This window comes from Takifugu rubripes, chromosome 2, assembly GCF_901000725.2.
Source record: "Takifugu rubripes chromosome 2, fTakRub1.2, whole genome shotgun sequence".
In the NCBI taxonomy this organism is placed as follows: domain Eukaryota; kingdom Metazoa; phylum Chordata; class Actinopteri; order Tetraodontiformes; family Tetraodontidae; genus Takifugu; species Takifugu rubripes.
Genome location: NC_042286.1, coordinates 15,557,180 through 15,686,389, shown reverse-complemented (window position 1 = coordinate 15,686,389; position 129,210 = coordinate 15,557,180). Strand labels below are relative to the sequence as shown.

Genomic DNA, 129,210 nt, shown 5'->3' with positions numbered 1-129,210 from the left:
TTGCAGGAGTGGCTGTGCTCAGCAAATTCAGCTGCCTGGAAGGAGATCAGGACCATGCAAATCACAGGAGGGGACACCTTTTAACGTTCTAACATTAAAAAAGACATCCTATTAAGATGTACCCAGGGGCCCGGGGACCCAGGTACCCAGGGACCCAGGGGCCCAGGGACCCGGGTACTTGAATGATGAAGCAAGTCAGAACTGAAAGAACTTATCAGTTTGAGCAGTGGAGGGCTAAGAAGCTGGCAGATTTGCAAGACCAGCATGTTTGATAGCGTTTGACACACAAGAGCAGACAGAGTTCTTCAGAACTCAAGTGGTGCTACTGCACATTCTGCCTTTGGAGCACCGATGGTGTGAAAGAAAGACCCGTAGGTCTGACAATAAAATAGACGAGCCCTTTGAAAAGCTGGGTGTGATCCACAACATCGTACGTACACGTTGATGTTATCATGCAAAAGCCAGAATAGAGTCGATCTTCTGAATAATAAAGAACCGGGCCGTGGTCAGTACCTGGAAATGGCCTGTGAAGGGGAACGCACATTTGTCGGAGCAGCAAAACTGAACCAGATCTGCCTGATTGTCAGTTTCATGCTGCTGGAGTCAGGAGGAGGGGGCATGAGGGGCAGATCTCTCTTCAGGTCGTCCGACTCCACCCTTCATCCTTCAGGGTATGAAAGCGTAGGAGAGTAGATGACATCACCGGTATAGGGTTAGGGTTAAAAGACTGCAGGACACTTTCATCCAGCATTATAAAGGCCTTGACTGGACTCAAGTCTGAGAGAATCCAATCAAATAAGCCTTAGCTAATGACGCCATAAACATTTCACCTGTTCATCGGAGTCATCGGAGGGTTCGTTGGCATCAGAAACGGGACTGATGGCATCGTGTGGCAGGTTGTCATCGGACATGTCTGTGCTGTAGCCACTGCCTGTCTGAGAGCCGGTGGAGCCGTTGAACTTGGACGTGCCAGGTTGGCCCCCAGTGTCAGAGTTGCCCATCACACCAAAGGCATTATAAAGAACGGCTCCTGACTGACGACCTCCTGCAAAGTGTATGATAGAATGTTGCCACCTGTGTTCTCAAGATGGGACTATTCCTGCTCAGGGATGTCCAACCTTTGACTGTGAGGTTTTCAATGCCACACTCAAACATGATCCAGCCCCACTTCTCCAGGCACGCGATGCGGCCAAGATCACTTGCTGTTGCCTGGGGATCCGTTTCATCAACCACTGAAAACTCCTCCAGCTCTTCCAGGCCAAACAGCACTTTGGACTTTTCCAAAGGGATTGCTGTGATGGCACACATGCCGATGTCTGAACAGAACCGGGAGGAGATGTAGGAATATAGCAGACAAGAGTTAGGACAACAGAAGTGGAACATACACCAAATTTAGGATTACTTTGTGTGAAATGCTGAAAGGTTTGAACTAAGCTTAATGTTCTAAATCAGGGGCAGTCAATTATTTCCTTTTTTGTCAAAGTCTATTCACAAGAAGAAGCGGGCCGCTGCTCCAGTCTGACCTGTGGAGTCGAGGCCTCGCAGCTGGCTGTGGATGCGGTGGATGTTCAGCCTGGCGGCGATCTCTTTGCCTTTCTCGATGCCAGCGTTGGAACGCAGTGAGCCAGAAGACTGAGGCTGCATCTTGGTGGCCGAGGCGTACTTTTCCAACATGACGGATGGCCGTCCGTGTTCCGTGGTGGGGGGGGTTTCCTCTACAATACCCCTGAAAGGACCAGGAAGAACCCGTTTGACGTTCCATCCAACACGTCCAGTGTCCCTGCTGCATCGCTGCACACTAATTGATGTGATACCTGTTCATTCTGAACTGAGTGGCAATCCTGTCGAAGCACAGAGCCACAAGAGACACGTGTGTGACGCACTTGTTAGTGCACGATGGCGAGCCCTCCTCCACAGAAGCCTGCAGCAGGCAGAGATTCACCTGCACACACAAGAATGTTCAACACGTCATCATGAGCCACGCTGCATGCATGACGAAAACTAGACACTTTGAAAAGGAATAATTAGGACACACATTCAATTTGAATGCTTATGTCTCACCAGATGAAGGACCTATAATCTATGGAGCAATTTTTGGATATTTTAATGTACAAAGGGATTTTATCAGAAAGATAAAACACAAAGGAGGCTAAACTGTGTAGCTTATCAATTTAGCATATGATGATGTGAAATGAAGAGTGAAAATCTATATTGAGCTGCTGCAAAACTATATAAAGTTGCAGATGTACTGCAGAGATGGCCTGTCATCATCTAGCCATGGCCCTCACCTTGGGGACTGAGACGTTGGCTTGGAGGCCTTTGATTTTTACATTATCCGGTTTAACCGACAGGTCTGTCGGCCCATGAGAGATGTTGAGCAAGGTGGCGTCCGGGCCCTCCTTGACCAGCTTAGGCTCTTGCTTTCCCGTTTGGCTCTGTGTGGGGCCAGAGTCAGAGAATGGGTCAGTAAGGCATCAAATAGTGCTGCGTAAGGACACTTCACACCCTCTCTCATCACAAGAGTTGCTGTTCGTGATTTAGTAAATTAGCTGGCTATCGAATTTGATTTATTCAGTTGCAATCAGAAATCACCAACACCCCCCCAACTATTGCAAAGATTGATCACTTCTTTAAGAAAGCAAAACTGTACATTGAGGACTTCTTTATGAGTTAAGTGGGACTCCATACAGAACCACCACAGGACATAAATGATGACATTAGTCAACACCTATATAATGTGGCTTTGGAAGCAGTTTTTAGAGTGGAGGACAGATATTGAAGCCTTTTAGGAGTCTGAAATGCTGGTTCAGTTGGTTCTGCCGTGATGCAGGTGAAGCCCACCCATAACGGTCTTCCAGGTCAGCTGCCATTGTAGCAAAAACAAGAGGGATTACTTCATCCCCACTTAAAGACCTATAAGATTGTTTTGTAATTAACATTTCAAGAGAGCTTTATTCAGAAGTTTAACACTGAAGAAACTGGAAGAAAGCCCAATTTCATCAAGAGCCATTAAAAAGCAAAGTCAGGGCACCGAAGGGAAGCCCCGTATGACTGCAGGACACGTCCATAACGTTGGGATAAAGGCTTCGCTTCTTAAGGTCTCCATTCTTGGCTGCAAACATATCCCAAGAGGAATCTAGATAGGAGCACCGTGTTGGGATACAGTTCTATGGGCTGGAAAAGATCCTGGAGGGTTCCTCTCAGTTAGCCAACTCCAATCTGACAGGAAGTCTTTGGTGGTGCAACACAAAGAGCATCAAATGTGACTGAGCAAGGCTTTTGCATGTGAAGGATGGGCAAAGGTGGCTGCATACTTCTGATTGCAACTGTATATGGAGATTTAAATCTTCACAGTCCTAACAGAGCCAAAGTGCTCCTGTCTTTGCACCTCCGTACGTACAGAATCAGTCACCGTTGACTTGCTGATTTGATAGGCTTCATTGAGGACTTTGCCGTGTAGGTCATCCAGAATGGTTGCAGGGTGACGTATACTGGCAAAATGAACCATGGACTCAATGTACCTAAAAGAAAACAGGCATTAGTCCATATTCATGGCCAGCGTCAGAAAGGCCAGGGTTTTCTGATGCCCAACATCTGCCCAAACTTGCTATTCTGGCTGTTTGATTTCACCAAAGGCTTCCTACGCAATCAGAAAATGCAATAACTAACACCAAAACTTTGAGAGCTGAATTTTAAATTGAAGTTTCAATATTAGTGTCCATAAGGATTTGACTTATTTGAGGCAAAAAATGTGACAAGGAGGTGAGGACCACCAACTCATATAATATAGCTTTGAAAATAGAGGTAAATCCATGTATAAATGAGCACTCAGAAGTAAAACCCTCAAAGGCACGCAGTTCGCTATCGTTGTTACCTGTCCAGAGCTTCTGCCACAAGGGGTGTAAGAACCACATTGATGGCACCTTTCACCTCCACTATAGCAGTGGTCCTGGTCTGTGTTAGCGGTTGTTCTAGAGTCCAATCGTCTGTTGCTGTATCCTCCTCAGCGTTCGCCATGGCCCTCTTATCCAGTGGTGTGTATGGTGTGCTGTTTTCAACCAAATCATTCAACTAGATAAAGCCAGTTTCAATAATTCCAACAGGATGAGCACTAAGTCAGGAGGATTCTGACAGATGGACGCTGCCTTTCATACCTGTTGTTCTCGCCCATCAGCTCAACCCCTCTGTCCAGTAAAGAGCTGGCTGACAAGCCCTGCTTTATCATCTGTAAGATCAAAGCAGAGTGTATTTTATGAGTCAATCCTCAGATATTTTCCATCTATAGATGAAGAGATTCTGAAATTTGAGTTGTATATTATGTTCATTAAGTCTGCGGAGTGTTAATGACAAAGACCTTAAAACTGGGGACAGACAGCTGGTCAAAGGAGGCGGAGCTCTCCTCACTGGTGGGTGTGTCCAAATCTAAGGGACGATGAAGAGAAGATTTCGACGTCCTCTTATTGGTGGGTTGTTTGACAGACCAATTGGAGACCTAGGAATTTGAGGGGGACAAAGAAAAGATAAATCCAGCAATTCCCAGTGAAGCCAGAGGCCCTCTTCCATGCCTTTGGCCATCTATCACCAAGTAGGATACAATTTCACAGATGAACGGACGCTGTATATATGGATCACCTAAATCAAATTCACACAGTGTATCAACACAAAAAAAATAAATCCACAAAATATGCCAAATCTTCTCAAATGAAAGTGCAGCCAGTCTTTACAGACTCTTCATCTGATCAGATATTGGTGTAGAATAGAAAAGAAAGCCAGTTAAAATAAAGCAAAACAATATCACAGTAAGATTCTCCGTGGACACAATCTAAGCTAACATTACCTGGTAATGGGCGAGATAGCTTTGGTAGCATGCCATAACATGGGGCTGGCGGGTCACAGGCCCTGGTTCAGCAGTCTTCTCTGCTTCCACTGAGCTCTCCTCTTCCATGGCCAAGGCTGAGACAAAGGAGGCCTGGGATGTGTGACTGGGCAGGGGCTGGGGTGGCAGTGGGGGCAATGTCGGGGGCATGGGCAAGGGGCGAGGCTCGGTGATCAGCTCTCCGTTGAGAACGTAGGTGAGGGGGCCTTCAACGCTGTGATAAATGGAACTCCGGCTGGAGGGGAAAATATTGCGTCAGAGGTGTTTATGATCTAGAATTTAAGCTCATCTTGTGCTACCTGAAGCCTTTCCTCACAGTAGAAGGATTATGTGTTTGTGCAGTGGCTGCGTCAGCGTGGCTGAAAGAGCATTCTACCAGACAGCATCTGCCCCCTTCCAACATCTCCTTTGCCACAAAGCCACAGCCATCACAGATGGTTACATGATTCATCCTTTAGATGAGATCAAATTGAGATCACCTTAATCCTGCTCTTAAGCAGGAGCCAGCGCTCTATTTTACTATCATAGTTGCAAATCTTAAAATGATTGGGACTTTTATAAGAGCAGCTACAGCAAGTCAATTGTTCTGCACGCCACCGTGGAACCTTTCTGTTAGCACACCTGTAGTGGTCCATGTGGTACGCTGGCTGCTGGGGCTGCTGCATTTGCTGCCTCCTCTTTTTCTTGCGGCCCGGGTACGTCCCCGGACCCTCGTCTGCACTGCTGATTGGTTCAAAGTCTTCAGCAGCAGAGAAGTAGGCCTCGCTGTCAGCCACCGACATGCTGGAGTCTGCCGAGCGGTACTGGTGGAAGGTGTTGGAGTCTGCTGAGGGTGTGAAGGGAAAAGAGCCATAGCTCCTCCGCTGGCGTGGTGAGTCCAGGACATTCTCGTCGCGCGAGAAACCTCACTGCTGAACTGGACGCCTCCAGACAGGACTGGTGGAGGTTTGTCAGTGAAAACAGCAGCCGACAGGCTCTTTGTGCTGCCCAGTCGGCCCGAATGCACCGAGGACTGCCGCTTAAGGGGAGAGCGGAGGGGTGAGTGCACAGAGGAGCGGTCCTGGGAGCTATTGGGTGAAACTGCAGAGCCCTCTGGAACATCTCCTAGGGTGCTGCAGGTGAGAACAGGTAAGTAATACTTGGAGTGAAAATGAAACCTTCCAGTTATTCCTATGTGCTTTTATTCATAGGGCAATATCTGAACATACATGACACATTAAACAGCACCGCACTCGGGCCAGAAGAGGACGTGGGCTTTACTCACTCGGCAGGGCTTTTCCCATTCATGGTGTACATGTGCTCTGTGCCTGGTGATGGACTATCCCGCTCTCCCGCCAGCAGGGGCAGTGCTGCACTACATGAACTATTTTCTTCAGACGATGATGCAGAGCTGTGGGAACGTTGGGGAACCTGGAGGCTGAGAAGTTGATGCCCACGTCTCTCCGGCAGCTCAGGGGGAAGGCATGGCGAGCGTGTGCGTCTGACTTAGTCCAACAACTCTCCCTAAAAATATTTGTAGATTGGCATTTTCATCTGGTCACAGTTTTATCAAATCAATGACAACGTGAACTATGACATTCCAAAATAAATTCTAATGTAATGACTAAATAGAGGATATGGGTCAAATCTGACTGTAAGAAGAAAGCATATGCTTGTAACTGGATAGAAAGGAATGCTTGGTCTTCATTTAGCTTTATGGAAAAATCAAAACTATATATGCAAATTTCGATTTAGAAGCAGATCGATACCATCTACTTTTGGTGTTTCCTTGGTAATAATCCACTCCCCCGGCTGTAGTAGAGACTGGCCGTAAGACATGTCAGAGTCAGTGCTGGAGGAGGAAAATGCAGACGAAGACGATGGGGTCAGCTCTTCAAGCTTGAAGAAATCCAGGCTCATGTTGGTGCCTCCAAAAAACCTGCAACCTCCGAGGCAGCCACAGCGGTTCCTGCTGCGCTTGTTGCGGTTCGTGGCCTCTTCTGGCCACAGGAACCAGAGTCTGAGAACGAGACAGCAATGGAGGAGATGATCACAGAGTGATGCTTAAAATGATGCTGTATCTGCAGTAACAAAGAGAGGCTGCAGCTTTCTGTGGACCATTGATAGACAGCAGTGAATTAACGCCTGCATTCATCTCCTCACTGTCCCAGTAGATGAAGCGTTTGTGTTTCCATTCAGGACCATAAACTCTTCAATTGAATAATGTGCATAACCTCCAATAATCCTATAGTTTGGCAAAGGAAATATCAAACAATTTCAATGTCAAGTAGGATGATCTGGACTGAAAACCGTTCCCTGCTGCTTGATGAGAACTTGAAAAGTGATGGTGGCTCTATGACCACAGACAGCCCCACCAGTCTGCCGGCTTCAACGTGCTTAATTATCATATCTCTACTGTGTACCATTTTCACACAAAGTTTCACGAGGGTGATTTTGTTAAGAATTTTCCAAAAGGGTTATCGGACCTTGACAGCTGTGTTGTCAGTGGTACTCAGGGTTAGGGTTAGAATGATGAAAAGGAACAATAGCAACTTATTAAAACTTTTTTTTAACCCAAACAGTTGATGAGGGAATTCTCCAGCTTCCAGGACCATGTTGAGTTCACCATATAGATGACAGGTGTCAAAAGGCTCAGTTACTGGGAAACATGCAACGGTCAGCAGGCGCTGGGAGCCTGTGAAGACGTCTGGAAATGGACGCTGCCTGTTTGGCAGCCAGACAGGAAGAGGTCCCTGATCAGGCTGGGAATGTCACCTTTTTAGGAGAGCTCACTGGGGTGCGTCTGCCGTCTGAACGTTCCCTTCGGAGAGGCACTTTTCTGATGTTCACCTGTACTGGAGCTTTGTTGTCTCCAGATTGCGCAATATAAACGTGCTACCCGATCAGTGTTTTGTGGCTTTTCATTTAAAAACCTAGCCGGAGTGCATTTTGGACAAAATCTTCCACGACACAATGTGAGATGCATGAAACACACAGACGAGACACAAATCCTGGTCTGCCCTAAATACCTTTTGGTCTGAGCATCGTGCAGTTCCAAAAAATGTCTCTGGACTTCACATTTTGCCGGGTGGTCAGCAGCCAAAGCAATATCTGCAGTAATGAGGTTCATGTTGACTGAACCCGCCTCCAGCCAGACAGAACGGCGCAGCAAAGGAGGCTGACCAAGAGCTAACGGCTGTGCAGGAGCCTGTCCTGCTGTCTGCAGCCTGGTGGCCTCAGCATGCTGCTGCTGCTGCTGCTGCTGCTGCTGCTGCTCGATGTACTGCCGGATGTTCACGTCTTGCACCATAGCACTGATACCCTCTCCCACTGCCTGGTTGTGAAGGTTGCAGTTAGCTACACGAATGACGCCTGTCTGCGCAGACAGAATGGAAAAGATATTGTTTTACATACTGCTTCAAGTTGTCTTTATTACAGTTCATAAATGGCTCCGACGACTTACCTTGATGCTGGTGGCACAACCGTGCTCCACCACAAACAGGTCGACTCCATCCATGGCCAGTCGGGTCATGGTGTACTTTAGCCTCTGATGTGCGACAGTGACCAGGCAGGCAGCTCATCTGAAACACAAAAATGATTCAGCACCAGAACCTGGAATTTTCATGGAAGCTAGCTTGCTGTTATCCAGCCTGAGGCCACAGCTGCTGTAACTAATGGGGGGCTCTCTGGCACAGGTTAGAAAAATATCCTTGTACATATTCATACATATTCATACACAAACAACACCTTCCTGTAAGACACACACACGTTGCCTCTTTATGTTACTTTAAACATTATTGTGTGTGTTGGCTCTGCGGACCAGTGTAGCTTCTGTGATCAATAGCTTCGTGCAGAAGCTATTTCAGCTTCTCCTGCTGTGACACGCTTTCTTCTTTTTACCCTAACCCTTTTCTTGTCACAAGTCTTGTGCAGTGAGAGTCATCTTTAGCAATCAGGTCCAATTTTCATCTCCTTTAAGACTGGGCAGCTCTGACACCCTTTCAATGCCTGAGCTAGGATCAGCACTTTGGGTTGCTTCATGTGTGGACTTCAGACAGGCATCGCAGTTTGGAGCTGGAAGAAATTCTGCAGGAAATAAAACAAGGAATAAACTGTGTTTATTATTTTTGTTTCAACCTTGGCATCACAATTGCGACGATCGGCGCCATGCTGGCAGATGACAGACGGCTTTGGTTGTTCGAGCTGGAACTCTTGAGACACCACATGGAACAGGAACGTTTCCCCCCACTCTATGATGCTGGCCACCTAATAAAGAGACACAGACAAACACTGAATGATGGTCTGGAACATCAATAAAGAATGTTCACAGTATAAGCCAACACTGCAGTAAAAACGGTCAGTCTGAGGTAGACACAACGAGGAACGCCTGGATACAGCAACACGACAGCTTCTTGTAGCGTGATTAGAAAATCTGGGAGATTACACAGGATTCATTGTGCTTCACACAATATGACTTGAAATGTGCCCGATACTCACGCACAAACACAATTATCACTTCAGCTGAGAGAGTCATGATCTATGAGGCAACAATTCTAATCACACCCACCTGTGGAACGGTGACCCTACCAGTGAGCCCCCCAGCCTGCATGTCAATGAGCCACGCATACTCCAGTGTGTCGCTGTCCGCAGGGAGGCCCTGAGCGGAGAACATTGCGTGAGCCCTCATCTGGAGGCCAGACAGGCTCAGGTGGCCGTCCCTCAACACCCCATCGGTGGTGGGCCGCTGTGGGCAAATGCATCGAGTCAGACATGCAAACACTTCCAATCAGGAAGACAAAGGAAACGTTAGCATCCTTTCATCCCTATTTTGGTTGAAAAATATCAGGGGAAGCTTGTGGAATTTGAAAAGACATTTGCTCTGACATTTGCTCATTTGCTCCAAATAAAGGTTTCACAATTGTGATCCAATCAGATACTCACCTGCAAAATAGATTCACAAGCTTAATTTGTACCATTTCTTTATTGTAACCCTCTGATCACAAACTTCCATAGGTTGAATTCTAGGCTCATGTAGAAACTGTTCAACACAAACATGAGTTTATATATTCTGATATGTATATAGTATTCACCCTCTGTACCTGTACGGGGCCGAGTATCCATTTACCTGGATTATTGTAAATATACATCCTCTTCGTATATTCCAATTTCTGTTCGATTCGATTTTATCTTACTTTTCTCTGCGTGCTCTTGCTGTTGTTGCACTGTAAATTTCCCTGTGTGGGACAATAAAGGATCTGAATCTGAATCTGAATCTGACCATATGTCCCCACCTGACAGTTGTCACTGACAAAGATGTGAATGGGAGAGAGGAGCAGCTGAAGCATTGTCTCCTTATAACCTTTCTTCATCTCAAAACACAGCCGCTCCAAGAAGCCGGAGGGACCCTCGGGACCTTCGCTGCTGCAGTGCTGGAGGCACAGAGGAGAGTGAGCATACATGCAGACACTAACACCACGCTGCTATCAAATGTGAAACGCTAGAAATTGTGTAGCTGGCAGAGCTAAATGAAAACACTGAGAAATGTGCTACCATTAGTGTGGGCTTCACCTTTTAATGTGTGCTTCCTGACAGTACATTCATTTATTGTAAATCACACTTAAAATGTAACAATAGAAGCTCTTTTGAAGCATTTACCATTGGAAGCCGGCCATGGACTTTGTAGAGGTTGATGTACACGGTGATGTCCCAGGGGCGCAGGTCAAGGGGATGAAAGTCTGAGGTGTCCCTCCGTTCGCTGTCCTCCACTCCCAAGGGAGACCAGCCCAGGCCGGAGGAGGTGGAGGTGGACAACACGGGGCTGGACACAACCTCTTCAAAGTCTGTGTACATGTCATACTCACCAAAATAATTTTCCTGCGATAATGGGGGTAAGATGGCGTCACTATTTAATACCTCAGACATCACAAGAACCACTCATCTCTCTGGATAGAACCCGGTTACACACTACGATCAGACCTTCCCGTACCTTGATGGAGATGAGTGCTCTGAGCAGCGGTCCGTAGAGGATGATTTGGGAATCTGGTGACATTTCCATCTCCACATGAAGTCTGTCAGGGGGCAGCTCCGAGGGGTCAGTGGACAGGCGGGTGTGAGCAGCAGCGGTAGAAGCAGAAGTGTAGCGTGGTGGAACGGAGGTGTGCTCAAGGGGGGCGCAGAGCTGACAACATGGATTCTTCCATCTCTGACACTTCACACACAAAAAACATGCAGATTAATAGAAAAATAATAAACAACATTGTGCTGAAGTTTTTTTTAAAAAGAACTGTATTGATAATGGTATTGATAAGGATTCGTTAAAAAGTCCTGTCAACATGATGGACAACATTAAAGTTGATAACAAAGGGTTAGAGCACAGTGCTGAAGCAGCAAGCTCACACGACTGTTTGAGCTGCCTCATCAGCCTTCTGGGGGTAGATGGGTGCCACGTGTAGTCGATGATGAGCAGGAAGTTGGGAACACTCCAGCAATCCACCCAGCCGGCTCTGATGGGAGGAAAAACACATCGAATCTGCACTTAGTCTGAAGACACCAGGCTGTTTTCTAATCATTTCGAGGGGATTTTCCAGTCCGTCTTTGACTTTATGGACAGAGTCTCCAGGAACTACAGTCACGGCCGCCGTGAGACGCTGAAAGGGTCATGCCCAATCTAGAAGCATCCCAGTGGGCAGCGCTCCACAGGCAATTCAGATGAAGGCTCGTACAGAGTGAAAAACGCTACTAACAAGGACAATTTTCTAAACTTTTATTGAACTTTAGTGTGGTGTTTCCAACATGGGGACACTGCTTTCCAACATTTGATAGAATGGATACTGCCTAAAGGGGGTGAAGACAGTAACATGCACAAAGCTACTAACACATAACAGTCTCAAATTAGACAGAAGGACACGGAAGAGACAGATGAGGAACATCTCCTGAGTGGATCCTGTACAGGAACCAATGTTACAACTCACTGTTTCCACCACTCACTCTGCATGGGTGATGTTCCTCCAGCGGGGACTTTGCTGTTTTGGCTGGTGGAGCACTTTGGTTCTCCCCTGGGATATAACATATCTGGGGGAAGTTTGATAGTTCTGATAGTCTTTGGCCAGAGTGAGGAGAGGGCAGCGACTTGGGTGGCACTCTGGCCAAGGACAGTCGCCGAGTCTGTGTCCTCTGCCTAACGAGGAGAAAGCATTCACGTGCAACGTAAACAACCCTGGAAAACTTATATTTGGTGTCCAAGAGGTTAGACCTAGTTGTAGAAGATAAAACAATATTATCCACCTTAATAATGGGAACATGCTGATATCCCAAACAGGAGGGAAATAATAAGGTTTTTTAGTGAAGAATAAATTAGAAAATGGGAACAAATTACAGCATGACTCACCTTCAGGCTGAAACGTGTGTGGCAGGTGGCTGGAACAACTCGTTGAAAGGCAAAGTGAAGTCTATATTGAGCGTCTCACCACATGCTGCCAGGTGTACACTACAGAAGATCATTAAAAGGCAGCGGATTAGTCCTGTACTGCTCTGGGATTTAAAGGAGTATATAGGGTCTAGTATATACGGTCTGGCTGCTGTCAGGATGCATCAGCTGGCAGCAGGAACAAGGCATTTGCTTGGCAAAGCCATTTCACAGCACACAGCCAGAGAGCGGTTTTTTACCTTTTGGCATCTTTAAGAAACTAGTTACAAGTAATATTAAGTTGGCCCACATCAGTTAAATCGTCCTCACAAATTACTGTTATATTTACATTTAATCCCTTACTTCTCTAATTCTAGAGATAGCCAATGATATGTTTGAAATTCACAGGCTTTTGTCGTACCATTCTCCTGCTGCTTGGTGGAACAGTCGACCCAGTTGTGCTGGTTTGCTGCCCAGATCATTTCAAACTGGTGGAAAAGGATCTTGAACGTCCAGGAATAGGGGACCAAAGGAATAGATATCTGGAGCACTGTCACTTGCCCAATCTTTGATCAGGTCTAGGAAAGGAAAAAGAAAATATTGTGTGCTTACGTATATTTCAGTGTGGCACTGAAGGCAGCGAAATGGCTGTGATGCTGGTGGACTCGCTCACCAGAGAAGAAGTTTTCTGAGCATAGATAAAGTGATAGGTGGCCTTGTACACCTCAATCTCACACTGCCACGACTGAGGCATGTTCACCCGAGGGTAGCTGGCTATCACATGAAACTGGAGAAGAAAAGATAACCAAGTGTTCTGGTCATAAAGTCAAATCACACCAATTTAGGCTGTCAAGCAGAAAAAGCTCTTGTGTTCTCCCAGTAAATTTTGGACGTTGAAAATGGAATGAAAATTCACACTCAAAGTCTATATTATACCATAGCAATTCTAATTTTAGAAAAGTGATGGTATGGTAGCTGCTAGAGGTATTCTAATTTTAATAGATTAAAAACATCATTGAAAATGTAATTTCCATTATATTACTGAAAAACATGTTCCTTCATTCACTAATATCCATAAAAACCAAATGGAAAAGCTTCTGGTCCAGTTGTGTGCTGCTTACAGCTAACATCTCCGCCTCCAGGAGAGTCCTGTACTGCATGCTGCTGGTGGTGTCCACGTGGAGCAGCTGGCCCTTGATGGTGGGGGAGTAGCCTGCAGACAGGCAGAGAGACAGGCAGGCAGAGGACAGGCAGGCAGAGAGACAGGCAGGCAGAGAGACAGACAGGCAGAGAGACAGACAGGTCGAGAGACAGGCAGGCAGGCAGAGAGAGACAGGCAGGCAGACAGAGAGACAGGCAGAGAGACAGGCAGGCAGAGAGACAGACAGGCAGAGAGACAGGCAGGCAGACAGACAGACAGGCAGAGAGAGCCATTAATTCTCAAACACAAAGCAAGGCCTTCTTCTCCATAATAAACCTTGATGACCAACTGTTACTGTGATGATGATATTAACAATTACGCTGGCAAGAGAAACAGTTCCTAGTATTAATTTTTTATCATTTCTATATGGATATAAATCAGTGTTAAGGATTAAACTGTAACACTGATCATAAGGAGCTAAAATGATGATATTTCAGACTACGTTATTATTATTTCAGTATTATTTCAATCATATTTCAGAATATTTGAATAACATACCATTCTCCCCAACAGTCATGGGGATGTTGACCTCCAGGTAAGAACCTGCACCTACATTCACATGAATGGCGTGGTTTCCTGGCAACAAACCAAAGATAAGCATCATGTCAATATAATGGCCAGACAGGAAGAAATAAAAGAAGATTCTTCCTGACTACGTGCAGTCTGCTTTCTTTCATACATTTATCTTGACCATTATGCACAACATTCAGAGCTTGTAAAATTCCTTCGCACAAGTAAACCCTAACCCTACTGCACACTACAAAAAAGTCATGAGAGAGAGAGAGATGAAAGAGAGATGAGAGAGATGAGAGGAGATGAGTGAGAGATGAGAGAGAGAGATGAGTGAGAGATGAGAGAGAGAGATGAGAGGAAGATGAGAGAGAGAGAGATGAGTGAGAGATGAGAGAGAGAGATGAGAGATGAGATGAGAGAGAGATGAAGAGTGAGAGATGAGAGAGGTGAGAGAGAGAGAGATGAGTGAGAGATGAGAGACAGATGAGAGAGAGATGAGAGAGAGAGATGAGTGAGAGATGAGAGAGAGAGATGAGAGACAGATGAGAGAGAGATGAGAGTGAGAGATGAGAGAGGTGAGAGAGAGAGATGAGTGAGAGATGAGAGACAGATGAGAGAGAGATGAGTGAGAGATGAGAGAGAGAGATGAGTGAGAGATGAGTGAGAGATGAGTGAGAGAGATGAGTGAGAGAGATGAGTGAGAGAGATGAGAGACAGATGAGAGAGAGATGAGAGTGAGAGATGAGAGAGGTGAGAGAGAGAGATGAGTGAGAGATGAGAGACAGATGAGAGAGAGATGAGTGAGAGATGAGAGAGAGAGATGAGTGAGAGATGGGAGAGATGAGAGAGGAGATGAGTGAGAGATGAGAGAGAGAGATGAGTGAGAGATGAGTGAGAGATGAGAGAGAGATGAGTGAGAGATGAGAGAGAGAGATGAGTGAGAGATGAGAGAGAGAGATGAGAGACAGATGAGAGAGAGATGAGAGGTGAGAGATGAGAGAGGTGGGAGAGAGAGATGAGTGAGAGATGAGAGAGAGATGAGTGAGGATGAGAGGAACAGATGAGAGAGAGACAGATGAGAGAGATGAGTGAGAGATGAGTGAGAGATGAGAGACAGATGAGAGACAGATGAGAGAGAGAGAGACAGATGAGAGAGGTGAGAGAGAGAGATGAGTGAGAGATGAGAGAGAGATGAGTGAGAGATGAGAGACAGATGAGAGAGAGAGAGAGAGACAGATGAGAGAGATGAGTGAGAGATGAGTGAGAGATGAGTGAGAGAGATGAGAGAGAGATGAGAGAGAGATGAGTTAGAGATGAGAGACAGATGAGAGAGAGAGACAGATGAGAGAGAGAGATTAGTGAGAGATGAGTGAGAGATGAGAGACAGATGAGAGAGAGAGACAGATGAGAGAGATGAGAGAGAGATGAGTGAGGGATGAGAGACAGATGAGAGAGAGAGACAGATGAGAGAGATGAGAGAGAGATGAGTGAGGGATGAGAGACAGATGAGAGAGAGATGAGTGAGAGATGAGAGACAGATGAGAGACAGATGAGAGAGAGATGAGAGTGAGAGATGAGAGAGGTGGGAGAGAGAGATGAGTGAGAGATGAGAGAGAGATGAGTGAGAAATGAGAGACAGATGAGAGAGAGACAGATGAGAGAGATGAGTGAGAGATGAGTGAGAGATGAGAGAGAGATGAGTGAGAGATGAGAGACAGATGAGAGACAGATGAGAGAGAGAGATGAGAGTGAGAGAGGTGAGAGAGAGAGATGAGTGAGAGATGAGAGACAGATGAGTGAGAGATGAGAGAGAGAGATGAGTGAGAGATGAGAGAGAGAGATGAGTGAGAGATGAGAGAGAGAGATGAGAGACAGATGAGAGAGAGATGAGAGTGAGAGATGAGAGAGGTGGGAGAGAGAGATGAGTGAGAGATGAGAGAGAGATGAGTGAGAAATGAGAGACAGATGAGAGAGAGAGACAGATGAGAGAGATGAGTGAGAGATGAGTGAGAGATGAGTGAGAGATGAGACACAGATGAGAGACAGATGAGAGAGAGAGAGACAGATGAGAGAGGTGAGAGAGAGAGATGAGTGAGAGATGAGAGAGAGATGAGAGACAGATGAGAGAGATGAGTGAGAGATGAGTGAGAGATGAGAGACAGATGAGAGAGAGAGAGACAGATGAGAGAGAGATGAGAGGTGAGAGAGAGATGAGTGAGAGATGAGTTAGAGATGAGAGACAGATGAGAGAGAGAGACAGATGAGAGAGAGAGATTAGTGAGAGATGAGAGAGAGATGAGTGAGAGATGAGAGACAGATGAGAGAGAGAGACAGATGAGAGAGATGAGTGAGAGATGAGAGAGAGATGAGTGAGAGATGAGAGACATATGAGAGAGAGATGAGTGAGAGATGAGAGAGAGATGAGTGAGAGATGAGAGACAGATGAGAGACAGATGAGAGAGAGAGACAGATGAGAGAGAGATGAGAGACAGATGAGAGAGAGAGAGACAGATGAGAGAGAGATGAGAGACAGATGAGAGAGAGAGACAGATGAGAGAGAGAGAGGACAGATGAGAGAGAGATGAGTGAGAGATGAGAGAGATGAGTGAGAGATGAGACAGATGAGAGACAGATGAGAGAGAGAGACAGATGAGAGAGAGATGAGAGGAGAGAGAGAGAGAGAGACAGATGAGAGAGAGAGAGAGATGAGTGAGAGATGAGAGAGAGATGAGAGACAGATGAGAGAGAGAGACAGATGAGAGAGAGAGACAGATGAGAGAGAGAGAGAGACAGATGAGAGAGAGATGAGAGAGATGAGAGAGAGAGATGAGAGACAGATGAGAGAGAGAGAGACAGATGAGAGAGAGAGAGACAGATGAGAGACAGATGAGAGAGAGAGACAGATGAGAGAGAGATGAGAGACAGATGAGAGAGAGAGACAGATGAGAGAGAGAGAGACAGATGAGAGAGAGATGAGAGAGATGAGAGAGATCCTGTGAGACAGATGAGAGAGAGATGAGAGACAGATGAGAGAGAGAGAGACAGATGAGTGAGAGATGAGAGACAGATGAGAGAAGAGAGAGAGATGAGAGAGAGATGAGTGAGAGAGATGAGAGACAGATGAGAGAGAGAGACAGATGAGAGAGAGATGAGAGAGATGAGAGAGAGAGATGAGAGACAGATGAGAGAGAGAGATGAGAGACAGATGAGAGAGAGAGAGACAGATGAGAGAGAGATGAGAGAGATGAGAGAGACAGATGAGAGACAGATGAGAGAGAGAGAGACAGATGAGAGAGAGATGAGAGAGATGAGAGACAGATGAGAGAGAGAGACAGATGAGAGAGAGAGAGACAGATGAGAGAGAGATGAGAGAGATGAGAGAGACAGATGAGAGACAGATGAGAGAGAGAGAGACAGAGAGAGAGAGATGAGAGAGATGAGAGACAGATGAGAGAGAGAGACAGATGAGAGAGAGAGAGAGAGATGAGAGAGATCCTGTGAGACAGACAGAGGGAGTCACCCTGTTTTTGGTAAACAGCAGGTCGATGGTGGCATCAGCGATGATGTTCATGCGGAGCTCGAAGGCCTGGATCTGCCGGGGCCGTCCAGGCTGTGCAGCCTCCGTCACCTTCATGGGCTGATAGTCAGCCGGCAGGAAGAACTTCCACAGGCAGTCCCTGGGAAATGTAAGAAATAGTGATGAGCGCTTCAGCACCCTCCCCTAACCCCAAAAGGATTGAGTCCATCCCAGCTGTTGGACCCTGTTTCCATGGGAACCCTCCACTCCTCAGCCCAGTCCCCAACAGACTGAGCTACCATGTGGTTTATTATGTTGTGGTTACCATTTAATCTTTATTATTAGTAGTAGTTTCATTATTAGTCTAACCATTATTATTATGGTTATTGTGATTATTATGATGATTATTATTGTTATTGTTGTTTTGTTATTATTAGTGCTATTATTGTTATTCTAAGCATTATCTGACCATTATGTGCTAATGAGTTTGTCTCCTCTCATCTGCTTTATCCCTTTTGGGGTCACAGGGAGGGTCCACAATGGGTCCACCCCCGGATGAGTTGCCAGTTCTTTGCAGGTTCCTATATGATTCGGTACCTTGCTCAAGGGTACCTTGGCAGTGCTCTGAAGGTGTTGTGGGGGAAAGTGCCAGAGGGTTCTTGGTTTGAGCCCCAGTGCAGACAGAACACCTTCTATGCTTTGTCTGCAAAGGGGCTCAAACCAAGAACCCTCCGTTTCTCATCCCAGCTCCCAACAGACCTAATGAGCTAACCCGAACCAGCGAATGAGTTTGAATGATGCTTATTCACCGCTGACGATCTGCCCAGGGTCCGTAGTTGAAGTCAGTTCCTTTTCCACAGACAATGTCAAGCCCCCAACACGGAGGCAGGTCCTGGAGCTTATCGTCCTCACTGCTGGTCTCTGCCTCTTCCCCATCCTCCTCCTCCACAGGCACCAGACCTACACACAAACACACACTCTAACACACTCTTCATCTCCTTCACATACCCATCTCTCTGATATCTACTGCTCAGTCTGTGTGTGTGTGTGTGTGTGTGTGTGTGCCTACCAGGTTCATCCTGGTAATAGTAGATGTCAACATCGTTGGACTGCATCACTACAAACCCTTCTCCCATCAGCCTGGGGGGTCTAAATCAGGGACAGTTTAGACAGAGATTTCTGAGATATGTTCATAAAGAGGAATCCAAAGAATAAATAAATATTAGCTCTTCATTGAAAGCTGCCTCGTAGAATAGCTTCACAAATGGAGCTGATTTCATTAGGTGGACCATCTTTAAGACATGTCAAGGACTGCTTGTGGCTGAAGTCGCCAACATGGCCTACAACGGTTTCAGGTGCTGACTTGATTTAAGCGTGCGTCCGTACTCAGCAGGTCAGAGTTCTGCTCTGCTTAAACTTTAATCGGCTGAAGGGAAGAGAGAGATTTACTTACAGTTTTTAACACAGCACATTTAAAGTTAAGGGGGGGAAATGCAATGGATGCCAGATCAAATTCTTCTACCAACATTTTGAAACAACTTAACCTTTCATTTCTCTTAAAAAGAAGCAACATTATGTCTTATTGTTCAGTCAATCCAACACAAGAGTTTACTTGAGCTTGTCTTCTATATTAGTTCAAACTGAATGTGAAAGTTTGGGTTGAAACTATAATTCTACAAGCAATGAGCTCAAAGTCTATAGTTTGAGCTCTGACAATAACCTGACTTGAAAAATGTATGTTTACAAGTCTGTCTGTAATAACTCGTGTTAGTACCAAAGTCTGCTCCGATTATTTTACCGGTGATGAGTTACATGAGCAAAGAGGGACTGACTCGTCATTTTGTAGGCCAAGGTAGCGTGGGCTGGGAACCAGCATCACACGGACGTTCTCCAGCGAGCCCTTGACGATGTGCATGTACTGATCCAGGTGGCTCGATGGCGGCTTGGTGGCGTACGTCAAGAAGGCATCTTCAAAGTTCATGCACAAGGTTTGAGGGAGGTAGTGGTTCCCAAAGGCCAGACGACCCTACAAGACAGTAAACTTGGAATACTTGGTAGAAATTTCCAAGATTGAATCCTTGTTTTGCCTTTTTTCCGAAGGACTCACAGTGCTGATGTTCACTTTGATGACAGGAATGAGAGAGCGCCAAGACGATGAGGGGTCCGCACTCTCCGCTTTAATGTCCACACTAACAAATAGTCAGAGGACACAAGGTCCATTCACTTCTCCAGAAATGGTTTAAAGCACTGATCACAATGGTTAGATCTGCTTCTAAAGGATTTTTGCCAAGAATTAAGGAGTGCCTAAGTGCAGCTCCCAGCCGCTCATTAGGCTCAAAGGAAAGTGCTGACTTCTGCTTACTGCAGTTTGGTCTTCAGCTCAAACTGTGCATCAGGCTAATGCAATTATATCATCCAATTAAGACAAGTGCAGGGGCCAGATACTGTAACTATGGAACATTGTTCAGACCTTCCAGGGTCTTTTTGGAATCCTTTCGTCCTCTCTCCTCATCCTTTTTGGGCGTCATTAGTGTGGACTCCAGTCCAAACGTCTCCTGCAGTCGGGGCGTAGAGGTCAGTGCGGTTGTAGACATGAAATTCAAAGCCGTTGACTGTCACGTAAAGCCTGGTTTCTGCCTTAGGGTCTGAAGATGAGAAAGAGTGGGGATTCAGGCTTCTAAAGACAAGTGATGTGGTAAAGCTTGTGTCGTTCCACGCACAAATTAGGATCTGGAAAGACTTTGTTCACACAATTCTCTCACTGACCGTGCTGTTTCTGTTTTGGGTTAAACATTTTCCACCAGCGAAATATGAGGAAGCCATCCTGTATCCTGCCAGCAGAGAAAGGGTCAGTGAGCGTGGAGGGACAATCAGAGGACAGAGCAGATGCAAACGCCGCAGCCACCTGAGAGACATGTCTCCGTTGATGTAGTAGACATCTCGGAACATGACTTTCCTGACAGCACGGAGAAGGAGAAGGACCCTGGGAAAGACCACAGATTCCAGGTTACACCTTTTTAGCTGCTGCTCTCATTACTACGGAAATCTCTTCATTATGTTCTCATTAAGCTTTACTGGGCATGAAATTGAAACATGACTGTCTTCTATTAATTGTTTTCAGGTGAAACTATTTTCAATGATTCAATGCCTGAGTGTCAAAATCTAACCGTGCTCCAGAATTTGTCCCTTCAAATGCTGCAGGACAGGAAGTGTGCGGCTCTTTTGCTCACCACCCTCCTAAAGACGGCCATGACCCTCTTCCAAAATAGTTCAGCCCAAAATGAATGTGCTCAGTGTGTAGGGAGAAGAGACCTTTTAATGATGTGTGAATCATCCCAAATAACTGGAATAATCAATAACACCTGTCAATCAAGAACAACTCAAACGGTCCACCAGTAGCTGAGTGGTTCAGGGCGTCTTCACAGTGGGAGGAAGACAGACAATTCATGTGTTCATCCTTAATCCTTGATAATCACTCGACACAATGTTTCTTAAACATGCTTTGCTCTGAATGTTAATGACATATCTGACTTCAGATCAATTAAGCCTCATTAGAAGCATCAGTGACATGGAGACACCTCTTATGTTAGAGTGCAGATGTCCCTGCCAAATAAAAGGTTTTTCATTGGAAAAGAACAACTATTAGTGTTTTAAATCTAGTCGTTTTCTAAATGAACCTTTGTTTCATTGGCACAGGCAGAAGAACTTTTCTGTTCACACTCAACGCAGACGATCACTGAGGGACAGCAGCTCATCATGAAATATTCAGTGGAGGAGTTAAAGCCTGGAACTGAGAGCTTTGGCACAGCTCCACCTCCCGTTTCATCACCATTCCACAGAGGTCCTGACAAGCTCACCAAGATGAATGTAGCCATCTTTGTAGAGTCTGTTGATGACCAGGGTGAGGATCAGGCCGATGTTGCGGGAGTTGTAATAAGTTAAATAGATGATCCATCCACAGGACAGAATGGTTGCTGAAAAGAAGCTCAGGTTAGTCAAGAAGAAATATTGGAGGATCTACGCACTGATGCGTTGCACTGAAACAGAAGGTCGAAACCTCAGGCGAGGCTGGAGGCGGAAGGCAATCAGCAGTCACAGATGACAGCTGTGACTATCGCTCCGAAGAGGAAGCGGGTTCTTTGGGCCACGCTCTTCCACAACATGGCGACATCACTGTCAGAGGTTTGTCTAAAGCCTGCTAACATCTGCTCCATCTCACGGCCTACTTGCAGGTCAGAGAGCAAACTACAGCTAAGGTGTGGTTTCCTCCTGTGACCTGACCTTCCTCAGAAAGGTTAGCTGAGCTGTTAGCAGCGAACCGTCAATGGCAGTGAAGCATTTCCTTGTACTTTACTACGATGGCACATCCCCCTGTGGCCTTGGTACTGCCAAAGACAATAGAGCTGCCCCCCTTCCTCAGGGACCACCAACCAGACTGATTTGGAGTTCCCGACTTACTGTTGCTGTCTGCCCATGATGACATGACCTGTTGTCTGTCTGCTAGAGCCTCAAATATCAAGACTGTCCTTTCAGTACAGGATCAGTTCCCCTGGTTGGAAAAAGAACGCTAACGATCCATTTCAAAATGCAAAAAGAGGGAACGATGTGTTGAAAGAACAAGACAACGACTTCTACTTTGTACTTTACTAGCGTCTCGACTCACCAATGAGAGCCAGATGAAGTTGAGTCGTGCTTGGTTAGGAAGTCATCCAGGTCCACAAAGCTGGGGAAAGTGCTTTTCATTGTTTTGGGGCGTGCCCCTCCATGGCTACAGGCTGCTCATCCGTGGTCTGAGGCCGACAATGACAGGGTTAGGGTCAGGGTCAGGGGTGAGGGTCCAGGGTTAGGGTCAGGGTCAGGGTCGGGGTTAGGGTCAGGGTCAGGGTCGGGGTCGGGGTTAGGGTCAGGCTTAGGGTCAGGGGTCAGGGTTAGGGTCAGGGTCGGGTCGGGTCAGGGTCAGGCTTAGGGTCAGGGTCAGGGTCGGGGTCAGGGTCAGGCTTAGGGTCAGGGTCAGGGTCAGGCTTAGGGTCAGGGTCGGGTCAGGGTCAGGTTGTTGAGCCTTGAAAGAATTTATTAGCATAAAAGCATGGCAGCTATTGCACATCAGATGTAACTAAAACCTGGACAGGAGCATTAGGGCTCTGCCATTTCAGGTTCTTTATTCTAAATTTGGAGCAGGAAAAATGAAAAAGCTCCAATGTGAAAAGATTGTATTTGAAAGTGCGATCAGAGCTGAATTTCAACCTTAAAATTGAATTATCACTCATCAATCAGTATCAATTAACCACATAACTGGCAAATGACTGTCGATCTATGTTGTAATTTGATAAAAGGGAATAAAAAGAAACATTCTTTTTCTTGTGGGTGGCAGGAAGACAGGAAAAGAGCTGTGTGTGTGTGTGTGTGTGTGCATCTATGTGTGTGTGTGTGTGCATCTATGTGTGTGTGTGTGTGCATCTATGTGTGTGTGTGTGTGTGCATCTATGTGTGTGTGTGTGTGCATCTATGTGTGTGTGTGTGTGCATCTATGTGTGTGTGTGTGTGTGCATCTATGTGTGTGTGTGTGTGCGTCTATGTTGTGTTTGTGTGTGTGTGTGTGCATCTATGTGTGTGTGCATCTATGTGTGTGTGCATCTGTGTGTGTGTGTGTGTGCATCTGTGTGTGTGTGTGTGTGTGTGTGCGCATCTATGTGTGTGTGTAAACTGAACTCTCATTCTGGAATTCTGGAATTCCGTTCCAGAAACACACAAATAAGCCCAAATCCTCGGCTGATCCGCTCTTAGTGCTGCAGGCTCTGAGACTGAAATGTGAAGCAATGAAATGGGAACGCTTGAAAACGAACTAAACAAAGGTTCCTGTGTGCTCTGAACACGCCGTGATCACACAAGGATTGTGACAAAATTCCAATGAAAATATAGTGGAAAAAAAGCCCTGAGATTTACAGGTCGTCTCACACACACACACACACACACACACACACACACACCACACACCCACACACACACACACTAGTTTATCAAGAGGGCAGCAGAAGCCTCAGCATCAGAACACTCCAGATAACCCCCCTCACAACCTGGCCTCCGGTCCTGAAACCATAAAGACTGAAGCAGGTCGATATGCTGCTCTGCAATGGGCCACGTGGAGGACGGACCCTCACATAAGGAAGGAGCCCACAGAACCTTCCCTCTCCTCCTTTCTGGTTTATTCCCTAACCCCTAACCCATGAGAGGACACTAGTCCATCAACCACAGCAGCAGACCTGCCAGAGAACCCCAAAATGACCTCCAGCAGAAGATCTCTGACCACCACACCTGGCTTTATGAGGTGTGATCGGAGTGTGTCATACATTGATGCTACTGACTGGCCCGTTCATTCTGGACTCAGATCCAGCACCTGTGGGACATCACGTGTGACTGCGTGCTGAAAGCCTGACCCAAACCCACCGCCACCATATGACACCAGTAATCCAGACCCCCAACGAGGGCTAGGAGCTCGTGTCATTAGTGATCATCATCTCTCTTTAGGAGCAGTACTCACAAATCAAGGGAGCCCTAAAGTTCTGAGTCCAGTCGCCAGAAGGTTCATGAGGAGGTTCATCTGAGCATCGCTCATCGTTTTACTAAAGTCTGGACCAGCTGTCTTTTCTGGGTAAATGATGGAGATAGCAGAGAAAAATAGAAATGTACTTTGAATGAACAGACAGCGTCTACAATAGGGTTAGGGTAACCCGAAGCGCATTACAGCTGATATAAGCAAGTATGTAAGTGGAAACGATACATTTAAATGGCCATTTTTGACGCGTATTGACGATTTGAGGTAAGACACCAAAGTAGCAGCAAACAGCAGATGATTACTAATGATGAAATAGCTAATATGTAATGGCTAAATTATTACTTGAAATTCTTGATGTGACCTAATAAAGCACACATTTGGGGAAGTAGCATGGCTAATCCCGGGTCATTCCTTAGCCCCATCTCCGCTACTGGCAAAACAATCCAAACGTACTCGTTTTCCGTGTTTCCTTTTTTAACGTTGCTACTTGCTTTTCGCAACTTCTTTGTAAAAGGTTTCGGTCCATAAGGTTCGGTCCCGGTTCATAAACTTGTCATTGTGCTAATAGCTAAACACCATAACGTTAACACTGAACTTTAGCTACCGTGCTAATGGTAACAGGCCGCACCCATCACCGTATGTACTGCCCAAAGTTTACTGAGTGGTGTAGGGAGCATAACATACCTTAATGTCGTCGGTGAAGCTATGGTCTCATCATTGCTTCCAGTTAGTTAGGATTTAATTTCCCTTTGTGATAACTAGCATCCTCTGCTGAATATTTACCTGACAGGCCAGCCAGTACAAGCTCTTCCTGGTCGGGTGGAGCAACCCACAATATTAACCAATAGAATAATAGCTAGGACAAGAACTGACCAATGAGACAGAGGAATGTGGGTGACACACTTGAATGACAGTGAGTCGGCCCTATCAACGTTAATGTTTTTATCCTAGTAGGCGGGTTTTTTCACGCTGACTCCCGAGCACGATGATCGCCATAAGAACGAGTTAAATCAAACATTGTTCACTTTTTTAGTTCGTTCCAAACCATTAAAAACGAAATAACGTTAGTTTTTATTTCTATTGTTAATGTACACTGAACTACCTAGTAAGCACCGTCGTTTACAAAAAAAAAAACCCTAATTATAATTTACAAGACAAACCTTTCCAGTATTAATATATTGTCGTACAAACACATTTTAAAAGCGTTTAATTCAGTTTGCAAGGCCGAGGCCATGCTTGTCAACTGGAAACGTGTGGCCCGCTCCCTTTGGGTCAGGGCCGAGGCCCAGTTTCAGTTTACTGGGGTCTTGGGCACCAATAAATCAGTGCCAAGTTTTTCTAGACTTTTTGTAAAAACATTTATGGCTCAACTTTGCCTTATAGTTCTTCATTTAATATTTAATCAAAATGCTGTGTTCTAATATAATGTTTTCAATCCACAGTCCACCTGCACTCATTAATTTTTTTTTGTTATAAAAACATAAAGGGGGTGACAAGAAAGAAAAATCAATTTGCCTGAACTCAAAGATGCTGTTGAATGTGAGGGTCTATCTTAGATCTTTTTGGAATCCCTCAAGATAACAAAAGTCAGAGCAAGGATTTACTAAAAAGGGCTCATAGCTTGTCTCTGCCACTCCACTGGTCATCTATTCATCCACCCATCATCTGTGAAGGTGTCACTCCAGACAACCCATACTAATTACCGGCGTTGCTTTAAAGTTCAATTCTGTCTCATTTTAAATATGCAAGAGTGCAGAGCCCTCAAGAGGACACCTAATTAGAGCGTCCTGCTCGAGGCAATTACTGCCCTACGGTATGCAAACTGTCTTTTATAATTAAAAAAGGAAAAGAAATCAGCCTCTCATCATAGAAAACCTCATCTCAGATATGCTATTCAGCAGTTCACAAAGGTGCTTGCATAAAATGAGTGGTTACCGTATTCCACTAGACTGTAATGATTCTCTGACCCTGAGAAACAGCTTTATTGACTCAGTTTTATATCAACGAGTCATTTCTTGACAAGGATAACCACTGATCAAACCTCTGGTTCTTACTTTAATTTTAAACCACCAGACTGGTCAATTGTCCACTGCAAAAGAAAAATAAAGCACACGTTTCCCACTAAACTCTGCTGATGTTGTCCAACTCAGGGATGAGCAGGCTTTAAAGTTTGAGGATTGAAATCAGAATCTCTATCAGTGGCCAAAATGGCAAATGCAGACACTAATGAAGACTCTTTGTGAGCTGGTTGTAGATTCTGGGATGTTCAGGGACTCGTGCTTTCTGAATACCCTCGAGGCTCAGTGACGCCAGTAATGAGCTTTAACCTTTACAAGCAAATGGATGGGCCAATCATTCCAGAAAATGGCAGCAAGAAAGCTAATGTTTCACATGGATAAATAGCAAATCGCTACATTGTTCACACACTGGTGAGAAGAGGGCACAGATCACCCACATATCAACAACTTGCCTTTGTCTCAACTTGTCAAATGACTTGGGATTAATGTTTCTTGCATGTTTGTGCCAAAGTCAATCAAAAAATAAATGAAGGTTTAGCTTGAATCCTATCCATGTTTCAGTTTGACTCGAAGGAAGGCAGGTTTACTTGAGCGGATCTCTGGTGTGCCACAGTCCAACCTTAGAATTAGTCCCAAAGGAAGAACGGCACCAACATGCCAGCAACACCACAAATGAGCTCACCCTGATGTGGATGAATCCTACCGTCGGCAGCTTTGGATATCTCTGTTGACATTGAGATTTTTATTGAAGAAAATCCTCTTTTAAGTTTCAGGAACAAATTGTTGAGGGTTCAAAGGTCAATGGTGTCATATTACATAGTGAATAAAACCCCCTAATATTTAAGACACTATCTCTTTTCAGAAAGGCAGTTCAGCACCCTTTAAATGAAATAAATGAATAGAGCCAGAATAATGCAGATCCTTTCAGAGCTTTCAATCTTGAAAATGAACCTTGAACCTTGTAGTGGCATTCATGTGATACAGGAACAACACAGACAGTCGCCCCGAGTCCGTCGTCCATCCATGGTCCAAAGACTGGCACACGGAGTCAGAAGCTCAGGAGTGCGTCTCGCTCCTGTACGCTGGTGTAGAACGGCTTCCCGAACACAAACGAGTGCAGCCCCCCCCTCAGCTCTCCGCGAAGGCCATGACGATGTTCAAGTCTCCTTCACTGTCAGATCCAGGTCCGTCTTCAAATTCCGCAGAGATCGAAAGGACTTCTGCCCTTTTTGCCTGTGGGAGGGAGGGTTTCATTAGCATGTAGCTGCAGCGGTGGGCAGGGATGCTATGAATTATGTATGCTGCTGCACGCAGCGAGCCCAGTATAAACCATCCTGTTGAGGCCACCTGTAAACGAGCGCCCTTCGACCACAGGCTGCTCGCTACACCATAAACAAGGCTGCTTTTATGCATTCACACAAGAGTCAAACTAACTTTCAGCTATTCATTGAGATATTTGCACAGATGGACTAGCTTTGAACAACACACATTTAAGCATCTGTATAACTTGTTCTCTTTATTTTAGGCTAGAATGGTTGAACCCATTGCAGATTTGCAGTGACACAGGCCACAATTCTCAAGGAGGTCCATCTCTGTCACACACAATGACGTGACCACGTGCATTTACAGTATTCTGGCTTCTGTTCACACATGACACAGCGAAGCACGTAAGGGCTGCGGTACCCTCCTCTCCTAACAGCTACCCTGCCAAAGGTGTTTACAGGTGTGACTGGAAATGTTCCCTGCTCAACAATCTTTTTCCCGTCTGGATACGAAACAAAGACAGCACTGAGAAGAGCCTTAAAAGACCGGCTGGACTGACATCTGGCCCAGGAACATTGGTGATGGCTCTCATTTACACAATGAGTTGCAGGAGCTTGATAACAAGCAGACAACAAGGGATTGTGATGACATCACAATCACCCACAGCCGGAGGACATCACAGCTGAGACCCAAGACAAGGACAGGTCAAAGCAAGAGTGGACGAGGACGCTTCATCAGCGCGTGACCAAGAAAAACAGCTTACGTGATGCCAAACATGGCAAATGTCCTGGAGGGTAGAACTGTCACGTCCCATTTTGAAAACCTTCAGAGTGAGATCGATGAACAGGCTCGTCCAGCTAAATGTGAGACGAGGATTGTCCATTAGTCGCACTAATGGGTCTCCTTCTGAGTCTGGATACATCAAACTGATTTAGTTTTAGCTTTATGTCCAATTTTCCCTATAAAAAGATGTGAACAGTTTCCACTTATGGCTTAAAAAAACAGGGAAAAGATGACCAAAGGGAGCGGACAGGGTCGGGGGGGGGGGGCAAATTAAATTTAAAAACTCAAATAAGTAAGCAAGCAGCAGAAAGTCTGTTACTGAGACTTTAAGATGAAATTTGAAGCAGACACAGCCTGCTACAAGGACATGCTAATAATACAAAGAGAAAATGTCTGTTTCTTAAGATTTAGAAATCAGTGAAGAGAAAACAGTGCTGATGTGGCGCTAGCGGCAGCAGCAACATGATCCTCCTACGATGAGCAGGAGCAGCGGCCTCGACCACGTCAGGACTTTATTTTTGTTCACAGCATTATTCCCCCAGCAGCGGTTGCTGTGGAGTAAGCCTTGGACCAACCCGAACTCTGACACCCAGAAGCAAACCATCAGAGCAGCATTCTACCTCTGAGCCTCTGAGCAGAACAAAGTGAGGGAGGCCATCTGGACACCAAGGGCTGGGGCCACGTCCCAATTAGCATCGGGAAGCATCAACACGTCTTTCTGTTACGCCACCATGAGCGACAGAGGAATGTCCAAGTGATATCCAAAAGCTGTTCATCAGGCCCAGTTTCTCTGCACTGTGACCGAAGCTGTATTATATTGATTTTATACCAATTCACAAGGATCTCAATCATTCGTTTACGTTGCATTGGTGATTCCTCGTGTAAAAAAATCCCTTAAATTAACAACACAAATTCAGAATGTCACAGCAGCCAAACTGTGGTACATTTAAAGTACCTTTAAATACAGGCCCCAGAAGGTCTGAGGGGTGCGAGGGAGGGTGAGCCTCCACCACTCTGGAGCTGGGAAACACTCACAATCACAATCTAAAAGGAAATAAAGACCCTTGGCCCGGCCCAAAGTACCTGAGCTTTTACCAGGCACAATGTGATAACGTTGGCTTCTAATTACGTGTGGGTAAAGGATTTAGTGCAGCCAAAGCCCCTTTTGTTTGGGATTTTGATGAGCTGGACCTTCCTGGTTCTCCAGTATACGGCCGAAGATCACCAACAGGTAAACAATCACTCTTTATCCTACACCTTTGTTCTGAAAAGCTGCAGGCAACATCCTGGGCACCAAGTTCTGACAGTAGTTCACCTTTTTGAGGGTCTACAGACAAATTTGACCCTAAAAGATGGTACAAAATAAAGTCTGGTAAATAAAGGTTATTGCCTTTATTTGGGAAATAGAGATGAGTTGATTTTGACTAACTTCAGACTAACTTCAGGACTAACTTCAGACTAACTTCAGGAACCCATCAGTCAAATCGAGATCGGGAGATCCTAGTTGGTTTCATTTCTGGTTCACCTACTGAGATGTTTTGGGGAGTTTTGGAAGGCAGTGCATGTTTGATGCTCGTCGGTGTCTTACGTGTCATCTTCGATGTACTTGAGCAGTGTGAGGGCCTTTCTGTGGAGCAGCAACAGGAACTGGGCCAGGAAGGTGCTCCGAAGGGACAAGCCGGGCTTCAGCATGAAACACCTTGGTGCAACATGAGATGTCAATTAGTGCTCCAGGCTGCAGCACGTTCCTCCAGGAACACACTGCAGCTTGCAGTCACGTGAAAAGCCTTCAGAGAAATGTACCCTGGGGGGCTGGGCATGAATTCTACACTTGTGCGTCTGTGAATTAGATCCAGTGTGGAACAGCAGCATTCAGGGGCAGCACAGAGAGGCTGGGGGCAGTCACTCTGTCTGGGTGCCATTTATCCCCTTTTCTATTCCTAATTAGAGTCACGGGTGTTAGTGCAGCCAATCCCAGCAGTCCCAGGGGAGCGGCAGGACCAGGAAGCTCCTTTTATTCCATTAAGTTCTCAGATTCACTTGGAAACTGTGGATCGAGCGTCAGTCCCACTTTCCATATCAAAAGAGACATTAAAATAGTTCAGCTACTTTGGTTTGCATTTTTGATGGTTCTGAATGCCTTTGGAATAGAATTGCTTTTCTTCCACTATATTTAGGGGCAGAGAACCTCTGCAGCTGTCTGGAAAACACATTCGAGTGTCAAAAGACGGCTGTTTAGCTTCCTCTCATCACTCCTGCACGTCTAGCACCTGCTAGCAGCTAGCAGGTAGCAGCTAGCAGCTAGCAGCTAGCAGCAGCTCAGCCAACAGCTGCTCGTCGCTCCCCTTTAAATCATCAAGATGACAATGAGCAGTTGGACAATATGAAAACTCACCTCATCTATAAACGACTTGACCCAAAGTGTCTCTGTGTGCAACATCTTGAAAATATATTCCCTGAGGAATACAAAGGTGAAAGAGATCAGCATTTTTGCTTTAGCTCCATCTTCACACGAGCCCAATCACACCTGTATTATGGGCTGTTTATGAAGACAAGCAAAGCTTCTCCAAACTAAAGCAGCCGATCTGCGTTGTGTGGGCTCACAGGTCAGGAGTGAAGGTTTCGCTGGTTGTGGATGATCGTGTCGGGGGGGGATGTCCCTCCTCACTGTCCGTCTTCCCAGAGCGCACTGAGCTCGGACCGCATGTACCGGCGCTGGTTGTAGACGTGCTCGTGGCACGGAGGCATCTGCTTGACCGTGTTGACGTCAACATCGATGTGCGTGGTGGGGTAAGTGGAGGTAAAGCACCTGGCGGGAAGGGCAGAACGAAGCTGCCTGTGGAGTCCTAGGAAAAGCAAAGCCATGACCACCACCGTTGGCTAACCCTCAGCTACGACAGCCAAGTCTCTGACCGGTTTAGGGTTAGTTTAGGGTTAGTTTAGGGTTAATGAATGATGCCGGTGAGTTGCTGGACTAGAGGCAACATGAGGCAACGCAACCTGGTTCTGGACACAACAAGCAAAGGCAGATCCAGCCTTGTGAAATGGTTTATTATTGATCAGAACCACTGATGCACAAAGAAAGAGGGACCAATTTTCATATTTCAGAAAATGTTTTCTATTCATGTCCAAGATGGACCCAAGATTTCACGGTTCACTGGCCTTTCTCTCTCCATCTCTAACTCACTAATTAAGCAATAACATTCCGCAGCATCATTGACTTGAACGACTCTATCTCAAATTTTGCTGCGCAGTAAATTGGAGGTGAACTTCTTTGTGACCCTCATCTAAGCTGACCATCATAAAATTCACCTAGAATTTGCCTGCTGACACTTTAATAGAGTTCAAATTAGTGCTAAAGACTCAGAACTCATTTGCATATGGCTGTGTGCTGGACTGCTATGATGAAACATATAAAAGTCGTGTGCAGATCTGAGGTGATGAAAACATCGTTCTCAGTATATCAGAACAGACAAAAGGGCAGAATTAGGAAAGGATCAGGCTGCCTTCTAAACCCCCCCGGCTGAGGTGGGAACACTGCTGAATACCTTAAGGAGGCCCTGCACAAACAGGCCAGTGTCATATCTGAAGGACGCCTCGGCTCGACACAGGCGGGAGCACCTCCTCTCGGTGGGGGTGAGGAAGAGGCAGAGGGTCCGCACAATCTGAGGAGAAACAGCATCAGATGGGGAAGAGTTAGAAGGCTGCGAGGCAGAGAACAGCGTCCTGACCTTTGGCTTCTTCCATAAAACAAAGGCTAAATTCATCTCCAGCAAAGGTGGGATGTTCTGAGGAAATGGGGACACGGAGAGTTGGATCATTCTCAGAGATTATGAGATTATGCTGTGACAAGAAGGTGGCGGCCATGTCCAGTACCGGCTATAACCAGAGCAGGAGCCGGTCCGGTATCAGATTACAACATTTCCAAACAAAGGTCGCTAACATATGTCGCTAATGTGAAGAAGCCTTTCAGATGTGCACCCAAATCTAACTTTTCCTCTTTGCTAACCTGTCTGAGCAGTTGGGACGTTCCCTCCCTGAGGAGCAACGGCCCAGCTCCCAATCCCAAACACAGTTGAGTTACCGACACAATTTATGGGCTGGAAAAGTACAATTATCTCAAAAAACAGTGAAAAAAAAGTCCTCTACCTTATTTATTTTCTCCGGATTGCTTCCCACCACGATGGAACAGCCGCATGTCTGCAGATGGGAGCTGATGGCCCTGAAGCACCGAGACAGAGGAGCAATCAGCTTAATCACCTTCTGGGAATTAGGAAGAACCTTGCAGGAGTAATGACAGAAACTGTGGTCACGAGCCTGAAGTACAAGAGGCACTGGGACAGGATTTGGGTCCGACCCACCAGGAAGTGGCATCTGCTTTAAGATTTATGAACTTTGCATTCCGTAATCATTTCATTTGTTTTATATTTTCCGACTGATCGTCAGGCACCTGCTGTACAATAGAAAACATGATCAAATTCCTAGTAAAAGGTTTTAAACCAAAGTGTTATATTTAGAGACAGGTGGACCTAGTGACTGGATGAGGGGAACTTCCGGACTCTTTATACTGGACCCTTAATGGGCTGCTCCTCAGTAGAGCACAAAGTTCTGGACATCCTCAGGGGAGAACCGGCAATGTCCAAAACTGCTAACTGCTGTTTGTCTTCATGTCGAGAGTTAAACTAAATATTGTGTTACTGCCATAGTCAGCCAGCTCACATCTTCTGCTCTGCCACCCCCATCCAGCCCAAAAAACCTTCACAGATCTAATCTCCTCTGGCGAGGAGCTCTCAGTGCCTTCGTGGTCAAAAATCATGATTCTGATGTGATGCTGATTCAGCTTTCATCCTTCCTCCAGAAGGAAACTTCTGCTGCGAGCTTCATCACCCCCAGTCCTGCTTACTTGTGAAGGAAATCCTCATGGCAGCTATCTCCAATGTCATCATCATTTAGCACAGTGTCTTTATCTAAACATGGGGAGAAAACAAGTTCATTTTTAAAATTAGCTTTTAAATTAGAAGCAGTATCTAAGAAATGTAAGTTAATTCCAAGTTATCATAAAATGGCCCTGATATGCCAGTCAATAATGTTTTTAACGTTTAGTGTCTGTAGCTCCGCCCTCCATCCGTCTATCAATCACCGGGTCAGGAATGTTTAGCATCCAGCGTGCCGCTTCCCAAATATGTCTGGCATTATTCCACCGAAATACAGCGTGATCACAAAGTCGGGGCAGAAGATGGAGGGGCGGGGCAGAAGATGGAGGGGCGGGGCAGAAGATGGAGAGGCGGGGCAGAAGATGGAGGGGCGGGGCAGAAGATGGAGGGGGCAGGGCAGAAGATGTAGAGGCGGGCAGAATTTGAAGGCTGATGTCCAAGTTGCTGGGTTTTTTCCTGACGGGTTCGATTCAGCTAACTTTGGCTAAATGAAGGCGGGGGCATTCCAGAAATCCTCTACAGTCAAACAACACTTCGTAGGACACGAGCGCGCATGCAGGCGGGTCAACAAATTGACTCAGTAATAAAATTGCTTGTGAAATAATAACGGTGACTCGTCATTGCTAACATCTAGCAACACATGTTTGTAAAGAAGGAAGGGGGGGGGGGCGCTACCAGGGAAGCAGTAGCACATTAGAAAGCACGATTAGCATGGTGTCACACTGAGTGATGATCGTAGGAGATCTCAAGATACCCTGAAAGAGTTAAAACCTTCAGAGATAGCAATGAACTGACGAGTTGGTTTGTGTGGGGTCTGCTGCTCACATCGATGTCTTCTGGCACGCTGTGGGTCTTCATGGACGCCAATAACTCCATGATGGGGATAATCTCCAAGCTCAACACTGAAATGATGTTGTAGCCCTAAAATGTGAGGAAAACAATTGATTCAAGCAGTTTCTGACAAGGATATGAGTATCTTTAGGACATATAAGTTATAAGAAGAAGCAAGATTCCGCTACTTGTTGGTCCCATAGAACTTTAGGAAAACCAGTGCTCTTGGCCGATCTCAGAACAAAGCTCATCACTTGCTTTTCATTGCAGATGGACATATTTTTGTTGCTTTTACACTTTCAGAAGCAAAGTCAGGGGAAGAAAGGAAGTGGCCTGAACAGTGTCCAGGACACCAAAGCCATGAAATGATGTTGAAAAATGGCAGGTTTGATGATGTCATCAAACCACTGATGACAACCACCATCTCATCTGCAACCACTTCCTAATACAGCAAAGGCCAACGCATTCATCTCTTGGCTATGATCACATGCCCTCCTCTTCACTGAGGAGACCTCACACGAGTTATTATTGTCCTTACTCTTCCAATCCCGCATTGAAAAAAGGGGTCAGTCTATAAGGAGAAATGAAAGCTCAAACCACGTTTGCATGCGACTTCTATGTCCCCGCCTGAACCAAAAAGCTAACTCATGAAATCAAAGGGTACCTTCTGCATCCAAATGCGTCCCTTGCGGATGACGTGCTTGAGCCTCTCCACACAGATGTTGTGCAGCGGCAGATAAAAGGCCAGCTCCGTCTGCGGCAGGATGACAGACAGGGCACATGTGTTTTTGTCCCCCTTCAGCTCACCATCAAATATCAAAGACACGATTGATGACGCCTTTTTCTGCCAGGACAAAGAATTTCACATCCACGGCGCCGCACTCAGCGCTACGCAAAATCTCCCCGTTAAGAGTGTGATTGGCCAAAAATGTGACTTCTCCATCACTGAGGAACACCAGATGATCACACTTTGGGGCCCAGATGTGGTGCACCCTTGGACCCAGGATGTTGTCCCAGTAGGCAAAGGTGGCAGCCAGCAGCGGGCATTCCCCTTCAAGGGCCACCCTCCGTTTTGGCCACCGCAGGAGACTGAGTGGGCCCCCGGAAGACATGAGGGGATGCAGTCCGCTGTCTCCAGAGTCACAAACCTGCATCGAAACACATCATTAGACGAGCACAAGGACTCAAATATAGCTGCATGCTAATCACAGGCAAAAAGAATTAGCCAGATTCTATTTGGAAATAAGGGTGAAAGGCCCGTTTTCTCTATGGCATCTTTCTGGAAGTGAAACTGGATGATTTAGAGACGTTATTAGGGTTAGGTTTCTTTTTTCTCGTGTATGTTAAACATGAAAATCTCTCAAAGAAAGACTATTAAACACAGGCCGGTGATTCTGAAAGCTCCTGTCAGGCTCAGATCTGAAATAAGGTTCGATAAAACGGAGCTGGACAGATGAATTATCTTGGACACTACTCGGCTCTGACATGAATCCGACACATTGTTGGATAAAAACCACAAGCAGGACAATCCCAAAACCTACAGGGCTGATGAAAGATCTTCTTAAACTACAGCGGATATTCGCAGATTAGCGACTGGAAAAGAAGAAAGTGGTGAGTGTAAGATAATTGGGAAGGATACAGACTGAAATCTACCAATAAAGAACGTAAAACTCACCCGCTCGACCTCCCCTTTCACCGCTAACCCTGACACCCAGAAACACAGAAGAGGTTGGTGGAGAACACTTTTAGAACCTGTCAAATACCCTCCGCAGGGAGCCAACGCGTCTGCAGATCACTTCCTGGTACGTCACACGCACGTCACTTATTTATACGGCCGCGCGCGCCCTCTAGTGGGCGATATTCGACTCAATGATGTCATTGGCACGTCAGGGTGCCACCTTGGCCACAGCGATGTCTGCAGTGATGCTTTGTGAGGAGCAAATGGGAGTCTCACCCGCAGCTCCACCTTTGAGAGGCTGATCCAAGGTTCTTTGTGTCACCAGTGCAGGAAATAAAGATGTGGAGGGATTCGAACCGACACTCACAGCAAGTCTTAAATACAGAAACGCACTTGAGGGAAGTTGTTCAAAACTCACAATGTCTTTGCTGAGATACGTCGCAGTGGGACACCAATGGAATAGTTTGCACCGGCGGTTGTAAATGGCCCATCTGCAATTCAGACTTTCCAGAACTCAGGATCCAAAATGGTGCATTCCGTTGGAATGTCTTCATTTCATGAATGTTTTCGCATTTTCCATAACAACATGTTTTTATTTACCTGGAAAAGTCAGGGTGAGGATTTTAGGAGGCGATGGACCCTGGAGTTGTGGTAGCCTCACATACAGTTCACTTTAAAAGCACAATGGGACATTTCCCATTTCTAATGAATCATAGAATTTTAAAGATTTTTTTTTTTAACCTTGTTGTGAACCTATGTTTCCATGCCAAACTGTAGGTTGCTGCTATTGTCACTTTATATACATAGCCAGAACAAAATACAATATATAGCTTGAATATTGCCCCGACCATTTCACCCTGTATCTTCCCTTTATTGGGGAACCAGACAGAACTCTCAGTATTTTTAATCCCAAAGCAGGAGACGGGCATGGTGGGTATCAGTTTAATTGACATCTGAACCCTCCGCTATGGCTACGAGGGGTTCCCAGCACCACAGGTGAGGCCTGTTTGGAGTCTTCAGATGTTGCTGCTGTTACCTGCTGGGGCTTTTCATGGCTGCTGCTCTTCATCCATACGAGCTGCACTCAGACCATGTCTAAGCCTAACCCTAACCCTAACCCTAACCCTAACCCTAACCTAACCTAACCCTAACCCTAACCCTAAACCTCCCTAACCCTAACCCTCTAACCCTAACCCGAACTAAACCTAACCCTAACCCTAAACCTCCCTAACCCTAACCCTCCCTAACCCTAAACTAAACCTAACCCTAACCCTAAACCTCCCTAACCCTAACCCTCTAACCCTAACCTAACTAAACCTAACCCTAACCCTAAACCCCCTAACCCTAACCCTAACCCTAAACCTAACCCTAACCCTAACTAAACCTAACCCTAACCCTAAACCTCCCTAACCCCTAACCCTCTAACCCCTAACCCCTAACCTAAACCTAACCCTAACCCTAACTAAACCTAACCCTAACCCTAACCTCCCTAACCCTAACCCTCCCTAACCCTAACCCTAACCCTAACCCTAACCCTAACTCAGACCAGAGTCTAACCCTAACCCTAACTGTAACCCTAACCTAACCTAACCCTCCCTAACCCCTAACCCTACCCTAACCCTAACTCAGACCAGAGTCTAACCCTAACCAAACCCTAACCCTAACCCTCCCTAACCCTAACCCTAACTCAGACCAGAGTCTAACCCTAACCCTAACCCTAACCCTAACCGTAACCCTAACCTTAACCCTCCCTAGCCCTCCCTAACCCTAACCCTACCCTAACCCTAACTCAGACCAGAGTCTAACCCTAACCCTCCCTAACCTAACCTAACCCTCCCTAACCCTACCCTCAACCTACCCTAACTCTAACTCTTACCCTAACCCCACCCTAACCCTAACCCTAACCCTAACCCTAACCCTACCCTAACCCTAACCCTACCCTACCCTAACCCTACCCCTAACCCTACCCTAACTCTAACCCTAACCCTACCCCTAACCCCTACCCTACCCCTAACCCTACCCTACCCCTAACCCTACCCTAACCCTAACCCTAACCCTAACCCTACCCTAACCCTACCCTAACCCTAACCCTAACCCTACAGAGCAGCTCTCTTTGCCTCTTTCATATTCACTTCCTGTGTCAGGTGATTGTTCGACAGCCAGCCCTGAGTTCTGTTCCCAAACTTCTATAAATGAAATGAGAGGTCCCTCTTTGTTCTGGCCTGTCAGCAGCAAGTAAGCCCCTTTAGTTTAAATTTAGCTCCCTCTAAAGTTTTCAAGGTCGCCTCCAGCCAGCCCTAATTGTGCTCCTCCTGGCTGCTCCACTGATTCACTTCAGCCTGTGAGAAGCCGTCACTGCAGCACCAATTTTTTTGTCTTGGCTAAAATCTTAATGTAGAACATTTCCGCATGGATACATGTTTTTCTGAGTTGAATGTTGGGAATCAGGGGTTTTATGGATGCATGCCCCTAACTGGAGACACAGCCTGATGAAGAGATGCATCATCCTCCAAGTAAAGTTGCCTCAAGGCTTGTTCCATTCTTCCTTTTATCAATCTTTTCATCTTCAGCATGTTAATCCTTTTGTATTCTCCTCAGCACCATTACAAAAAGGAGAGAATATGTCCATGTTTCGGGTCTTTTCTAACCTCCCAGCAAACACCTATGCCCGTTTAGGCACAGAACAAAACGGCAAGTTGGTGGTAATACATTACATATTAGACGTTGCTTTTCAGGCACTTTACAGCTGTGGATTAGATCAAAAATGGACTCAGACCCACTAAACGCCCAGTCAGAACACACAGCCGATCGCCACGCTAGTAACGCTGTTACTCTCTTCCTTGCAGGGACTCTTGCACTGAAACAATCGTGTTTCGCCCACTTTCACTCCAAGTATACGACAGTCGGAGGTTTGTCCTTCGAGCCTCGGGTGCTGACTCGCATGGATCGTTATCACCCTCGGTGCAAGAGGTCTGCCTTCGTGGTCCCTTGTTTGAAAAGGTAGCAGCTTCTCGGGCTGTCTCATCAAAGATCTCCTCAGAAAGAAAGGGTTATGAGAAATCTACCTGTCTCATGGCACAGATGGGAGAAAGTCTTATTTGAAATCTGTCAGCAGACGCCGGAGGCAGCCTGTCATTTTAGCAACGTGTGCAGGAACAAGTGGGAAACCTGAACTAAACGAGAAACAGAAGAACAAAAGAAGTGCTGCATGTGACACCACATCTTATAGTATTCTTTCATGTGGAGGGGAAATGTAAGGTGGGAAAACGTATTTGCCCTTCTAGTTATTAGTCACACGTGCTCATACAAACCTGGATACACCTGAAACAACCAGGAATGTCATTAGAACACACAATTGGAAGGAAAGGATCTGGAACAACAACATGCTAATCTGGCACAGATTGATGAGAAAATGGTTTTATCCAAGAAAAAGCTTTTATGATCATTTGTCAAGTCACCCATTCCCAGCATGCAGACAGGGAGGCAGGCAGGCAGACAGGCAGGCAGACAGACAGGCAGGCAGACAGGCAGGGAGGCAGGCAGACAGGCAGGCAGGCAGACAGGCAGGCAGGCAGGCAGGCAGGCAGGCAGACAGGCAGGGAGGCAGACAGACAGACAGACAGGCAGGCAGGCAGGCAGACAGGCAGGCAGACAGACAGGCAGGCAGACAGGCAGGCAGACAGGCAGGCAGGCAGACAGGCAGACAGGCAGACAGGCAGGCAGGGCAGGCAGACAGACAGGCAGGCAGACAGGCAGACAGGCAGGGAGGCAGGCAGGCAGGACAGGCAGGCAGGCAGACAGGCAGGCAGACAGGCAGGCAGACAGACAGGCAGGCAGACAGGCAGGCAGACAGACAGGCAGGCAGGCAGACAGGCAGGCAGGCAGGGAGGCAGGCAGACAGGCAGACAGGCAGGCAGACAGACAGGCAGGCAGACAGACAGGCAGGCAGACAGGCAGGCAGACAGACAGGCAGGCAGACAGGCAGACAGGCAGGCAGACAGGCAGGCAGACAGGCAGGCAGACAGACAGGCAGGCAGACAGGCAGGCAGGCAGGGAGGCAGGCTCCTTTTATGCCCACCGCCCAAACTTCCTCAGAGCCACCTCCAGGGTCACCCGGGAGTCCTGACTCCTCCTCCTCTGGCCCTGGGTAGAACCTTGCAGCAGAGCTTCAAAAGCTGAGGTCCAACTCTGCAGAGAGCAGAATATTCATGAAGAACCACATCGTGAAGATGCATTTCCAGCAAGTCCACAACAGGAGCATGATGAGCTCACGCCACTTGTGCTGCTTCAAAGCTGCCTCCATCTTTGAAACGTGCCACAACAATGATCAATTCAAAGAAGGGAACTTCAAAGAAGCTGGTGTCCTCTCGTGCAGCTGCCAGGGGCCGATCACTTTAATGAGCGGATAAAGCAGGAGTTAGGGACCAGCTGCACGGGCAGGCGGCAGTGGAGCGGGGCATCGGTTCTGATGGAAGACCAGGCAGAATGATGTCCAAACTGCTCGTTAAAGAAGATCTGAAAGGTTGCTTTGATGCCTGAGCAGACCTTTAACAATAACAGCTCACAGGCATTTTAATTTCTACGTGCTTCCTAAAGTCTGCACAAGCTCCCAAATCCCTGGATGGGTCCAGCTTCTGCAGGTTCCACCATTTAGCAGACACAATTCCACAGCTGCTCTCATATAATTCTGCTACTCGTTAAAATCTCAAGATGTTTTCGTACATCTCTGACAGCCGAATGCTAAACCCCGCTGCTAACCCTAACTCCTAACTCTAACCCTCCCTAACCCTAACCCTAACTCCTAACTCTACCCTCCCTAACCCTAACCCTAACCCTAACCCCGCTGCTAACCCTAACTCCTAACTCTAACCCTCTCCCTAACCCTAACCCTAACCAAACTCTAACCCTAACCCTAACCCTAACCAAACCTAACCCTAACCTAACCAAACCCTAACCCTAACCCTAACCAAACCCTAACTCCTAACTCTAACCCTCCCTAACCCTAACCCTAACCCTAACCAAACCCTAACCAAACCCTAACCCTAACCCTAACCAAACCCTAACCCTAACCAAACCCTAACCTTAACCAAACCCTAACCCTAACCAAACCCTAACCCTAACCAAACCCTAACCTAACCAAACCCTAACCCTAACCCTAACCTAACCCTAACCCTAACCCTAACCCTAACCAAACCCTAACCCCAACCCTAACCCTCACCCCAACCCCCCTCCTACCCCTAACCCTAACACACCCACAAACATAGAGGGCAATCCAGGGGGAGTCCCGGACCCACAGACCCCAGCCTTCCCACAAAAACCACAAATCATACCATTCATTTCTACTTTTCACATAGAACCACAACCCTACAGTACACCATTAAACAAAACTTTTCAAAACCATACTACACCAACATCCGGCCCTTCTATAACCACAAGATCATCCTAGCACACAGAAAAAACAGAAACCTCATTCCATACTCACCACATCCAAATTCCCGGACCAATTCATCACCCCCCGACCCAGACATAGCCAACACTACCGTAACAGAAAATTCATTCAAAACACATACACTGGTACAGGGTTCCCCACGCTAGGCCTCACCTCCATCCATTCCACCAACGTAGTCTACATCATCACATGCACCCTCTGCAATAAACATTATATAGGTGAAACACAAAATTCCATACATACCCGTCTAACACAGCACCTTTACAATATAGCAGGAAGTCGACTTGGCACTACCCTTGTCCGGCACTTCCAAGAGCATCCAGTCAGCCACCTTATTATCTCGGGGCTGGAAACCAATAACTGCTGGACAGTGGGACAGAGGAGGAGAGCGGAACGCATATGGATCAACAGATTAGGCACAAAGACACCACATGGCCTCAATGAACACCCATAGAACTCATCTTTCCCAGTCAGCCAATTTAAACAACTTAATATTCTTACAAGCCGAACCAGTTTCTTACCTACCTATGGATCGACTCATTTATCTTCTACCCTGCTTTTATTACATAACTTCGTTTTCTCTATTTTATTACTAATTTATTTTTATTTTTATCTATATTGCTTTCCCCCCCCCGGGGGGGCCCTCACCCTCCGCACTCCCCTACTTTCCCGATCAGTAGGCCAGTGCAAAAAAAAGTTTCATTCCAAACCCTGAACCCTAACCCTAACCCTAACCCTAACCCTAACCAAACCCTAACCCTAACCCTAACCCTAACCAAACCCTAACCTAACCCTAACCCTAACCAAACCCTAACCCTAACCCTAACCCTAACCCTAACCTAACCCTAACCCTAACCAAACCCTAACCCTAACCCTAACCAAACCCTAACCCTAACCTAACCCTAACCCTAACCCTAACCAACCCTAACCCTAACCCTAACCTAACCCTAACCCTAACCCTAACCCTAACCCTAACCCTAACCAAACCTAAACCCTAACCCTAACCCTAACCCTACCCTAACCCTAACCCTAACCAAACCCTAACCCTAACCAAACCCTAACCCTAACCCTAACCCTAACCAAACCCTAACCCTAACCAACCCTAACCCTAACCCGTTAGCGTAGCCCCCCGGCTTCTTTGATCAATCTTCACATCACATTGACTGCTGTGCTGTTGCTTTGAGCCACGAGCTTTTCTGCTCTGAATGCTCCGTTGTGTTTGTGCCACGACCTGTGTACGTGGGCCCAGCTACCATCCGTGACGACCCCACGGTCTCATCCTGCCATCTTCTCTGCTGTCTGCCCAGATGTGATGATGCTCATCGCAGCCTCCATCGTTGTGGAGTCTCCGAGCATCGGCACAGGCTGGATATTAGCAAAAATGAATGAGATGGCAAATGTTCGTTGTGAACCATTAGCAGGGATCCATCACATCTCTGCAGCCTTTGAGCAAAGTTGAGGAAAGTTGCTCAGCATATATCTGAACGCGGTTCAATCCGTTCACAACAAAAGCCCCTTTTAGAAAGAGGTTCTCTCCAGCTTTGCTTTCAGGAAACTTTATTATTATATTTCATATTTATGCCTCCCTCTGCCTGTCCAGCAACACGCTGTTTTTGGAATTGGATGCCCCAGTCTCGTGTGTGTGGTTCCTACAGGCCCCCGGGCTGGTGGCACTAACTGATAGCCCCACAGGCTTCAAGGGCCATCACGGTGCTCAGGGCCTCAAGTTCCACCGTAATGTCTGGCTAATGCATATGCCTGCTTTCTGTCAAGGAATATGAATAATGGCTCCTTTTAAATTACTCTGTAATCTGATCATTTAACTGAGGCAGAATGACCAGCTAATTAATAACTTGAAATTGAAGCGTTTAATACCATTTTTCATAAATGTCGTGAACAAGCCTTGTCTAACTTATCAAACCATTTCTCAGAGCAGACTTCTGGACCCAGTTGTAATCATCACTATTGGAAGTTTAAAGGTTAATACTTGAGACTAGCATGTAGCACTGTACCAGAGATTATAAACTGGGATGTTTTCCTAATGACCTTGCAGCAGATGACATGTTTGATGGCAGTTTGGGGAGACCCAGGCTCTGCTGGTGTTCCCTCAGATAAATGGGAATTCTTTAAAAAAAATAAAGTTTGTGCCTCATTGTGTCGGACTGAAAGGTCTCAGTGGACGCTCGTACATTTTAGTATTTCAAAGGCATTTTGATGCACTGGGTGTGAATCTGCATGTGTGGACACACGTCGGTGGTGATCCTGTTATTCCCTCAGCACCAAGCCTAACCCGAGTTACTAATACACCCATGAAAGTCCACATCCATTGTCTCTACAATTCAACCTTTGACTTAAAATTTGGTCCATTTTTTTGAGGCCCATTAAAGTCAGCGTCAATATATTATTCTTTAATATGGGTGATTTAACACCCAGTTCACAGACTCACCTTTGTGCTCTCCTGGGCTGTGTTGATTGTTCTTTAGGGGTTCATTTAGCCCTTGTTGCCCTCATCACCATTGTGCTTTCAGACACCATTAAGTGGCAACCTTGGTCTGTTTTTTCCAGAGCGATCTTTGTTAGCCCACAACGGTGCTCACCAGTTAATCTTTGATTAAACTCAGACAAATTCTACTTGTTGTGTTTTGTGGAATTCTCCTATTTCATCTTTAATTTTCTTTAATTCTTCTTTAATTTCTCTTTAATTATTTCTGTCTAAGGGATAAAATGGTTTCATTGACTAAAAAGCCAAGACCTACCTGGTCGCTAGGCTAGTTGAATGAGCTCACTTTAAGTAGCATCTGCACTTTGTGCCCATGTGACCCTTCTGACTGGTTAAAGGGAGCGGGAGATTTCAGTTGCTACCTGTCCACATTCTCACCTGGTGTCCGGCTGCTGGGTGAGTTTTATTGGGTTTCTTACTTTCTGCTGGCTTTGTCATCTGCTGTCATGGTGGCTCCTGCTGTGCTGTTGGGTCTACTTGGTAAAGCTAATGATAAGTTCTGGATAAGTCTTGGGTTTGTTTGGTATACTTGTGTCACTCTCACTGTCTCTATGCTCCTAAACTTAATTATTGATATTGTGATGCTGTTAATGGAGATGGATTTGGTGTTTGACCGTCTTTCTGAAGCTTTAAATGTTTGTTCAGGTTGCTTTTTCCCTTGCTTTGGAATGTTTGATTGTTTGACCAGCTTGTAGCAAGGATGTCCACTTCCTGGTTTGCCCAGTGGTTTCTGGGAGCTGTAGTCCAGCTGTGTTTCCTCTGGAGAGACAGAGGCTATTGGGGCTGCTGGGCTATATCACATTTGCCTTTCAGACGTACATAAATGCTTGGGATTTGCTACTTTGAATGTTATTAATGTGTTTCAAGATTTCATTTGCTGCTGATATTTGATGTTTGATATTTGAATATGATGCATAATATGTGTGAAGTATTTAAAATGCATTTGTTCACTGACATCATGCTATTTAACTTTTATGCCCGATCAGGATACAAAATGAATTAGTCGTATTTTAAAACATCTGGTGTAATGCTGTTTAATATTGCAATGTGTATGTAACTGCTGGAAAGTTGTGCTTATAATGCACATGAGTGAAACCTTGATTTCCTGATTTCAGGTTTATTACCTGCTCACTGCACTTTGGAAATAAAAACAAAAAGTGGGAAAAAATTGAATAGAGTAATATCCTTATAGTTTGGACACCAAGTTACCCTTTCCGTGGGGAAAACGGAACACTACTGTTAGCCTCTTTGATACTAAGATTATGCAACACTACCGTATGAATGACCATACTCCTTTTTAATTCCTTCAGAATGATGCCAAACCTACGCAGTGAGTGTACGCAATTAAACGATGCCTGACGAGAGTCGTGCCAGCCATTCTGCTATCGTATATGTGCCACAAACAGGGCAGGCGCCATGATCCTATCTTCAGAAATGCTTCTAAGCTAACTGCTCACCTGTAAATCTCCTGGTTGTGGTCCACACTTGCACATCACAATGTGCCCACATGGAGATTCAGCCTCAGGTGGGACCTCAGATTCCCAGATCCATGAGCGCGGGTACCAAAGCCACTTTCATAAGTTTTGCAAGTTTAAATACAGATTTAACACTCTGATAACAGATCTGTTATCTACATGTGGATTTCAGAGTTTAGGATTTCAGGTTGAGGGGAAAAAAAAGCAAATGAAACTTTAATCACTGACGATCTCGTGTGTTTATCTCCCACCTTCCAGTCTCATAGTAATTGGACGTCTCCACTCTGGGTGCCAAGAGTGTGTGTGTGTGTGTGTGTGTGTGTGTGTGTATGTACGTTTTTGTGAGGCGGGGGGTCATTTTGCTTTGTCCTACACAATTCTAAATGACTGTTTAAGGGTAAAGATGGATGGTTTGAAGGTTTGGGATAGAACTGGTTTTAGGTTGGTGTTGGGCTGAGAGTCAGGACTTTAGGCATGTTTGGCTGTGAAGGTCTCCACAGAGAGAAATTCACAGTTTTTTTTGCATGCAGCTATAAAGGGGGAGCCCCTCCCTGGACCCAGAATTAAATGTTGACTCATTGCAGTAGACACCAGTGAATCAGTGAATTTGAACAATGCCTATTTAATGCTGACTGCAATGCTTATTGTATGGAGGATTAATGTCTGAATGAATCAACGCCCAGCATTCCTTCCTCTGTGATTTAGTGTCTGTGGGAGGAAATGGGGCAGCGCCGTCGCTGCAACATTAATCACTCATCATAATTCATCTGTGGCCATCATAATTCATGGCCAGCTAGAACAACAGTGATGAGATCCACTGACATGTTTCCTGACATCTTTCATCCTTCACCATGAACCAGCTTCCCTCTGTGAAGCTCCACCTGTTGCCAGTGAAGCCCAAAGGATAATCCCTCCCTGACTGGAATGTTCAGAACATTCATGCTGGTGGCCTCCAGGGTACTTTTTTATACACACATCTGTACTGGGGGGTCTTCCTCCGTTCCTCCGTTCCTCGCTGCTCCAACGCTGTGGAGAAGGCTGTAAAATGAGAAGAGTGCACCGTGGGGGTGAACAATGGGTGGGTTCAATGCCTGGGGGGGTTGCCTGTGCAGCACTGGGAGAGGACTTTCTTTTATTGTGCTCATCTTTCATATCGCACCTTCTGCTGACACTTGCCACAAGCTGCGTCTTAATTGGGCCGTGCACACGTTTGGCCAGAAGGAGGTTAAATGGAGCTGATGGTGCTGTTTCATTAGGAAAAAGAAAACACATCTTTACCAAAAAGAATTTAAAGAGACAATCGGAATTAAAAAAAAATAATTTAGTCAGGGGAGAATACTTCTATACATTATCCAGAAATAATAAGGAAAAAAAGCTTACATGCTCATTTTCTATGTGCGATACACAAATTGAGCCACACTTTGTTTTTCTTCATTTTCTGAAATCTTAAAATCTTGTGTCAGAGGATTATGAAGCCATGTTTAACAATCCGGAACTAAAATCAGCTGACAAACTGACAATCGGTTCAGACCTCAAAACGGGAATCAAGAAACGTGTGTGTGCACATGTTCAGGAGCCAGGCTGCACCAGGCTGCAAGGTGGAGCGGGCTGTTAAAGCAGGAGGCAGGTGTGGATGATGAACTGGAGACGAGTCCCAGGTGTGTCGATCTCAAGATGGGCGTGAAGCTGGAAGCAGCCCCGCCCAGCCTGGAAGGAAACAGAAGGGGAGGGAGACACTCGGGATGACTCCGAACACATCCATGCCACTCTAGACGACATCATCACTTATTATTTGAAGAAAAAGTGCCAGAGCTTCTGACATCCATTATCCTGCCCTCTTTCCTCTCAACACGAGCGCCACCGTTTCTTGGCTGTGTTTTATTGATGACTTGAAATATGGCTGACCTTTTGTGTCAGCTCTGTGCTTTGTGAACACTCACTGTCCCTTGGAGATGTTTAGAAATCCAACTTTTCCTTCCCACCTTTGTTTGGAGCGATGCTGCATTTCATCTCTGGCAGTTTTAATCAGGACGATAAATGTGCTCAGGTGCCCATAATGCCCCCCAAGAAGGAAGTACTTGTTTGTTCAAGGCTGCCAAGCTCTCCACTGGGTGGGTCTTGTGTGGGCTGGACCTACCGGCTGTGCGGCTCGGTTCCTGACTGACCTTTCATTATTGTTGGTGCATCACCAGTGAGACCTGGGACAAATGGAGAGCCGCTACGGTGGATGCCAAATATTTTAGATTGATCCAGGTGACATGAGGGCATGCACCATAGAGGGAGCAGCGTCAGGAGTAGCCAGGCAGTAAGATGATCATGATCAAGACTGTCATCTGTCCAGGTTTGGCCCAGTCGTGCCACCGCATGAGGATGTGTGGGCAGAGCTCCTCTAAACTGTTGTTTGACTCTTGTTGAACTCCTGTCGGGCAACCTTACTGTAAGGAGCACTTGAAAAAGGAGGATCTCATGCAACCTTAACAGAAAATGTCTTTCATGTCCATCAGAAGTGTCGGAGATCTCCACATATCATGGCTCATCCTACAGACTCCATTAGCTGAGCGGAGCAGCCAGCCCAGTTTCACTTTGCTTCTCTTTGATGAGGCTGGGTCTGTTCTGACAGATGCCTTGTGAACATCTTTAATGATGGGAGACATGATTCATGCCAAGCTACAAGGTCCTGAGCATTAATGCCTTCTTCAGTGCCACCAAACCTGGATGCTGAGTTTCCACTGGGAAGGAGCCCATCAGCCCAGTGTTAGTTGGATCTTTTCCCCCTGATGGAACTAATACCTTCTGAACAACATAAAAGACCATGAATCATCCATAAGCGTCATGTTGCAGGATGTCCGTCCACAAACGACATCGATGGTGCACCAACCCTAACCCCAATCCTTGCATACAAAACGACACAAAAGACCATTTCACCATTAACACATAGCAACATTTCAAATTTGCATTTTCTTTTATCAGATAGTCAGTGAAGAAAAGGGCTACTGAGCATTTCTTCTGTAAATGTAGACACAGGTGACTGCAGGGTTCCTCGTGTTGCTGGGTGTCAGCTCAGAAACTGAGCAGTAACCTAGACCTGTGAGAGGAACCGCGGTCCAGGCGGGGAGCCGCGGGCCAGGAAGGGAACCATCTGCATTGTTTTGTCACAAGTGCAGAAGAAATGAGGCAGATTACGAAGCAGAACTATTCAATGAAGACTGGGAACAAAGAAGCTGTGTGAGATGCAAATCAGACAAAGTTCATTTGGAGCTTTTCAAAACGGGACTAAAACCAAATGAACTCCAATTTCAGGGGTATAGGTAATGTTTATTTCATTTTTGAAAATATACCAATAAATTTGTATTATGAAAACACTTTTTACAACCTTGAACATTTTATCACAACAAGATCACACAAGTTAACACCCAACGTTCCTGCATCACAAAGAGTTGCCCTTGTTTTACTGCCCCCCCCAAACATTTAAAACAGTTTCAAGTAAATATTTTAATAAAGAAACAAATAATACAATATTTCACCACAACTTTAACTGCCATCGATTAAATATCCAGTGCTTTGGAGAACGATCCAGACACACAAGGTTTAAAAGGTGATCAAGAAAAATGAGAGGACGAGAAATTCAACTCATAAATCTGCAAAAGTCAAAGCTGCTTTGCTCCCAAACGGTGCACAGGCTGCTCAGCCTTTGGCACTATGTCTGGCTATCCACTCTTTCATATCACATCCCGGGATTTGTCTGACAGGGAAATCTGCCAATGATTTGTTGCACTATGGGATGGGTTTAACATGCCATCTCGACAGAACCCTAACCAGAGCTAACCAGAACCACCTTTACCCACCGGTGCTATTTCTCAAGACGAGCGTTGCCGGACAACAGTGCCGCGGCTGTGCGAGCTAAACTTTCTCTCTGTAACAAATTCCCACCTGAGGTCACAGCAGTGAAACAAGGATGTGGTTTGAAAGTGTAAAGATTAGTGAAATGTAGCCCTCCTGATGGTCATTTGTTCTATTGCAGTGCGACTATTCTGTTGGGGACTGTAGGGATACTTTCAAATCAGTTACATGAATCAATCCGTCCAAGAAGAAAGGCAGTGCGTGCACATGCACAAAGGATTGCACAAATGCAACATGCGTACACCAATGCGCTCACACACACGCACACACACACTCTCATGAAGGTAGCATCCATACAGCAGCTTACTGACGTGTTAAATGGCTCTCGCCCCTCTCGGATGTCGCGCCCCCTCCCAACAACTCCCTCCATCACATCCATGTCTCGGCAGTTGACACAAGTGTCATTCATCCCACCATGAAACACTGGCCTATTTCACTCTCATACTGATATGTTGATTATAGTGTTATACTCGGTGTACTGTATGAGAACATCATTTCATATAGACATGTTCACGACTTCACTTTAATATTCACATGCCCACTGTATCACTAGACCACTGTCATATTGACACCCACTATAATAGTACATCACTTTCGTTTGTCACAAATCCACTTTGTCATAGAAAATCTGTTGTGTGTGTGTGTGTTTTTGCTGATATGTGGATATTTTGTTGTAATGTTTGCACCAATCTGCACTGTCTTCAGATCATTTTCATGTTGACCCGTCTTGGGCCGCTTGTTTCCGTCACCTCCGCTACGGTGCCGTTAGACTTACGAGGGACGTATTCGATGTCAAAGTTGTTTTTGTGACGTCCTTTTCCTCTACTCCAGGCAAAAAGAAGCAGGAAGCAGAAGATGACCACACCTAAAAAGGACAGGCAGCCCATGGCTGTAGATATGATGATGGTCTTAATATCAATAGGAACTGTCATGTTGTACAGTACAGTCCCGTTCCCCCTTGTGCTGTTGGAGTCTGTCAGGTAATTTGAGCTCCTATTGGTATAGTGAGCTCTGTCTGCAATGCCTGAGCTCTTAACAGCTAACGAAGCTGACAGGCTTGCATTGCCAGCAGGGTTGCTAGCAATGCAATAGTACACCCCGCTGTCATGCAGCTCTGCTGTTTTGATTTCCAGGGTGCCATCCGGTTGGACTTCTACCCTGCCACTGCTCTTTGCTGTGATGTGACGTCTATGAGGTGTGATCCAGAACACTGATGGACGGGGTGCTCCCTCGGCCATGCAGCTCAGGTGGGCGGGCTGTCCTTCATCCGTCATCAGCGATTGTGTTGTATTGGGTCCTATGTGTGGCTTTGTGCAGGTCATGTACCTAGACACCAAAGGCTCCTTGAGGTCACGAAGAGTCTTCCCCACGAGGTGCTCGGGTGCGCTGCACTGAGGTTGCTCATCTAAAAGCTTCAGCGAGAGTGGCTTGTGGCTGTTGAGCAGCCACAGCAATCGGCAGTCGCAGACCAACGGGTTTCCACCCAGACACAACCTCCGAAGGCTCTGTGGAGAGGCAAACACCTCCCTCTCCAAGGAGTCCAGTCGGTTCTGTGAAACATCTAAAAGTTGCAAAGATTTCAGGCCAACAAATGCAGAGGGCTCAATAGAAACTAGATGAGCCCCTTGAAGGCGAAGGTCTAGCAAATGTGGCAGTTGGCCTAGTTCCCCCTGATGGATATACTGGATGTGGCAGTAAGACAGGTTAAGATGTGTGAGGTAGGGCAGACTGCGCAGAGCTGCACCAGGAAAGGTAGTCAAGTTGGTGTTGGTTATGAAGAGTGATGTCAGGTTGAGGCCATGTAGTGAGTATGGAGGCAGAGTCTCTAACAAGGGCCAGTTATCAATGTCAAGATGCCGAAGAAGGAACAGCTTCTTAAATGAGTACGGCTTTAGAAAACCAATGCTTAAGTAGCGCATGTGCAGCTCGACCAGGCTGTGCAGATGTCCCAGCGCATCGGTGGGGACCACGGTGAGATTGGAACGTTCCAGGGTCAGACTTTGCAGTCCAAGTAACCCAGTGAACGCCCGCTGAGAGATGAAAACAAGTTCGTTATCACCCACCTCGAGCTTTGTCAGCTTTCTCAGATCCTGGAAGGCGTGATCCAGGAGAACCACCAGTCGATTGTGGCTCAGGTCCAGGCGACTGAGATTGGTCAGTCCGGACAGTACACCGACAGGAATTAGCTGAATCAGATTACTGCGAAAGTTGAGTGCACGCAGAGCCACTTGGAAACGAAAGGAACTCGGCTCGACTACACTGATGAGGTTGTCGCTAAGATCCAAGTCTTCCAGCTGCTGAAATGAAGAGAAGTTGTCTGGTGTTATGATGCGCAGTTTGTTCTTGCTGAGGTCCAGGACCCGTGTCTCAATGGGGATGCCTTCGGGAATCGCAGGCAGGCGCTTGCGGTGGCAGCTAACTGACTTGCTTTGGGCCGAGCAGTCGCAACGGGAAGGGCAGCTCTGGACATGGTTGAGCAGGAGTAGAAGCAAGGCCCCGCCCAAGAAGAGGTGGCAGTGGTTCTGGGCTGTGTGTCTCATGTCTTTTTTACCCACGTTGCCCTCCGTCATGGCACAACTTCTTGTCTGTACAGTCCACCATCACGAACAAGCTCTGTAAGACATTGTACAGGAACAAGATTTAGAAATTTCCAAATGCAACTGTGCTCAGTCTGTCACCTCATTATCATCACTGTAGCGTTGTTAACCTTTACCACTTTAACGAAGAGACGTTTCATGGCTGTGTGAGGGAGAAAGGCTGCAGGCTAACTGGGAATGTTTAGTCAGGACGTGTCGGCAGAGAAATGACCCTCGTTAGCGTGCAGCCTGTTGCAGTGAACGCCGATGTGGATTTGCTGCCGGCCCACCTGCGACTGGAGAGATCTATTATATATTATATATATTCACAGGAGAGATACTAGTGTGACACTGAGAGTGAGGGCTAGGGAGGCTGGGTTCAACAATATGATTTAATACAACACATTTGTATTTCAAGACAGCATTCCACACTCCTGCTGTGTAAAGTAAAGGCTGGAGACCATTTTAAAGGCATCAACAGCACTTCTTTAAATACCAAAAGCATCTCATTAGATTAGTCTTGCTTTGACTTTGTGCTTTTCTTGGCAATATTGCACGATCTTTTGATGGCTCAGCCATTATGTGTTTCCACACAGTGAAGGTGCATCTCACTGGCTAGATCTGATATGACTGTGGCATTTATATGCTCTTGAATCATTTCATACATTTTTACTTCAGGCTGTTTTGCAAATAGAAGATATAGTATTTTCCACCAGAAGAATTCAGATAATTTTCTTCGTGTAAATGAAGTAAGACCTATTCCTTGTCAGCTGCTTTTATTCTATGAACAGCAACCATTCCTATATAGCAAAAATGAATAAAATTGACAGAAAACAAAAACCGATGGCTCTCTTCAAGCATTTTCATAGTTTGCTCCTTGAACAAAGGTACAGTTAAGAACCTCTCTTCATCGGTGGGTCTGTCCAGTGACAACATGCTAACAACAGGATAATGAGGGAAGGCAAGCGGACTACTAGGTAAAAGCGTTAGGATTTAATGGAGAGTGGTGATTCTTCCCAGAAAAGTACGTCCCAGCAGCCACAGGTTGTTGCATTGACAGATAGCTCAGTAGAGCGAGAGGCTGACTGGAACGGCCTCATTACCAACAGCGTCTGCATTCTGCTCGCGGCTATCTTAGCCAATTAGCTCTGTGAAAAGCTAAGACACATCAGTGGGCAGAAGACATTTGAATGCACTCAGACAGAACACTGGAAATATTAAAAGGAGCCAATGGCCAATAAGATGAGCAGACAATGGAGCACATACCTTACTTTGATAGAGGCATTAAAACCAATAGCTGAAATGAAGAAGAAGACGTCTGACAGCCCACATTTAGTCTTTCTCCTTCACTCGTGAGCCCTGGTCGGCAGGTTATATCGTATCTGCACATCTCCCCTCTTTCACTGCTTTTCCGCCCCTAGTCTTTATCTCCTTTTCCTCCTGTTGACACGTCCTCCATGGAACGCCATTCCTACCCGTGCTGTAGACTGGCCTTGCAAAAAAAGGAAAAAGAGCCAGCCTGCTCATCAGGCCCTGCAGGCGGGGGTTTCTTATCGATTGCAACGCAGAACCATCAGATGCCAGGAATGTAGCCTCTAACAGCAGGCCGTTGCCACAGCAACTGCAAACCCTTCTCCCATCCACTCTGTGTAGTCTGCCAGTCAAATTCATGAAAAAGGCAGAAGAAATAGAATAAATAGAAGGCATATTTTCATGGGTGTGTATTCCACGTGCGGAGAAAACAAACAAATTGAATATAACCCAGGAAATTTGGCTTGATTGGTGCTGTGGAGCCTCGTTTAGCCTGTTCTCAGTCCATCATCCAGGCTGCCGTGCTCTTTGTCAGCCTGTTGCGTTGCCCATCCATCTGCTGCTCTGGTAACTATCTCTGGCCTCCACCTTATTATCCACCCTCAAGTCTGCCTCCGTCTTTGTGGATTTATCAGCCAGCCTTTATGTGTCAGCCTGTGCTCCTCTGCCCTCTCTTTAATAATTCCAGTGCAGCGGTGTGTTGCTGCAGTAGGGATGGGTATGAGTTGGGCGATCTGTCAGAGCTCTGGATCGGGCAGATCCGAACCCCAACGCAGACGAGATGTGCCCAAATCACGGCAGCAGTGCTTAAATCCAAGAATACATGAAGTGATCTATCTCTCTTGGTCTGGAACAAATATGGATTCTAAACAATGGCAGCTAACTGTACTGTATGTTTTCTATATGCTCATCTTTGATATCACCATCTATATCTTTCATACAAATAAGACATTTGTAACAGTATTATTCAAAATTTGCACGTTAGCATCTCTTTTCCACATATTTCTAACATATTTCTCACTTCATCTGGCTTCAAACTCTTCATAGGTCAGTTATTTACAGCTCTGAAACTAATGAATCACAAAGGCTCAAGTGGTCATCTCTTGAATGACTTGCAGCCAAGAAGCATTTTCATTCCATAATTTTAGAAACACGTAGCAACAGATGTGTCATTGTAAGGATCTCATGGAATTCTGGGTCAATGTTAACATTGATATGGGTCATGTAGAAGGGCAGCCTACAGGGTTGAGCATTTTGGGATTTGGTTGGGAATAGGATCGGAGTCAGTGAACCTGCAGAACATCTGACAGCCTTGCAGAAAGAGGCTGTAGGGCGAGCCGTGAGTCAGTGTGAGAGCATAGGAGGGCAGATGGAGCAGAAACTGTGACTGTGGATACAGGGTTAGGGTTAGGGCTAGGGTTAGGGTTAGGGCACACCCAGACAGGGCTAGGGTTAGGGTTAGGGCACACCCAGACAGGGTTAGGGTTAGGGCTAGGGCACACCCAGACAGGGTTAGGGTTAGGGTTAGGGCACACCCAGACAGGGTTAGGGTTAGGGCTAGGGCACACCCAGACAGGGCTAGGGTTAGGGTTAGGGCACACCCAGACAGGGCTAGGGTTAGGGTTAGGGCACACCCAGACAGGGTTAGGGTTAGGGCTAGGGCACACCCAGACAGGGTTAGGGTTAGGGTTAGGGCACACCCAGACAGGGCTAGGGTTAGGGCTAGGGCACACCCAGACAGGGCCTTTGCATGTGCTCTTTTAAATCTGTGGGTCTGTCCCTCATCACGCCACTTTCCAAAACTCCTGCAGTGGTCGGAACAAACACAGTTCAGCCCTAGAAGCACTTAATTGCACTGTATTGATGAATTTTTAAAAAGGCATCGATTGGCACAAAATAAATTATGAATTAATAATGCATTGTCTGCCAGACGCTTTGCTTTATGCTTTAAGATGTCCATTACATGCATGGGCAGTTCATCCTTGGGAGGGGGCATTTGTGGTAAGAAAGCCTCGTTAATAGCACAGCCACCACGGCGTGTGCGGTTGGATAACTGTCTGGGGCATAAATTCTCCTTCCCTATACACAAAGATTTAGTCATCAACATGGATGCAATTATTTTGCTGTCGGCTCTTTTGGAAAGCCATTATTACATTCTGTGCAGTAAAGCTTATTCCACATCCACAAACACCCTTGCTCAGGAATTGAGTGCACATTTTTGGCACGACTACTCATTTTAGAAACAAGCACAATGTATTTAAGATTTCCGTTTTACACTTTGAATCAGTGGAGTTCTCAATAGTCAGCAGAACCCGTTAATTTGGCTGTTTTCCCTGTGAAAAAGACCCCGGACAGCCTGAAAGTCCTGCTTTGTTCATTTCCAGATAATTACAGTGGCAGCAGCACTGGAATAATCTCACACGACAGAGTTCACCTGTAGGGGCTCGCTGTGAGCACACGTTCACCTGTAGGGGCTCGCTGTGAGCACACGTTCACCTGTAGGGGCTCGCTGTGAGCACACGTTCACCTGTAGGGGCTCGCTGTGAGCACACGTTCACCTGTAGGGGCTCGCTGTGAGCACACGTTCACCTGTAGGGGCTCGCTGTGAGCACACGGTCACCTGTAGGGGCTCGCTGTGAGCACACGTTCACCTGTAGGGGCTCGCTGTGAGCACATGTTCACCTGTAGGGGCTCGCTGTGAGCACACGTTCACCTGTAGGGGCTCGCTGTGAGCACACGTTCACCTGTAGGGGCTCGCTGTGAGCACACGTTCACCTGTAGGGGCTCGCTGTGAGCACATGACAGACCTTCTTCCTGTTTTCTCTATGGAATCCGGTGCTCATGCTAACATGGGCTATGAGCAGATGATCAGGTCATTTGAGTTGAAGAGTTGTCAAGAATATGTAAAACTGCTCCTGTGATAGTTTAATGCTTTTCTCATCCCTCAAGAGAAAACTGTGTTCTGTAGTCTGGCGCCCACCCCGCGGCATAACCCTAACCCTAACCCCACGGCATAACCCTAACCCTAACCCTAACCCTACAGCATAACCCTAACCCTAACCCCACGGCATAACCCTAACCCTAACCCTAACCCCACAGCCTAACCCTAACCCTAACCCACAGCATAACCCTAACCCTAACCCTACAGCATAACCCTAACCCTAACCCCACAGCATAACCCTAACCCTAACCCCACAGCCTAACCCTAACCCTAACCCACAGCATAACCCTAACCCTAACCCTAACCCACAGCATAACCCTAACCCTAACCCTACAGCATAACCCTAACCCTAACCCTACAGCATAACCCTAACCCTACAGCATAACCCTAACCCTAACCCTACAGCATAACCCTAACCCTAACCCTACAGCATAACCCTAACCCTAACCCTAACCCCGCGGCATAACCCTAACCCTAACCCTACAGCATAACCCTAACCCTACAGCATAACCCTAACCCTAACCCCGCGGCATAACCCTAACCCTAACCCTACAGCATAACCCTAACCCTAACCCTAACCCCACAGCATAACCCTAACCCTAACCCACAGCATAACCCTAACCCTAACCCTAACCCACAGCATAACCCTAACCCTAACCCACAGCATAACCCTAACCCTAACCCACAGCATAACCCTAACCCTAACCCTACAGCCTAACCCTAACCCTACAGCATAACCCTAACCCTAACCCTACAGCCTAACCCTAACCCTACAGCATAACCCTAACCCTAACCCTAACCCACAGCATAACCCTAACCCTAACCCTAACCCCACAGCATAACCCTAACCCTAACCCTAACCCTAACCCTACAGCATGCCAGATGTCGGTGGACTTCTCAGGATGGATTTCTGGACTCAGAAGTGGAAGCTCGTTAATTAGTGCTGTTGAATTTGAGCTGTGCCAATTAAGCGGTCCCTTTCTGCACCACCAGCCATGACGAAGCACCTTGTGGAGCCATGAAAATTCTTCCCTGTCTTGGTCAACGTCTACTGTTGTTGGATTACTGTTGGCTCACAAGGAACGTTCTGGAATGAATTCATGCTAGTGTGCTAATGGAAAGAGTGGGTTCTGGGTAATGTCCTGGTATAGCAGAAGCAGGGATGCATGATCATTGCCGGTCCTGGTGGTTAGCGTTAGGGTTAGTAGAGCTCAGTTCACAGTTTTGGACCTATATATGTATATGTTTCCCCATTTTATCTCTCTCTCTTATGAAAGTTTACCTGTCTGGCAATGAGAATAATTTACTCATTTCATGCATGTCATAAAGGTTTCAATTGTCATAAACAAGACTAGTTTTGGTAAAACCTTGAGGTATCTGTAGCAGATGTTTTGCAAATTGCAATCATCTTATTCTCCTTTTAATCTCCGTTTATTTCTCCATTTAATAACACCCACAGCTTCATAATGCATACTAAAGTTAGAGAAATGAAATCTACCTTTTTTTTGATTTTGTGTTGAAGAGTCTTCTTGGAAAAGGGTCAAACCGAATGAGCAATAAAATTAAAACAATAAGTCAGACTGTAAATATAACTGAACTTTTTTCGTGGATGAAGGGTCCATATTAATCTAATTTCCAAAGAGTGCAGCACAATATTTTGAAGGCACCTAGTTTAGATCAAACAGACGCTGGATCAGAATGAGTCGGTGATCTAGGGTGCTGGATCACGTGCACACGCAGCTTTGGTCTTCCGTTCAGAGTTGAATGCTGCATCAGCAGCCACGATACGTCATCCAGGACCGATGAGCAAATGTGGCCCAAGCGATGTATTTTCATGTAAGCTGGCTCGACTGAGGACCTGCGGGACCCCAGACTCACTCACGGAGCTGCCTGCACACCACAAGAAGCTAACGACCGGAACCTGCCGGAACAAATGGATGAAGCTCGGCTCAGCTTCTTTAAAGGAAGGCAAAGTTTCCACTTCAGCAATGATCGAATACAGTCTGATCAGAGCTGCTGAAGTCCTGGGAATGTCTCTCTTTATTCTTCCAGCGTGGACGTGGGCGTGGGCGTGGGCGTGGGCGTGGGCGTGGGCGGGCTTCAGTGACTTGCTCAAGGGTTCATCACCACTGACGCTGTCCTGTCCCTGCTACCATAAACCCTCTGCTTCCCAGCCCTGTCACCTATGTGGTGAACCACAAATGTGGGTGTGGAATGACCTGCAGCAAAACACCGAGCAGATCCAGAGCTAATTATAGCTAATTACTGGCTCTTAAATAGATGAAATGCTCATGGCCTGCTCCTGCCTCTCCTGTTCCTATTTGAGTTTTTGTGAATCTATTCTTTTACTTGACTAAAAATGTGCAGAGTATTAGGGTTAGCGTAAGTAAAGTGAGTAAAAAAATACAGGAGAAAGATTTTCTTCATCATACCGTTTGAGAAAAATTTGAAATGTCAAAAAAGTCAAATTGTAATGTCAAGAAATGGCCACAAGCACGCTGAGTGACCTTTTGTCCACCGATTGGCACATTTTGTAAAAAGTCTACCTTTTTTTTACTCGTGGGCAGCCCTAACAGGTGGGCCCTAACACTCATTCAGGTTAGTTTGTCTGTTCTCGCCACATGGCAGAGACGCATGCTAACGTCCATGGAGGGGGACCTGCTTCAGAATGTGGATGAATATTTTAACCTTGACTGAATAAAAATCTCTCCTGCACACCTTGAACTGCATATCTTTTGCTATATTGGGAAAAGAATCTGCATACAACACTCTCCATTTCTGCTTTTGTCCACTCTCTGTTCCAGCTGTTGTGCCACCGAAGTCGGAACAAAGGTGCCTCTGCTTGAATTTAGTGGCCTTTTCTTTCATGCAAAAAGGAATAATCGTGTTTTTTCTTCTGAAGCACTGCAGCCTTTTTCTCACCCTCTGTCTCTTGTTGTTACTTGAAGGACACTTGCCGTGTTAGGTTTCCATCTAATTTTAGTCTCAGGAGGTAGGACTCATCCATTTTTCATGGTATACATGCATACCACAACCAACTCAAAGGAACTAGTCCCAGTCCCCAAAAGGAGATCTGCTTTTGCACACTTGTGTGGCCTCATAATCCTTTGGCACATAGAATCTGCAATACTACAGGAATTCATATTCAGCTTACTCTGTGTCTTGTATTGGTAATAAATATAATATGTTTTCAACATATTTTCACAATGAATTTTCTCAAAACCAAAGCAGAGCTATCAGTACTTCAAAGGTCAAGTGTTCACCAAAGGACTAAAGCGTCCCGTTGATGTTGGATGGACTTTTGTTCTTGGTGAATTAATGTAGGCCTCAGAACTCGGGGAGGGGGTATCGGGGCCCCTATTGATCCAAGTATTGATGAAGTCATCCTTTTTGAAGGTTGACCAGCTGATTCTGGATGGAGTGTGAGCACGAAGACACTTCTGAAAGAATGCACATATGCATAAAACAACGGGCTTCTGATGTTCAGGCACTTTATATGGTTGGATACCAACGACATGTCTTTGACCTTTATGTCCTTAAGTTGGGCTACTTCTACACATCATAAACAGACAAAACCTGAGTCGCTAGATTGTCAGAAATAGACACATTTAGGAAAGATGTGATGGCTAGGAAGTAAAATGATTACACTTAATGATTTAGTCTGATTTGCTGCTTCCATCTACTATATTTTAAAGTTCAGGAATATTTTTGAATTGTGAAACTGTCTCTTCTATAATAAAACTCCAAAAATGTTTTTCCTTTCACTGTGGTGGTGTTGGCTTCACTAATATTGACGACCAAGAACATGCGCTTTTCCACAGCGATTATGTTGTCACATAGAATCTTTTAAATTCTGAACCATTTTAATGTGCACTTGGAAAAAGTCACAGCATAATTCCTTCATACTGTCGAGGATTTTCTTCAGTTAACACCAAGTCAGAATGCTGCTTTGAAGAGTTGAAGTCAGTCAGAACACCTGCAACAAGGGCGTGCACAGAGAGCTCTGCCCACTGGAACAAACACCTCCCTTTTATAATGCTTAGCAGCTACGCTTTCTCTCGGTACTTTTCCATCTGCTTACTTCATCGTCACAAGGTTAGCATGACAAACTGAAGCGTTTTGAAGGTTGCTGACTCGCACATCTTCATTATTTCTAAGGAGTCTTTGTTCTACACCTCGTGACACCTCGTGCACCTGCACAAGCATCATCAGATGAACTTGCTTGACCTTACTTCTTTTAATTGATCTATGCTAAACAAAAAATTATTTCTTTTACAATACCTGTCTATTAGTTTACAAAAAGGCCCTCCGCAAGGCTAGAACAGCTTATTTTTCTTCTTTGATTGAGGAAAATAAGAGCAACCCCAGGTTCCTTTTCAGCACTGTGGCCAAATTAACCAAGAGTCACAGTGTTTTAGATCCACGTATCCCTTCTTCCCTTAGTGGTGAAGACTTCATGAGCTTCTTCACTGATAAAGTTCTAGCTATCAGAGAGAAAGCTAACCAGGCCATCCCAACAACTGGACCATCACCAGATGTGCTGACTGTGGGAACATACAGGGTCTCCAACGAGCCCTTAAGCTCCTTCCCCCCTATACGAGGCGTCGTCGCTAATTCAGAAATCCAAGAGTGTCCACCGCGTGTCCTTTAGATCAAATCAAATCAAATCAAATCAAATCAAATCAAATCAAATCAAATCAATCTTTATTTATATAGCGTCTTATACAATCAAAATTGTTTCAAGGCGCTTTCCAGAATCCCAGGGCCTGACCCCAGACAAGCAACAGTGGCAAGGAAAAACTCCCCTTTAACAGGAAGAAACCTTGAGCAGGACCAGGCTCATGTAGGGGGACCCTCCTGCTGATGGCCGGCTGGGTAAAGAGAGAGGAGAGGAGGGAGGACAGGTAGAGGATAGGATAGGTAGGAGAGGAGAGGGGTAGAGGAGAGGAGAGGTAGAGTGAAGGGGAGGTAGAGGAGAGGAGAAGGAGGAGGAGGAGAAAGAGGAGAGGAAAGAAGAGGAGAGGGAGAGGAAAAGGAGAAGGAGAGGAGAGGAGAGGAGAGGAGAGGAGAGGAGAGGAGAGGAGAGGAGAGGAGAGGAGAGGAGAGGCACAGAGCACAGAAACACACACAAAAAATATGCACAATCACTTCAACGGGGCCGGCGGTCATTATGCAGCTCCGATGGCAGTGATACCTGCAAATAGATAGAGGGGGGGGGGTGGGGAGAAGCAGAAAAACTACACAAGAATCAGCATAACTAGTCTGCTTGATGAGGAGAGGAAAGGAGAGGAAAGGAGAGGAAACCATGACCCAGTGGAGTGACAGAGGCCTGTCAGGTGATCATGTTTCCGGACCCCGGCAGCCTTGGCCTATAACAGCATAGCTAGAATGTGACCTAATGATTAGACGACCCCCTAAGTATGATAATTTGTCTGTCTATGATAGTAACTGGAACTACTGAATTAGTAACAGTAAGCTTTTTCAAAGAGGTAGGTTTTGAGTCTGATCTTAAAAGTAGCGATGGAGTCAGCCTCCCGTACCTGGACAGGGAGCTGGTTCCAAAGCAGGGGGGCCTGGTAGCTAAATGCTCGGCCCCCCATTCTACTCCTAGAAACTCTGGGAACCACAAGTAGACCAGCATTCTGAGAGCGGAGCGGTCTATTGGGCTGATAAGGTATCACTAGCTCCTCCAGGTAGGATGGAGCTAGGCCTCTGAGGACCTTGTAGGTCAGAAGAAGGGTTTTAAAAGTTATTCTAAATTTAACGGGCAGCCAATGAAGCGACGCCATTACAGGACTTATGTGATCTCTTTTGTCAATACCTGTCAGAACTCTGGCTGCAGCATTTTGGATCAACTGGAGGCTTCTTAAAGAGTTGTTTGGACACCCTGATAATAAGGAGTTACAGTAGTCCAGCCTGGAAGTAACAAATGCATGGACTAACTTTTCAGCATCAGGCTGCATCAGTAGCTTCCTGATCTTTGAGATGTTCCTCAAGTGAAAAAAGGCACTTCTAGAGACTAATTTAATGTGTGAGTTGAAGGAGAGATTTTGATCAAAAGTTACTCCTAGATTCCTCACAGAGAGACTAGATGTTAATGAGATACCATCTAGAGTGATCATGTGATCTAATCTATCCCTGAGAGGTTCAGGACCAAACACCATGACCTCAGTTTTTCCTGGGTTAAGGAGGAGGAAATTTGAAGACATCCAGGACTTTATGTCTTTAAGACAGGTCTGGAGCTTCACTAACTTCTCTGTCTCCTCGGGTTTCATGGATAAATAGAGCTGAGTGTCATCAGCATAACAATGAAAATTTATCCCATGCTGCCGAATAATGTTCCCTAAGGGAAGCATGTACAAGGTGAAGAGGATTGGTCCGAGTACGGAACCTTGAGGAACTCCATGGCTAACCCTACTGTATGAGGAGGGAACGCCGTGGACATGGGCAAACTGGTATCTATCAGATAAATATGATCTAAACCAGTCTAGTGCTGTCCCTTTAATCCCAATCACATGTTCCAGTCTCTGTAACAGGATGCTGTGATCAACTGTATCAAAAGCAGCACTGAGGTCCAGCAGAACCAGCATAGAGACGAGTCCATGATCGGAAGCTATGAGAAGATCATTAGTGACTTTAAGAAGTGCTGTTTCTGTGCTGTGGTGAGCTCTAAAGCCTGACTGAAACATCTCAAACAGGCTGTTCCTCTGCAGGTGCTCCAGTAACTGAGTCACCACCACCTTCTCTAGAACTTTAGAGATAAAAGGAAGGTTGGATATTGGTCTATAATTTGCCAAGACATCAGGATCCAGTGATGGTTTTTTAAGCAACGGCTTAATCACTGCCACCTTGTAGGACCGGGGTACATAACCTGACACTAAAGAACCATTGATCTGGTCCAGGATAGAACTGCCTATCAGTGGTAGAACATCCTTCAACAGGTGTGTTGGGATGGGATCTAAAAGACACGTAGTGGTCTTGGATTTCTGAATTAGCGATGACGCCTCAGAAAAATATATAGGGCTGAAGGAGCTTAAGGGCTCGTTGGAGACCCTGCATGTTCCCACAGTCGGCACATCTGGTGATGGTCCAGTTGTAGGGATGGCCTGGTTAGCTTTCTCTCTGATAGCTAGAACTTTATCAGTGAAGAAGCTCATGAAGTCTTCACCACTAAGGGAAGAAGGGATACGTGGATCTAAAACACTGTGACTCTTGGTTAATTTGGCCACAGTGCTGAAGAGAAACCTGGGGTTGTTCTTATTTTCCTCAATCAAAGAAGAAAAATAAGCTGTTCTAGCCTTGCGAAGGGCCTTTTTGTATACTAATAGACAGTCTTTCCAGGCTACATGGTAGCTGTCTATCTTACAGGAATGCCACTTCCTTTCCAGTCTTCGCACTTTCTGCTTGAGGGTCCTGATATGTGAATTATACCAGGGGGCACACCTCCTCTGATTTACTATTTTCTTTTTCAGGGGGGCAACAGAATCAAGCGTGATTCTCAGTGAGGTTGCTGCACCTTCAGCAATAGAGTCAACCTCAGCAGGGCTAAGATTATAATAATTGATCCCTGGGGAAACACATGGTGGTCCTGGGATCAGCACAGGGATCACTTCCTTAAACTTAGCTACAGCATTATCTGAAAGACATCTGCTATAGTAAGACTTTGTTCTGAGCATAGAAGAATCCTTAATCATAAATGTAAAAGTGATCAAAGAGTGGTCTGACAGGACTGGGTTCCGAGGGAACACTGACACATGTTCTACCTCAACACCATAAGTCAGGACTAGATCTAGGGTGTGGTTAAAGCTGTGAGTTGGTTGGTTTATCTGCTGGAGGAAACCAACTGACTCAAGTAATGAAATGAAGCCATTTCTAAAGCTGCCGTTTATAACGTCCATATGGATGTTAAAGTCTCCAATGATAATGACTTTTTCCGTTCTAAGGACCAAGTCAGATAAGAAGTCAGAGAACTCAGACAGGAACTCTGAATGTGGCCCAGCAGGGGGCCGATATACAACTGCAAACAGAAGTGGCTTTTCTGTCCTCCAGTTCAGATGAGTGATGCCAAGAGTCAGGCTTTCAAATGAACTGAAGCTATGTTTTGGTCTGGGATTAATTAATAACTTGGAGTGATAGATTGCTGCCACTCCCCCTCCTCGACCAGTAACCCGTGGAATATGATAATTAAGATGGGTAGGAGGAGTAGATTCATTTAAGCTCACATACTCCTCCTCCTGAAGCCAGGTCTCAGTAAGACAAAATAAATCAATGTGATGATCCGCTATCAGGTCGTGCACTAACAGGGATTTACACAAAAGAGATCTAATATTTAACAGTCCACACTTAATTGTGATATTAGTTTCTCCAACTTGTGCTTCAGTATTAATTTTAATAAGATTTTGGTGATTGACCGCTCCCCTGCTCTGTGCTTGGTGAACTTTTAACCGTGGAACAGAGACTACCTCTATAGTGTTAAATATGTTATTATTGGTGGATGAGGGTTCTAAGGAAGCAGCAGAGAGGTGTGTAAGACCACAACTCTGCGTCCTGGTCTGGACCCTGGATTGTCAGGTCACTTTGGGTCTAATAAAATTAGCCAGATTACTAGAAATGAGAGAAGCGCCATCTCGAGTGGGATGGACACCGTCTCTCCTAATCAGACCAGGTTTTCCCCAGAAGGTGCTCCAATTGTCTATAAAGGCCACCTGGTTATCGGGGCACCACCGTGACAGCCAGCGACGAAGCGACGACATGCGGCTAAACATCTCATCGCTGGCCAGATTGGGGAGGGGACCAGAGAATGCTACGGAGTCCGACATCGTTTTTGCGTAGTTACACACCGACTCCAAGTTAATTTTAGTGACCTCCGACTGACGAAGCCGGGTGTCGTTGGCTCCGACGTGAATAATAACTTTACCAAATTTACGATTACGTCTCGCCAGCAGCCATAAATTTGCTTCTATGTCGCCCGCTCTGGCCCCCGGAATGCACCTAACTATGGTCGCTGGAGTCGGCTTCACGTAGCGCAAAACAGAGTCGCCAATTACCAGGGTCGGTTTCTCAGCGGGTGTGTCGCCGAGTGGGGAAAAGCGGTTAGCCACGGGAAGCGGTTGGTGGTGCACCGTGGGCCTTTGTTTTGGGCTACGCTTCCTACGAACCGTCACCCAGCCGCCCTGGCTAGCCGGCTGCTCGGCTGCTGCCGGGGGACCGCTAGCTGTAGCTACGCTAGGCGGCTCCGCAGCAGCTAGCTTACCCTGGCTACATGACGCAACTCCAGCTAACTCCAAGCTGCGGAACCGCGTCTCAAGCTCGCTAAGTCTCGCCTCCATAGCCATAAATAAACTACACTTCTTGCACCTATTCCCTTCACTAAGGGAGGCAGAGGAGTAACTAAACATTTCACACTCTGAACAGACAAAGACACCGGGTGAAACAGACGGTGAGGCCATGCTAACGCTAGTGATCGGCGAAGCCCTGTATTTGTTTAATATGGGTTGTTTCTTACTGTTGATATCAGGTGACTAGAATGTCTCAAGTGTTCAAAATTTTAAGTAAAGTGAATACAACACACCAAGTGTTCAATATTAAGTGAATACAACACACCAAGTGTTCAATATTAAGTGAATACGGCACCCCGTGCACAATGCAACCAACGAACGATAGAAGAGACAGGAAGTGACGCAATACTCACGTTAGCAGAAGCTAAAGAGGGTGGCCATATCATTCCCAGATGATATGGTGGCCATATCATTCCCAGATCCCATCCCAACACACCTGTTTCACCGCACAAATATGTTTGTGGACATTCAACAGATGCTTTCTGCAAAGTACACAGAGCATCAGCAAATATTGGCTGTGCTAAATCCCACATGTACAGAGGAACCCTAACCATCACCCTCGGTGGCCATATCATTCCCAGAGAGCCGTTTAGTTAGCATCGTCTCTTTGGGCGTCGGCAGAGGATTAGGCAATCCTCGGTGGCACTGAATAACTTTGCGGGATTATCAGATTCGCCTGTCACCAAATGATTCTGACGGATTAACCGTCTCCTCTGTCACCCTGAGAATTCCCCCAAATGAGTCCAAGTCAGTGCGACGGCCAAGGTGACACCGAGAAGCCGAGTCGCTCAGGAAGATGCTCGCTGCAGGCAACATTAGCATCAGTCCATTGATGGACATGATGGGGGAAGTGCTCAGGTGGAGCTCCACATGTTGCACACATCAATACCATCTGATGTCACATTCAAATGTAGCGTCTGGGTCTGGGGGGGTTGGGTAGCACTGCCACAAATGCTCCTCCTCCGGGGGTTCCGTCATGTTCTCCAGATCCCACCTGAACTACTTTGGTATTTTTAGTCTCAGATTTTTAGTAGCAGATTGTCAGAGGGGCCAAAACAGACCTTGAAGCTCTGCTCTCAGGGGCCCAAACAAGCCAAGTCTCTTTGAATGTTCAGGCAATTTCATTGATTTCCCAGAAATACAGAAATTCACACATGGAGAATTGTAAAATATTGACGGTGAAGAATCACATTTAAAAGCAGATGGATAATTAAATACAACTTGAGCTGGTTAGTCAGATTTCATGTACACAGCCATGCTTTTATTACATTTTTATAAGCTTCATAACCTCAGCATCAGACATTTATGCTTATGTTCACGTTTATAGACAATATTTTCTAGACTAAAGATTGCGTTTTCACAGATGAGTGCTAGCATGCTTTGCCCAAATATGGAGACGGCAGGAAGTCGGACATGACGTCCGTCATTGCTGCTCATTCAACACCCAATGTTTGTGCATGAATTTCAACAAAATAGCAACTTTTTATGAGTGTGCAGCATATAATATTATGCAATTTAAATAGTGTCTAATGGCCTCATTCAACTATGTTTTCCATTATATTTTGAGGGTTTAATGATTGTGTCTTGCCTAAACACTTCCAAAATGTGTGTTTAGTGCAGGAATTAAAAGTGTGCATGAATGAGTCTATCAAACCTGCAATCAGGCCAATAAAAACCACACCAATGTGGTCTGCATCTCTGCACCTCTGTATCTGCCCTGCATCTCTGTATCCCTGCATCTCTGTATCTCTGCACCTCTGTATCTGCCCTGCATCTCTGTATCCCTGCATCTCTGTATCTCTGCACCTCTGTATCTGCCCTGCATCTCTGTATCCCTGCATCTCTGTATCTCTGCACCTCTGTATCTTCTCTGCACCTCTGTATCTGCCCTGCATCTCTGTATCCCTGCATCTCTGTATCTCTGCACCTCTGTATCTTCTCTGCATCTCTGTATCTCTGCACATCTGTATCTTCTCTGCACCTCTGTATCTTCTCTGCACCTCTGTATCTTCTCTGCATCTCTGTATCTTCTCTGCACCTCTGTATCTTCTCTGCACATCTGTATCTTCTCTGCACCTCTGTATCTTCTCTGCATCTCTGCACCACTGTATCTTCTCTGCATCTCTGCATCTGCTCTGCATCTCTGTATCTGCCCTGCATCTCTGCATCTGCCCTGCATCTCTGCATCTGCCCTGCATCTCTGCATCTGCTCTGTATCCCTGCATATCTGCATCCCTGTATCTCTGCATCTGCCCTGCATATCTGCATCCCTGTATCTCTGCATCTGCCCTGCATCTCTGCATCTGCCATGCATCCCTGCATCTGCCCTGTATCTCTGCATCTGCCCTGCATCTCTGCATCTGCCCTGTATCTCTACATCTGCCCTGTATCTCTGCATCTGCCCTGCGTCTCTGCATCTGCCCTGCATCTCTGCATCTGCCCTGTATCTCTGCATCTGCCCTGCATCTCTGCATCTGCCCCGCATCTCTGCATCTGCCCTGCATCTCTGCATCTGCATCTCTGCATCTGCCCTGTATCTCTGTATCCCTGTATCTCTGCATCTGCCCTGCATCTCTGCATCCGCTCTGTATCTCTGCATCTGCCCTGCATCTCTGCATCTGCTCTGTATCTCTGCATCTGCCCTGCATCTCTGCATCCGCTCTGTATCTCTGCATCTGCCCTGCATCTCTGCATCTGCTCTGTATCCCTGCATCTCTGCATCCCTGTATCTCTGCATCTGCCCTGTATCTCTGCATCTGCTCTGTATCTCTGCATCTGCCCTATTGCACGATGCCGTGCACGGTGTGAAATGTGTTTGAAAGCAAAAGGAGGATTTCAATGAATTCACAAAGGCAAACTCATCTCACACAAAGAGCTTTGAATTATCTTTCTGTTACAAGTTTAAAGAAGTGCTCTTTTGGGGAAAAGTAGTCCGGGTGAGAAAAGAGCAAAAAATCAACAGCTCTAAAGAGCTATTTAGCTGTTTAGGTGTTTAGCTGTTTAGGTGTTTAGCTATTTAGCTATTTAGCTGTTTAGCTGTTTAGGTGTTTAGCTATTTAGCTGTTTAGCTATTTAGCTGTTTAGCTATTTAGCTGTTTAGCTGTTTAGCTCCGCTGCTGAAGCCAGACATCCTCCCTCCTGTGTCATCTGCAGCATCAGGAAACTGTAGCACTTAGGGAAACTGAGCATATGCCTGCAAATCAAGGGACCAAGGGGGCTTCTGTAGCTACGCTCATGTGCAGGATGGAGAGCTACTGGTGGCATGTATCCATCCTGAAGCTCCTCATCTAGATTCCATCATTGGAACACACAGGAACTGTCAATGACGGCACCTGCTGCAGCCAAACGAAGCAGATCTGCTAAACTTGAGCAGATATCCCAAAGATGGAGTGTGACCGTGACTCCGGATAAACCAGGACAGGGGAGTCACCACAGTCATTTTCAAGATGTCAGATATTGGTGTTGTCAAGCCCTATTTGTTTCGAGTAAAAGTGAAGAAATTGTGGTGAAAATGGAAAAAAAAAATTCTATGATAGACGGACGGACGGATGGAGAGACGCTGGATCGTGGGTGATTCTGGGAATTTTAATCCAGCCAGAGCTCCTTGATGGGGGAATGGTGAGTGCACTTTAACTGCTTCCCTTTTCTTTAATGGCCATTAAAAATGTCTAAAAACATTAAAGGCATGTAGTCACTCTCCCATTCGGTTCTATATGATGTTGAAATGTAATCTTTTCACGCATGAATTATGAAAACTTTAGGATGTTTACTGACCATCAGCTGGTCAGTCGGCACTTCCACCACAGCAGCATCTGAATGGCTGGTTGCTATAGCGACACCTTGGCATTAAAGGGTTGAAAGAATGAACTAAAACAATTAAATCACAATGCTGAAGAAAGAGATCCCATAATGATCTGAACAATACAATAATAATGTGCAACAATGCTCATGTGTGGGGCCACCTCAGAGGAAGCTGCCACTTTGGGAAAGTTTAAGAGAAAGGGCGAAACAATCCAGCAATTATTCTCCCACTAACTAACTGCCGGGTTAGGGTTAGAGGGTTAGGGTTAGAGGGTTAGGGTTAGAGGGTTAGGGGGTTAGAGGGTTAGAGTTAGAGGGTTAGAGGGTTAGAGGGTTAGAGGGTTAGGGTTAGAGGGTTAGGGGGTTAGGGTTAGAGGGTTAGGGTTAGAGGGTTAGGGTTAGAGGGTTAGGGTTAGAGGGTTAGGGGGTTAGAGGGTTAGGGGGTTAGAGGGTTAGAGGGTTAGGGGGTTAGAGGGTTAGAGGGTTAGGGTTAGAGGGTTAGGGGGTTAGGGTTAGAGGGTTAGGGTTAGAGGGTTAGGTGGTTAGAGGGTTAGGGTTAGAGGGTTAGGGGGTTAGGGTTAGAGGGTTAGGGTTAGAGGGTTAGGGGGTTAGGGGGTTAAGGTTAGAGGGTTAGAGTTAGAGGGTTAGAGGGTTAGGGTTAGGGGGTTAGGGGGTTAAGGTTAGAGGGTTAGGGTTAGAGGGTTAGGGTTAGGGGGTTAGAGGGTTAGGGTTAGAGGGTTAGGGTTAGAGGGTTAGGGTTAGAGTTAGAGGGTTAGAGGGTTAGGGTTAGGGGGTTAGGGGGTTAGAGGGTTAGGGGGTTAGAGGGTTAGGGGGTTAGAGGGTTAGGGTTAGAGGGTTAGGGGGTTAGAGGGTTAGGGTTAGAGGGTTAGGGGGTTAGCAGGGTTAGGGTTAGCAGCCCAACCCACCACCAAATAGCTTCCACTCACTGTTTCAAATTTAGAACTGTGGAAGAAATATTACCCTAATCTGGCTACACAATCATATAAAACCTTTTATGCAAACGAACGCTTGGCTCAATTCCGAGAATCAAAACAGCATGTTTCTGTTTTCTGGAGCCCATTGCAGATTCGTTGCATGTACAGTTAATATCAATATCAATATCAATCTTTATTTATATGGCACTTTTCATACGCTAGGTAGCACAAAGTGTCTCACAAAGGATAAAAACAGCAAAGAGAACAAGAGAATCAAGAAAAGGACACACACACACACATGCATACAACACACTTACACACACACCCACACACACAAACAAGCTTAGAGAAGTTGAGACCTGAGGCGAAGGAGACGCCACCTTTGGAGGCCCACCAGGCCGAGGGAGGTCACGGTCCGTGACTACAGGCGATACCGCCACAAAGACCACCCCGACCCGGACAGACCGGAGGCTCCACACCAAAGCACAGAGCCCCCTAACCACCCAGGCCAGGGTCGACAATGGGACAGCACCTCCAGCGGTAGACTGGAAACATCTCCCAGCCTGGCAGGCCCCCATGAGGAAACACCATGAGGAGACACTGGAGTTAAAAACTGAAGGACTGAAACAGTAAATGGGATAAAAGATATAAAAGCTAAAAGCTGAGGAACTAAGAATTGGAGTAGTAAAACAGTACTAAGACTAAAACAGACTAAAACAGTAAATGGGATAAAAGGTATAAAAGCTAAAAACTAAGGAACTAAGAATTGGAGTAGTAAAACAGTACTAAGACTAAAACAGTAAATGGGATAAAAGGTATAAAAGCTAAAAGGTGAGGAACTAAGAATTGGAGTACAGTGATCCCTCGCTATATCGCGGTTCATCTTTCGCGGCTTCGCTGCTTCGCGGATTTTTTTTGCGAGTCGTTCATTGCAGTTCTCAAATATAATCGAAGGTGGCATATCCGTTTATAATAATCTTCTTGCTCAGAAAAAGAAAGAGCGCCAACAACTACCTATAACAATGTTCTTCTCTCGGAGAAAGACTCCTGCGCCTTCAGGAGAAACAGACGCTCCAGCGGAGCGGAGTCAGGACGAAGAGGCTCAGCTGGGACTGGGAAATACGCCAGTGACAATGTTTCCAACCTTGTATTACTAGATTAAAATTATTGTTTTAAACAAAGTTTGGTCTTTAAAACAGGTTTTGATGTTTGGTTTCATTCTACTGTTCAGTATTGCATTGTAAACTAATTAAAAAAAATAAAGTTGCTACTTCGCGGATTTCACTTTTCGCGTGTTACTTTTGGAACGTAACTCCCGCGATAAACGGGGGATCACTGTAGTAAAACAGTACTAAGACTACAACAGACTAAAACAGTAAATGGGATGAAAGGTGTAAAGACTAAAAACTGAGAGACTAAGAACTGAGGGAGTAAAACAGTAAAAGTGTCAAGTAAAATAAGGATAAGACATAAAAAAGCATGAGGACATAAAATAAATTAAAAATAATCAGAAAATCAATTAAAGGCCTGATTAAAAAGGTGTGTCTTGAGCCTCTTTTTAAAAATCTCAACAGTCTCTGCGGCCCTGAGGTTCTCCGGCAGGCTGTTCCACAGTCGGGGACCATAATAACTGAAGGCCGCTTCCCCGTGCGTTTTAGAGCTTACATGTGGGATGGTTAAAAGGCCGGTGCCGGAGGACCTCAGAGTCCGCGAGGGTTGATAGAATAAAAGCAGGTCAGATAAATAAATCGGGCCAAGACCATTAAGACATTTAAAAACTAATAAAAGAACCTTAAAATCGATCCTGAAACGCACGGGTAGCCAATGCAGCGATTCTAAAACCGGTGTGATGTGCTCCCGCCCTCTGGTCCTCGTCAGCACTCGTGCAGCTGAGTTTTGTAATAATTGTAGGTTGGTGAAGCTCTTTTTTGGAAGACCAGAGAGCAGGGCATTACAATAATCTAGACCACAAGAGATAAAAGCGTGCATCAGCACCTCCGTGCTGGCCTGAGAGAGAAACGGGTGGACTCTGGCTATATTCTTCAGGTGGTAAAAACCCACCTTGGTTATGTTTTTGATGTGTGGAATAAAACTAAGCTCAGAGTCAAAGGTCACACCCAGATTTTTTACAGATTGAGATGGCTTAAAATCCTTTAATTTTGGAAAAAGTTTCTCTCTCTGACCTTCAGGACCAATAACTAAGACTTCTGTTTTGTCCTGGTTGAGCTGTAGGACATTTTCTGCCATCCATGACTACAGAATACAGTTAAAAAGGGCATCAACTGGCCCTGTGTCACCAGGAGCCACGGCCATGTACAGTTGCGTATCGTCAGCATAGCTGTGGAAGCTGATGCCGTGGCTCCTGATGACGTCCCCAAGAGGAAGCATGTAGAGATTAAAAAGAGTTGGACCTAAGATTGACCCTTGGGGAACCCCACACTTTGTCTCATGGATTCTCGAGGAGCATGTATCCATACTTACAAAGAAGCTTCGATCAGTAAGGTAGGAGGTGAACCAGTTAAGAACAGTACCAGAGAGGCCGACCAGGTTCTTCAGTCTATTTAATAAAATATGGTGGTCTACTGTATCAAAAGCGGCGGTCAGATCCAGTAGAACCAACACCGTGAGCTTTTTGTTGTCTAGGTTACACCTGATGTCATTTAAAATCTTTAAAAGGGCTGTCTCTGTACTGTGGTTCATCCTAAAACCAGACTGATGCCTCTCTAAAATATCATTTGAGTTTAAAAAACTGGGTCCGAGGCATTGTTGAGGTGTAGATTAAAATCACCAGTTATTAAAATCCTGTTGTATTTAGCATAAATGATTGATAAAAATTCCGAGAATTGACTGATAAAAGAGGTGGAGTATTGGGGTGGTCTGTAAACTGTTATGCTTAAAATAGGAGGGCTGCTAAAAACAAACGCATGATGCTCAAATGATGGAAACGTATTAAAAGAGACCTCGCGTGAAGACATTTCGGTCCTTGTTATCGAAGCGGTTCCACCTCCTTTCCTACCCCCCCTTGTAGAAAATAAAAAGTTAAAATCTGGGGGGCAAGCCTCCGTGAGGACAGCAGGTGCATCAGTGCCAAGCCATGTCTCGGTAAGAAGAATACCATCAAGGTTTCTGTCTAAAATTAAATCGTTTATTATAAAAGATTTGTTTAAAAGAGAGCGCACGTTCAGCACGGCCATCTTTATGTCCGCGCCGGACGTGCGCTCATCATGTCTTTTTATAGGAACAATAAAAGCACTGTCACGTCTGGGAACAGTCCTGGGATTCTGTCCGTATGAAGTGATGGTGTCAATGGAGTGAGTGATCTGTGTAAAAAGATGGGGTCTATTTAAAAAGGCAGCAAAATTGTCAACGAAGGGGATACTGTTGCCGTGGCGTGGATAATCCAGGCCGCTCTCCTGTACACCTCTCACCTATGGCGTGGATAATCCAGGCCGCTCTCCTGTACACCTCTCACCTGTGGCGTGGATAATCCAGGCCGCTCTCCTGTACACCTCTCACCTGTGGCGTGGATAATCCAGGCCGCTCTCCTGTACACCTCTCACCTGTGGCGTGGATAATCCAGGCCGCTCTCCTGTACACCTCTCACCTATGGCGTGGATAATCCAGGCCGCTCTCCTATACACCTCTCACCTGTGGCGTGGATAATCCAGGCCGCTCTCCTATACACCTCTCACCTGTGGCGTGGATAATCCAGGCCGCTCTCCTATACACCTCTCACCTGTGGCGTGGATAATCCAGGCCGCTCTCCTATACACCTCTCACCCCTGAATGGGCAGCAGTGCTGAATGAAGTGAGCTTTATGAGGGAGGTCATCAGAGCTGAAGGGTCAGGGTTAGAGGGTCAGGGTTAGAGGGTCAGGGTTAGATGCCAGATGCCATCAGACCTCCGGAGGATGCGGAGCTGCAGACACACATTTAACGTCCTTGAAGCCACGTTGCTGCTGGGTTCAAGGACGAATCCTGATCTTTGCTTTCAATGTGGAGGCTGCTTTTATTCTCTGCCCTGACTTTCTTGCTCATGTTCGAAAAGCATTTCAGATGTTTGTCTGTCACCAGAAATTGGCCCAATTGGTGAATAAATGTACAGCAGGAAATTTGTCTCCAGTTCCCACCTTCAACAAAAGGTTTAAGTTTAATTGCTGCGATCCCTTCAAACTCAGAAATACCGTGTTAATGGTGCCCTGACTTAAATATAGAAGGCAGCTCACATAACAGGCAAATGCAAGATTTTTTTTACTCAAACCCATAAAAATATGCTTTTATTAATGTTGTAGTTTTTTTTTTGTACAGTCGGGTCCTTTTACAATCTGATAAAAGAACAAGTCGTCTCCGTTTTTCACAGTTCTGACACAAACCTGAGAAACACACTGTCCTGGAAGCCTTTTCCCACGTTGGTGCTGTTTCTGACTGCACTCCTAACCCTAACCCTAACCCTAACCCTCTAACCCTAACCTAACCCTCTAACCCTAACCTAACCCTAACTCCTAACCCCCTAACCCTCTAATCCTAACTCTAACTCTAACCCCAACCCTAACCTAACCCTCTAACCCTAACCCTAACCCTCTAACCCTAACCCTCTAACCCTAACCCTCTAACCCTAACCTAACCCTCTAACCCTAACTCTAACCCTAACCCTAACTCTAACCCTAACCCTAACTCTAACCCTCTAACCCTAACCTAACCCTCTAACCCTAACCCTCTAATCCTAACTCTAACCCTCTAATCCTAACCCTAACCCTCTAACCCTAACTCTAACCCTAACTCTAACCCTAACCCTAACCCTAACCCTCTAACCCTAACCCTCTAATCCTAACTCTAACCCTCTAATCCTAACCCTAACTCTAACCCTAACTCTAACCCTAACCCTCTAACCCTAACCCTCTAACCCTCTAACCCTAACCTAACCCTCTAACCCTAACCCTCTAATCCTAACTCTAACCCTCTAACCCTAACTCTGACCCTAACCCTAACCCTCTAACCCTAACCCTCTAACCCTAACTCTAACTCTAACCCTAACCCTCTAACCCTAACCTAACCCTCTAACCCTAACCCTCTAATCCTAACTCTAACCCTCTAATCCTAACCCTAACCTAACCCTCTAACCCTAACCCTCTAACCCTCTAACCCTAACCTAACCCTCTAATCCTAACCCTCTAATCCTAACCCTCTAACCCTAACTCTAACCCTAACTCTAACCCTAACCCTAACTCTAACCCTAACCCTAACTCTAACCCTAACCCTCTAACCCTAACCTAACCCTCTAACCCTAACCCTCTAATCCTAACTCTAACCCTCTAATCCTAACTCTAACCCTAACCCTCTAACCCTAACCCCTAACCCTAACCCCTAACCCTAACCCCAACCCCTAACCCCAACCCCTAACCCTAACCCTAACCCTAACCCCAACCCTAACCCCTAACCCCAACCCTAACCCTCTCCCTAACCCTAAACCTAACCCCAACCCCAACCCTAACCCTCTCCCTAACCCTAACCCTCTAACCCTAACCCTCTAACCCTAACCCCAACCCTAACCCTAACCCTAACCCCAACCCCTAACCCTAACCCCTAACCCTAACCCCTAACCCCAACCCTAACCCCGACCCCTAACCCTCTCCCTAAACCCTAACCCCTACACCCCCCTAACCCCAACCCCTACCTTCCCCCAACCCTAACCCCAGCCCTAACCCTAACCCCTAACCCTCTAACCCTAACTCTAACCCTAACCCTAACCCTCTAACCCTAACCCTCTAACCCTCTAACCCTAACCTAACCCTCTAACCCTAACCCTCTAATCCTAACTCTAACCCTCTAACCCTAACTCTAACCCTAACCCTCTAACCCTAACCCTCTAACCCTAACTCTAACTCTAACCCTAACCCTCTAACCCTAACCTAACCCTCTAACCCTAACCCTCTAATCCTAACTCTAACCCTCTAATCCTAACCCTAACCTAACCCTCTAACCCTAACCCTCTAACCCTCTAACCCTAACCTAACCCTCTAATCCTAACCCTCTAACCCTAACTCTAACCCTAACTCTAACCCTAACCCTAACTCTAACCCTAACCCTAACTCTAACCCTAACCCTCTAACCCTAACCCCTAACCCCAACCCCTAACCCCAAACTCCCTTCAAACTCAGAAATACCGTGTTAATGGTGCCCTGACTTAAATATAGAAGGCAGCTCACATAACAGGCAAATGCAAGATTTTTTTTACTCAAACCCATAAAAATATGCTTTTATTAATGTTGTAGTTTTTTTTTTGTACAGTCGGGTCCTTTTACAATCTGATAAAAGAACAAGTCGTCTCCGTTTTTCACAGTTCTGACACAAACCTGAGAAACACACTGTCCTGGAAGCCTTTTCCCACGTTGGTGCTGTTTCTGACTGCACTCCTAACCCTAACCCTAACCCTAACCTAACCCTCTAACCCCAACCCTAACCCTCTAACCCTAACCCTAACCTAAACCTCTAACCCTAACCCTCTAACCCTAACCTAACCCTCTAACCCTAACCTAACCCTAACTCCTAACCCCCTAACCCTCTAATCCTAACTCTAACTCTAACCCCAACCCTAACCTAACCCTCTAACCCTAACCCTAACCCTCTAACCCTAACCCTCTAACCCTAACCCTCTAACCCTAACCCTCTAACCCTAACCTAACCCTCTAACCCTAACTCTAACCCTAACTCTAACCCTAACCCTAACTCTAACCCTAACCCTAACTCTAACCCTAACCCTCTAACCCTAACCTAACCCTCTAACCCTAACCCTCTAATCCTAACTCTAACCCTCTAATCCTAACCCTAACCCTCTAACCCTAACTCTAACCCTAACTCTAACCCTAACCCTAACCCTAACCCTCTAACCCTAACCCTCTAATCCTAACTCTAACCCTCTAATCCTAACCCTAACTCTAACCCTAACTCTAACCCTAACTCTAACCCTAACCCTAACCCTCTAACCCTAACCCTCTAACCCTCTAACCCTAACCTAACCCTCTAACCCTAACCCTCTAATCCTAACTCTAACCCTCTAACCCTAACTCTGACCCTAACCCTAACCCTCTAACCCTAACCCTCTAACCCTAACTCTAACTCTAACCCTAACCCTCTAACCCTAACCTAACCCTCTAACCCTAACCCTCTAATCCTAACTCTAACCCTCTAATCCTAACCCCTAACCTAACCCTCTAACCCTAACCCTCTAACCCTCTAACCCTAACCTAACCCTCTAATCCTAACCCTCTAATCCTAACCCTCTAACCCTAACTCTAACCCTAACTCTAACCCTAACCCTAACTCTAACCCTAACCCTAACTCTAACCCTAACCCTCTAACCCTAACCCCTAACCCTAACCCCTAACCCTAACCCCAACCCCTAACCCCAACCCCTAACCCTAACCCTAACCCTAACCCCAACCCTAACCCCTAACCCCAACCCTAACCCTCTCCCTAACCCTAAACCTAACCCCAACCCCAACCCTAACCCTCTCCCTAACCCTAACCCTCTAACCCTAACCCTCTAACCCTAACCCCAACCCTAACCCTAACCCTAACCCCAACCCCTAACCCTAACCCCTAACCCTAACCCCTAACCCCAACCCTAACCCCGACCCCTAACCCTCTCCCTAAACCCTAACCCCTACACCCCCCTAACCCCAACCCCTACCTTCCCCCAACCCTAACCCCAGCCCTAACCCCTAACCCTAACCCTCTAACCCTAACTCTAACCCTAACCCTAACCCTCTAACCCTAACCCTCTAACCCTCTAACCCTAACCTAACCCTCTAACCCTAACCCTCTAATCCTAACTCTAACCCTCTAACCCTAACTCTAACCCTAACCCTCTAACCCTAACCCTCTAACCCTAACTCTAACTCTAACCCTAACCCTCTAACCCTAACCTAACCCTCTAACCCTAACCCTCTAATCCTAACTCTAACCCTCTAATCCTAACCCTAACCTAACCCTCTAACCCTAACCCTCTAACCCTCTAACCCTAACCTAACCCTCTAATCCTAACCCTCTAACCCTAACTCTAACCCTAACCCTAACTCTAACCCTAACCCTAACTCTAACCCTAACCCTCTAACCCTAACCCCTAACCCCAACCCCTAACCCCAACCCCTAACCCTAACCCTAACCCCTAACCCCAACCCTAACCCCTAACCCCAACCCTAACCCTCTCCCTAACCCTAACCCTAAACCTAACCCCAACCCCAACCCTAACCCTCTCCCTAACCCTCTAACCCTAACCCCTAACCCCAACCCCAACCCTAACCCTAACCCTAACCCTAACCCCTAACCCTAACCCCTAACCCCAACCCTAACCCCGACCCCTAACCCTCTCCCTAAACCCTAACCCCTACACCCCCCTAACCCCAACCCCTACCTTCCCCCAACCCTAACCCCAGCCCTAACCCTAACCCTAACCCTAACCCCTAACCCTAACCCTCTAACCCTAACTCTAACCCTAACTCTAACCCTAACCCTAACCCTCTAACCCTAACCCTCTAACCCTAACCCTCTAATCCTAACTCTAACCCTCTAATCCTAACCCTAACCCTCTAACCCTAACCCTAACTCTAACCCTAACTCTAACTCTAACCCTAACCCTCTAACCCTAACCCTCTAACCCTAACCTAACCCTCTAACCCTAACCCTCTAATCCTAACTCTAACCCTCTAATCCTAACCCTAACCCTCTAACCCTAACTCTAACCCTAACCCTCTAACCCTAACCCTCTAACCCTAACCCTCTAACTCTAACCCTAACCCTCTAACCCTAACCCTCTAACCCTAACCCTCTAACCCTAACCCTCTAATCCTAACTCTAACCCTCTAATCCTAACCCTAACCCTCTAACCCTAACTCTAACTCTAACCCTAACCCTAACCCTCTAACCCTAACCCTCTAATCCTAACTCTAACCCTCTAATCCTAACCCTAACCCTCTAACCCTAACTCTAACTCTAACCCTAACCCTAACCCTCTAACCCTAACCCTAACCCTCTAACCCTAACTCTAACTCTAACCCTAACCCTCTAACCCTAACCCTCTAACCCTAACCCTCTAATCCTAACTCTAACCCTCTAATCCTAACCCTAACCCTCTAACCCTAACTCTAACTCTAACCCTAACCCTAACCCTCTAACCCTAACCCTCTAACCCTTCTCAGACCTGCCTCAGGCCTCATTTTGTTCTTTTGACATTGAATCTGAGCAACAGAGATTGAGAGCAACTCGCAAACATGAGGACTTTTAGCACCTCAAAGGTGCATTCAGCCATTCATGGAGTCTGTGGTGCTGCAAGACAAACTACACATGCACCATCACCACTGACTCACACTAGGCAAAAAATAACCTAATTAGTTATTAATTATGCCATGTGTAACAGCAGTGGGTCAATGAGTAGAAATGTGAGGAAAATATAATACAGTATATCAAACAGCTGTGAGAGTGTGTGGGTGTGTGTGAGAGTGTGTGGGTGTGTGTGGGAGTGTGTGGGAGTGTGTGGGAGTGTGTGAGGGTGTGTGTGGGTGTGTGTGAGACTGTGAGAGAGTGTGTGTGTGTGTGTGTGTGTGTGTGTGTGTGAGAGAGAGAGAGAGAGTGTGAGTGGGTGTGAGAGAGTGTTTCACCAACACAGCATTGAGTTTCTGATAAATTCCTCCAATATCAAAGGCTATATTTAGGGTGATGCTTCTCTCAGCTGTCTGCTGTATGAATGTGAATAATAATGAGTGATTAAGATGCAGCGTGATGATGACGGATGGTAAACGGGTTAGGGTTAGGGTTAGAGGGTTAGGGTTAGAGCGTTAGGGTTAGGGTTAGAGGGTTAGAGCGTTAATGTTAGAGCGTTAGGGTTAGGGTTAGAGGGTTGGGGTTAGAGGGCTGGGGTTACAGGGTTGGGGTTAGAGGGTTAGGGTTAGAGGGTTAGGGTTAGAGCGTTAGGGTTAGAGGGTTAGGGTTAGAGCGTTAGGGTTAGAGCGTTAGGGTTAGAGGGTTGGGGTTAGAGGGTTAGAGGGTTAGGGTTAGAGGGTTAGGGTTAGAGCGTTAGAGGGTTAGGGTTAGAGGGTTAGGGTTAGAGGGTTGGGGTTAGAGGGTTGGGGTTAGAGGGTTAGAGGGTTAGGGTTAGGGGGTTAGAGGGCTGGGGTTACAGGGTTGGGGTTAGAGGGTTAGGGTTAGAGGGTTAGGGTTAGAGCGTTAGGGTTAGAGCGTTAGGGTTAGGGTTAGGGTTAGGGTTAGAGGGTTAGGGTTAGAGGGTTAGGGGGTTAGGGTTAGAGCGTTAGAGGGTTAGGGTTAGAGGGTTAGGGTTAGAGGGTTAGGGTTAGAGGGTTGGGGTTAGAGGGTTGGGGTTAGAGGGTTAGGGTTAGAGGGTTAGGGTTAGAGCGTTAGGGTTAGAGCGTTAGGGTTAGAGGGTTGGGGTTAGAGGGTTAGAGGGTTAGGGTTAGGGGGTTAGGGTTAGAGCGTTAGAGGGTTAGGGTTAGAGGGTTAGGGTTAGAGGGTTGGGGTTAGAGGGTTGGGGTTAGGGGGTTAGAGGGCTGGGGTTACAGGGTTGGGGTTAGAGGGTTAGGGTTAGAGGGTTAGGGTTAGAGCGTTAGGGTTAGAGGGTTAGGGTTAGAGCGTTAGGGTTAGGGTTAGGGTTAGGGTTAGAGGGTTAGGGTTAGAGGGTTAGGGGGTTAGGGTTAGAGCGTTAGAGGGTTAGGGTTAGAGGGTTAGGGTTAGGGTTAGAGGGTTAGGGTTAGGGTTAGAGGGTTGGGGTTAGAGGGTTGGGGTTAGAGGGTTAGGGTTAGAGGGTTAGGGTTAGGGGGTTAGAGGGTTAGAGGGTTGGGGTTAGGGTTATCAGTCCCACACTGGTAGGAACAGAAGCCACCATGTTCTCGTCACCATTATGTAGTTTCTATCTGCCTCCTGATCCTGCAGCATCGTAAGGTTACCTCTGGAAAAGGAAGGGAACTTCCAGGTTTTCACCTTAGAAAAGATGCTGAGAGACTGAGCAACCTGCTGCTTCACACTAAAAACTAACTACATGTTAACTACATGTTAACTATTAACTAAAGTGGTCCTTTGAGGACAAAATGAGGACAAATTGTTTCACTATTTGAAGGCCGACCGTATGAAAACTTTGACTTCCACGCTCAGATTTAGAGCCCCCACCCTGTCAGCATTTATGGAGTGATCTTATCAGCAGTGCAGATGCTCGATAACTTTAATAAAAGCAGCAGTTTCTGTTTTTGGTCACAGTAATTCGGTGTAATTACAACCCTGACGGGCTCCACTGTGCAGGATGGCAGCGAGGTGAACCGACCCACTCATGAGTCCGACCTTGTGACTCCAACAGCTCGCACGGTGACAGGACGGGTCAATGGCTCGCCCGATGGCCCAGAGGTGATTACCTCATCACAGGTTAATTACCTGCGACTCTCCATCGGTTTTTAGAACTCAACACCATTTGAGATGAGCGCAGAAACCCCCTCAATGACCTAAGTAACGAAGTACCTTTAACTCGCGTGTTTAAGATTCAAATTTCAGCTTTACGCAAGTGTCCGGTTTCATTTCCAGTGAGTTCCTGTCCGGTGAGGAACGTCACTACAATACTAAAGCCTGCTGATTCCCACATATAGTGGAGACATCAGTAGCATCTGTCCAGTTTTTAGAATGCAGTATTAAATAATATTTGAAAAAGTGTCTCACCATACCATGCTGGAGAGACAGACAGCTTCTACACACACCTGCACTCAAAAACTCTTCTCCTTGGAGAATAATAACACTCTCTTCAGAATTTCCCACGCACAACTGTTCCGATTTAATCATTCAGCAGAGATGGAGGAACCTTGGGTTTGTTGGAGCGGACGCCTACAGAAACTGGCATCTGCAATGCTAATCACACTTCAGTAACGAGCCCTGCAGACCCGTCTTCCCTGTCATCATGTTCAAAACTGGTCTCCCGTAACAACCGAGCACTCGGTAGCTCGCTGCATCGCTAATGCCTCGCACCGTCATGTGACCCAAATCTGTGTTCTGAGTAAAAGTGGGAGGGTTACGGCAGCACATGAAGGAGACAGTACTGTTAGCATAGCATCTCTTTTGAAAAGAAAAGGTGGGGCATCATTGGTCTGTAGTTCTGCTGGTCAAATTTTAGATCATTTAGAAGGCATTAAACAAAAGCAGCAGCGCTGCGTTGCATTTGAGGCTGATCTCAGGGTGTGTTCATAATTAATGGTAGAGATGTGCATGTGTGCGTGCATGTGTGTGTGAAACGGTGGGAAAGGAGTGCACATCATGAGGAAAGATCCTGAAACCAGAGCAGCACACGCTTGAGATGTTGGAGGGCGTATAGTGAGAGTGAAGAAGGTGAATTACCAGGCTAACCCCAACCTTTGACTAGTAGTCTAGCACTGGAAGATCCAGGAGAATACTAATGGAATTATGATGTAAATGGTAAAGTAATTATTTAAATCTCTTTTGTGTGACAACCAGCTGCCACACAAGAGGCGTCAGGGTAGGTTTACAGTCCAAAGCATTTCTTCCACTTCATTGCTGCTCAGACCAACCTAGCTCACCTGTGCATTGCTCATCAATAGCAGCTTTACCTTTTTTGAAAATCAAACCTTTGGACAGTCTGGTTTGTCTGTGTCTGTATTTTGAGTCAGGGTTCTGGCTCCAGCTGACTTAACAATTGCCTCTTGTGCTCTTTGTTGTTTAGCCCATCACACAAAACTTCCTTTTGTCGCCTACATTTTGAAGTGTTGGTAGCCTGGATGGTTGTTTTGGGAAGGACGGGATGTGTCACTCCCTCCCTGGGGCCAAATCTCTGTCATTTAAGCTGCGTCAATATTTCCCCTCCTGCAACTAAAGTAAATCTTGGGCTCATCTGGTGCTGCCAACTGGATGTGAGGTGGACGGGCATCGGATCCTCCTCTGACGTCTGGCTCACCCGACCCCAAATCACATCTGTTCACATATTAACCTGATAAATCCAGTCGTGGCTTTGCTGCCTTAATTGTGGGCATGTCAGCAGAGGGCTGAAGGTGGAAAAATTAGAATGGAATAATGTGAAAGACTTCAACTCCCCAGCTGAAAAATCAAAGCTGTCGGAGTAGAAAAAAATGGAGCAAATTAATAATTCTAACAGCCTCATCATCACAGCATGACTACATCTGACCTTAATTTCATCTGTTAAAATGAATGTGTTGATTGCAAGTGTTCTTAAGGGATATCTTTCACCCCATGACAAAAAAGTGTTCACATAAAAGATTATAATCTTTTAAAAATAGAAATAAAGCAAGAACTGTGCAGTTGGACACATATTGCTGTGGCTCTGAGGAGGAGGCTGATTCATTAAAGCAACACCAAAGATCATGATTACATTTTCCTGCATTAAAATACTGGTGCTGTTGGGCACCAGTGGTGTTGTAGGGGCCGAAAACCAAACCAGGAGTTAAGTGCTGCATTTACATCATACTGACACCAGGCATCAAATGTGATTGAATTATATAATATGTATTGATATATAAATATAGTTAATATGTCATTTGTATGAATAATTTTCATCTGCAATTGTTTTCAGTCATACTGAAATAATTATATCAATTTTCTTGATCCGTGTTTATCTTTTGACTTCATACCGTTATTCGCCTAACCCTAACCTAACTCCCTAACCCAACCCTAACCCTAACCCAACCCTAACTCCCTAACCCAACCCTAACCCTAACCCAACTCCCTAACCCTAACCTAACCCAACCCTAACCCAACCCCCTAACCTAACTCCCTAACCCAACCCTAACCCAACTCCCTAACCCTAACCCAACTCCCTAACCCTAACCCAACTCCCTAACCCTAACCTAACCCAACCCTAACCCAACCCCCTAACCTAACTCCCTAACCCTAACCCTAACCCAACCCTAACTCCCTAACCCTAACCTTAACTCCCTAACCCTAACCTTAACTCCCTAACCCTAACCCTAACTCCCTAACCCTAACACCAGAGTTTGGCTTTGTCAGAAACGGACAACAGACAGGATTCTCCGGGGAGCGAGCAGAATAGAATAACCCGAACCAGAACAGAGTAGTCGGGGACAGGCAAGGTCGAGATCGGGCAGGCAGGCAAACAGGAAACCGCTGGAAAGTCATCTGACCACGAATAACGATCTGGCAGGGAGCAGCTGTACCTCCGGGGACTAAAAAGGGGGCTCAATAGTGTCCTGATGCACAACAGATGCGCGGGGCGAAGCAAGCACGATCACGGGCACGATAGCCCACAGCTGTGACATATTTCAGCACCAGGTGAGGGGAAACGTGCATCACATGTGCCTGTGAATCATCCTGACCCTCCGGAATATGTCACATTTGCAGCAGTTAATTCAAGCTATTTGAATCAATTCCTCAACACTCCACTGGCAGTTTTAGATAATTCTTCCAATCTTTTCATACATCCTGGAGCAGCAACCCTAAAGTCTACATTACTTCCCTTCTTCCTGATGTTGCTATCACTCGGGATTGCTACATCTATCACCACCACTGTCTTCTGGTGTTTATCCACCACCACTATGTCAGGCTGGTTGGTCACCGCCATCTTGTCAGTCTGGATCTGGACGTCCCACAGGATCTTGGCCTGCTTGTTCTCCACCACTTTCGGGGGTGTCTCCCACCTGGTCCCTGGGACCTCCAGCCCATACTCAGTGCAGATGTTCCTGTCCACTATGCCAGCCACCTGGTTATGCCGCTCCATGTATGCCTTGCCTGCCAGCATCTTGCACCCTGCTGTGATGTGCTGGACTGTCTCAGGGGCATCTCCACACAGTCTGCACCTGGGGTCTTGTCTGGTATGGTAGACCCTGGTCTGGTATGGTAGACCCTGGTCTGGTCTGGTCTGGTCTGGTGGACCCTGGCCTCTCTTGCTCTGGTGCTCAGGGCCTGTTCTTGTGCAGCCATGAGTAGAGCCTCTGTGCTCTCTTTCAGTCTGGCCTTTGCCAGCCACTGGTAGGTTTTCTCGATACATTCCATGCATGGGCTGATGCTTCCATGATAGCCCCTCAGGTTCCTCCTCCTTGCTGGGCTTTTGTTGCCTGAGGCATTCACTCAGCAGTGGGTCAGTGGGGTCCATCTTCCTGATGTACTCTTGAAGGCTTGTTGTTTCCTCTTGGACAGTAGTTCAGACACTAACCCTAACCATTACTAGTCCTCGGCCCCCTTCCTTTCGCTTCGTGTACAGCCTCAGGACACTGGACTTAGGGTGAAACCCTCGTGCATGGTGAGGAGCTTCCTGGTCTTGATGTCAGTGGCTTGTATCTCTTCCAGTGGCCAGGGTATTATGGCAGCAGGGTATCTGATTACTGGCAGGACGTAGGTGTTTAGGGCCTGGATCTTATTCTTACCATCCAGCTGACCTTTCAGGACCTGTCTTAACCTCTGCAGGTATTTGGCTGTGGCTGACCTCCTAGCTGCCTCCTCATGGTTAATAGCTGCCTCCTCATGATTACTAGCTGCCTCCTCATGGTTACGAGCTGCCCCCTCATGGTTACGAGCTGCCTTCTCGTGGTTACTGGCTGCCTCCTCATGGTTACTAGCTGCCCCCTCGTGGTTACGAGGTGCCTCCTTGTGGTTACTGGCTGCCTCCTCATGGTTACGAGCTGCCTTCTCGTGGTTACGAGCTGCCTTCTCGTGGTTACTAGCTGCCTCCTCGTGGTTACTAGCTGCCTCCTCGTGGTTACTAGCTGCCTCCTCGTGGTTACGAGCTGCCTCCTCATGGTTACTAGCTGCCTCCACATGGTTACTAGCTGCCTTCTCGTGGTTACTAGCTGCCCCCTCGTGGTTACGAGCTGCCTCCTCATGGTTACTAGCTGCCTCCACATGGTTACTAGCTGCCTTCTCGTGGTTACTAGCTGCCCCCTCGTGGTTACGAGGTGCCTCCTTGTGGTTACGAGGTGCCTCCTCATGGTTACTAGCTGCCTCCTCGTGGTTACTAGCTGCCTCCTCGTGGTTACTAGCTGCCTTCTCGTGGTTACTAGCTGCCTCCTCGTGGTTACTAGCTGCCTCCTCGTGGTTACTAGCTGCCTTCTCGTGGTTATTAGCTGCCTCCTCGTGGTTACTAGCTGCCTCCTCGTGGTTACTAGCTGCCTCATCATACTTACTAGCTGCCGCCTCATGGTTACAAGCTGCCTCATCATACTTACTAGCTGCCTCATCATACTTACTAGCTGCCTCCTCATGGTTACTAGCTGCCTCATCATACTTACTAGCTGCCTCCTCGTGGTTACTAGCTGCCTCCTCGTGGTTACTAGCTGCCTCATCATACTTACTAGCTGCCGCCTCATGGTTACAAGCTGCCTCATCATACTTACTAGCTGCCTCATCATACTTACTAGCTGCCTCATCATACTTACTAGCTGCCTCCTCATGGTTACTAGCTGCCTCATCATACTTACTAGCTGCCGCCTCATGGTTACAAGCTGCCTCATCATACTTACTAGCTGCCTCATCATACTTACTAGCTGCCTCATCATACTTACTAGCTGCCTCCTCATGGTTACTAGCTGCCTCATCATACTTACTAGCTGCCTCCTCATGGTTACTAGCTGCCTCATCATACTTACTAGCTGCCTTCTCATACTTACTAGCTGCCTCCTCATAGTTATATTTCTTGGGCCGCTCTGTCCTTAGATTCACGCCTCTACTCAGCTCTGTTAGGAGGCTGACTTCTCTGCATGTCGCCATTATTTTTGCCTCTAGCCTTCTGGGGTCATTTGCGCCTTCATGCTCTTCCTCTTATAGCCAAGCATCTGCATCAATCTTTGTGTGTTAGCCATGGCAGGGAGGTAGTTGAGTTTCCCCAGGACTTCATGATTCTCTCTCAGGTCAGCTGCCCTTGTGTTGAGTCCATCTGTCATTGGGGCTTTGTACCCAGTCTCGGGATGACCTGGCTCCCCCTTCCCATAACACCGTAACATAACACAAACACCCATCTCTAGCTTTGATAGCAACTTCTTATTGCAGAAATTTGAAATTTGTGTGTGTGTGTGTGCGCACAAAGAATCAAAGGAATGTTTGACTGCAGCCATCATGCACAGACATTGTCAGCTATACTTCAGCAGGTGAGTGACACCTGTGGCTGCAACTCTCAGGTTACTGGCCACGATCCTCCATTGGGACTTGGATTTCTTTTCATTGGGGGGGGGGCGATATCATGAGCAGCAGACATGGGCTGCAGGGCTCCATTGGAAGGGGAAATTAGACTAAAACAGCAGCACAAATTAGAAAATATGCACAAGTGGCTCTTGACCCCCCCCCCCACGCACACGCACGCACACACATACACAGACGCACACACACGCGCATGCACACACACGCGCGCGCGTGCGCACACAGACATACACAGACACACACGTGCACACACACACACAGACATACACAGACGCACACAGACATACACACACAGACACACACACGCACGCACACACAAACACACGCACGCACACACGCGCACACACACACGCACACAGACATACACAGACACACACGCACGCGCGCACACACACAGACACACGCACACAGACATACACAGACACACACGCACGCGCACACACACGCACACAGACACGCGCGCGCACACAGACACACACGCACACACACACACAGACATACACAGACACACACGCACACAGACACACGCACACAGACATACACACAGACATACACACACGCACGCACACACAAACACACGCACGCACACACACGCACACAGACATACACACAGACATACACACACGCACGCACACACAAACACACGCACGCACACACATGCACACAGACATACACAGACACACACAGACACACACACACCCACGCACGCACACACACACACCCACACACGCGAGCACACACACACACACATACACACACACACAGACATACACACACCCACAGACACACACACACACCCACGCACGCACACACACACACCCACACACGCGAACACACACACACACACGCACACAGACACACACGCACGCACACACCCACACACACATACACACACACACACATACACACACAGACACACACAGACATACACACACAGACACACACAGACACACGCTAACCCTCCAGAGACAAAACTCAATAACACATGCTGCCAGCTGCTTCCACATGAAAAGGAACCGAAAGGGGGCAAGAACGTAACATTAGTGAGGGAAAACTAGACAATAGGGGGTGGGCCCATGATTCAGGGTGATGGCTGAGGGTGGGGACACTTCCTCCTTCTTCCCCTCAGCCTTCTTTTATCTAGCTTCGCCCTCACATTTAACGAGGAGAGTTTTCTCTTTGCCTCTCGTCTACCTCTCTCCTCTGTTGCTCACTGTCTCCAGGGACCAAACACACCCCTGACAGGTTGCCATGGAAATGCCTCACACGCTCTCCTCTCTCTCTCTGTCTTGCAGCGGTAACGCCTGTATCCTCTCTCCTCCATTAGCATCCCTCTTGCTTACAGACAGCAGGGTGGCAGGCTGATGTTCATCCTTCCCAACATTCAAAACTCACCCAGAAACCAGTTTGGATCTCCTTATATGGCGGCTGATTTTGGCCTCTTGGCACATTTCAGGCTATCTCCCCTGAATTTCACTCTCCATTACAAAGATCCAATGTACAGATTTAATTTTCACTCACATATAGCGACCATGTCGTGCTCAATTAATGCCCGAAGAAGCTCAACAAGAGACTCCAGACTGGAGGGGAAACTCATTTATAATTCAGTCTCTTTTTATACTTAAGCTCAGCGTAGAGCTCTGTAAAGTGAGGGGGATCTTTTCATCCGCATGAAAAGCTCCTGTTTATCTCCACTGTTTGTCAGCCCTGCAGGCTTTTAGCCATCCTGGACCACTCTGAGGGCAGATGAGGAAGGGGGCCGCACACAAACGACAAAGAATCTCTGCTCTTTTGCTGCAGGGCCACTTTGACTCACAGGCGGCCAACTTCACATCTCATCTCTGCCGTGTGAGAGGTGGCAATGGTGTGTGTGTGTGTGTGTGTGTGTGTGTGTGTGTCTGTGTGTGTGTGTGTGTGTGGGGGGGGGGGGGGTTGATCCACCTGCTTCAGAGTCATCATTTCACCCTGATGTGATGTCTCACCTCAGACTCTTTAGGAATTCCAAAGCAAATGTGAGCATGGCTGAGCTGGCTCCAGTGCTGAGGAGGGATGTCGTCATCTGCCCAAACTCGCCCACTGAAGGTATTTTCTCCCCATCAACACCTGCGTTGCTCACTAACTAACCCTCCTGCCAGCCATCCATGCAGGCATAGCGGGAAAGCTCCTGAATCACTCGTCAAACACGCTCACATCCATGATCCTTCCAACACTGATGGAACCAATATCTTTTTGTTTCTTTTCAATTTTGCTTCAAGTAAAATATGTTTGACTGTGATAGCAGCCATGAAAAAACTGCTAAAGCTGAGTTAAAATGCACAGGAGTCTTACCTTTCACCTGCTCTTCCACACACCAAAATCCTCCAGTCCTTACATCACTGAGCGGGCAGTCCGAAGGTGCACGCTCCCACCAACACACACTCACACACTCGCCGTGACTGTGGGCGCGATCGTCTCTCGGAGTTGATCTCCTTCCACTCTGCCTTCCATAGAAAACTGCATTCATTAAAGGGAGTAAGGGGGGAGCAATGCCTTTATGACTTTTTAATTTTTTCCTCCCCGGTAACCAGGCAACTCCTCCCCAGGTTTGATGAACCATCGGCACCAGACGGTTGACAGTGAGGAGAGCAGAAGAGAGAGAGACAAAGGGAGAGAGGGAGAGAGAGAGAGAGAGAGATGTCAAGCCAGCAGCCACAGAAGGGATGAGCTAGTTTATGCCTTTCAACATAAAATCCTGAAAGGATGGAATATTTCATAAAAACATGAGGAGAATGATTGACACATCAAGAACACAAAATGCCTGGGAGATATTATTGGTAGAACATTGAGCATTGCCATTTTCTTAATGACAAATAATGAATCAGCCAATTCATAACATCAAAATGGGATATTTTTGCTTCCACTTTCACAATATAGAAATTAATTTATTTGAGGATTAAGTTGAATTCCAGCTATTGATTAAGTCCTTAATTTAGTTTGTATTTTAAATGGTGATGACTAACCCCAGGCATGGATTTAAAAAGGCTTTGATGTAATTTGACACCTTTGTCCAAAGTGTGTGTGTGTGTGTGGGGGGGGGGGGCATGCGTGTATGTGTGTGTGGGGGGGGGGTGCATGTTTGTGTGAAATCCATGAATATAATCATTGCCTTGCTTTTCCAGCCCATAATTTGAGTTGTATTCCAGCCTTTTGTATGAGTGTGTGCATGGGGACTGATAGATCCCGGACTGGACGGGATTATGGATCCGTTCTGGTTGGGTACTGGGCTCGGCTGTTCCTGCTTGGCTTTGGCTGGCCCGCCTTATATCCCTTATGCAAGTGTCTCATTAGCACTTATGATGACAATATTTCAGTGCACTATAGCATGTGTCCAACACATTTATGTGTCAGGGTGCCACATCAGTTGCAGCAGTAATGCAGTTGACCTTTGAACTTGGCCCATTTATTCATCAATTAATTGATTGATCCTCAGGTTTGGTAGGGTACACAGGAGATCACTGGGTTAGGGTTAGAGTTGGGTTAGGGTTAGAGTTGGGTTAGGGTTAGGGTTCCAGTTGGGTTAGGGTTAGAGTTGGGTTAGGGTTAGAGTTGGTTAAGGGTTGGGTTAGAGTTGGGTTAGGGTTAGGGTTGGGTTAGGGTTAGGGTTGGGTTAGGGTTAGAGTTGGGTTAGGGTTAGGGTTAGAGTTGGGTTAGGGTTAGAGTTGGGTTAGGGTTAGAGTTGGTTAGGGTTGGGTTAGAGTTGGGTTAGGGTTAGGGTTAGGGTTGGGTTAGGGTTAGGGTTAGAGTTGGGTTAGGGTTAGAGTTGGGTTAGGGTTAGAGTTGGTTAAGGGTTGGGTTAGGGTTAGGGTTGGGTTAGGGTTAGAGTTGGGTTAGGGTTAGAGTTGGGTTAGGGTTAGAGTTGGGTTAGGGTTAGGTTAGGGTTAGAGTTAGGGTTAGGGTTAGGGTTAGTGTTAGGTTAGGGTTAGGGTTGGGTTAGGGTTAGGGTTAGGTTAGGGTTAGGGTTAGGGTTGGGTTAGGGTTAAAGTACTGTTTGGAAAGTACTGATTGAGTTACATCTTTGACTTGAGTCTGAAAAAAACAGCTTGATCCAAAAAAGCTTTGAGAATAAAAAAGAAGATATTTAACATCATACAAGATGTGACAAGTGGGGACCTAAAAGCTCCACTGAAATACAATGATGCATAAGATCTTATCCTCTCGCACAGAAATGACGTAATGAGTAACTCGCACACATGCAGCCTGATTCAAATGTCACATCAGCAACAGCTCAAAAGCTCAGATGCAACCGGCCCTGATCGATTGTCCGATCAAATTGGAAATGAAAGAAATCGTGACAAGGGCAGGTGATGTTAACATACAGATAAGATAATCTGGGTTGTAAGAATCCTAACGCTAACCCCCTAACCCTAACCCTCTAGCCCTAACCCTATAACCCTAACCCTCTTGCCCTAACCCTCTAACCCTAACCCTCTAACCCTAACCCTCTAACCCTAACCCTCTAACCCCAACCCTCTAACCCTAACCCTCTTGCCCTAACCCTCTAACCCTAACCCTCTAGCCCTAACCCCCTAACCATAACCCCCTAACCCTAACCTGAACCCTCTAATCCTAACCCTAACCCTCTAGCCCTAACCCCCTAACCCTAACCCTCTAACCCTAACCCCCTAACCCTCTAACCCTAACCCCCTAACCCTAACCCTCTAACCTTAACCCTCTAACCCTAACCCCCTAACCCTCTAGCCCTAACCCTCTAACCCTAACCCTCTAGCCCTAACCCCCTAACCATAACCCCCTAACCATAACCCCCTAACCCTAACCTGAACCCTCTAATCCTAACCCTAACCCTCTAGCCCTAACCCTAACCCTCTAACCCTAACCCAAACCCTCTAACCCTAACCCCCTAACCCTCTAACCCTAACCCTCTAACCCTAACCCCCTAACCCTAACCCTCTAACCTTAACCCTCTAACCCTAACCCCCTAACCCTCTAGCCCTAACCCTCTAACCCTAACCCTAACCCTCTAGCCCTAACCCCCTAACCCTCTAACCCTAACCCTCTAACCCTCTAACCCTAACCCTCTAACCCTAACCCTCTAGCCCTAACCCCCTAACCCTCTAACCCTAACCCTCTAACCCTAACCCTAACCCTCTAACCCTCTTACCCTAACCCCCTAACCCTAACCCTCTAACCCTAACCCCCTAACCCTCTAACCCTAACCCTCTAACCCTAACCCCCTAACCCTAACCCTCTAACCCTCTAACCCTAACCCCCTAACCCTCTAACCCTAACCCTCTAACCCTCTTACCCTAACCCCCTAACCCTAACCCTCTAACCCTAACCCTCTAACCCTCTTACCCTAACCCCCTAACCCTCTAACCCTAACCCTAGACCAAGAAGAAAATCGGCTCGCTCGGGTTAGATGTCGGTTGTTTCTACTCATCTCTCAAGGATAAATGTTGTTCCCATTTATATACACGTCGCTTATTTTGAAAAATTTTTTAGGAAGTCATATTTTTCTTCCTGCCTTCATCTAGGATGGGCAAACCTTCCAACTTAATCAGTCCATCACCAGCGAGCAGCATGGTGCAACAAAGGGACAAGATCCTGTGGGATCTGGTTAGCTTTACCTCTGCTTCCTTTTTAAGTGTTTCTCCTTCATTTCTCTGTTCTGTATCATATTTAATCCAAGATCAACTTTCAGCTGTTGTTGTTCCTCCCATATCCTCTTCTTCACTCTCCCCCATAACTCATGATGGATCCCCTCTGCTCATGTTTGACATAATGAAGACATTGGACATATTTTACAAGTGAGAAAAAAAATGATTTTGTGGGTTAGGGTTAGGGTTAGGGTTAGAAAACTCTGCAGAAAACTCTAACAAAAGAGAGAATTCTGGTGTCTCCAAATGTGTGTGTGTGTGTGTGTGTGTGTGTCTTCATTAGCATGTACCTGTGAGGCTAATGTCTCCATGGGGTTCTGGCAAGCGAGCGCTCCTCTAGCCCCCCCCCCCCCCGCACAGTGCAAGTCTTGGATTGCTGCACCCCTCCTGCACCCCCTGACACTCTGGACTGAGAGTGGGACCAAAATAGAAAGACAGAACCAGAGACCAAAGTGAAGCAGACGTTCTGGCATTCCTGACAGCTACGCCGAGGAAAAAAGGAAGCGTCACCTGGACTGACGGAAGCTGCTTGCTAGCTGTCCATTGTCCATTACTGCTGCTACTGGTGACATTTGCTCCACACGCGTCCTCTCCTAAAACACTGCTGCACTATTTCTGTTGGACAGCAGCTCCAATTACAGTCGCTTGTATTCAATTTCTCAGGCTCCTCACAAAACTGTTATGTTTGGAGGAAGAAATTAATCACAATAACTCAGAGGAATGAATCCCTTCATTGATTTTGTTTTCATCTTTGACTTAGTGTATTTATATGAAATGAGACCACGTGTATTTAAAGTGAAGGGTGATTGACAGCTAAAACAGAAGGCGTAGAAGAGATTTTTAAATATATAGCAGTAATGGGTTTGCTGCTATATAAATATAAGCTAATACAATCTTTATTACAAACAGGAGATAAAATAATTTAAAACAATAATACAATTAAAAATAATAAAAGTGTTTCCCGTGATAACAACACTGATTACATGACATTTCAATTTCCTTTTTTCCCCTGAACCAACTCAGAAGCGTCAAAGTAGCAGCTACTAACCCTAACCATCTTCTACTACTAACCCTACTAACCCTAACCCTCTTCTACTACTAACTCTACTAACCCTAACCCGGGGAACCTACAGTATCTGCAGGGGAACTAATATAGCTGATTGATACCAATAATTATGAAAAACAGTTATTAGAACCATTGTAGGGCAAATCATGCTCTTTAGCGTAGCTAACCCTGTAGCAAATGTTTTTTCTATGGATTATGTATTTTATGGATTATGATGGATGAATGGATGGATGATACATAATGATTAATAGATGATGATGGATAGATGGATACTAAGTAAAAGGATGAGGATAGACACATGGATGAAGGAGGGATGGATCACAAGACTTTGCTGGGAACGTGCTCGGAATACTGTCACCAGTCTTCCATTCTTACTGGTTTGTGGGGAGAGAGGAGCCAAACCCGTTGAGTGTTGGTAATCACAAGAGACTGGGTGGCCAACGTGATTAATGAAATCTGTTTAGCAGCAGTAAATGAGAACAGGGACAGTCATGGGAGGGTGCATATTCCCACCACAGAGCCGTGAACAGGTCATTAATGGAATGACACAGGCGCGCTCAGACGGGGACCCCGTTAATAAGATATCCAGCACAGCGGCAATGTTGACCGGAAAGAATGGCGATTCTGGGTTTAATCCAAACAATTCTAACGCTATTCTTTTACGGACGGCCTTTTCATTGTCATGCAGCAGGGAAACATTTATTAATATTCATTTGTTATTGCTGATATATGTTTATATAATTCTTTGATGGGGCAAAAATAATGCTAAAATAGACATGTTACTTTATATACTTTACTATACTTTATATAGATTAGGAGACTTGAATCATGATTAGATTCTAGGTTTTGTTCCTACAGTTGAGGCCAAATTTTGGATTATTTTACCAAAGTTCTTCCCACTGTTCACATCATTAATGCACCCTGATCTAATTAAACATTCACCAGTGCTATTTAGTCAGTTTGGGTACAGTTTGCATATAAAATACATCTTTTGTGCTAGCTTTATATCAAAAAGGGATGTTAATTTAATAGGAGCAACAAAATACTGTGAAAGGAATAACCCTAACCCTCTAACCCTAACCCTCTAACAATAACCCTAACCCTCTAACCCTAACCCTAACCCCCTAACCCTCTAACCCTAACCCTAACCCTAACCCTCTAACCCTAACCCTCTAACAATAACCCTAACCCTAACCCTCTAACCCTAACCCTCTAACAATAACCCTAACCCTCTAACCCTAACCCTAACCCCCTAACCCTCTAACCCTAACCCTAACCCTCTAACCCTCTAACCCTAACCCTAACCCTAACCCTAACCCTAACCCTCTAACCCCCTAACCCTCTAACCCTAACCCTAACCCTCTAACCCTCTAACCCTAACCCTAACCCTAACCCTAACCCTAACAGTTGGCGGGGGCTCAGCTCCCTGTGGAGGGTTAGCTGACGCCACCGTGGCGAGAAGGCTGAAGTAATTATCCAGAGTTTGTGTGAGCTGTGCCCTAACCCCTAACCCTGACCCAGTGGTAACCCTAACCCAGTGGTAACCCTAACCCTGACCCAGTGGTAACCCTAACCCCTAACCCTGACCCTAACCCAGTGGTAACCCTAACCCAGTGGTAACCCTAACCCTGACCCAGTGGTAACCCTAACCCTAACCCCTAACCCTGACCCTAACCCAGTGGTGACCCTAACCCAGTGGTAACACTGACCCTAACCCAGTGGTAACCCTAACCCCTAACCCTGACCCTAACCCAGTTGTAACCCTAACCCTAACCAGTGGTAACCCTATCCAGTGGTAACCCTAACCCAGTGGTAACCCTAACCCAGTGGTAACCCTAACCCAGTGGTGACCCTAACCCCCCAGTGGTAACCCTAACCCTAACCCAGTGGTAACCCTAACCCCTAACCCTGACCCTAACCCAGTGGTAACCCTAACCCTGACCCAGTGGTAACCCTAACCCAGTGCTAACCCTAACCCCTAACCCTGACCCTAACCCAGTGGTGACCCTAACCCTAACCTAGTGCTAACCCTGACCCTAACCCAGTGGTAACCCTAACCCTAACCCAGTGCTAACCCTAACCAGTGGTAACCCTAACCAGTGGTAACCCTAACCCAATGGTAACCCTAACCCAGTGGTAACCCTAACCCTAACCCAGTGGTAACCCTAACCCCTAACCCTGACCCTAACCCAGTGGTAACCCTAACCCTAACCCAGTGGTAACCCTAACCCTGACCCTAACCCAGTGGTAACCCTAACCCAGTGGTAACCCTAACCCTAACCCAGTGGTAACCCTAACCCTAACCAGTGGTAACCCTAACCCAGTGGTAACCCTGACCCTAACCCAGTGGTAACCCTAACCCAGTGGTAACCCTAACCCTAACCAGTGGTAACCCTAACCCAGTGGTAACCCTAACCCTAACCCAGTGGTAACCCTAACCCAGTGGTAACCCTAACCCTGACCCTAACCCAGTGGTAACCCTAACCCAGTGGTAACCCTAACCCTAACCCAGTGGTAACCCTAACCCAGTGGTAACCCTAACCCTAACCCAGTGGTAACCCTAACCTTAACCCAGTGGTAACCCTAACCCAGTGGTAACCCTAACCCAGTGGTAACCCTAACCCTAACCCTACCCCAGTGGTAACCCTAACCCAGTGGTAACCCTAACCCTAACCCAGTGGTAACCCTAACCCAGTGGTAACCCTAACCCTAACCCAGTGGTAACCCTAACCTTAACCCAGTGGTAACCCTAACCCAGTGGTAACCCTAACCCTAACCCTCAGAATAATGAGAAATGCTATTGATTCAGTTTCTTCAAGCTCCAATTATTTGACTGACCTGCATCAGTAGAAATATCCTTTCAGTCTTTTTTGGAGATTTTTTTCTTCGTGGCACTGGTCATCAGCTGAATCATCCATTAGCCATCTGGTTAAGACAGAAAAGTGATGGGTGGACCAGAGTGACAGGCCGAGAGCCGAAGAAACACTGCCCTAATTAACAGGACGCGCGTCTAAATGTCAGTTCTTCAATTAGCAAAGAAAAGATAGAAAAAGGGCAAAATGGTTCATTACAATGAACGACATGAAGTAAAGTCTGATTCCTAAAGTTGCACTGATGTGACCACAGGCCCAAGAGTGTCCCAGGAAATTTCATTCTTATGGGAATATTCTGACATTTATAGAGATGCATGAATTCATTCTCCTGCAGAGAAGTTCATATTCTTGCTTTATTTTTATGGGACTTGGGTAAAGTACCTGTTTCTGTCTGCATCATTGGAGGGTGCCAGAAATACCAAGAACTCCACCTGGACCCACTGCACCTGTAAAGACCTGCAAAACCAGAAGGAACCTCTGAACAGACTGACAGGAATACGACTGCATCCTGAAACTCTTGTGCTTCTGGAAGACCAGCTGTAGACTTTGGTAGCAATGTTACCCACAATTCCATCAGCATATTAATGCTTAAATTCACACTTTTGGAATAAAAAATCATTCATAAATTGACAGAGTGAAACTGGAGTTCTGCACTTTCTTTTCCTTAAATGACTGTAATTCGCTTCTATCAGGCTGCCCAAAGAGGTTGTTAAAAACTCTCCAGCTGACCCAGAATGCAGCTGCAGCAGGTGCTGACTGGAACCAGGAAAAGAGATCCCATTAGTCCAGTATTGGCTTCTCCAGCCCACCAGCGACCTCGACTGTCAGTGGTGGATGTAGCTAATTTACTGCAGCTTCTATCTGCTGACGGCTGCAATGAAGCCAGTTAAAAGGGACACAAACCTACTTTTCTGAATAACTATTAAAGGTTAGACAGCGAGAAAGGAGAGGAGAACAAAAGAAAGGTTACGGACAGAGAGGATATCTTTATACCGGGTTACTTGTTGCACTCCTGCCTTGGGTTGCTGGTAACCATGGATACCTCCGCATCACTTTTGTTCCAAATTTGCAGATGCGCTTCTTTTGTGCTGTGGACCCGATCCGTGTGTGTCGGCTGTCCTTTAAATGAAGCAAATGTCCTAGTCCAGGTTCTTATTGAATATTACCTGAAATGGAACATGAACAGTTCGATATGTATGGAAACGACTGTTTTATCAGGTTGTCACACCTGATGGACTGTGGGACATTTGGGGTTACCCTAACCCTAACCCTTTCCTTTGTCTTTAAGACAAACAAAGCCATGTGGTCAACTGGTCACTGCTGGGGAGTCTCCATTACTCACCCACAGGTCCTGCTCCCCACACCCATGGAAGGGAACAATGTACAGTGGTCAATAAACCCTCACCCTCCTCATGGTATCTCAGAAGCAGGTTGAGGGTTTTAGTTATGAAACATCTCCACCAAGGATTTCAACATTAACTAGAACAAGACGTTTTCGCATTTCCCAACAGGAGGGGACAAGTTCTACATCCTCACTCCATGATAAGTTACTGACCTCCTCAAAAACAGGGTTGACCAGGCGGTCAGTGGTTGGCAGTCGTATCTTGACCTGCCTCACTGTAGGTGATTAACTGGTCAGTGAAAACTTGGTGATGAATAATTTAGCTACTTTTCCTCCATTCCTGTTCTGCAATGTGACATTTTCTCTTCATCTGTTTGATGATTGTTTCATCTTTCCAGGGTTAGCGTTTGGTTTTGAGTGGATCTTTCTAATTAGAGTGGGGTAACTTTTTCAAGTGTTGACTTATGATTTCTGATAAAATGGTCGACAATAAAATTAGAGGTAGAAGAGAAAAGTTGGAAGAAATGTCTTACATTTTTCAGTCACTTCAGGAGTAAGATAGCACTTCCTAAAAAATTCCTTTTAAATGATTTTCCTGGTTAAAACCAGGACACGTGCAGCAGATGGGTGCTGGGAGTTTGGATCGGTCGCTTTACACCTTGTTTGATCACTTTAATAAGCATCTTAAAATATGAACTGAATTCTGGCTCATTTCATCTGGGTTAATCAATTCTGATTATTGATTTTTATATTAATGGTATAGAAATGAGTTCAACTCGGCCTGGGGAAACTATCAGCCATACAAAGAATGGCAGGGTGACAGAAATGAGCTTCAAAAGGTTTGGATGGTCTGTTTTAGACCCCTGAGCCTGTAGGGGTACATTACGTCAACAATGTCCTAATTATAGCTGCTGGGAACACACGTCCTACTAAATACACCATCCATGTCTTTGATTTGTAATGTGGATACTTTTCCAGCATTATTCCCTCATTACCCAATTTGCCAATTTCTTTCGGTCCGATTTGTAAGCAGCTCCAGTCAAACGGATCTTGATGTGAAGTAGCTCTACTGCGAGCTCCTCCCGAGCTCCTCAGTTCCTCATCTTATGTCCCTGAGGGAGCGCCCTGCGGGGGAAACTTCCATCCTTTTGTCCTTTCAGTCATTGCCCAGGGTTCATGACCATTGGTGAGAGGGAGCATTGACCAGTAAATGAGAAGCTTTCCCTCTCAACTCAGCTCTTTCTTCACTACAACAGTCCAGGACACCAACCGCATCACCACAGAGGTAACGCCAATCTGCTCGTCAATCCCACGTTCCACCATACAGCCTACATAATTTCAAGCCTTTTACTATAACACACATGATAACACAAAAGACAGACCCTCACGCCTAGGTGGATTTTAACCAGCTCTGCTCTGGTTGTTGTTAGTTACACTTGGAAACAGGTAGGTTAAGGTTAGGGTTAGAAGATCTGTGTCTTCACGAGCTTTTAACCCTAACCCTAAGGAAGAGAGGGTTGCCCCTGCTCTGACAGCAGACGGGAGGCTGTTCCAACATCAGGGAACAAGATATGAGAATAGTCTAGATTGCCGTCTCTACTAATCCACAACTAATTACCCTCTTTATTATAAGGTTAACCATGAAGTACATCACAAGCAACAGGATTGATTAATGGCAATGTCATCTTCAGGGTTAGCACATTTTCTAACCCTATAGCCTAACCCCAACTAAGAAGGTTTCAAGTTTAATTTCAGCTCTGGGTTTCCTTCCAGTGCTTCCATGACCTGCTGCAGTCCTAAACAGACCCTATGGGTGGACTGGGGGCCTGCTAGGGTCTGCTGGGATGGACTCACACAGCTCCAGGGACCCTGATTCAGATTCAGAAAGAGGATGGATGGATGACTATGCCTCTCTCCTCTCCTCTCCTCTCCTCTCCTCCTCCTCCCTCTCCTCCCTCTCCTCTCCCTCTCCTCTCCTTTCCTCTCCCCCCTCCTCTTCCTCCCTCTCCTCTCCTCCTCCTCCCTCCTCCTCCTCCCTCTCCTCCTCCTCCCTCTCCTCTCCTCACCCTCTTAATAAAGTGAGTGTGTCGGTGGCCTTGTGGTGACCTGTCAGGACAAAATGGGAAGTTTGGTGTCTTTTTATTTATAACAGGAAACATTAAAACTGGATAAGTGCTTGAATGTGGGCAGAAGCAAAGTCTGGCATTCTACAGCATCGACACCGGACAGCAGCAATAAGATTTCATTAAGAAGTTACCAGGTTCAGATTTCATTCAGGAACAACTAATTCAATGAATTTTGTTGGCAGATGAGCCGAGTGAGGAAGAAAAAATATGGCAAATGTATTGAAAGTTGACCAATTATCAAAATACACCTCACATGGCGGCCATATGACCTGGGAGGCCAACTCTGATGAATTGGATAAATTAGCATTTTACTTATCAATTAGCTGCGGATTTACATGATGGATGATCTGGCCTTTAAAGGTCACTACCACAGGCCACACCCCAGTCGCCATGACGCCACATCGGCATCATGCTTGGCCGGGTCAGTTCCCACATGTTGCTGTGGAAGCCCTTCCCTCGGAAAAGTGCTGCCGTTTGATGTGCTGGATTCCCATTCTCCAAAGGTGCCAACCAACCCAGAATGCTCACCTTCCAATGTAATCCTAACCCTACTAACCCTAACCCTACTAACCCTTCCAATGTAACCCTAACCCTACTAACCCTAACCCAACCCTACTAACCCTTCCAATGTAATCCTAACCCTACTAACCCTAACCTTCCAATGTAATCCTAACCCTACTAACCCTAACCCCTCCAATGTAACCCTAACCCAACCCTACTAACCCTAACCCCTCCAATGTAACCCTAACCCTACTAACCCAACCCTACTAACCCTAACCCCTCCAATGTAACCCTAACCCTACTAACCCTAACCCCTCCAATGTAACCCTAACCCTACCAATGTAACCCTAACCACTCCAACCCTAACCCTTCCAATGTAACCCTAACCCTACTAACCCTAACCCTTCCAATGTAACCCTAACCACTCCAACCCTAACCCTTCCAATGTAACCCTAACCCTTCCAATGTAACCCTAACCCTACTAACCCTAACCCTTCCAATGTAACCCTAACCCTACTAACCCTTCCAATGTAACCCTAACCCTACTAACCCTAACCCTTCCAATGTAACCCTAACCCTACTAACCCTTCCAATGTAACCCTAACCCTACTAACCCTAACCCTTCCAATGTAACCCTAACCCTACTAACCCTAACACTTCCAATGTAACCCTGACTCTAACCCCTTTTCACGTTCTTTCTTTATAACGACGTTTTCAGAGATCTAATGTCGGACTGCTGCTGATGGTGGGGGGGCTGCGGACCATTAACAGGCTGGAAGAACTGTGACCATGGGAGACGTAATAATTGCAAAACAAATGTTTTAATAATTATATTAACACTCATGAATAGGCATCAAGAAATACTGTAAATTTTGATAACGTGCAACAGCTCAAGGCAAAGCATAAAACAAAGGTCTAATCTAATAAAATGCAGGCAAATCAATAATAAATTAAAAGAGTTTAATGTTATTTAGGATTTCAGCAAAACGGCGCTGTAGAAAATGGGAGGAACACACTTTGTTTGCACTTTTAGCTTCCCTGAATTAAAAAAAGCAAGAGGTTTCTAGAGTATGTCGCCCTCTATGTCTCCTCCAATGTTAATACCTCTGATTGTTAGTGTTTTGGAAGATCTCGTTTCCTGTTCATGTCCCGGGAAGGTTCTGGAAACACCTGGCATGAAGTCCTGGACCGCTGCGTCCTCCAGATTGCTTTCCGCAGAGTAAACAATATGCACCGGCAACAAATAAGACGAGGAAAGGGAAGAGGCACGTTGGCACGCTTTAAACCACATATTTGTTCTTGGTGGTGGAGCCGCTCTTTGTGGCCGTGTCGGCGTGACACTGGTAGCCAATTGTCATCTTCATGGGAAGGCCCAGGCGTTCCTTGTAAACTCTCCTGGAAAAGGGTTAGGGTTAGCATCACAGCGGGCTTTACGGGTTTACGGCAAACGGAAAGACGTCTCACCCGATGTGCGTCACAGCGTCCCGGTTCTCGTAGTTTGCTGTCCAGATGGCTATTTTATCTCCTTTCGCACGGACATTGACCACGGCTCCACACACATCGTCGCTGTAGTCATCAAAGGCCTCACCGACCAAACACAGGAGCTGCAAAACAGTTGGTCATCAGCCAGAAAGGAAACCAACCAAAGGAAAGATGGATGGTATCGAGCCTTTTTTAAAGCTTAATGGCTCCTAATGTGTTTGTGCTCATATGAAGCCATTTGGTCTTTTTGCTAACCTGCATTGCATGGTTTGATGACAAAGTGTTGCATTCAAGGGTTAGGGTTAAGCTAGGGTTGGGTTAGTTGGAAAATAACACCACCGAGTGTACAAAAGCTATTCTCACAGTTGTTTAACCTTCGTCAGCCTTTTTTAGCATGGTCTGCTTTGTAGTTTGCACATTCCACATGAAAAATGCCAATCACCCTATAACAGCATTTCCTAATATAGAATTTGAACAATAGCATGTCTGCAACTGATTTAGTGTCACAAAAACTAGTCAGAAGTGCCTATAAACAGAATATAACAGGAGCTTTTAGACTCGGGGTTGTGAGGATGCTCTGAATTTCAGGGTTAAAAACCTGACATCACTTCAACACTTGTGCCCTCAGATTAGCAGGAAAGTTCACGTCAGGAGCTGAGGAGGTGTGATCAAACCTACAGTCTCCAACCAAAAGCGGTCCAGGTCGAATCTCCTCTGCTGCTTGTTGAGTGTGATCAGCCAGCGTCCGCCGCGCTTGTTCCTCTCGTCCTCCCACATCGGCTCAATTTCATCCTACAACATGGATGCAAAGGGTCAAGACAAATGCAGAAGCAGCTGAGCGGGACCTCAATGAGGGTTAGGGTTAGGGACCCATGACTGAGGTCTAACCCCTAACCCGAACTAGCATGACTGAGGTCTAACCCTCTAACCCTAACCCCTCTGCTCCCTAACCCTCTAACCCTAACCCCCTCTGCTCCCTAAACCTAACCCCTCTGCTCCCTAACCCTAACTCTAACCACTAACCCCTCTGCTCCCTAAACCTAACCCCTCTGCTCCCTAACCCTAACTCTAACCACTAACCCCTCTGCTCCCTAACCCTAACCACTAACCCCTCTGCTCCCTAACCCTAACCCCTCTGCTCCCTAACCCCTCTAACCCTAACCCCTCTGCTCCCTAAACCTAACCCCTAACCCCTCTGCTCCCTAACCCTCTAACCCTAACCCAACTCTAACCCCTAACCCTAACCCCTCTGCTCCCTAACCCTAACTCTAACCACTAACCCTAACCCCTCTGCTCCCTAAACCTCTAACCCTCTAACCCTAACCTAACTCTAACCCTAACCCTAAGCCTAATCCAGGTGGAATGATGGGAAGACTGCTTGAACAGCACCTGGTAATATTAATAATCATCCATGTGGTTTAATGACTCAATTAAAAATAAATAAATATTGGAACCAAACAGTGACAAAATGGAAAAGTAATAAATCAGAACCTCGTCCCACAAAGCTGTATGTCTTTAGCAGCGTATGTTACCGTGGTGACGCAGCAGGCAAAACGAAGGGTTTGTGTGAGTCATTAAGGTCCGCTTTGATTGTGAACTTAAGTAAAGTATATCTCAGATGTGGGGAATGGCTTCATAAAAAGGGTTAAAACCCGTGAATTGAATGAAACATTACTTCTGAGACACCTTTGCTTATCTGCGTTAGCTTAGCACTGAAGCAGCTGATTTATCTGCACATCCCCAAGAACAAAAAGAGAATCGGGACCAGAGGAAGCTCCAAGAGAAACGGTTTCCTTTGGGATTTCATCTCTCACAGCAACCCAAAAGAAGAGATTTATCTTTGAGTGAATAAGAACTCTGGACTCACCTTAAAGAGAGAGTAATCGCAGCCCGACATGAGGTTGCTCGACAACTGAATGTGGTTGTAGAGGCTAAAATAAACGAAGCACCGCATGAACAGAATGGAAAAAAACTGCTGAATGGTTTGCTGCTTCCTAGGACTTGTCAGATTTATTGCTCCTTACGCCCAAAAATCTTCAACGGTGTCAAATTTAGAGATGAGCCGCAGGTTTGCCTGCCATGTTTTGCTCTTGTCATTCTTGAAGAACCACAGAGACCATCTGTTGGGAGGAAAGAGAAGACATTTGCCTTCAAATGAGGTGAACAAAGGCAGGCAGGCACAAATGAATCAAGTCTGCCATCATTCATGTTGTGCAAATCAAGCAGGGGGCTGTTACATTCCAGCACCACCCGCTAAAACCAGGACAGATGGGTTAGGGTTACTACCTGCATACTAGTCAAAATGACGGTGGCACAGCAGGTGACCCCGATGACAGTGAGCAATCTGTACACCCTCTCAAGGGTTAGGGTTAGGCCAACCAGGCTACATTACAGCAACACTAGCGGCATCCCCGCCATTAACCATTAACCTGACAATGTCCATGTCACACTTAACTACCCGTCCACAACTGCCACACGGGTAGAATCAAACCATTTGGATTCCACGATTCCAGTCTGCTCATGTGCACCTGCTCATCCTTCACTGCTTGGTCTGCACCCTGATCGTTTAACTTACCTCTAACCCTAACTAACCCTAACCCTTCTATCGTGCAGGATCCACTAACCTGTTTTGGAGAGGGTGTTTGATGTAGGGATCTGGTCTCACCAACTCTTGGCCAGTCTCTCCAGTTTCTTCTTCCTCAGGTTGGGAGAGATTTGGGCTGGGTTCCTACAAATAACATCACTATCAGGGGGGCAACATGCTTCCTAATTGTGGTCTAAAAGCCCCACGGAGGAACGAAGAACAGAATGTGCTAATACTGGGAAAGTGAAAGCCTAAGGTTTGACAGAAAACAGACTTCCTTTTCACACAAGAAATAACAATATACTGTAGAATAATAAAAAAAGCGTGAACTTCAAAGGTAAAAGGTTGTACCCGTGTTATACGACAGAACATCTGGACCATATTTGCTTGTGACGTGAAGCTAATATTTGCTAGCTGACTAAACTGCTATCATTAGCTAACGCGACTGGCTATTGAGACTAACTTTTACTCATTTGTAGTCACGCGTGGCTGCATTTGTTCTGAAGCTATTTATCAACTACATCTCTATCCAGTCAGAACAAACAACCGGTTCTAAGTTCCACAATGCTAACAAACAAACAAACAAAGCAATCCCCTGAATCCAGCATGTATTTTTACAGTGATTCTTGTGAACAGTCAAGCCGCTTCACAAGCGTTAGCTAGCAACCGGCTAACATTAAAGGTCAGCAGGGAGCAATATGAATCATGACAAATTAGATATGCTTTTGTTTTTAACGGGCTGTTTTACTCGCCAAACGTATAGATAAGAAGATAACAACAATAGCGATGCATAATAAATGGCATCAAGATGGGCACGTTGGATTACAAACTACGATGAATCAACCTTTGGGAACTTTTGTAGGAGGACTTGGAGCGACTGTCCCCGCAAAGGTTAACGGCATTCCGGTTGGTCATGGTGTCAGCCTGGAACTTAGTTCTCCATTCACCAACATTCCTCTGACACGCGTAAGCCGCGGCAAAAGAAGGCAAACTTAAAACTAGTGAAAGCTGAAAATGTGAATATTATATCGGTGACTGGTGCCTCCAGTCATTGCGGATGGTCGGCCTGTGATTACAGAAACAGTGAAAAAGTTTGAATATACAAGTACTCACCGGTTCGGCGGTCGCCATCTTACAAATCTGTGGAAGCAAGAAAAGTTTCTGTTCATTGGACCGAACTGCGCAATGTGACGGGCCCGCGGTGCACATGCGCCGTGTGGCGTCACTGGCCGGCAGCACCCTCCCGACGGCGGCATGGCGAGCACCGAAGCTCGACGGGAGTGTGAGACAGAAGGCTGCAGCAGGGACGCCAAACTGCAGTGTCCCACGTGTATCAAGCTGGGCATCCAAGGCTCCTACTTCTGTTCTCAGGTACCGCTGGTTTTTGCACAGTAGCCGCCTTAAAGGTCGCTCGAGCCCCCAGTTGGGGCCCTGTCATCGCTGAGCTGCTAGCTGTCATGCTAGCTGCCATGCTAGCTGGGCGAGTTTGGTAAAGCTCTAATAATACATTCGCTCTGCGGCAACAGATGCTTCCTCGCCCTGGAATGTTCTACAAACGTGCACGAATCATTGAAGCCGTGTCTGCAAACATGGATGTTTGTGACGAGCAGGCCGAGCAAACCCGGCTAGCTAACTGTTGCGTGGTTAGCTTGTGATGCAACCGTAAGAAGTAAAGGTTTTAGTACCAAGTTCCCTAATAACAGCAAAGTCTGTGTGTAGAAAGTGCTTTCTAATGCGACGTCCTGAAATTTAAAAGTAAAGTATTACTGAGATAATGAAGGCAAGGCTCACCTTGGTGTCATGATGTTTAATTATGGGACGTCGATCCGACTTTAATCAAAAATGTGTCTCTTTAAAACTGATTTCCAGCTGATTCGCCGGTGTTCAGCACCGACTCTCGCCGACTCCCGCCGACTGTCACCAACTGTCAGCTCTTTTGTACATTTCTTGGTTGGGTGTATTTGTGCAACACTCATTCAGTCCCTTTCATTTGTGAAGAGTTTGTTCTTCTGTATTTTATCGAGCCAAATCAGGGCCAGAATGTTTGAGCATCTTTGTTTCCATTTTCAGGAATGTTTCAAAGGAAGCTGGGCATCTCACAAGTTGCTACACAAAAAAGCAAGTAGGTATCACCTTCACGGAGGCTCCGTGGGGACGGGAGTCTGGCTGGAACCTCCGAGGAGCACGTTGGGATGATTGTGAATGGGTCCGGTGGTGTCAGGACTGTTTCTGTGTTTTGTCAGAGGAAGAAAAGAACCAGAATGAGTCTAAGAACTGTCTGGAGCGGGACATGACCACCGATCCGTGGCCAGGCTACCGCTACACGGGAAGATTACGTCCTCACTACCCGTTGGTACGTCCTCGTAAATCCCTCTTTTATTACCAGCTTGAATTGAATCATTTAATTCTTCACCTTCTTGTAGACTCCAATGAGGCCTGTGCCCAGCGACATCCAGAGACCCGACTATGCTGATCATCCCAGAGGTACCCGTGTGATCAATTTAGCATTTTAGCATAAGGGCTGATGAGCCAAACACACACGGCTCCTCCTGAATAGCAACGCTGACCCAGAAAAAGAACGTAAACCAGCCTATTGGAAACTGAGCATCTTTGGGTAGAAAGGGAAGAAGACATTATCAGGCTGGCTAGCTAGCAAGCTAAGCTAGGGACAAGGTAACCAGAGGGAACTCCTGTCTGGGACATGGCTGGCTAGCAAGCTAAGCTAGGGACAAGGTAACCAGAGGGAACTCCTGTCTGGGACATGGCTGGCTAGCAAGCTAAGCTAGGGACAAGGTAACCAGAGGGAACTCCCTCTCTCCTTCTCTCTCTCTCCCTCCCTTCCCTCCCTCCCTCCCTCTCTCTCCCTCCCTCCCTCTCCCTTGTCCCCCCCCCCCTCCGTCTCTGTCTTGTTCTACCACTTCTGTCCTGTATCACATCAGGAGACTAACCAGTCAGATGTTTAGCCTACTAACATCCAACTGGACTAATGGCCGTCATGGCAACAATCCTCCAGATGACTCCAATATGGTGATCAGTCAAAATTGGTGTGGTTGAATTTACATCCACAGTTGTTACCAGAGTTACCAGCTTTATTGATTAAGGTTTGGGTTTATGGTTAGGGGTTAGAGAGTTAGAGAGTTAGGGTTAGTGGTTAGGGTTAGAGTTAGTGGTTAGGGTTAGAGGGTTAGGTTTAGGGTTAGTGGGTTAGGGTTAGAGCAGTGCTTCTCAAATAGTGGGGCTAGGGTTAGGGTTAGGGTTGCGATGCCAGGGGGGCGCGTGTGACCCCGGAGAACATGTTTTTTGTTTCCGTACTAGAATAAAGTGTACCGTAATTGCACATCCCGCGCGCACACACCACAGAGCAAGAGATAGGAAGTGCAGTGAACAAACCACCAAGAGACAGCATGAAAAAATACTTAACAGTGATAGAAAGAAAGGCGGAGAGAGACGGAGATAATGAGACATACGAAAGTCTCCCGAAAGCTCAGACGAGGAAATATGACGAAGCATTTATAGCGCTTGGCTTCACTGCGACTACGGTGGGAGACGAGGAAAGACCGGTGTGTTTACTGTGTCTAAAAATGTTGGCAGGACAGCATGAAGCCAAATAAATGAAGGCCTCACTTAAAGACATTACACCCCAGGCACGCTGATAACCCTAACCCTGGTTAACCCTAACCCTGGTTAACCCTAACCCTCACTTAAAGACATTACACCCCAGTCACGCTGATAACCCTAACCCTGGTTAACCCTAACCCTGGTTAACCCTAACCCTCACTTAAAGACATTACACCCCAGTCACGCTGATCAGCCGCTTGAGTTTTTTCGGCAAAAACGTGCCAAATATTGGCAACAATCATCCCGCTTTGGTCTATATTTCTTTCTTTTTTTGTTTTCTTTAATATTAATAAGGATACAATGTTATGCAGAGGTGTACTTATAACAATTTCATAGACAAATGATACTAATTATAGTCATGGGGGGGGGGGGCGAAAAATGTTTTCTTCTTCCTAGGGGGGGCGTAACAGAAAATAATTGAGAAGCACTGGGTTAGAGAGTTAGGGTTGGTTAGGGGTTAAGGTTAGAGGGTTGGGTTAGGGTTAGGGTTAGAGAGTTAGGGTTGGTTAGGGGTTAAGGTTAGAGGGTTGGGTTAGGGTTAGAGGGTTAGGGTTAGAGAGTTAGGGTTGGTTAGGGGTTAAGGTTAGAGGGTTGGGTTAGGGTTAGAGAGTTAGGGTTAGGGTTGGTTAGGGGTTAAGGTTAGAGGGTTAGGGTTAGAGGGTTAGGGTTAGGCTTGCCTACAATAGTAAGCTGGTTAGGGTTAGAGGGTTAGGGGTTAGTGGGTTAGGGTTAGAGGGTTAGGGTTGGTTAGGGGTTAAGGTTAGAGGGTTGGGTTAGGGTTAGAGGGTTAGGGTTAGGCTTGCCTACAATAGTAAGCTGGTTTATGTCTGTTTCTCTGGGCTAGTCTTTTATTGTGCAGCCATGGCAACCTCACTATCCAAGTCATCTGAGTGCATAGATCTATCCCCGTGTCGTCATGGTTACTGTCTCTTTAGGGGCCCAGATGCATTTGTTCCAGGTTCATGTTTTATGGTCACACAGCTGCTTGTTTCAGATCACAAGTCTAATGCTCTGCAGTAAATTTGTTCATACGCTGGGTTTTTTTAAGCAGCACCATCAGAGTAAAAGTGAAAATGATGGTTCCACACAGGTTTCATACAGCCCTTTGGAAAGTCTGTGTTGCTAGGCAACTGCTCAGGTTCGTGGCGTGCTCCTGTTATGTTACTAAATAAAAAATAAAAAACCTTTGGCAAAACTAGTTCTAAACCCCTGCGCTTAGCTACTTTATCTTGGTTTCATCCTACGTCATACATCTTCACCAGCACTGTTAGCATTAGCAGCGTCAGCTCAGCGGCCACCCCAGAAGCTGCTGCTAACAGCATGGCTGGCTGCTTCTGCTGGAGGGTTAGGGTGAGACGGAATCTACCGTCAAAGACAGATTCCACGTGTGTCTTTTAAAGCACAAGCGAAGCCGGGCAATGAAACGTGTTGAGACGCTGTAACAAAGCCAAGATTAGCTTGTGTTATATTTCTCATCAGAAATGTCTCCAGTACAGGTCGCGACACCTCCCGCTTCCTCCCTGCCAGCTGGTTCAGTGTCACCTAATCAAAATTCATTTCTTTGAAGAGCACATTCAGCAGTCCAGTCAGCTGCTGCTGTGTTTGGAGTAGCGGTGGGTATCCAGGTCTAAGATGATCTGTCCTTCCCTCAGGGATATCCGAGTCCGAGCAGTTCCTAAAGGGGACGTCACAGATCAAGACCCTGTCTGCCGACGACATCGAAGGAATGAGGGTCGTTTGCAAGGTGAGGATTCCTTGAGCTGGTGAAGACTTTGCAGCCTCTGTGTTGATTCTGATGTGGTTTGCAGTTGGCTCGAGAGGTTCTGGATATCGCAGCCATGATGGTGAAGCCGGGTACCACGACAGAGGAGATTGACCACGCTGTTCATCTGGTATTTATCCTTTTGCAATCACTATTTTCTTTGAGTTAGTCACATGAATGTCAGTGGAATCTCCTGCAGTGCAAAACCAACCAACCATGACAGACTTATTAAGATGCTATTGACAACTGAGGTGTTTCAGCGCCCCCTGCTGTCAGACAGTCCAACTGCGGTTAGCTTGTCTAAAATATCACAGGCATACTGATCTGACACACTGTGACCGACACGTCTTCACTATGAAGGAGTCAATAATGTGTCTTTACCCAGCATGCCTTGCATTTTCAGGCCTGTACAGCGAGGAACTGTTACCCCTCCCCCCTCAACTATTATAACTTTCCCAAATCGTGCTGTACATCGGTCAATGAGGTCATCTGCCACGGAATCCCAGACAGAAGACTCCTGCAGGAGGGAGACATCCTCAATGGTACACTTCCCAGTTTTTAGTCAAATTTGACGAAGCCTGATGACTGGGCCAACGTGGAAAAATAAACTCTCTAATCATCATCCAGACCTGTGTTCAGAGTCAATGTGACACGTTACATCAGCGCTTTCATTGTTCACGCAGTTGACATCACGGTCTACCACAATGGCTTCCATGGAGACCTCAATGAAACGTTCTTTGTTGGAGATGTGGATGAAGAAGCAAAGAAGCTGGTTCAGACAACATACGAATGCCTCATGCAAGCCATCGACTCTGGTAGGAATGTCAGAGATGTTCCCTGTACAATGATCACCACGGTACTTTTACTCCGTATGGCTGCTGTGTGAGAAAACAGGTAATTGTCACTCCAGAGATGTGCTCGATTTCTTTTGGAAACTAAGCTGCTGTCATGTGTTTTGTCCACCAGATGGCGCTGCCATTAGACAGGTTAAGAATGGTTGAATGGTTTATTTTCACTCTTTTAAAATAAGTTATCAAAATTTCAGATGTGTCGGACATGTAAACAGGTTTTGATGCATTAGACCCTCTGTTGCTCAGCATTCTGATGTTTTGGACCTAACCTGGATTAAAAGTAGCATGAACTCAATGCAGAGATCATTCAATCTTGCCCTCTTGACTCTCTTCATTACCATCTCTTCAACAGTCAAGCCCGGTGTTCGTTACAGAGAATTAGGAAACATCATCCAGAAGCATGCCCAGGCCAGCAGCTTCTCTGTTGTGCGGAGCTACTGCGGCCACGGCATCCACCGGCTCTTCCACACAGCTCCGAATGTCCCCCATTATGCCAGTGAGTTGAGGTTTACCAGCCATTTACCAGCAAACCCTAACCCAGCTAACCCTAACCCTCTCTAACCCTAACCCAGCTAACCCTAACCCAGCTAACCCTAACCCTCTCTAACCCTAACCCAGCTAACCATAACCCAGCTAACCCTAACCCTCTCTAACCCTAACCCAGCTAACTCTAACCCTAACCCAGCTAACCCTCTCTAACCCTAACCCAGCTAACCCTAACCCTCTCTAACCCTAACCCAGCTAACCCTAACCCTCTCTAACCCTAACCCAGCTAACCCTAACCCAGCTAACCCTAACCCTCTCTAACCCTAACCCAGCTAACCCTAACCCAGCTAACCCTAACCCTCTCTAACCCAGCTAACCCTAACCCTCTCTAACCCAGCTAACCCTCTCTAACCCCAACCCTCTCTAACCCAGCTAACCCTCTCTAACCCCAACCCTCTCTAACCCTAACCCAGCTAACCCTCTCTAACCCTAACCCACCTAACCCTAACCCTCTCTAACCCTAACCCAGCTAACCCTCTCTAACCCTAACCCAGCTAACCCACCTAACCCTAACCCTCTCTAACCCTAACCCAGCTCACCCACCTAACCCTAACCCTCTCTAACCCTAACCCAGCTCACCCTAACCCAGCTAACCCTAACCCTCTCTAACCCTAACTCAGCTAACCCTAACCCAGCTAACCCTAACCCTCTCTAACCCTAACCCTCTCTAACCCTAACCCTAACTAACCCTAACCCTCCAAACTGACGTCTGTGCCATTTATCTCTCAGAAAACAAAGCCGTTGGAGTCATGAAGCCCGGTCACGTGTTCACCATCGAGCCAATGATATGTGAAGGTAAAGGGCAGCAGCAGCGGTGCCGCCATCATTGAGGTCATGTGGTTATTTGATCCGTTGGCTGTACTGTTGCAGGCGGCTGGCAGGATGAGACGTGGCCCGACGGCTGGACGGCGGTGACCAGGGACGGGAAGCGCTCGGCCCAGTTCGAACACACTCTACTGGTCACGGAGACTGGCTGCGAAATCCTGACCCGCCGCCTGGAGGACAACGGCCGTGCTCATTTCCTGAGCCAAATGTAGAACTCCACATGGAGCAGACTTTTCCGTACAGACCCCCAGCACATCTGCCCCCCCCCCCCCACTCTCACTCTAAAACAGGAGCCGTCACCCCCGGAGCTCAGTGTCACTCTGGCTCTCGTCCATCTTAGTTAAAAACTGGTTCGTCAGTTCCAATGAAAGTACCTGAATGTGTCTTATTACACTCGTCATTCACTTCACTGAAGAAGATGTGAAAAGATTTCTTAGCTTTTGTTGAGGAGAATGAGCTGAAGGTTGTTCCTGCTTTCACCTCGGCGCTCCAGACCGGCTGCTGAGTTGGTGTCTGGACGGTGGACACCAGGACAAGTCCGCCACCATTTCATCTGCTGTCCATGTCTGATAAAAGTTCTTCAAAAAGGAGTGGAACTAATGAAGGCCGTATATTAGCAAACGGTAAAGAATTGTCTTAACGAAGAGCCTTGCTTCAAATTTGCCTCAAATTACTGTTAATCTGTAGAAAATGGTCCCGTCAAATGTTTGCTGTTTATGGAGCAGCACAACTCTTGATGGACATCGGTCGGAGTCGAAGGACTTTGTTGAGACGGGTGATTTGTGTCCGGCGTCAGTGTTTTAATAAACACAGATGAAATTATTATCCCATAATTTGATTCCATACTCCTGGTTTCCTAATGAGTTGCAGTTGTGTGAAGGAAGGGAGAAGTGGAATGTCTGTAAAACAGTATTGAATTCAGGGTGCCAAAAGTCTGTTGTTCGACTGGAGATGCAGCAAATGGAGCCTTATTTTAAGCGACGTGTTCCCTCATCCCAGTTCCTCCATTTCCATCAGTGCTAATGAGACCGATGCCGCCAGTCGTCCCAGTGAAGGAATAAACGACTCTTCTGTAGCTTTGTTTGAGTGACAGTGTTGTGTTCCCACCTTTAAAGATGACCTTGAGCTTTAACCTTTCTAGACTTGTTTTTGAGCAATGAAAAAAAAAATCTAATGATCATCTGAACATGCAGCACTTTGGATTTTCCTGCATGCAGTGCGCAAGGGGGGGTCTAAAGGGGGGTCTAAATGCCCATTGATTGAATGAAACACACTCCATCGAGGAATTGAAAGATCATTTATTAATATCAGCTGAGTAAATCTGGACTCAAGTCATTTTTTCTAGAACTGCAGGACAACACGAATGCTGAAATATGAAGAGACCAGATTATCTGATTAGATGTGACAGACTCGATAGAAACCAGCTCAGCCTTGTCCTCAGCAGAGGGCAGCAGCGATACTTGAAGCAGAACTAATTGACCAATATGGCAATATTAAACACTTACCATTTCCCAGCATGCATTAGATCAAATCCTTCTGCCATCTTCTCAAAAGGCAGAGTGTGCGTCACAAATTCATCCACTTTGAGCTTCTTATTCATGTAGTCCTCCACGAGTTTGGGCACACCTTCAACACCCCTGTATCCTGAGAGGAAAATAAATATTTAAAATAGAATCAACATTTGATTCAAGAAATTAATTGCTAAAATGAATTTCAAAAATGAGGAAATTAATAATTTGAGGGGTTCTCAGTTTGATCTAGTGTTACCCATAATGGCAGAAGGTGCCTTTCAAGTCCTACCTTCCCTAACCCTAACCCTTCAAGTTTATTAAGCCTCCTGCTAACCTCCCTAACCCTAACCTCCCTAACCTTAACCCTCACCCTCTGCATGCTAACCCTAACCCTCACCCTCTGCATGCTAACCCTAACCCTCACCCTCTGCATGCTAAACCTAACCCTAACCCTCTGCATGCTAACCCTAACCCTCACCCTCTGCATGCTAACCCTAACCCTCACCCTCTGCATGCTAAACCTAACCCTAACCCTCTGCATGCTAACCCTAACCCTAACCCTCTACATGCTAACCCTAACCCTTACCCTCTGCATGCTAACCCTAACCCTCACCCTCTGCATGCTAACCCTAACCCTCTGCATGCTAACCCTAACCCTCACCCTCTGCATGCTAAACCTAACCCTAACCCTCTGCATGCTAACCCTAACCCTCACCCTCTACATGCTAACCCTTACCCTCTGCATGCTAACCCTAACCCTCACCCTCTGCATGCTAACCCTCACCCTCTACATGCTAACCCAAACCCTCACCCTCTGCATGCTAACCCTAACCCTCTGCATGCTAACCTTAACCCTCACCCTCTGCATGCTAACCCTCACCCTCTGTATGCTAACCCTCACCCTCTACATGCTAACCCTAACCCTTACCCTCTACATGCTAACCCTCACCCTCTACATGCTAACCCTCACCCTCACCCTCTCCATGCTAACCCTAACCCTCACCCTCTACATGCTAACCCTCACCCTCTACATGCTAACCCTAACCCTCACCCTCTGCATGCTAACCCTAACCCTCACCCTCTGCATGCTAACCCTAACCCTCACCCTCTACATGCTAACCCTCACCCTCTACATGCTAACCCTAACCCTAACCCTCTGCATGCTAACCCTAACCCTCAAATGACCCTTCTTCCAGCACATTTTCAAACAAGTCTTAAAGCAGCACCTCCAAAAGCAGTGCCTTTCCAGGTGCGTCCAGTCACCAGCTGGAAGGGCTTGGTCGAGATCTCCTGACCCGCTGCTGCTACACCGATGATGACGCTAGTGCCCCATCCTTTATGACAGGCCTCCAAAGCTGCCCTCTGTCACCAAGAGCAATTGATAAAGATAAAGGCGAATGGCTCTGCCATGTGGTGGTTAGTGCTGGATCATTTGCTCACTTACCATGATGGTCACGTTGCCCACACACTCAAAGGAGTAGTCCACGCCTCCATCTGTCATTTCTATCAGAACCTCCTGGATGGGCTTGCTGTGATCCTGTGGGTTGACCACATCTGTGGCTCCAAACTCTCGAGCGATCTTAAACTTATTAGGGTTGAGGTCAATTCCAATAATCCTGGCTGCTCCCGCTGCCTGACAGCCCATAATTGCTGCAAGGCCCAGTGCTCCCAGGCCGAACACAGCGCACGTTGAGCCAGCCTCCACCTGCAGATTTACAAGAGGCTAAATGTTAATATGAGCATGCTAAAATGCAAACATGCTAATGTCTAGGTAGTATGTTTTACAGTTTTATTTAGCTAGTGTTATTAATTAACACTAGTAATATAGTGATGACATCTGGCACTGATAATGTCATTAAATCTACAAGCAAAGGTTGGTTCTAATCTTATTTTATTGCACAAAAGAGATTATATGACTGGTCATTAAGACTGAGGCTCTAGGGTTAGGGTTAGGCTCTGGATGGAGTTTTAGCTTTAAAATAAATTCTTTATTAAGACTGCTTATGTGTCAAGTTTTACTTACAAGTCATACTTAACAAAGCTAATAGTGTGTAAGATTTCAGTCAATCTAACATGTAACAGTATATTGAAGGACTTTTCAGTTAAAAGCTACTTCACAGTTTTATGGTTTTAGGCAAAATTTAGGTTTATTCTCTGTGCCTAAATGTCTCTAGAGGACGCCTCTCCTATATCTGTGTAGACCAGCTACGCACATATTCTGTAAGTTAGCACTTGTTGGACAACAATAGATAAAAGAATTCTGCCAAGTCCTTATTTGAGGTTCAACGCTGGAGGTTGGAAAGGTGAAGATCCATCCACTCGTAGCAGAGCAAATATACAAAAGTAAACAACCATCACACTCACATGGACACCTAAGGTGCACGGGCAGAAGATACCATCTCCACACAGAACGACCCCTGACCTCTGAGCTATATGATTGTGGGACCTTCCAAAGAGAACACCTGAAAATGACTAATGAGGTGCCTCGCTAACCTTGGCGGTGTTCAGAGCAGCTCCATAACCAGTGGTGATGCCACAGCCCAGTAGACATACTTTGTCCAGAGGGGCCCGGTGGTCCACCTTTGCCAGGGAGATCTCCGCCACCACAGTGTACTCGGAGAACGTGCTGCAGCCCATGAAGTGGAACAGGCTCTTGCCTTTGCAGGAAAAGCGGGTGGTCCCATCTGGCATCAAGCCTTTACCCTGCGTGAGCCTGAAGAAGATGAGCTCTCACTGCTGGAAGCTGAAGCACACCCAGAACCTTCTGAGGTGCAACCTCAAATGCATTTACCTGATCTTTTGGCACAAGTTAGTCTTGGGGTGTTTGCAGAACTTGCATTCTCCACACTGTGGAATGTACAGAGGTATGACAGCATCCCCTGAAAGTCAAACAATATCTCAGGTTTGATTTGATACAGATGAGCTGCTATTAGTGAGAAAATCAGGAGAACCTGCTTCAAACTTGGTAACTCCCTCCCCAACACTCTCCACCACGCCGGCACCCTCATGGCCGAGCACCACAGGAAACACCCCCTCTGGATCAGCGCCACCCAGCGTGTAGGCGTCGGTGTGACAGATCCCTGTAGCCACAATCTGAAAGTAAAGCCCGGCCAGGTGACGAACACGGATCTGGGAACACCTTTGGGATTTATCCTGAGTGTGTTCGCTGGGTGGAGTTCTCCATTAAACATGAAAGAACAGCTGGCATAAAATACACATAAAGTATGAATACACACAAACGATCCCAGCAATAATTGAACAGATCCTTGGTGCCTGCCCCTCTCATAAGTGTTACGTTTTACATTAAACATTAAACACAAACTCCACACAACCACAGATATCACAAAAGTAACACAGGACCAACGTGCACGGTCGCGACTTAGAGGGGATAAAAATAAGTTGGGAAACTTAAGGAGCAGCCATTGTTCTTGGAATATTGTGTTAAACTGTTTTACAAATTCAGCTCAATTCTTCACCTTGATGCGGACTTCCCCACGTCGAGGAGGTGCCACCTCCACCTTCTCCATTGCGAGGGGTTTTCCAGCCTCCCACGCCACTGCAGCTCTGCAAAGAATCACCTACAACAGCAGCGACAAAATATTACTACAGCAAATGGACCTAAAATATTCCAGTCCTCTCCAAAAGCTTCTTCTTCTTTTCACACATAGGAAACAACAAGCTTTCCAGTTATAGACGTGCATTATAATAATAACGTAACCTTCACGTCCCGCCCACAAACACTGAAATGAGATCAAATCCTCACAGTCGCACATGCAGTGCTCCTAAATTTGCTTTAGAAGTGAATTCTAAAGAAGTGGTGGTGTTCACCTTGCCCGTGGTTGCCATGTTCTTTCACAATTCAGGTGCTCCTCCGAGGTTGAGTTCTTTCCAGAGTTTAACAAATCAGAACGTTGCCTTCCAGCCAACGACTGTGGGAGGTAAGCAAACATTTCCAATCTCTGCTTCTTTTTCCTGTTTCCTTAATGGTTTTACCTTTGTGCTTCTTAGGTGTGTTTGTTTTACAACCCTTGCAGCAATAATTCCGTATTAATATGGAGATACAGCAAGTGCAGCTGGATGTTAGTGCGCACAGAAGATAAGAGGGAAGGACGTTCAATCAAATGTGTATGTGGATAAAAATGCCGAGTCATAAATCAGGTCGACATGATGATTTGTGACAACAGTCCACAGCTTCAGATTCTTCAGCCTGTACATCATCGATGATCTCTCTTGGTCCGTCACCCCCCCCCCCCCCCCCCACACACACACACACACACTCTCTCTCTAATTGGCAAGACATGTTAGTTACGCCATTTCCTGAGGATACTCAGAAAAGCTGGACTTACAACCTGCAATGGAGGCTGCTGGAAACGTGCCCGGGTGTGACAGAGAGAAACCCAGTGGATGGCATGAGGAGATGCTGAGGACTGATACGAGGAGCCTGCTATAGCAGGACCTCTATCATCACCTGGGGCACGTGGCAGCCCCCACACATCTTCTAACCCTTCTCACCCTCAGGCAGGAGATACAGCTCACTGCATTCCAAAGACAAAGCCTCCACATTCTGAGCAGACATTGACACACACGTACACATGCGCGCACAACTTAAGACAACAGTCAGGACAACCTTGCACATGTGCAGTGTAATTAGATTACAGTGAGAACCAGAACCAACCTGTAGTGAGTGGAGCTGCTGAGCCATGAGATGGAGGTGACTAACCCTAACCCCCTAACCCTCTAACCCTAACCCTCTAACCCTAACCCCCTAACCCTAAACCAAACCCTAACCCCCTAACCCTAACCCCCTAACCCTAACCCTAAACCAAACCCTAACCCTCTAACCCTCTAACCCTAACCCTCTAACCCTTCTTGTGCAGTTGTACATGTTGTAAAGTGAGGTGGGTTGTAACCAATGACCAACACAAGTTATTTAATTGACGCTCTAATCTCTGAATTATCGTCTACCGAGCTCATAGCGCATCTGTGGATTTGTCTTCTCTGCACTATTCATGCATTTACAGAGGCCTCAATTTATTCTTCCAACTCAATTATCAACCATTTTTATCCATCTTCATGACATATAACATATTTAAAGCAGCAAGGGAATTCTTTTCATCGTGTCTTTTCATGCAAGCTTGAAGCATGTTTAGATTTTATTCACATGACTACAGCTATTACTGTCAAATATCCATGAAAACGTTCATCCGGGCGGCACCGTGCTTCTATTCTGAAGCAACCTTCAACACTGTGCGAATGCTGCGGGACAAAAAGACGTGTTTCAGTCACTTTCTCGTCTGTCTAATAAACAACAGAATATCAGAATAGAAACTAAAGATTTTCCATGTTTCATCAAAAGAATTTCAGAATATAAACCAACCATTTTCCATGTTTCATCAGCTCAATTGCATCATTGATCTGATCCAAAGTCGTTTCATGTGTAATAAATTCATCCAGCATTAATTTCTTCTCCAGGTATCTTTCAACCATCAGAGGAACGCCATCCCGGCCTTTAAACCCTGCAGTCACCATTAAAATCAAAAAGATTACAATGTACAAACAAGTGGTATAGAAATGTATTTGTGTCTCTGTGTGTGTCCGACGAGCAAATTGAGGACATTTTTGTGAACTTGGGCCATTCTGGGTGGCCCATTAAATTCAGTTTGAGGCTAGAATAGGTTTAGGGTTTAGAGCTGGGTAATGTTTTATATCTATAAAAGGCTCCACAAAGATTGGAATACAAAGATGCGTTGGTTTGTGTGAGTGTGTGTCTGGTGGCATTATTTTCTCACCTCCGAATGCCGAACCCTTCCATGTGCGCCCACCGATGAGCTGAACAGGTCGTGTGGCAACATCAGCCAAATCTGTCCAACCAACGATGACACTGATGCCCCAACCCTGAACGCAAGACTCGAATGCACTACGCTGTCAATGAATGCATAAACATTAGCTTAGCAGTAAAGGAGATCATTAATCAAATCTATGAAATAAGTCATTATTACACGGCTACATTGTAGCACGCTGCCCCTCATCATTCTGGAGGAAACCCTAACCCAGGTAAATGAATTAAGCCTACCATGACTTCTACATTCCCGGTACATTCCAGGGAGAAGTCCACTCCTCCATTAGTCATCTCACTCAGCACCTGGCTGATGGGTTTATCATGATCTTTGGGATTGACAAAATCTGTAGCGCCAAACACTTTGGCCTTCTCAAACTTCTCAGGATTGATGTCCACAGCAATAATCCTCTTGGCTCCTGCAGCGTTGCAGCCCATCACTGCTGCCAGGCCCACGGCCCCCAGCCCAAACACAGCACAGGTGGAGCCTGGTTCAACCTGAGGAAAAACAGAGTTTGCTCGTAGTATAAGGTTGAAATTCTTTTGATAATGATATTGTCTACATGACTGCACCTGTGGAATACACACCTTGGCAGTATTTATGGCCGCGCCATACCCAGTGCAGACCCCACAGCCCAGGAGGCAGACTTTGTCCAAAGGGGCTGCAGAATTGATCTTTGCCACAGCTAATTTATTGACCACCGTGTACTCTGCAAAGGTGCTGGTTCCTGTAAACTGCAGCAGTCTCTTGCCCTTGCAGGTAAACCTGGATTCTTCTGGGGCCATCATATTGTTGTTAGTAAAGCCAGTCCTGAAATAGAATAAAATATCCATTTATTGTAGTCACAACATGAATTCAAAAATTAAATCCTGTATTTATAATAAATTCATTAAGCAGCCTTAAAGACCTGTTTCTGTAAAACTATTTCTGTCATAAATAAAGAACTGGAAATGAAAATATAGATGATAATTCCAGGACTCACCAAGCTTTCTCACACTGGTTGGTCTTTGGGCTCTTGCAGAAGCGACACTCTCTGCACTGTCTGATGAACAGAGGAATAACTTTGTCTCCTGAAATGCAGAATGCATTGTCAGCTCATGCTCCCCCCCCCAAAAAAAAACAACAACCAGTTTTTAAAGAGCAACTTAACCCCTGGATTTTGGCTGATGTGTGGCTACGCTGGAAATGTCATGATTATGGGCAGAGCTCCTGAAGCAGTTAAGACCATCCCACCACTCCCCAATGGAATCTCAAGGTCACCAAAGGTCATCAAATCTTCTACATCTTAGCCGAGGATAGAAACTATGATAGTGATTATGGTTATCCCTGGCAGAGACTAACTCAGACTGGAAACCACTCTTACTAGTAGGCCACAATATTTTCCCATGAAATTTTACAGATCCAATGGCCAGTAGCTAACCCTAACCCTAACCCTAACCCCTAACCCTAGCTAACCCTAACCCTAGCTAACCCTAACCCCTAACCCTAGCTAACCCTAACCCCTAACCCTAGCTAACCCTAACCCTAGCTAACCCTAACCCTAACCCCTAACCCTAACCCTAAAGCCCCTGAGAGGCAATAAAGGTGCTGTTCTCCACCATGTTAACATCACAGTTAACAGTTCAAGCCAGAATCATTGAAAACTGTATAGCAATCATTCAAACAAATATGTCCTTTTTTGTACAGCTTTCATTTAATAAGTGTTTTGTCTGTAATTGGTTTCTGTAGGGTTTCAATATCAGTGTCCTTGTGCTTATTTGGAAATTTGATAACAGTCTCATAACGCTTATTCATGCTTCAGTTTAGTTTACATCAAATGTGCATTATATTGATAGTATTGAATTATTAACCCCCCTAAAGGGTTGCTTGTTGAATTTCCCTTGTTGATTCTAGAAAATAACACTACAATAATGCATGTTGACGGACACGTTAGCTCTTGTCTTGACTGGGCAGGTCTGGACTGGAATAACAAAGGTTGCATGTAGACTACCAAACATCTCAAAAATGTTCTGTCACTCCAAACTGACCTGGCTGATATTCAGTGACCCCAGGCCCAACACTCTCTACGATTCCAGCTGCCTCATGGCCAAGGACCGTTGGGAAACCTTCTTCATGCATGTTCTCCAGAAGGTGATACAGGTCTGTATGACACACGGCAGTTGCCACAATCTGCATGACACACAAGCAAACAAAATGAGACTCTTCAGAGTCAATATGCATCTTTTCTTAAATAAATCAGCGAGAAGATGTCTATAAAATCAAATATGCTATCAGACAGATAAATTCAACTCTTTTGTGCATGATTTTTTTTGGCTTTTTCACAGTCCATGGCGGTTTTTTGTTTTTAAAAGCCACTGTTAGCATTCTTTGGTTCAGTGTCTTTTCCTGAGGTGAAGTAGTGGACGTGCAGAATCGTGCTAGGTGCTTGTTTCTCAGGTGGAGGATCATGTTTGTCGCGTTGAAGGCGCAGCTTTCCTCCCCACTACGTGAAATCCTCATTTTGCAGACATTGCACGTTGCTGTCGCTCTGCCTTCACTCTTCAGTTTAAAAATATTTCAAAATGGTCAATGTTTGATTGGTTCTTTTGATGTTGTCAGCTTTCCTTATGCTCCGGCGGTATCAATTGTCAATTCTATATAGTAGTATTCTATGTCGTTTTAACAACATGGACAATGGGCAGGGCAATGTAAGGTTACATATACATCAGTGATCTGGATCTTTTGCACCAAACTTCCAAATTTCAGATCACATGATAAGACCGGGTACACCCGCGAGAACGATCCCTCCCAGTATGCGTGGATAGAGTCCCTCCCAGTACACAGGGTCTGTTTTCGTTTGTTGTGGCCAATGCATACTTGCAACAGATCTCACAAAATCTGAACTAACCAAAAAGGACTAGAAGAGATCATTACTGTTGTGGAAATAAAACTGTGGTTAACTGGCTACTGCTGCTCTTTTTATTTAGTGGAGCATCACATGAAATAGCATAATTTCCCCACTCTGAAGTTTAAATAATACACAAACTGGTAGTATTTCATGAACCTACATGTGGTTTTAATGAAAAATAGGGCTAAAAATTGACTCAGGTTTGCCATGTGTACAGCCTTTCTCTCTTTAGTCATACGGATTGACAGAGAGTTATAGACTCAAAGGTCAAGTTACAGGATTATGAGAAATGTGTCCAAAGTTTGTCCGTGTTAAAAGTTGAAAATATTTGCTTTAGCATTCAGCCTTTGTCTCTCATTCATGTGTTATTAGTAAATGTCTCTCTCACCTTGATGCGGATCTCATTGGTCTCTGGTGGAGCAACCTCAATCTCTTCAATCACCAAAGGCTTGTTGGGCTCCCAAGCCACAGCAGCCTTACATTTAATGATCTAGTGGATAACGACAGCACATAGAATTGACGAATGAATGAAAAAAACCATGGTCATCTGCTATGCTGTTTAACTCTACTACTATAGTTAGATTCTGAAATGATAGTTAATGTAGCTCGAATGTTGCATAAACCAAAAGGAATGCAGTGAAACATTCAGATCATGTGTTGAATATAGCAACCATCTCAAAACTGACGCACGTGAAAGCATCTGTTCATAATGTTTTAAAAATACACGCAAGTGTCAAATGTAATATAAATACAAAGGCAGGATGAACTATGTTTACCGTCCCAGCTGTCGCCATGTTCCCTGAAAAGAAGAGAAAAAAGAAGTCAGAGTGATGAAGAGGTTAAAAGGGAAAGACCCCAGTGGGCAGGGCTGCAACTGGCCTAGCCTCCTGACGAAAGCCTACGTACCCTCCCAGGTCAATGATGTGATCATTCTGTGACCTCAATATACCCAACCTCAGAGCCTGTTAGTTATCAGGTGGCTCAAAGGTTGATCTTGCCTTCTTTTCAACAATCCGGCCATCAGAATTTTCCTGTTGGACCAAGTTTACTTAATAATTAACATCTACAGTCCTTGACTACATGTAAAAAACTTTAGTCATGATGCCAACCATTTTAGGATGTAGGACTTAAAGGATGTAGGAAAAACAATGAGTTTGTCATCATACTACATTTTAGGTCATGATGGCTACATTTTGAAGTCTGAATGGTGTTTCTAGGTGAATATATGGCAGAGCTGTGGGCCCTTAAATAGGGGTCAAATTACGTGCACTTTTTGAGCCCTGTCCTATTAGTTAACAAGGGATTTTTTGGCCACGAAAGCCCTGGTGTCTCAGCCCTCAATAGCCATAGCACAAGATTCCCAGAATTTAGACAGGTTGAGCTAAAATTTGGTGTGGGTACGACAAACCATGTAGGAGGAGATATCAGACAAACTTTACGACGGAATACTCAATTATCTTTTAAAAAGCATTTCCTGTTTAGGTGTCGAACTGGAGGCTTTTCAGGGATTACTTGAAGGGTGTAGTAGTAATGGGTTTGATGCATCGAAACAAAATCCAAAGCCCGTCATGAACGTTTTGGTGCATGTTTGATTAATGTGAGACCTACGGTTCATGAGTGGTTAGGGTTTTAGCGACCGAGCTCCATGAATTGTAACCTGTAGGCACTAAGGATGGGCGGATCGATCCCGTGGTATCGATATATCAACACTCACAAGCTACTCATTTGGTATGGATTTTCTTTTATAAATATCGATACTAACTAAAAAAAATAAAATTGGGGGTGTATGCATGACTTTCCGCCGTTTTAGATCGCCCATCCTTAGTAGGCACACAGAATTATGGCATTTTTCAGCTATTCAAAGTGTGAGTATATCAACTAGACAATTCTGTTTTGTGTTTTACTCCTCGTGTTACGGTATTATGCATGATTTGATTTGAGTCTGTCTACACGTTATGCTCCATCTCAAGGAAAAGACCTCTTTACTGTTAGTAAATGAAGAAGGCTGCTTGCACATTGTGGCAAGTGATACGGATGCACTTTATCTCTGGCATGTTTTTATTGTACACAAAGAAGGTGCAGCAACGCTTCCCCTATGCTCGTGTGCACACACACGTATGTGTTTACTCATTAGCCACTATGCTATATCTCAAAATGTAACTGCATTAAATGGTGGATCTAGGTTTTTGTTTATAGAAAGCAGCCTTTCTAGCGATTTTGGGCCTGCTTCCTCCTGTTTATACAATGGGGGTAAATAAGTCTATAGTCTCACTTTTCCCAAGGTAAAACACTCCATTTCAAGTCCATTCATTTAAATCTTTAGTGTTTTGTTCCCCCCATATTTTATGGTAAGTAGGGGAGTCAAAGGGTATAAAAAAAGAATAAACCACTCAATCTGTGCATGGTTTTATTGTGTTCATTGTTTATCTTGTGTGACATTGTGTTGACAGGATGCTCCTGTTCCCATTTCTTGATTCACTTCTTATTCTGAAGAAACGCTCAGAACTGTCCGGATGCTAGGAAGCAACAACAGCAGAGAGTTAGAAGATTAGTTAGCCTGTTATTTCTCTGTGATAACCACAAGTAGTAAGTAAAATCCACCATTTGCCATGTTTCATCAGCTCAATGGCATCATTGACCTGATTCAAGGCCATTTTATGAGTAATGAACTCATCCAGCTTCACTTTCTTATCCAGGTATGCTTTAACCATCTGAGGCACGCCATCCTTACTTTTAAACCCTGTGTGACAAAGAACATAAGCATTCATCATTAGATCAGATTTGTGTGTCAGGGTTCATCTCCGTGACTATGGTGAAATTTTATCTGCCTGATTAAATCATCACTGCAGATTAAACACATATAAACTGGCATTGCAGGGGGTTAATAAACACACTGTTTGATAAGGATTCTTGTTCACAATTTTATTGCAAGAGTCTTTCTTACTGCTACCTATGATGCTTTTCAGGAACTTACATAGTTGTCACCACTTCTATGCTACTAGTAGCTGAGGCTGCCCAGGACATCAGTATAATTCACTAAAACATTCTCTTTTCACCTCTCTAGGCCATGGCTGCTCCCTCAATCAGTATTAGATAACTCTAATTCTACTTTCAGCTTGGCTTGTCTCTTCTTGATCTCTCTCAACGATCTACCATTGTTGCTGGCTGCAGAGATTAAAGCTGACCTGATCAAATTAGATTTGCATTCCCTTCAAAACGATCACAAGCGTGACTACATAGTCACCACATTATAATTTGGTACTCATTTTGTTCTCCTCCATCTCCCTTTCTACTTCTCTACTTGACCCCCTCTTTTAGGACATTAAAGTGAAGAAATGCAACAATGAAAAGAATGAGTATAGCTCAACTATCCTAGAGACCTGAGTTTCCATTTGGGCCAAGGTTTTCTCATCTTTAACAAAACACAAAGGGAAACGTCATGCTTACTTTATAGAGACCAATATATTTAAGGTTTCCAGCATCTATGATTGTCTCACCTCCAAACAGAGAGCCCTTCCATGTGCGTCCAGCAATCAGCTGAATGGGTCGAGCAGAGAAGTTGTCCTTGTCTGTCCAGCCAACAACAACGCTCATGCCCCAACCTTTCACACAAGATTCCAAAGCATCCCGCTAGACAGGAAATGTGGGATTATTGCATACAGTCCTCATTCACTGAGAAGGTGTCCGTCTTACCATAACAGCCACATTTCCAACACATTCCAGGGAGAAGTCCACTCCTCCATTAGTCATCTCACTCAGCACCTGGCTGATGGGTTTATCATGATCTTTGGGATTGACAAAATCTGTAGCGCCAAACACTTTGGCCTTCTCAAACTTCTCAGGATTGATGTCCACAGCAATAATCCTCTTGGCTCCTGCAGCGTTGCAGCCCATCACTGCTGCCAGGCCCACGGCCCCCAGCCCAAACACAGCACAGGTGGAGCCTGGTTCAACCTGAAATGAAACATGTCAGTAATGCTCAGTACACCTTGGAAAAACTGGAAAGCCACTACCTGAAATCAGCAAATGCAACAATATACCTTGGCAGTATTGACCGCAGCTCCATAACCCGTGCAGATCCCACACCCCAGAAGACAGACTTTATCCAGTGGAGCCGCAGGGTCAATCTTTGCCACAGCTACCTGGTTCATCACAGTGTACTCAGAGAATGTACTGGTTCCCATGAACTGTAACACCTTCTTTCCTCTACAGGTGAACCTGGATTCTTCTGGAGCCATCACATCATATTTATCAGCAGCCCTGGAGAGAATATAATGCATGAATATACTATATGGAAAATAAAAGCAGATGAAAACATTATCAAAAAGTAATGCTGCATTCAAGAACAGAGTGTCTGAAAAAATGTGAGCTCACCATCCTTTCTCACACTGGTTGGTTTTGGGACTTTTGCAAAACCGACACTGTCGACACTGGGAGATAAACAGAGGGATCACTTTGTCTCCTGAAATGTAGAAACAACTTTTGAATGGGCACATCACATGAAATAGAATTTGCTTGGCTGAATGCCATACAGGAAAAGAACAGACTGTCATTCCAAATTTTAGTTTACCTGGCTGAAATTCAGTGACCCCTGGCCCGATGCTCTCTACGATTCCGGCTCCTTCGTGCCCAAGGACAGCTGGGAAACCATCTTTGTGCATGCCTTCAAACAGGTGATACAGGTCCGTGTGGCACACCCCAGTGGCCACAATCTGCACCAAAGACAGCAACCACAGATGGAAATATTTTGTGCAAGTTCAGTTCAGGAAACTTGGTAACAGTAGCTTGAGAACCATCTTGAACGTCTCTCACCTTGATGCGGATCTCATTCGATTGAGGGGGAGCAACTTCAATCTCCTCAATCACCACAGGCTTGTTTGGCTCCCAGGCAACTGCTGCCCTGCACTTTATGATCTAAAGGGTTACGAAATATAAACAAATACTTTACACTATGTACAGGTGATAAAGTTGTTCATTTTCATAATTTAGTCAAGAATGATTTACAATTTCTCATGCACACACAGCGTAATTGAGTACAAAATAAGTACAAAACAAGCTGAGATGATCAATTCAACAGCTGCACCAAATTCCTGCACATTTTATCTCTCTTGGACAAATTTCCCCTCATATGTGCCAAATAAAACAAAACGGTTTCAATCTTTGAGCCAAGCCAAACAGGACACGTGATGTTTTTCTGAAGCCAGTTATGCAATCTAATTCCATTTCAGTTTATTTAGTAACGTATGCTTTGCTGTACAAATAACAACTGTAATATAAAGAGACATGTTTACCACCAGATGTGAGCACTGACACGTGTCAAGGTTTTTTTTTTCAATTAAAATCAGTTAACAAAAGGATACCAATTTTGATTTTATTATTCTTCTTTATTGCATTGCACTCATACTAAACCCTAAACATCAGGTTATTAAAACCATGCAACATTAAATTCTGCACCCACCTTTCCAGCTGTGGTCATTCTTGCAGGGAAGTAACAAAAAACTAAAATGGAATCAACCAGAGTTGAAGAAAAGAAGGAGGAGTGAAGTTTCACTTGCCATTTATATAGAGTGTGTGATCCTTCAGTGGGGCAGGGCCTTGTTGTCCACTCCTTAAATTGTTGGCAGTGGATATGTACCAAAGTTGTCACACTGTTGTCGTTGTTACTTTTCATACATAGTTTGCTTGTTTGTGTAGTTGTAGGTTTGTTGCTTTAAATATTAAATTCAGGGTTAGGGTCAAAATCAAATTAAAAAAGATCTTCATTAGGATTGTATCGCATGCTTCACAGTTGGAGTTATTAAGTCATCAAATTGATTGGGACATTTGTAACCACTCAGATAAGATGCAGAGGAATCATCTTACAGCACAAAGGGCACAAGTTAGGGTTAGGAAAAAGGTTAGGGTTAGGGTTAGAATTAGGAAAGATTGAGGGTAGGGTTAGGGTTAGGGTTAGGGTTACGCGCACATAAGCGGACATGCGCGCACACTCGAACGTAATGTTTTTTGACGTAATATTAAGAAAGGTCTAATGTGCATGTGTGTGTGTCTGTGTGTGAGTGAGTGTGAGAATGAGTGAGAGAGTGTGAGTTTGAGTGAGTGTGTAAGTGAATGAGTTCCTAAAGCACACACGCGCACACGTGCGCACTTACGCGCACATACGCGCACACTCGAACGTAATGTTTTTTAACGTAATATTTTGAAAGGTCTAATGTACATGTGTGTGTGTCTGTGTGTGAGTGTGAGATTGAGTGAGTGTGTAAGTGAATGAGTTCCTAAAGCACACACGCGCACTTACGCGCACACGTGCGCACTTACGCGCACATAAGCGCACATTCGCGCTCACTCGAACGTAATGTTTTTTAATGTAATATTTTGAAAGCTCTAATGTACACGTGTGAGTGTCTGTGTGTGAGTGTGAGATTGAGTGAGTGTGTAAGTAACTGAGTTCCTAAAGCACACACGTGCGCACTTACGCGCACATAAGCGGACATGCGCGCACACTCGAACGTAATGTTTTTTGACGTAATATTAAGAAAGGTCTTATGTGCATGTGTGTGTGTCTGTGTGTGAGAGAGTGTGAGACTGAGTGAGTGTGTAAGTGAATGAGTTCCTAAAGCACACACGAGCACTTACGCGCACACACGCGCACACGTGCGCACATAAGCGCACATTCGCGCTCACTCGAACGTAATGTTTTTTAATGTAATATTTTGAAAGCTCTAATGTACATGTGTGAGTTTCTGTGTGTGAGTGTGAGATTGAGTGAGTGTGTAAGTAACTGAGTTCCTAAAGCACACACGCGCACTTAC

The 129,210-nt window shown here is 46.0% G+C and overlaps 8 protein-coding genes, 1 long non-coding RNA gene and 1 pseudogene across 13 annotated transcripts; 1 reads left to right on the top strand and 9 right to left on the bottom strand.

Annotated features, from left to right (window-relative positions):
• Positions 1-771: 771 nt before the first annotated feature.
• Positions 772-5,658, bottom strand: LOC115248860 (transmembrane protein KIAA1109 homolog). The gene is made up of 11 exons (XM_029832747.1): positions 5,498-5,658; positions 4,838-5,111; positions 4,155-4,225; positions 3,875-4,048; positions 3,401-3,521; positions 2,289-2,435; positions 1,815-1,942; positions 1,524-1,726; positions 1,119-1,316; positions 831-1,045; positions 772-777 (listed from the first exon to the last, which is right to left on the bottom strand). Exons 1-11 carry the CDS (start codon positions 5,656-5,658, stop codon positions 772-774), a joined length of 1,698 nt encoding a protein of 565 aa, XP_029688607.1.
• A 1,091-nt stretch (positions 5,659-6,749) lies between these two features.
• On the bottom strand, positions 6,750-11,036 carry LOC115248859 (transmembrane protein KIAA1109 homolog). Its single transcript, XM_029832745.1, has 8 exons — positions 10,842-11,036; positions 10,511-10,729; positions 10,147-10,284; positions 9,423-9,599; positions 8,993-9,121; positions 8,319-8,436; positions 8,073-8,212; positions 6,750-6,875 (listed from the first exon to the last, which is right to left on the bottom strand). The coding sequence occupies exons 1-8, from the start codon at positions 10,908-10,910 to the stop codon at positions 6,750-6,752; spliced, it is 1,116 nt and encodes a 371-aa protein (XP_029688605.1). The 5' UTR covers positions 10,911-11,036.
• Positions 11,037-27,065: 16,029 nt separating this feature from the next.
• Positions 27,066-34,986, bottom strand: LOC115248858 (guanine nucleotide exchange C9orf72 homolog; annotated as a pseudogene).
• Positions 34,987-34,999: 13 nt separating this feature from the next.
• LOC115248867 (uncharacterized) lies at positions 35,000-35,787 on the bottom strand. Its single transcript, XR_003887592.1, has 3 exons — positions 35,549-35,787; positions 35,415-35,466; positions 35,000-35,021 (listed from the first exon to the last, which is right to left on the bottom strand). It is a non-coding gene; the product is annotated as an uncharacterized lncRNA (long non-coding RNA).
• Positions 35,788-48,275: 12,488 nt separating this feature from the next.
• Positions 48,276-89,570, bottom strand: LOC115248900 (leucine-rich repeat and immunoglobulin-like domain-containing nogo receptor-interacting protein 2). 3 transcript variants are annotated; one of them, XM_029832954.1, is made up of 2 exons: positions 89,265-89,570; positions 48,276-51,488 (listed from the first exon to the last, which is right to left on the bottom strand). In XM_029832954.1, exon 2 carries the CDS (start codon positions 51,443-51,445, stop codon positions 49,577-49,579), a length of 1,869 nt encoding a protein of 622 aa, XP_029688814.1. In that variant the 5' UTR covers positions 51,446-51,488; positions 89,265-89,570; the 3' UTR covers positions 48,276-49,576. The 3 variants fall into 3 exon arrangements, with proteins under 3 accessions (XP_029688814.1, XP_029688815.1, XP_029688816.1); XM_029832955.1 differs by lacking the exon at positions 89,265-89,570 and adding an exon at positions 52,718-53,079; XM_029832956.1 differs by lacking the exon at positions 89,265-89,570 and adding an exon at positions 52,723-53,079.
• Positions 89,571-101,300: 11,730 nt separating this feature from the next.
• Positions 101,301-105,806, bottom strand: LOC115247916 (eukaryotic translation initiation factor 4E-like). Of its 2 annotated transcripts, none has more exons than XM_029830953.1 (7): positions 105,678-105,806; positions 104,605-104,708; positions 104,005-104,100; positions 103,848-103,911; positions 102,659-102,772; positions 101,963-102,102; positions 101,301-101,893 (listed from the first exon to the last, which is right to left on the bottom strand). In XM_029830953.1, the coding sequence occupies exons 1-7, from the start codon at positions 105,771-105,773 to the stop codon at positions 101,779-101,781; spliced, it is 729 nt and encodes a 242-aa protein (XP_029686813.1). In that variant the 5' UTR covers positions 105,774-105,806; the 3' UTR covers positions 101,301-101,778. The 2 variants fall into 2 exon arrangements, with proteins under 2 accessions (XP_029686813.1, XP_029686808.1); XM_029830948.1 differs by lacking the exon at positions 105,678-105,806 and adding an exon at positions 104,916-104,960.
• On the top strand, positions 105,788-113,298 carry LOC115247909 (methionine aminopeptidase 1). The gene is made up of 11 exons (XM_029830917.1): positions 105,788-105,935; positions 106,635-106,686; positions 106,808-106,917; positions 106,988-107,048; positions 109,835-109,926; positions 109,991-110,074; positions 110,348-110,486; positions 110,628-110,759; positions 111,148-111,291; positions 112,071-112,136; positions 112,212-113,298. Exons 1-11 carry the CDS (start codon positions 105,819-105,821, stop codon positions 112,376-112,378), a joined length of 1,164 nt encoding a protein of 387 aa, XP_029686777.1. The 5' UTR covers positions 105,788-105,818; the 3' UTR covers positions 112,379-113,298.
• A 151-nt stretch (positions 113,299-113,449) lies between these two features.
• On the bottom strand, positions 113,450-117,599 carry LOC115247913 (alcohol dehydrogenase class-3 chain L). 2 transcript variants are annotated; one of them, XM_029830928.1, is made up of 9 exons: positions 117,506-117,599; positions 117,154-117,255; positions 116,629-116,770; positions 116,469-116,556; positions 116,171-116,390; positions 115,122-115,382; positions 114,904-115,039; positions 113,672-113,810; positions 113,450-113,532 (listed from the first exon to the last, which is right to left on the bottom strand). In XM_029830928.1, the coding sequence occupies exons 1-9, from the start codon at positions 117,521-117,523 to the stop codon at positions 113,508-113,510; spliced, it is 1,131 nt and encodes a 376-aa protein (XP_029686788.1). In that variant the 5' UTR covers positions 117,524-117,599; the 3' UTR covers positions 113,450-113,507. The 2 variants fall into 2 exon arrangements, with proteins under 2 accessions (XP_029686788.1, XP_029686798.1); XM_029830938.1 differs by having other exon boundaries at positions 116,231-116,390.
• Positions 117,600-118,792: 1,193 nt separating this feature from the next.
• Positions 118,793-123,296, bottom strand: LOC115248537 (alcohol dehydrogenase 1-like). The gene is made up of 9 exons (XM_029832308.1): positions 123,178-123,296; positions 122,790-122,891; positions 121,542-121,683; positions 120,497-120,584; positions 120,102-120,324; positions 119,751-120,011; positions 119,467-119,599; positions 119,055-119,193; positions 118,793-118,933 (listed from the first exon to the last, which is right to left on the bottom strand). The coding sequence occupies exons 1-9, from the start codon at positions 123,193-123,195 to the stop codon at positions 118,900-118,902; spliced, it is 1,140 nt and encodes a 379-aa protein (XP_029688168.1). The 5' UTR covers positions 123,196-123,296; the 3' UTR covers positions 118,793-118,899.
• Positions 123,297-124,791: 1,495 nt separating this feature from the next.
• LOC115248527 (alcohol dehydrogenase 1) lies at positions 124,792-128,011 on the bottom strand. The gene is made up of 9 exons (XM_029832306.1): positions 127,860-128,011; positions 127,214-127,315; positions 126,972-127,113; positions 126,776-126,863; positions 126,442-126,661; positions 126,095-126,355; positions 125,899-126,031; positions 125,003-125,141; positions 124,792-124,917 (listed from the first exon to the last, which is right to left on the bottom strand). The coding sequence occupies exons 1-9, from the start codon at positions 127,875-127,877 to the stop codon at positions 124,884-124,886; spliced, it is 1,137 nt and encodes a 378-aa protein (XP_029688166.1). The 5' UTR covers positions 127,878-128,011; the 3' UTR covers positions 124,792-124,883.
• Positions 128,012-129,210: the final 1,199 nt, after the last annotated feature.

What these genes read in the sequence shown, in the direction of transcription:
- LOC115248860 (XM_029832747.1), bottom strand. Translation starts at nt 5,658, where the DNA reads ATGTCGGTGGCTGACAGCGAGGCCTACTTCTCTGCTGCTGAAGACTTT. An exon ending in CTGATGGGCGAGAACAACAG is followed by an intron (nt 4,049 to 4,154) that starts GTATGAAAGGCA and finishes GGTTGAAAACAG; the next exon opens with CACACCATACACACCACTGG. An exon ending in GCGAGGCCTCGACTCCACAG is followed by an intron (nt 1,317 to 1,523) that starts GTCAGACTGGAG and finishes GGTTCTGTTCAG; the next exon opens with ACATCGGCATGTGTGCCATC.
- LOC115247909 (XM_029830917.1), top strand. Translation starts at nt 105,819, where the DNA reads ATGGCGAGCACCGAAGCTCGACGGGAGTGTGAGACAGAAGGCTGCAGC. An exon ending in GCTCCTACTTCTGTTCTCAG is followed by an intron (nt 105,936 to 106,634) that starts GTACCGCTGGTT and finishes TTCCATTTTCAG; the next exon opens with GAATGTTTCAAAGGAAGCTG. An exon ending in CATGCAAGCCATCGACTCTG is followed by an intron (nt 110,760 to 111,147) that starts GTAGGAATGTCA and finishes TCTCTTCAACAG; the next exon opens with TCAAGCCCGGTGTTCGTTAC.
- LOC115248859 (XM_029832745.1), bottom strand. Translation starts at nt 10,910, where the DNA reads ATGGAAATGTCACCAGATTCCCAAATCATCCTCTACGGACCGCTGCTC. An exon ending in TTGTCAGTGACAACTGTCAG is followed by an intron (nt 9,600 to 10,146) that starts GTGGGGACATAT and finishes ATTTGCCCACAG; the next exon opens with CGGCCCACCACCGATGGGGT. An exon ending in GTCGCAATTGTGATGCCAAG is followed by an intron (nt 8,437 to 8,992) that starts GTTGAAACAAAA and finishes TTTGTGTTTCAG; the next exon opens with ATGAGCTGCCTGCCTGGTCA.
- LOC115248537 (XM_029832308.1), bottom strand. An exon ending in CCGGGAATGTAGAAGTCATG is followed by an intron (nt 119,600 to 119,750) that starts GTAGGCTTAATT and finishes ATTCATTGACAG; the next exon opens with CGTAGTGCATTCGAGTCTTG. An exon ending in GAAGGGTTCGGCATTCGGAG is followed by an intron (nt 119,194 to 119,466) that starts GTGAGAAAATAA and finishes TGGTGACTGCAG; the next exon opens with GGTTTAAAGGCCGGGATGGC.
- LOC115247913 (XM_029830928.1), bottom strand. An exon ending in AACTTGTGCCAAAAGATCAG is followed by an intron (nt 116,391 to 116,468) that starts GTAAATGCATTT and finishes CATCTTCTTCAG; the next exon opens with GCTCACGCAGGGTAAAGGCT. An exon ending in CTGCTCTGAACACCGCCAAG is followed by an intron (nt 115,383 to 116,170) that starts GTTAGCGAGGCA and finishes GTAAATCTGCAG; the next exon opens with GTGGAGGCTGGCTCAACGTG.
- LOC115248900 (XM_029832954.1), bottom strand. Translation starts at nt 51,445, where the DNA reads ATGACGGAGGGCAACGTGGGTAAAAAAGACATGAGACACACAGCCCAG.
- LOC115248527 (XM_029832306.1), bottom strand. An exon ending in TTGGAAATGTGGCTGTTATG is followed by an intron (nt 126,032 to 126,094) that starts GTAAGACGGACA and finishes TTTCCTGTCTAG; the next exon opens with CGGGATGCTTTGGAATCTTG. An exon ending in CTGATGAAACATGGCAAATG is followed by an intron (nt 124,918 to 125,002) that starts GTGGATTTTACT and finishes GTTGCTTCCTAG; the next exon opens with CATCCGGACAGTTCTGAGCG.
- LOC115247916 (XM_029830953.1), bottom strand. Translation starts at nt 105,773, where the DNA reads ATGTGCACCGCGGGCCCGTCACATTGCGCAGTTCGGTCCAATGAACAG. An exon ending in ACCGCTTTTGGTTGGAGACT is followed by an intron (nt 102,103 to 102,658) that starts GTAGGTTTGATC and finishes ACTGTTTTGCAG; the next exon opens with CTCCTGTGTTTGGTCGGTGA. An exon ending in GACGCTGTGACGCACATCGG is followed by an intron (nt 101,894 to 101,962) that starts GTGAGACGTCTT and finishes ACCCTTTTCCAG; the next exon opens with GAGAGTTTACAAGGAACGCC.